The sequence below is a fragment of the Budorcas taxicolor genome, chromosome 12 (genome assembly GCF_023091745.1).
Source record: "Budorcas taxicolor isolate Tak-1 chromosome 12, Takin1.1, whole genome shotgun sequence".
NCBI lineage: Eukaryota > Metazoa > Chordata > Mammalia > Artiodactyla > Bovidae > Budorcas > Budorcas taxicolor.
This window is the reverse complement of record NC_068921.1, coordinates 28,089,616-28,233,794: the sequence shown is the minus strand read 5'-3', so window position 1 is coordinate 28,233,794 and position 144,179 is coordinate 28,089,616. Positions and strand designations below refer to the sequence as shown.

The 144,179-nt window shown below is 41.7% G+C and overlaps 1 protein-coding gene across 1 annotated transcript; it reads left to right on the top strand.

Moving 5' to 3' along the window:
• Positions 1-83,974: 83,974 nt before the first annotated feature.
• KL (klotho) lies at positions 83,975-121,829 on the top strand. Its single transcript, XM_052650335.1, has 5 exons — positions 83,975-84,796; positions 112,684-113,194; positions 114,191-114,459; positions 119,840-120,941; positions 121,492-121,829. Exons 1-5 carry the CDS (start codon positions 83,975-83,977, stop codon positions 121,827-121,829), a joined length of 3,042 nt encoding a protein of 1,013 aa, XP_052506295.1.
• The last annotated feature ends 22,350 nt before the right edge of the window (positions 121,830-144,179 follow it).

Sequence of the window (144,179 nt, the reverse complement as noted above, 5' to 3'; positions counted from 1 at the left end):
TGCCTCCTTTGTCAAAGATAAGGTGTCCATAGGTATGTGGATTTATCTCTGGGCTTTCTATTTTGTTTCATTGATCTATATTTCTGTCTTTGTGCCAGTACCATACTGTCTTGATGACTGTGGCTTTGTAGCAGAGCCTGAAGTCAGACAGGTTGATTCCTCCAGTTCCAGTCTTCTTTCTCAAGATTGCTTTGGCTATTCGAGGTTTTTTGTATTTCCATACAAATTGTGAAATTATTTGCTCCAGTTCTCTGAAAAATACTGTTGGTAGCTTGATAGGGATTGCATTGACTCTATAGATTGTTTTGGGTACTATACTCATTTTCACTATGCTGATTCTTCTGATCCATGAACATGGTATATTTCTTCATCTGTTAGTGTCCTCTTTGATTTCTTTCACCAGTGTTTTATAGTTTTCTATATATAGGTCTTTAGTTTCTTTCAGTTCAGTTCAGTTCAGTCGCTCAGTTGTGTCCAACTTTCTGCGACCCCATGAATCGGAGCACACCAGGCCTCCCTGTCCATGACCATCTCCCGGAGATCACTCAGACTCACATCCATCGAGTCCGTGATGCCATCCAGCCATCTCATCCTCTGTCATCCCCTTCTCCTCCTGTTCCCAATCCCTCCCAGCCTCAGAGTCTTTTCTAATAGTCAACTCTTCGCATGAGGTGGCCAAAGTACTGGAGCTTCAGCTTCAGCATCATTCCTTCCAAAGAAATCCCAGGGTTGATCTCCTTCAGAATGGACTTGTTGGATCTCCTTGCAGTCCAAGGGACTCTCAAGAGTCTTCTCCAACACCACGTTCAAAAGCATCAATTCTTTGGCGCTCAGCCTTCTTCACAGTCCAACTCTCACATGCATACATGATCACAGGAAAAACCATAGCCTTGACTAGATGGACCTTAGTTAGCAAAGTAATGTCTCTGCTTTTGAATATACTATCTAGGTTGGTCATAACTTTTCTTCCAAGGAGTAAGCTTCTTTTAATTTCATGGCTACAGTCACCATCTGCAGTGATTTTGGAGCCCCAAAAAATAAAGTCTGACACTGTTTCTACTGTTTCCCCATCTATTTCTCATGAAGTGATGGGACTGGATGCCATGATCTTCGTTTTCTGAATGTTGAGCTTTAAGCCAACTTTTTCACTCTCCTCCTTCACTTTCATCAAGAGGCTTTTTAGTTCCTCTTCACTTTCTGCCATAAGGGTGGTGTCATCTGCATATCTGAGGTTATTGATATTTCTCCCAGCAATCTTGATTCCAGCTTGTGTTTCTTCCAGTCCAGCGTTTCTCATGATGTACTCTGCATAGAAGTTAAATAAGCAGGGTGACAATATACAGCCTTGACGTACTCCTTTTCCTATTTGGAACCAGTCTGTTGTTCCATGTCCAGTTGTAACTGTTGCTTCCTGACCTGCATACAGATTTCTCAAGAGGCAGGTTAGGTGGTCTGGTACTCCCATCTCTTTCAAAGTTTTCCACAGTTTATTGTGATCCACACAGTCAAAGGCTTTGACATAGTCAATAAAGCAGAAATAGATATTTTTCTGGAACTCTCTTGCTTTTTCCATGATCCAGCGGATGTTGGCAATTTGATCTCTGGTTCCTCTGCCTTTTCTAAAACCAGCTTGAACATCAGGGAGTTCATGGTTCACATATTGCTGAAGCCTGGCTTGGAGAATTTTGAGCATCACTTTAGTTTCTTTAGGTAGATATATTTCTAAGTATTTTATTCTTTTCATTGCGATGGTGAATGGAATTGTTTCCTTAATTTCTCTTTCTGTTTTCTCATTGTTAGTGTATAGGAGTGCAAGGGATTTCTGTGTGTTAATCTTATATCCTTCAACTTTACTATATTCATTGATTAGCTCTAGTAATTTTCTGGTGGAGTCTTTAGGGTTTTCTATGTAGAGGATCATGTCATCTGCAAACAGTGAGAGTTTTACTTCTTCTTTTTCAATCTGGATTTCTTTTATTTCTTTTTCTTCTTTGATTGCTGTGGCTAAAACTTCCAAAACTATGTTGAATAGTAGTAGTGAGTGTGGGCACCCTTGTCTTGTTCCTGACTTTAGGGGAAATGCTTTCAATTTTTCACCATTGAGGATAATGTTTGCTGTGGGTTTGTCATATATAGCTTTTATTATGTTGAGGTATGTTCCTTCTATTCCTGCTTTCTGAAGAGTTTTTATCATAAATGGATGTTGAATTTTGTCAAAGGCCTTCTCTGCATCTACTGAGATAATCATATGGATTTTATTTTTCAATTTGTTAATGTGGTGAATTACATTGATTGATTTGAGGATATTGAAGAATCCTTGCATCCCTGGGATAAAGCCCACTTGGTCATGGTGTATGATCTTTTTTAATGTGTTGTTGGATTCTGTTTGCTAGGATTTTGTTAAGGATTTTTGCATCTATTTTCATCAGTGATATTAGCCTGTAGTTTTCTTTTTTGTGGCATCTTTGTCTGGTTTTGGTATTAGGGTGATGGTGGCCTCATAGAGTGAATTTGGCAGTTTACCTTCCTCTGCAATTTTCTGGAAGAGTTTGAGTAGGATAGGTGTTAGCTCTTCTCTAAATTTTTGGTAGAGTTCAGCTTTGAAGCTGTCTGGTCCTGGGCTTTTGTTTGCTGGAAGATTTCTGATTACAGTTTTGATTTCCGTGCTTGTGATGTGTCTGTTAAAATTTTCTATTTCTTCCTGGTTCAATTTTGAAAGGTTATACTTTTCTAAGAATTTTTCCATTTCTTCCAAGTTGTCCATTTTATTGGCATATGGTTGCTGACAGTAGTCTCTTATGATCCTTTGTATTCTGTGTTGTCTGTTGTGATTTCTCCATTTTCATTTCTAATTTTGTTGATTTGATTCTTCTCCCTTTGTTTCTCCATGTCCAGTTCTAACTGTTGCTGCCTGACCTGCATACAGATATCTCGATGTTAATTGATTGTTTTATTTTTTTTGAACAAATCATTTCTTTTTTCTGTGTTTCCACTTCTTCATCTATAAAATGGAGTATCAACCTGTGTACCTCCTTAAACTAAAGCTTAGAGAACTTTAAGTACATTAATATTCTTTGATAAGTAATAACTTGCCATAAAAATGAGACTTTCCCAGCTGTTCAACAAATGTCTGTTGTGTATCTGCTATTTGCTCTGGCTGATGTTAGTGCACATTTGCTAACAGTGGATTCAAAACAAGTGGAAGACAGGTTTTGCTTTTAAGGGGTTTTCTATCTAGAAAACAAGCTCCATGGTCTTTTCTTTTAAATACTACAGAAGAGGAACAAGTTAGTAAAATGTAGTAAGGACTGTGGCATAGCATCCTAGAGGATGTTGAGAACAGAATCATGAGTTGGATCCAAGGACCTAATGGCTTCTTGCTGAGAGTCGATCCCTTGCTGGGATACTCAGCAGGCCTGTGAGTGCTTCTATAGAATGCCAGTAACAAAGGAGGCATTTGGAAGTCCAGAAGAAAGACTTTAAAACAAGGAGGATATTTCTCCTGTAGCATAATTTCAGATCCAGTTTCCAAGTTCAAATATGAGTTAATACATTCTCATTTTTAATTTTAATTTGAGCTTAAATAATATCTGGATGTGAGAGTTAGACTATAAAGCTGAGCATCGAAGAATTGATGCTTTTGAACTATGGTGTTGAAGAAGACTCTTGAAAGTCCCTTGCACTGCAAGGAGATGCAACCAGTCAATCCTAAAGGAAATCACTCCTGAGTATTCATTGGAAGGAGTGATGCTGAAGCTGAAGCTCCAACCCTTTGGCCACTTGATGCGAAGAACTGATTCATTGGAAAAGACCTTGATGCTGGGAAAGATTGAAGGTGGGAGGAGAAGGAGACGACAGAGGATGAGATGGTTGGATGACATCACCGACTTGATGAAAATGAATTTGAGTAAGCTCTGAAAGTTGGTAATGGACAAGGAAGCCTTGCATGCTATAGTCAATAGGGTTGCAAAGAGTCGGACACAACTGAGCAACTGAACTGAACTGAGTATCTGGAAAACACACTGCTGCTGCTAAGTCGCTTCAGTCGTGTCCAAATCTGTGCAACCCCATAGACGGCAGCCCACCAGGCTCCCCCGTCCCTGGGATTCTCCAGGCAAGAACACTGGAGTGGGTTGTCATTTCCTTCTCCAATACAGGAAAGTGAAAAGTGAAAGTGAAGTTGCTCAGTCGTGTCCAACTCTTAGCGACCCCGTGGACTGCAGCCTACCAGGCTCCTCCATCCGTGGGATTTTCCAGGCAAGAGTACTGGAGTGGGTTGCCATTGCCTTCTCCGGGAAAACACACTAACATAATTTTATTTTCAAATGAGAAAGCCCTCTAGTATTCCATACAATCCATCTTCTAAGTACATATTCAATATGGAAGATTATTGTTTTTTCATTATTTTCTTATTCACTCAGTAAGCACATATCAAGCATGTACTTTGTAAAATAGACAGTGTGCTAGGAATATAGAGTAGAAATTTTAAAAAAAGGAATAATCTCATTGAGATGCTCACTTTACATGCTTCTATAAATGACCCCTGAGATGTTATTAGAGGTTCTAGTAGGACAGATAAGCATTGAGTGTGCCCTTGACCTAGGAACCATCTTTCTTGCTGAGAGGAATATCTTTTCCCAATGAACATGATGTTTGGGTAGGATCACATGACCCAGATGAGTTGACCAACTCTGGTCTCCAAGAAAGTGAGTGATATTATAGACAGACAACCCTTCTTTCTTTCTTTTTATTAATTATTTTTCTGTGCGGGATCTTTGATCTTCATGGCGGCATGCGGGATCTTTAGTTGTGGCCTATGAACTCTTAGTTGCTGCATGTGGGATCTAGTTCCCTGACCAGGGATCGAATCTGGGCCTCTTTGCATTGGGAGTGTGGCAAATTAGCTATCGGACCTCCAGGGAAATCTCTGATGAACTTTATTTTTTAAAACAAATCAAAATCTAGTGGGGAAGACAGACATGTAAGGCATAGAGTTAATCATTTCATGAGGGGGATATGTAAGGTGCTGCAGAAGCACAGGATAAAGTGACAGAGAAGGGTTTCTGGTTGGCTCCTTAGAGTAGGCGGCCCTGGGCTTTAGAAGAGCTGGGAGCTCACCAGGGTGTGAACGTGGGCGAGCATTGCTGGCAGGATGAACATCTTGTGCCTCTGAATAGCATTTATCACTTTCTTCCTTATGGCTTCTGCTTTCCTGCCTCAAACTGTGGGCTCCTCCATGCCTGATGGAGCTGTGTCTTAATTGTCTTTGCAGCCCATCATCTAGCAGTGTGTTTTTCAAATTGCTATTTTAGCTTGATGGACTAAAGTTGCACTGGAAACATTTTCAAGTAGACTCTAATGGTAAGAATGGAATATGCAGAATATTCCCTCCTCAATATGAATTGGGAAGTGGGAAGTCAAAGACTTTTGGTTCAAACCCTGGTTTACCCCTCATTGGCTTGTATAATCTGGAGTATGACACCCTCGATGAAACTTTTCTATAGAAGAAAAATGAGAAAAACTTTATATGTTGCTTTGAAGACTGAAAGAGATAATGTGTATGGTGTGATTAGCATAATCACATATTCACATATTAATTCCCCATACCCACTTATAACACGCTTCTTAAGCTGATTTTGAATTTAGTTGCTACTTTCTTTGGAAGAAAAATTTAAGGGCCTGGCGTATAGTCCACCAAAAAGAATAAAAATTCTACTAGTGTGAAAAATAATCGTGTTTATAGCCTCATACACTTTCATACATATTGCTATGTATCCACATATTGCAAATAGATTGTGTTTAGATGATTCTTTCAGGGAAGATGCTTTAGTTGGCTGATGGTTGTATGTGAGTCCCAGATGTTCTCTGGTGAGATGGCATCTGGAAAATCAGGAGGCTATTTGCAGGATGCCATCAGCATTTTAAATGTTAAATTTAAAAATCCTGAATATACATTTTGCTGCAGAATCCTTACAGATAAATAATAACCAAAGATAATTGTTTAAGAAAAAAATTTTTTTTAGAAAAACACCTAAATATTCTCTCCATGAATCTCTGTGAATTAGGAAGAGTGGGCTGTTGTTTGATTTCAGAAATGTGATGAGCACCCCTGTTCCTTGGCAGCAGGGTTTGACTATCTCTGGTCTGTTAGACTGAGCAATTTCAGTGCAAACCAGTTCTAAATTATTATAGACATTTCTTAAACTGATATCACTCTAAATATAGACCCAGCCTTGAGAGAGGTGGATCATTTGGGGGAACAGTCAATTTCTGGAATAATAATAGAAGACTTAGCTTAAGCACTCAGCATGCATGCTTGTGCTAAGTCACTTTAGTTGTGTCTGACTCTTTGCTGTGTAGTCCACCTATCTCTTCTGTCCATGAGATTCTCCAGGCAAGAATAATGGAGTGGGTTGCCATGCCCTCCTGCAGGGGATCTTCCCTACCCAGGGGTTGAACCCACATCTCTTATATCTCCTGCGTTGGCAGGTGGGTTCTTTACCATTGTTTTCATTGTTGTTCATTTGCTCAGTCATGTCCGACCCTTTGCGACCCCATGGACTGGTGAAGGATTGGCTTCCCTGTCCTTCACCATCTCCCGGAGCTTGCTCAAACTCTTGTCCATTGAGTCAGTGATGCCATCCAACCATCTCATCCTCTGTCGTTCCCTTCTCCTCCTGCCTTCGATCTTTCCCTTTTATGTGTTTCTCTTGATTAAAACACCCAGGACAGAGGGTTTTTAAAAAAGTATTTATTTATTTAGCATTGGAAGCTCAGAGTCTTAACCACTGGATCACCAGGGAAGTCCCTGGGCAGAGGGTTCAAGTGGCTTGCTCTGAATGAGAGAGTTAACATTCCTGGGAAAAAATCCCATGTAAGAAGGGGTGAGTGTTTTGTTTTTTTGATCCTTTGGGACAGAAGAAAGTCATTTTCTTTTGAAGAATGTTACAGCATAACTTCCAATTCTGTCTTCTTCTCCAGCCATATTTTCTGGTACAGCTCCTTTCTCCAAATACATTCTATGATGCAGACACGTTGAGCTGTTAGTGATGGATTTAGGAGGAATTCACAGAGCTGCAAAAGAGAAATACGCTGCAACATATTTTGTCTTAGCACATGCTATTGCTTTTGCCTGGAATATCCTTCACCCTGGTGTCTGCAGTAAAGCTTTTATTCATCCTTTAAGATTCTCCTGAAGTGATACCTGTTCACTGAAGTTTGCTTCAACATTCCAAAGCAGTTAGTTGATTTTTTTTTCCTCTGGGCTCTACTGGCATATTTAATATCTCAGTCTTAGCACTTACCACACTATTTTGTAATTTCCCTGCTTATCTGTCTGTCTACCTGGGACACACTTTCTTAGCTGTCTACCAAAATCTTTACCCCATCTCTTCTCTTTCTTACTGATAGAGTCTTAATGTTATTCAGATATCCAGCTTTTAAGGAAAACTGGGCTTCCTCCTCTGCCTCTGGGAGTCAATTTTGATTAACCTAAGCCTATAGAGGAAATTCTAACCTGCCTGCCAGTAACTGGTTTTAGTTTGAGTATGTGATGCAATTCTGACCAAGGAGGGGAAATCGGCGGTGGAGACATTTCTGAAGCTTGATTGCACGTGTGAATCACCTGGGATTTTTCTACAAGGTAGATTTTGAGTCTGTCGGTCTGGGGTGGAGCTGAGGAGCCACCTAATAAGTCCCTAGGGGAGGTAGATCCACATGCTTCCAGTCTGAGGACCACACTGAGTAAGTAGTAAGCTAAGGGGGCTTCTAGGTTAAGTTTCGTTACTTTAAAAAGTTTTTAACAGTATTTTTTTTTGAAGTATAGTTGATTTGCAATGTTGTATTAATTTCTGAAGTACAGCAAGTGATTCATATATATATAAATAACCTAGACAATGGGCTTCCCTGCTAGCTCAGCTGATAAAGAATCCACCTGCAATGCAGGAAACCCCGGTTCAATTCCTGGGTTGGGAAGACCTGCTGGAGAAGGGATAGGTTACCCACTCCAGTATTCTTGGGCTTCCCTGGTTATATTTATTAATTCTTTTAAAAATATTCTTTTCCATTCTGGTTTATCATGGGATACTGAATATAGTTCTCTGTGCTATGCTATAGGACCTTGTTGTTTATCCATTCTATATAAGCGCTTACATTTGCTAACCTCAACCTCCTACTCCATCCCTTCCCCAACCCCTCCTTGGCAACCACAAGTCTGTTTTCTATATCTGTGATTCTTTCCATTTCATAACTATTTTCACAGGTCATTTGTGTCATATTTTAGATTCCACATACAAATGATATCATATTGTATTTGTTTTTCTCTTTTTTATTTACTTTACTTAGTATGACAATCTCTAGTTGTATCAGTGTTGCTGCAAATGGCATCATTTTGTTGTTTTTTATGGATGAGTAGTGCTCCGTTACATATATGCATTACATACTTTTTACCTATTTATCTGTCAATGGACATTTAGGTTGTTTTCATGTCTTGGCTATTGTGAGCAGTGCTGCTGTGAACACATAGGGGCATGTATCTTTTGAATTATACTTTTGTCTGGCTATATGGCCAAGAGTGAGATTATTGGATCATACAGTAATTCTATTTTTAGTTTTCTGATGAACCTCCGCAGTGTTTTCCATGGTAGCTGTACCAGCTTATATTCCTACCAACAGTGTAGGAGGGTTCCGTTTTCTCCACACCCTCTCCAGCCATCATTAAAAACATCTACAAGTCTCTTTACTTCTAAAAAAAAGACCTGAGAGAAAAACAGGTGCTTTGAAATCTCTGAAATCAGCTGTGTGAAGTGTTTCCTGGAGCAGGTGTATTGTGATGTCAAGGAAGTAGCCAGCATACTGAGGATGATGGAATGAAAAGATGGAGATGGGACTTCCCCAGTGGTCCAGTGGTTTAAGCCTCCGGGTTTCCATAGCACAGGACATGCGTTCATTTTCTGGTTGGGGAACTAAGATCCATCTGCTGCCAATGCAGCCAAAAAAAAAGGGGGGGGGGGGGAACAGAGTTCTTTCTTTTTCTTTCTAAATAAACAACTAAATAAATTAGTTGTTATGCTGTGCTATGCTTAGTCGCTCAGTTGGGTCCAACTCTTTGCGACCCCATGGACTGTAGCCCACCAGGCTCCTCTGTCCATGGGGATTCTCCAGGCAAGAATACTGGAGTGGGTTGCCACGCCCTCCTCCAGGGGATCTTCCCAACCCAGGGATTGAACTCAGATCGCCTGCATCACAGGCGTCTGAGCCACCAGGGAAGCCCAAATTAGTTATCAGGTATACAATATACACTATTTTTCTTGGTCATAGATTTTTTAAATTTTATTTTTATTTTTTTTTTAACATCAAAAACATTTTGTTTGGGGTATAGCTGATTAACAAAGTTGTAATAGTTTCAGGTGAACAGGGAAGGGACTCAGCCATACATATACCTGTATCCATTCTCCCTCAAACTCTCTTCCCAAACCCAGTTCTAGAGCTGATGTTGTAAAGTCTGGAACTGTGCAACCACAACACATTTTATTGCTTATGTTCCAGGAGGAGTTATTTTGTAAAATGTTTATTTCAATCATGTATTATGTATATAGTGCATGTATGGAGTCATGATGTAAAATGTCTTCTAACTCTGGGTCATGGTCATAAAATTTCAAAAACACTAGCCTGGTTAAAGGGCCACTTTTCCCTCTGGGGAACAAAGCATGTACTCTGCATTCCTGCAGGAGGCAAAGCTGTTCCCCCAGCCCCACCTACCAACCAGGCTTCTGTGACATCTCCTACCCATTCTGTCTCCCTGCAGTCACCAAGCCCCATGCTCAGAAGCCCAGCCTAGGAGCTGTCTCCTTTCCAAACTTTTCTGACTCTCTGAGGGAACAGCACTCACTGGTGGCTCAGTGGTAAAAGAATCTGCCTACCAGTGCAAGAGATGTGGGGGTTCGGTCCCTGAGTCAGGAAGATCCGCAGGAGAAGGGCATGGCAACCTGCTCCAGTGTTCTTACTGGGAAAATCATGTGGACAGAGGAGCCTGGTGGGGCTACAGGCCATGGGGTCACAAAGAGTAGGACACAATGGAGTGACTGAGCCCTGTGATCTCCTCGTTCAGCTGCTGCTTGTACTTGGCACCGTGGCTTCTCTGAGCCCCTTACGTGGCCTGGCCTCTTACTGGCTGGCTGGCTCCATGCCAGATCGCAGAAATCCCAGACAGGGCTGTTTGATCCTTGGGTCCAGATGTCTGTGCTCTGTCCCAGTGGAAAATGGGCTGGGTCAGCATTTGGGGCTCAAGGGGTTTTGACAAGTTAACCACCTGGAATTTTGGACCAGATCTTGCTATGCCTGCTTCTTGGAGTGCTGAGGGAGGGGTACCTTTAAAGATAGGACTTTGGTCCTGATGCTGAAGCATCACTCTGGAGACTGTTGGGAGGCACGCCAGCCCTGCAAAGCCACTCTAGGTAAGGGGATGTAGAAACTCACCTCCCCATCGTTTTCCCTCCCTTCCTGTCCCAAACTCAATCAGCATCCCTGTCTTCACTAGCTCTGCAAATCCATGTCTGGGGTGCTAACACGAGAAACGTTAGTACCTTTCATTTTTTCTATATACACCCAGCTCTGCATCAGGAAATCCAATCCTGATGCCAAGGGAGAGCTTTAGAAACTTCCTGTGCTATGAAAACTTTCCCAGTCTCCCTTGCTGGAATTAACTGTGCTTTCCTCCAGGCCCCTCTGGGTTTTGTTTGTACCTCTTTTTGAGCACTTGTCACATGCTGCCTCATTGTAGTTATTTTGCTTTCTGTCTGGCTTTCTGTATGTGCTTCTGAGCTCCTTGAAACTGTGTTTTATTCATCATCACTTAGCAAACTGCTGTGCATTCAGCGGGTGCTACACACATTGTAGGGCTGATTTGCTATTATTTTCAGGGTTAAAAGTGGTCAGTGACTTTGTGGTCAATGACAGGGTGCCAAGACGGATCAGTGGAGGGATCAACAGCCTTTTCAACAAATGGTGTCAGGGAAAATGCATATCCACATGCAAAACAAATGAAGTTGGACCCTTGGTTTTGTGGTTTAGTCACTCAGTCGTGTCTGACTCTTGCAATCCCATGGACTGTAGCCCACCAGGCTCCTTGTCCATGGGATTCTCCAGACAAGAGTACTGGGGTAGGTTGCCATTTCCTTCTCCAAGTTGGACCCCTACCTTATGGTATATACAAAACTCAAAATGGGTCAAAGACATAAATATAAGAGCTAAAGCTATAAGATTCTTTGGAGAAAACATAGGGAAAAAGCTTCATAACACTGGTGTCAGTTCAGTCAGTCGTGTCCGACTCTTTGCATGCCTGCTAAGTCGCTTCAGTCATGTCTGACTCTTTGTGACCCTATAGACTGTAGCTGGCCAGACTCATCTGTCCAAAGGATTCTCCAGGCAAGAATACTGGAGTGGGTTGCCATTTCCTTCTCCAAGTTGAACCCTTACCTTATGGTATATACAAAACTTAAAATGGGTCAAAGACCTAAATATAAGAGCTAAAACTATAAAAAGCTTTGAAGAAAACAGGGAAAAAGCTTTATAATATTGGTGTGCCTGCATGCTAAGTTGCTCCAGTCATGTCTAACTCTTTGTGACCCTATGGACCATAGCTGGCCAGATTCCTCTGTCCATAGGATTCTCCAGGCAAGAATACTAGAGTGGGTTGCCATGTCCTCCTGCAGGGGATCTTCCTGACCCAGGGATTGAACTTAAAGAGTTTCTTAAGTCTCCTACATTGGCAGGTGGGTTCTTTACCACTGGTGCTACCTGGGAAGCCCATTCATAACATAGGATTTGGTGATAAATTCTTGGCTATGGTACCAAAGTCACAGGTAAGAAAAGAAAAAATAGACAAATAACTCTCTCACTCTAAGAGTGTTTAACTTGCAGAATGGGAACTGTGCTCCGATTAACCACAACTCCCCACCACCCCTCCCCTTGGTCTCCGTCAACCACCATTCTACTTTCTGTTTCTACAAATTTGACTGCTTTAAACACCCATAGGAGTGGAGTTCAACCGTTTGTGGTTGGCTTATTTCACTTAGCATGAGGTCCTCAGGTTTAGCCGTGTTATAGCATAATAGCATGTGTCAGAATTTCCTTTCTACTAAGGCTGAATATATTTTTTTGACTTTTAACATATATTTTATGTTCTGTTTCCACCTCCTGTGCTCCCCACCCTCACCAGTTTCAAACAGGCTTTTGTACTCTGTGTTATTCTTCCTTATCTCAGGCATTTTTGCGTTTGCATTGCATTTTTAAGTCAAATCAAGCTGTTAATGGGCTGAAAAGTCAGTTACACAAAAATTTTCAATGAAAATTACATGAAGACACTAAAAATATCATTAGTGCAAATCTATTTGTGATTCAATTTCTTTTTAAAAAATTTATTTTATTGAAGTATAATTGATTTCCAGTGTGTACTAATCTCTGCTATACAGAAAAGTGATTCATATATATATGCAGTCTTTTTAATATTCTTTTCCATTATGGTTTCTCACAGGATGTTGAGTATAGTTCCCTGTGCTATACAGTATGACCTTGTTGTTTATCCATTCTATACATCATAGTTTGCATCTGCATCTGCTAATCCCAAACTCCCAATCCATGCCCCTCCCCCCGCCCCCCACCTCCCATCCCTACCTTGGCAACCATGAGTCTGTTCTCTATGTCTTGAATCTGTTTCTGTTTTGTAGATAGGTTCATTTGTGTCATATTTTCGGTTCCATATATAAGCAATATTATATGGTATTTGTCTTTCTCTCTGTGACTTCCTTCAATTAGTATGATAATCCCTAGGTCCATCCATGTTGCGGCAAATGGCACTGTGTCATTCTTTTTCATGTCTGAGTAGTATTTCGTTCTATATATGTACCACATTTTCTTTATCCATTCATCTGTTGATGGACATTCAGGTTGCTTCCATGTCTCGGCTATTGTAAATAGTGCTGCTATGAACATAGGGGTGTATGTTTCTTTTTGAATTATGGCTTTGTCCAGATACATATTCAGGAATGGGGTTGCTGGATCATATGGCAACACAATTTTTAGTTTTTTGAGGAAACTTCATACTGTTCTCCACGTGGCTATACCAATTTACATTCCCACCAACAGTGTAGGAGGGTTACCTTTTCTCCACACCTTCTCCAGCATGTTATTTGTAGACTTTTAAATTATGGCCATTCTGACTGATGTGAGGTGATACATCATTGTAGTTTTGATTTGCATTTCTCTAATAATTTGAGATGTTGAGCATCTTTTCATCTGCCTGTTGGCCATCTGTATATCTCTTCTTTGGAGAAATATCTACTAAAATATTCTGTCCATTTTTTGATTGGGTTGTTTTTATTTTTGTTATTGAGTTATATGAGCTGTTTGTATATTTTGGAAATTAAGGCCTTGTTGGTCACATGTGATTCAAATTCTTGAGAATAAATAACTGGTGAAACTCAAAGAAGCACCAGTTGGAGATTATTGCTTTTGCATTTTCCTAAAATCTAAGCCACTGAAGACATAACTGAAGACCGGTGGGGATGGAACATATTGGGGGAGTTAGGAAAGAAGAGCAGTCTTAGGTGTAGCAAAGGAAAGATGACTTTCTCAGGACAGGAAGGGATGGAGATCAGAGCGTGAAGGGGCAGCAGGGACCTCAGAGGTGAGGTTAGTGGAGGCTTGATGTCTTTGGACTCCAGAACTTGGCAAAGATTCCATGCCTCACATGTGAGGTGGAAGGCAAGAACTTCAGTGAACCATGTGAGCTTGGATCTGAGAAAACCACAGCAACTACCCCCTGACTGGGGGAAGGGGTCTTTGCTTCATTTTCCAGGCACTTCCCAAGCTTCCTGGGTTCTAGTGAGATTATGACTGATATTGAATTGCTTCGAATTCCATGGGATGGGTCCTAATTCCAAATTAAACTGACCTTAGTAGAGTGGCATTTCCATTGCACTCGAATTTGTGGACTGAAATTCATTCCCACTATGCTCTACAGTTTTCTTCAATCTTTCTCTCTCCTAAATGAAAAGCATTGTAATTAACTTATGTGCTTCAGAGCATAGGGGTTTACAGAACAGTGGGTTAGTAGATGTGAAAACACTTCGAAAAGTTATTAACATTGAATAAATGAAAAGGAAGAAACAGTAAAGCCTGGCTCAGAGTGAAAACCTTCATGTCATTAATCCAGAAAGCTCCAATAATCCTGAGACCTGGCAAAACTAGAGCGAGTAACTCTCTTTAATAGTGTATGATCAACAATATTAGCTTGAATAACTTGCTATCTTTTATCATCAGAGGTTCCTGGAGAGCAGGAACTAGTAAGGAGCCCAGCTAAAGAGGTCACCACTTTTGTATTACAATTTTTGATAAACAGAAGGGAAGAGAGGGAAGCAAGGAGAGCAAAAATTGCTGTCTCTACCTTCTTCCTGCAGTTCTACTTTGCATCTTAATAATGTAGGCACTCTTGGGAAGAGTAAGTTAGGGTAAGAGTAAGCTGCTGTCAATCATTTACATTTGCACTCAACTCTTTCACCGACCTGAACAAACTTGCTGGAGAGAGTGAACCCTGTGAATAGGCAGAGGAAGCCCGCTGCTAGCGAAAAATAACCCCCTTTCTCCAGACAATACAGGGGGATGAGAACAGACTTGGGTGACTTTGCAGTCTGGCTCAGGACAGTCTCAAATGTACCAGACCAATCTGCTTTTGATGCAGATGGGAATTTGATAATTTCTACAAGAAATGGTTCAGATTCTTGCCCTTCACTCCAGAGTTTCAGGCTGCAGTCTCCTAACAGTTTAATTCTTAGAGGATCATTTTTTTGTTTTTTTGCTAAGAGGCATTCTTTAGGTTGGCAGCCAGGCTCACTTGAACACAGGCAATCCTGCACATCACAGTGCCCTATCCAAGTGGAAAGAAGTCCAGAGGACAAATTAACCAGGTGTGAATCTCACAAATGAGAGAACTGTGAGGGGTGGCGGGGTGGCGGAGGAGTAGCATCTGTCTGGTGTTTGCTGGAGCACCAAGCCCAGGAGGTTGGGTTGCCTAGCAGCTCCAGTCACTTCAGCCAGTGCTAGGCAACAAGATGCAGTCTGTCATCTGCGGCCCATCCTGGTTTTCTCCTGGTTTCTAGAAGACATGCAGGTATTTCAGAAGCATCTGATTGGCTTCGCCCTCATTCACTTTACTGTCTGAATCAGGTGTCCTCTTTCTGTCTCCTCTCTACCCTCCACCCCCCTTTGTCTGATATTCAAATGCTCTTCCCACTAGGAGGGGACCTGAACCTTGCAGGGAAATTGCGCGTATTTCAGAGAACAGGAAAATGAGAATTTGTCACTTGGATTACATTAGGCATTTCCCCACTTTTCATTCAGCCAGCTCTCTGCGGTCATTTTCAAGGCTTCTTGCTGACGTGCAAATTGTTCAATGCACGAATAGAAATTCACTGATGGCTACCAAGGAAACCAGGGCCTATATTTTATGATGCAAGCAGCCATTCTATTGCCTTCTCGCCCCTTCACTGCAAGGAGAGAAGAGGTTTGTGGCCGTGCTGGATTTGACTGATTTCTGTAGCCCGTTGTCTTCAGTGTGCACTTTCTACGTGTTAATCCTTATTTGCTGATTAATTTCATGATCATTATTATTATTTCTGCTTTACAGCTGGGGAAACAGAGGCTTGGGAAGTTCAAGTCTCTAAGACACAAAGTCCCTTAGTGGCCCTAAGTGTCACCTTGATGCCTCCCTAAAGTTGTTGAGACATGACCTCTGTTCACTGGGAAAATTCTAATCTAGTTGAAAAAACTGTAGTAATTCTGAAATATATATTTAAATCTGAGACCGTATGTAATTTAGAGGGATTCAGGCACATGGGAGTTTGTGATGTGGCTTCTTGCAGGGGATTAGGCCTGAAAAAGGCTTAAAGAAGCAAGGAGGGGTTTCGGGCTCTCCTGAATCTTCTTCCAGGGAAGCCACTAAAGGGCAAGGCATCTTTGGGTTCTGCAGGCCAGTCTTTAATTTTCAGATGGCAGCACAAAAACTGGAAGCCAAGGGGAACCTAGATTGTACTCTGTTCTCCGTTTTGGTTGAACTTGAACTCACAGTTTCACAAGCCTTATTATGCCTGGGTTTTTATCACACCCACCACTGCAGGCAGTCCTGGGGCTGAGCACACTGCCACCTATCCAGAAATTGAGTTGAAAATGGGATAAAGATTAATCCTTCCTGGCACTGCAATGCCCAGTTCCCCAAAGAGGAAACTAAAAGACAAATAGGGGAAATCAAGTGACTCAGAGAGCAGAAAGGGGAAAAACGAATCAGCAAGCTTGGTTCAAGTTCAAAATAAGTAAGATGAGGATTTATAAATGTATGAGCTCTGCTTTCATTTTTAGAGTGGCCCACTCAAAAGTCAATTGTTTCTGGAAAGGAAAGGAGGTTTATGGCATCTGAATGCTCTAATACCTAGGACTCTCCCCACCTACACACACACACACACACACACACACACACACACACTACGGCTTTGCTAAGTTATTGATTCTTAGACCATCTGTGAAGGGTATTATGTAGGGCAATGATCTTAAACTTTAACATACATATAAGTCATAACAGACTGATGGTAGGGTCCAAGGGTTTGCATTTCTAACCAGCTCCTGAGTGATACTGATGCTGGGGGTCCAAGAACCGTACTTTGAGTAGCAAGGCTGTCAGGGCTTCCTGATTCAAGTAAGACAATAGGCCAGAGCATCCCAAATGTCCTTTTTGGCTGTTATTTAAGATCAGAGTATGATTTAAACTGAAACTATCAAAGGTACAAAAATTGACAGACTCATTAAACTTTCCTCTCTTTGTTCTCTGAAAAATTCCTCGTCAACATAACCTAATTTTCTCCCCCAGAAGCAATTAGGTTTGAAGTGATGCTCGACGTCACGGTATACAATCTCTCAGCCTCTTTGCCCTAGCACTTTGCAATAGGTGTTACTACATTTGTATTCACGGTGAGAAAGTTGATAGTAAGTGCTGAAGTCAAGGCTAGCACCCAGATCATTTGCCTTCAAACCCTAGACCATACCTCTAAACCATGTATAAACACCTCACAGACCCCTGAGAAGGTGAGAGGGAGCAGGTATTTATAAACTCAGCTGTGCCCCATCTGCTAGGTTGTCACGGATACTTTAGGGAGAGGGAGGTGTGGGTTGCAGGGAGAAGTAATGTTGGATCAGTCAGCTCTGGGGGAAGACGGGGGATTGTGTTCAGTGTGACCTTTTCCACCTGCTGCCTCCTTCCTTCCTTCTTTTTTAATCTTCTCTTCCTATCTACTCCCTGTATAGCCACACCCAGGTAGGCTGCTCTCAGTCTCACCTGGCCTGGAGGACCCAGAGAAATATGACTGGAACACATTTAAAAAATGGGATATATTTAATCTATCAATTTCCTTGTTCCAGAAGTAAAGACATTAATAACAATATGCACTTCCTCCACCACCCTTTCCAGGGAGGCTGGGAAGACTTTTGAGAAGATTGAGAAGAGTTTCTTTCTTTCTCTTCTTAAATGTGGAGGATTTCTTTTGCCTTCTTCTTCTGTTTTTTTAATAGTTATTTATTCAGCTGTGCTGGGTCTTGGTTGAGGCACATGGGATCTTCAGTCTTTGCTGTCACGTGCAATATCTTTTTGGTTGTAGAATGAAGAACTGACCAGGGATTGAACCCAGGCCCCCTGATTGGGAGCGCAGAGTCTTAGCTGTTGAACCCCCAGAGAAGTCCCAAGGACCGAATTTCTAACCATGGATTTGGAAAGATTTTCATTTGTATGTGGGGGAGGGGAGTTAGTGATGAAGGAGAATATGGAGGAGGGGGCATCGCTGCCCACAGGTGCTCAGATCCACCCCTAGAAGTGTCAGCTGAGGTATGGGGAGAGGGCATGTCCCCACTCAGCGCCAGTATGTACCATGGCTTTTAAAAGGCACTTGACATTGTTTAAAAGAAACAAAACAAAGTCATATTAGGTGAGTTTATTCAACTGGTTTGGAAATGGCCCTGAAGTATGAACACAGGCTGTGGAGACATAAACAATGATTAATAGCAATGTCTGCTGGGCTGCTCGAGGGACCTTTATTACATTTTATCTAACAGCCTCATTAATGGTCTAGAAGAGGTAGACGCTAACAGAACTTTAATTAAATTCATGGTGGATATTAAATTGGGAGTGATTGTGAATCTCAGGAAAGGCAGAAAGGCAACTTAAGAGGACACAAGAAGGAGAAGATAAAATAAAATCCAGCATTGAGAGGCGAAGAGAAAGGCCTTCCAAACATGACTTTCCTGGAAGTGGCAAGGGTTTTCAGGTTGGCATGTTGCATGTCCGACACTGTCCTGGGTGCTTAGGGGTGTTAGCTCATTTGTCCTTTCCAATAGCCTTGGGGCAGGTGCTGTTATAGTTCTTATCTTGCAGGTAAGGAGACTGAAGCAGGAAGAGGTGAAGTGGTTTGCACAAAGCACACAAGTGACAAGTGGTCTAGAAGTTTAAAAAAAAACAAAACCCTTGAGACTTTTTGTCTTTTATTTCTTTTCCTCTACAGTTATAAAGCAGTAGTAAAACCGTGCTTTAAAAATGTTTCTGTTCATGTGGTTTTAGTGGAAATATATATTTTGTGTATTAGTTTAAGGATAACCTATTTGAATAATTGCTTTTCAGACAGAGATGTTCATAGTATCCATCTCATTACCACCATGAATTTGGGCATCTGGTCTGCCTTCTCTGAAAGGGGCAGTGACCATGGGCTCTGCCCTTCCTCAGGAAATGTACTGTGTGGTTGGGACCCTGATATGCTTGTTACTGCCATGTCACCCAGCTTCTAGATGAGAGCCCGGCACTCAGGTGATGTTCAAGAAATAATTATTAAATGCATGTCTATTAGGCCACATCAGTTTTGCCCCAGCTTCCATTTGGAATTCAGAAAGCACTAGGTAGTGGTTTTAATGGCCGAGAGAAGAGCTGCGGATGCTGCGGAGTGGCACACGTCTGCTCTGTGCCCTTAGGGGCTTGAGCTACACCTCAACAATTGCCATTCCCAACACACAGCCCGAGTAAGGACCTCATCCCAGTGTCCTTGCTGGTGCTGAGGTCTCGGGGCTAGGCTCTATCTCCTGCCTTCACAGGGCTGGGAGAAGCAAACGAGAGCAGGGCTAAGAAGGTATGTGTCAACTATGAGGAACAGCTTAAATGCTAATTGCTTTCTTATAGCTAGGACCTTACATGGGTGCTTATCAAGTTTCATATATCCCAGGCCACTGTTTGGAGAATAGTTAAGCTAGTTTGGGGCTTCCCTGGTGGCTCAGAGGTTTAAGCATCTGCCTGCAATGTGGGAGACCTGGGTTCGATCCCCGGGTCGGGAAGATCCCCTGGAAAAGGAAATGGCAACCCACTCCAGTATTCTTGCCTGGAGAATCCTATAGATGGAGGAGCCTGGAGGGCTAGAGTCCCTGGGGTTGCAAAGAGTCGGACACGACTGAGCGACTTCACTTTCACTTAAGCTAGTTTAAGAATTCAAATAAATTTACTGTAACACAGAGAGGCCAAGAGAGTGTGGCTCATCTCTAAAGGAACAGGTTGCAACAGACCATGCTTTCTCTCCAGGTGAACTTCAGAATCTTTGGGGCTGGGGCCCAGGAATGTTGCTCTTCAAATGCTTCTTGTGATTGTCATGCTTCACCAGGTTTGAGAATAGTGACACTTTCACAAGAAAAACTGTTTTCTACGGGGTTGGTAGGAAGGGGTAGGGCTGGGAGAGCAACTGGCCAGAAGGGTTGGGGAATTTTGGGGAACCTTGACTTATACAGGAGAAGAGGTCATAGGAAATAGTGTGAAAGTCAAGGTCAGGGTGGATGTAGGGCCTCGTGTTGTTCAGCTAAGAGCCAGTGGAGTGGAGTGTCTGTGTCAGGAGTGAAGTGGATCAGTAATTGATAGTTCTGGCAACTGAAGATCATCTTGCCGATAGAGGAGAGTTGTTCCTAGGGTCAGCCTTCAGCCATTGATGGAACTCCTCCTTTAGCTAGAGCTGCTAACTAGGTCCCCTTTCCACAGTACCCTCTGACCTACCTATTCCCCGGATATCAGCAGTGGGTGAAAGTGAGAGACAGAGAAAGTGAGAGAGAGAGAGTCTCGGCTTTCTAGTCTGCTCCGGCTGCCATGGCTAAATACTGCAGGCCTGGTGGCTTAAACAGCAGAAATTGATTTTCTCATGGATCTGGAGGCTACAACCCTGAGGTCAGGTTGTCAACAGGCTTGTTTTCTCCCAAGGTCCCTCTGCTTGGCTTGGAGATGGCTGTCTTCTCCCTGTGTTCTCACACAGTCTTTGCTCCGTGTGTATGTGTCCACACAGCCTCTTCTTATAGGGACACCAGTCATATCAGACTAGGGTCCACCCTTATGATCTCATTTTACATTAATCTCCTCTTTAAAGGCCCTGACTCCAAATACAATCATATTCTAAGGTCCTGGAGGTTGGTCTTCAACAGAGAAATTGGGGGTAAGGAGCATTATTCAGTCTGTAACAGAAGTGATGGCAGATCTAGGTTTTGTTTTTTTTTTTAATTTTTATTTTTACTTTATTTTACTTTACAATGGTTTTAAAGGGCTTCTCTGGCTCCAGGGTGGAGGATGAATGAAGGCCAGGACTGAAAGCCAGAGGCTGTATGAAGCTGCCCTGATAACCCAGTCTTGGCTTATGCCTCACACTGAGACAACTGACACCTGTCTCCGGTGGGGTTTCCACCCTCCGCCCTGTCTCTCATCATGACTTTATTGCATTTTCCTGCAGAATATTCTAATACTATGAAAATCTAAACACTGACTTAGAAGTTATATTTTTTTAAAATGGTCAAAGGAAGCACTACAAAATTTTACACTGGAGAGTACTCTCAAGATTGAGTTTTTTAAAAAAGCAAAAAAATCTAAAAAATTCCCCAATCATTTAAAGGCAAGACGGAATCATTTTTGTAACTTAATTATGAAAACATCAGATAAATTAAATCATTTTATATTATCACATTTTTGCTGAAATGTCACTTGAAATAAAAATAAATGAACAAATACTAGTGGTTCTTTATAATGTACTTGTCTGAATTGTCAGAGCTTTAGAGAATGAAAGGGGAAAATGATGTTATTTAGCTATTGAAAATTCATTTTATTTTCCAGTACTCGAAAATATAAGAAAATCTGGAACAGCAAATTAGAACAAATTAGAATCATATCCCAATTTAAATCATCATCATCATCACATATTCATCATAAGGAAATGCTTTTTAAAGCTTTAAAAGGCAGCAGTCTTGAAGAAGCACACCGAGAAAATAAGCCATGACCTAGAATGGAGACAATGACAGATATCAGATTTGTTAGTCATTCAGCAATATGTATTTTGTACCCACTGTGTGCAGTAGATAATCTCAAATGTGGTGATGGGCCGCCTGCATTAGAAACACCTGGGAAACGTGTCACAAATGCAAATTCTTGAGCTTCATTCCAGACCAAACCCAAACACATGGACAGAAGGCTGAGGCATCAACAACTTGAGGACATTATGTCACTTCAGGTGGTTCTTCAGCCCAGCAAAGCTTGAGGGTCACTGTCAGAGATAAATGTATATTGTGTTATGTGGGTGGGAAAAGAGAAATCAATTCCACATGTCTGCCATGAGGATATTTTGGCTGCAACATGTGCATGTGAGATCTTATTAATAGTTCCCTGACCAGGGATTGAACCAGCGTCCCCTGCAGTGGAAGCCCGGAGTCTTAACTGCTAGACTGCCAGGGAAGTCCCTGCCCCAAGAATTTACTGTTGGGTGAGGAAGTCTACTTGGAAACATGGAATTATTAGGAAACACATCATAGCATAGAATTTCTTGACTTCAAGAGAACACCGCTGTCATTTAGCCTAATCCTTTCAATTTGCAATGAGCAACTAATACCGAGAGGTCTGACCCAGCCAGGATCGTGCTTGGGGCATGTGCTGGGGTGAATCCTGGCCTCTGGCTCAGCATTTTGTCCACTCTGTGGTGACACGTTGACCCTTACCAGCTTATTGGCTGTAATATATTCAGACAAATACAGAAGGGGGTGTTGGTTTCTACTTAAGATGCTTGGTTTTATTCTTTAAGGGGACACATAATCCTTGCTTGTTTTCCACTTTGAAATAATAAAATCTTACAAGCATTCTTCAAAACATGGCTCTGGGAAAAACTCACCATCTGTGCTTGTTGTTGACTGAACATGGACTGGAAAAAAAAAAAAAAAAGGCCATTCAGACAGTGTTCATGCCTGTTGAGCTTCACTGATTCCAGGAATTCTGAAGTCATCTCCTGGAATTAATTTTTAACTTATCTAGGTATGTTTCTTAAAATAAATTTTTTATCTTGCTGAGGGAGAAAGTAAAGGGATCAGAGATTATTTTGTCCTAAAAGATTGAGGAGGGTTTACTATCATCGAGGAAGCATAATGTTTTATGAAAGAACCAGAGAAGAAATAATTCTATTACATTGTGAGGGATCTAAGTGCTAAAGACGGAAACTACCACCAATAAGAAAGTACTGCCATCCTCTTATTGGATGGATTTTGAAGACAAATGGATAATCTCCTCTCTTCTACTTTTCTTTCTGTTTGTTTTTTAATCCAAGGCTGTGGCTTCCATCACCCTTTACATTCTTAAGTCCTCCACACCCTGATTCCCAGCCCCTACTGCATCAAGGATGGGATGGAGGTCTTCTCATTGCCTGCTGGTCCCTTGGCATCAGGTCCAAAGTTCCCAGATGGCAGACATGGTTCAAAGTTCCATGAGACTCTTGCTGTGTTCACTAGCAGGTTTATCCCCCTTCAAAATCCAGAACCTGTTAACCTGCAGAGCTCAGAGATGCAGGGATAAAAAGCAGAGCTTTCCCATGTGGTAACAAGTCGGCCTAGCCTGGCTCATGAGGTTTCCCAGGTAGCTCAGTAGTAAAGAATCCACCTGCAAAGCAGGAGATGTGGGTTCGACTCCTGGGTTGGGAAGATTCCCCTGGAGAAGGAAACGGCTACCCACTCTAGTATTCTTGCCTGAGGTATTCTAATCCCATGGACAGAGGAGCCGGCAGGCTACAGCCCATGGGGTTGCAAAAGAGGCGGGCGTGACTTAATGACTAAACAATCCTGCTCACATCCCTTGGTTTCTGGATCCATGCCTTTTTATCTTCCTACTGGGGACATATCATCGTCCATTGGTTACTGATTAAGCAAGTCTACTGTGTCCTGTAGGATACACTGCGTCCTAATTGGCTATTCAGCTCTTCCTGCAGCATAATTTTGTCCCTGTTAGGTCAGCAGCTCCTGGGTGATGTGATATGTGAAAGACCAGAGGGTTCCCTGGTTGGGTGTTCTCCATCACATCTCCTAGCTGTTAAGTGTGGCTGCTGATGTTTTTTTTTTTGCAGGCAGTAGTGTTAGAGGACTGTGAGAATGTGAATCAGGCACTCTGGAGCCTTTAGATAGCGGTGCTGGCTGGGGCCCTGGGAACAAAGAAGATAAATTCATATTAGGAATATGTCAGTTCTACTCTACCATGAGTAACATAGATAGCTAGTGGGAAGCTGCTGTAAAGCACAGGGAGCTCAGCTCAGTGCTCTGCGATGACCTAAAGGGGTGGGAGGGGGGGAAGTAGGAGGGAGGCTCAAGAGGGAGGGGATATATGTATCAGTTCAGTTCAGTTCAGTTGCTCAGTCATGTCCAATTCTTTGCCACCCCATGAACCACAGCATGCTAGATCTCCCTGTCCATCACCAACTCCCAGAGTCCACCCAAACCCATGTCCTTTCAGTTGGTGATGCCATCCAACAATCTCATCCTCTGTCATCCCCTTCTCCTCCTGCCCTCAATCTTTCCCAGCATCAGGGTCTTTTCAAATGAGTCAGTTCTTCACATGAGGTGGCCAAAGTACTGGAGCTTCAGCTTTAGCATCATTCCTTCCAAAGAAATCCCAGGGTTGATCTCCTTCAGAATGGACTGGTTGGATCTCCTTGCAGTCCAAGGGACTCTCAAGAGGCTTCTGCAACACCACAGTTCAAAAGCATCAGTTCTTCAGCGCTTAGCTTTCTTTATAGTTCAGCTCTCACATCCATACATGACTACTGGAAAAACCATAGCTTTGACTAGATGGACCTTTGTTGGCAAAATAATGTCTCTGCTTTTTAATATGCTGTCTAGGTTAATCATAGCTTTCCTTCCAAGGAGCAAGCATCTTTTAATTTCATGGCTGCAGTCACCATCTGAAGTGATTTTGGAGCCAAAGAAAATAAAGTCTGTCACTGTTTCCATTGTTTCCCCATCTATTTGCCATGAAGTGATGGGACTGGATGCCATGATCTTAGTTTTCTGAATGTTGAGTGTTAAGCCAACTTTTTCACTCTCCTCTTTCACTTTCATCAAGAGGCTCTTTAGCTCTTCTTCGATTTCTGCCATAAGGATGGTGTCATTTGCTTATCTGAGGTTACTGATATTTCTCCCAGCAATCTTGATTCCAGCTTGTGCTTCATCCAGCCCAGCATTTTTCATGATGGACTCTGCATATAAGTTAAATAAGCAGGGTGACAATATACAGCCTGGAAGTACTCCTTTCCCAATTTGGAACCAGTCTGTTGTTTCATGTCCACTTCTAATGGTTGCTTGACCTGCATACAGATTTCTCAGGAGGCAGGTCAGGTGGTCTGGTATTCCCATCTCTCTCAGAGTTTTCCACAGTTTGTGGTGATTGACACAGTCAAAGGCTTTGGCATAGTCAGTAAAGGAGAAGTAGATGTTTTTCTGGAATTCTCTTGCTTTTTCTGTGATCCAGCGGATGTTGGCAATTTGACCTCTGGTTCCTCTGCCTTTTCTAAATCCATCTTAAACATCTGGGAGTTCACGGTTCACATACGGTTGAAGCCTGGCTTAGAGAATTTTGAGCATTGCTTTGCTAGCATGTGAAATGAGTGCAATTGTGTGGTAGTTTCAACATTCTTTGGCATTGCCTTTCTTTGGGATTGGAATGAAAACTGACATTTTCCAGTCCATTGTCAGCCTCCTCAAAGCTCTGTAAGCTGTGAATGGGGGACAAGTGGTTCCTCACCCACCCCGCCCCCCCACCAAAAATAACCCAGGAGCTCCTCTCCACAAAAAGGAGAGTGCGTACTGTGCTCCAAACCAGACAAACCGAGAAATCAGATAATCTACTGTATTGGGGATCTTGGTTCCAGTGCTTTTGATCCCTCAGGACCTGGTACCATGTAGAACAATTTTGTTCAGTGATTGTATGACTGAATGAATGAAGAGTGGATGAGTAAATGAATGAGTGAATGAGTGAGTGAACAAAGGCTGGAGAATAGTCTAGATAACCTCTTGAGGTCTTCCTAACCCCATGGGTTTATACACCTCCTGTGAAATAACGTTCTGAAGTCTGCATTTGTGCATGTGTGTGTGAATGTGTGTGTGAATGTTACATAAGCAGGAGGAGGATGGTGAGCATGACCTGAAGGTGGCAAATCTCAAGCTGCCACAGCCAAGGGGCACTCAGGTCAGACCAGGGTAACTGGGAATCTGGAATGGATGGAAAGGTGAGGCGGCGGCAGCCTGTCCACTGCTTGCCTCCTTCCCTTCCCTGTCAAGGCCCAGGTGGATCAATCAGAAAGCTGAAATGCTGGTGGGAGGAACTTGGGCACCTTGATGCTGGTGTTCATAGGTAACAGAGAGGGTTGAATATGATACTTACAGATGACATGTCCATTCCACAGGACAATGAGCTGCAGGCATGCCTTTTGGAGCAACTGCTATTTTGGATTGACTGGGGACACTGTTCCATGTACCCAAATATAAGACACACATTTAGGAATGTTCTTACAGGAACCTGGAAAAGAGAATGACTCATAGAGCCTCACAGGACTGGGTAGAACTAAAAGAGCAATGAGGGGAACGTGACAGAAATACTTTTAACAGATAATTGCACTGGGGTTGCCCAGGGCTGGGAGATGCTGAAATGAATCAGAGCATCATGCCAGCCTCGTTTAGAGCACAGATCATGTCTAGGCTCCATGCCCTGCACTTCATGCCTCATTGGTGCTGCTGCTGGAACTCTGAGCAAGTCAGCACCACCTGCCTATGGATTTCTCTTTCTTAGAGAGAAGGGCCAATGACTTGCTATCTTCCAAATGTCTAAAATTGAAATGTGTGAAATTGGGAATTGCCAACAGATTTACTGAAGCCTGGCAAAGTGTTTTGAAATTCTAGTGGGGACTTCATCACCCAGTAGAGATGAGTGACTTGTTTTTACTGTAGGGATGGCTCACATGACAGATGAACCCAAGAGGACTGGGAATAGGGGGTTCTCGCTGACAGAGCATGGTGTCTATATCCCGTGTGGCCTGACGACCTGGGGAGTGCTGGAGCTTGATAGCCAGGATGTGCAGTGAGATAAAGAGATTTCTTTTTCCTTGATCTGTCCTCAAGGAACACGTGTTTAAGAATCATCCTATGTCAGAACCTAAGAGGTATCATTAAAACTGAGTCTGTACGTAGCAGCCTGTAGAAACTTAATGTCTTCCAATGCCATGTCTTGGATTTTTATAATTTTCTTTGGATCTGATGAGCCACACTTACCTGAATAGGAAAAGTTTAAAGTAAAAAGAATAAACAAGTCATAGTTACTAATACCATTTTAGTGTGCATGCCTTTTTTGGTGTGCATTTATATATATATATATATAAAATAAAATGATAATTGTATTTTAAATAAGCAGCAAACTAACAGAAAGATGATGAGGAAGCACATACAAATGCACACATTCATAAAGTGATAGCTGAGAGGTCAGTAGCTCATTCCAAGGATAACTGCTTGGAGGACAAGGTCTTTGAACTTAGATTTTCAGTATAGAAGTGTCCTAGATCCTCAAGTTATCTGTCAAAAAAACCAACCCCCACCCCCCAACGAAAGGCTCTTTCTTTAGAATGGTGGGTGGACAACTTTCTGTATGTGCACATAATGTACATTTTAAAAGGCAATAAAGTTCACAATTAAGAGCAGGGATGTATTATCTCACATATTCAGAGTTGAGAAGGTTGAAGCCAACAGAAAAGAATTGGATGAAATAGGCTGGTGGCGGTGAGTGCTGGCGCCTTGACATAGGGGACAGGAACAGAGACCGTAAGGTGGGCACTTGAAGGCAAGCACTTTTTAGAAATGCTAGGATTAAATAACCGGTGCGTGAAGAGAAGAATGGGTTAAGAAACCTAAACAGGCCATTGTTTTTTTAAATTGAAGTATAGTTGATTTCTCCGGTGCCTCAGATGGTAAAGAATCTGCCTATAATGCAGGAAACTCAGGTTGGATCCCTGGGTTGGGAAGATGCCCTGGAAGAGGAAATGACAACCCACTCCAGTATTCTTGCCTGGAGAATTCCATGGACAGAGAAACCTGGCGGGCTACAGTCCATGGGGTTGCAAAGAGTCGAACAAGACTGAGAGACGTTCACACACACACCACACACACACACACACACACACAGAGTTGATTTACAATGTTGTGTTACTTTAAGGTGTACAGCACAGTGATTCAAACATCTATTTGTACCTATGTATCTATCTATTCATTCCTTTTCATATTCTTTCCTCCTGTAGGTTATTACAAAATATTGAGTGTAGTCCCCTGTGCTATACAGTAGGTCCTTTCTGGTTATCTGTTTTGTATGTAGGAGTGTGTATATGTTAAACTCTCAATTTATACCCACCTCCCACCCCCTCCTTAAATAGGGCCATTGTTGGAAATGAAGAAATGAATGAAGCAGGAAGGGACAACAGAGATAATAGTCGATGGTCAGTGGCCTCCTCTGCCCTGTGATCTCACATGTGGTCCATCCTCATTAATGCTTGTTATCATAAATGATGGCAATATCATTGATAATGATCTCACCAGGAAGAAAGAGAACACTGTCAACTCCAGGAGAGGCTACGGGTTGGTATCCTACTGTATTTGTGAGCATTTTCTGGTGGCCCACGAGCACTTGTTCTGCTATTAAAGTCTGGTTAAGGGAGTGCAGACACAGGTAATAGGATAACCAAAACTTCAGGCAGCATGCGGTAGATACCAAGTGAGAGGTCCAGTGGATGGTTGTGAAGAAGTTCATGATGGGAAAAGACCTTATGGGCAATGCAGCTCAAGGCAGGGACCCAAATGCTTGGGCTCCCAGAGACAGAGGGAACCTGTACAGAAAGACATTTTTACAAATTAATTTTTAATGGAGTTTAGTTGATTTACAACGTTGTGTTAGTTTCTGCTGTACAGCAAAGTGAATCAGTTATGCATATTCGTATATTCGCTCTTTTTCAGATTCTGTTCCCAAATAGATCATTACAGAGTACTGAGTAGAGTTCCCTGTGCTATCCAGTATAGAAAAACATTTTGAAGAAGACAGATTTGGTTGCAGATTAGAGCATGCATCCATTATTATAATACATAGAATAGAGCAGATTAGAGGAAAGGCTTTGAGGCAGAGACATGAGTCAAGAGATGGGAAAGTGCCAAACAGAAGGCACAGAGGTGGTGATTGGAGGGTTAGAAAGAAAGAAACAAGTGGAAGCATCCACAGAACCAGCTTTATGGTTGCTGGGATCCAGAGAGAAGGTGTAATCAAAGGTGGCTTCAAACCTGGGAGGCGGAGAGAACCATGCTCATCCTGGCAGAATAGATGCTAGATTTAAAAATCAGGTAATGAGCTTGAGATGTGGCAAGTTCCAGGTGCCAGGAGGTGTCCCAGGAGAGGTGTTTGGTAGGCATTTGGTGGTGGATTCTGGTGATAGTTTGGAACTGAATGGTGATGTCGGGGCTGTGTGCATTTAAGTCTTTGTAACTGAAAACTGAGAGTGGGTTTGGAGAGAAAGGTGACTGAAGAGAACACCAGAGAGGTGTGCGTACAGCAGGTCTGTGAAAGGAAGCAGGGGCGGTGGTGGATATGGACAAAGAACATGCCGTTAGAGAGTGAGGCAGACTCAGCATGGCGTGGCTCAGAGAGCCAAGAGTTTCAGGGAGGGATGGGTGGGACACATGAACTATTATGAAGACCTCAGAGACGATCTGGACAAAATATCTTATAACTTCCTGCTTACAAATTGAGCTTTGGCCCTGTTCATTACTGTTTTGAAAATGTAAGTTCTTTCTTTTAGAGCAGTTTTGGGGTCAAAGCAAGTAATAAAGTTGAAATTGCTCAGTCGTGTCCGACTCTTTGTGACCCCATGGACTATAGTCCATAGAATTCTCCAGGCCAGAATACTGGAGTGGGGAGCCTTTCCCTTCTCCAGGGGATCATCCCAAACCAGGGATCAAACCCAGGTCTCCCGCATTGCACCTGGATTCTTCACCAGCTGAGCCACAAAGGAAGCCCAAATATAGAGTTCCTGTAACCTGCCTGTCCCAACAGGTACACAGCCTTGCCCACTATTAACATCCCCACCAGAGTGGCATACTTGTCACATTAAAGGAAGCTACATTGAAGCGTCATTGTCACTCAATGTCCAAAGTTTAATTATGGCTCACTCTTGGTGTTGTATGTTGTATGGGTTTTCACAAATGTGTAATGACATGCATCCATTATTATAATACATAGAATAGTTATATTGCCCCCAAATCCACTGTATTCCCTCTTTTCATCCCTCCTTCTCCCCTTACCCTTAGCAACCTATTGTCCCCAGAATTTTACCTTTTCCAGAATGTCATATAGTTGGAATCACAGAGTATGTGACCTTTTCCATTTAGTAATGTGCATTTAACGTTCCTCTATGTCTTCTCATGGCTTGATGCTTCATTTCTTTTTAGCACTAAAAACATTTCTTTGTTTGCTGTACTACAATTTATTTATTCATTTACCTACTGGAGGACATCTTAGTTGCTTCCAAGTTATTTTTTTTAATATTTTGGGATATATACCTAAAATATAGGAATTTAGGTATTGCTGGATCATATGGTGATTCCATATGCAGTTTGTTGTTGTTGTTGTTTGGACATGTTCTCAATTCATTTGGGTATATATCAAAGAGCACAATGGTTCCACCATATGGGAAGAGTATGGTTTAGTTTTGTAAGAAACTGCCAAACTGTCTTCCAAAGTTTTGCATTCTTACAGGCATCTTGCATCCCTATGGAAAGAATCGTCCTGCATTCCCACCAGCAATGAATGAAAGTTCCTGTTGCTTCACAGCCTTGCCTGCATTTGGTGTTGTCAGTATCTTGGGTTTTTGCCATTCCAATGAGTGTAGTGATATCTCCATTGTTGTTTTAATTTATAGTTATCTAAATGGCATATGATATTGAGCATCCTTTAATATGCTTATTTGCCATTCTTACATCTTCTTTGGTGAACTGTCTATTCAGATCTTTTTTCCACTTAAATCAGGTTGTTTATTTTCTTACTGTTTAATTTTTAAAGGGTTTTTTTTTTTTTTTAACATTTTGTATAGCAGTCCTTATATGTCTTTTATTTAAAAGTCCAGATATGTCATTTACAAAAATAATATCTTTTACAAAGATTTTCTCTCACTCTATACCTTGTTTTTTTCAAATATTTTGGGATTTTTCCAGCTATCTTTCTGCTTTTGATTTTTAGTCTAATTCCACTGTGGTCTGAGAGCAGATATCATATGATTTCTATTCTTTTAAATTTGTTGTGTTTTATGGCCCAGAATGTGGTCGGCTTGGTGAAAGTTCCATGTGAGCTTGGGAAGAATTGTGTTCTGTTGTTGGATGAAGTAGTCTATAGATGTCAATTATGTCCAGTTGATGGATGGTGCTGTTGAGTTCAACTATGTCCTTACTGATGTTCTGTCTGCTGGATCTGTGCCTTTCTGTGAGAGGGGTATTGAAGTCTCCAAATGTAATAGTAAATTTACCTATTTTTCCTTGAGTTCCATCAGTTTTGCCTCATGTGGTTTGACACTCTGTTGTTAGGCATGCACACACACATTTTAAGGACTCTTATATCTTTTCCAATAGAGTGCTTAGTATATAAGTCAATTGGTTTAAATTCCCAGAATGATAATTTCAACATTTCTGCCATAATCAAAGTCCATCTCTGATGCTTGCCCTATCTCTTCAAGCTGCATTTTTAGGATACCTTGTAATTTTTGTTGAAAGTTGGACATGATATATTGGGTGAAAGAAGGCATCTCTAAGGAATCTCCCCAAATATTCTGATTAAGTAGTTTTACAGTGGGGCCCAGGGAACTGCATTTTACAAGTTTTCAGGTGATTTTGTTCCATGAACCCTGTGAACCATAGTTTGGGGAAGGTTGACTCAATCTAGTGAAGTCTCAGGCCTTTCCTCCATACAATGAGGCAGTGACACCTGCTCCATGGTTTGTGTGTGGAAAGCATGTGGCTGTGAATTTGGTCTATTGAGGGTGTTCAGAAACATTGGCTCCTTTCCCTCTAGATATCATTGATTTCATTCAACCATGTGCATCCAGTGTCAGAGAAGAGACCAAAATCCCTAGAATGTGCTGGAAGTTGACAGAAGTCAGCTAGCAAATTAAGGAGCATCAAACGGCAAAGGGTAATAAGAGTCTGTGAAACACAATAGATGTGTTTTGAAGAACATAGGCTGCTAACAGTATGGATTCCCACTCCCTCCCCACAAGTCAGCCATGTATGGAAATCAAAAATTCCACTCCGATGAGTGCACTTTCCTCTTCTCAAATGCCAGAAACCATGGAGCAGCAAGCAGGGCTGTACCATTACCACTGGCAGCAAGCAGTTTTATAATGAGTTTTGGAAATTTAACTACTTGCCAGCCTCTGATTCATTAATGTAATATTAGAAGAAAATTAACAGGGGATATTGACCTCAGAGGACATTTGGGGAGAAGGCCAAGTCCACGCTGAACCGAGTCAGCTACCAAGAAAGTGAAACTGGTTTGCCTATGAGCACGGGAGCTTTCAAGGTTCTTGCTTGCAATGTGTACATTCCATCGTCTTAGCCGGTGACTGCTCCCGCTGTTGCTATAGAGTAGAACTTTGAAGCACTGATGTCTATAATAAGCTAGATGAGCTCACTTGTTAATGCTTTTTCCTTCCTGTTATACTTTTAAGTATGTTAAGCTGCTATTTAACTTTGAATTGTCACAATCTGTGGCATTATATAATTCTATAATTTCTTTGCTATATAATTGGTTAAGAACTTTGCGATACTTCTGGTTGGAGGGGGATTAAAAACTATAGAGAACCATAAGGCTGTGTTTATTTAAGAGCATAAAAAAAAATTCCATCAACTCTCCCCAAAATAAGCTGGGCAAAAACCATTAAGATTTCTTTATTCCTTTTTTTTTTCTTTCATGCAAAGAGTATACTTAAAACTGAAAAGATTTCCCCTTTTTCATCCATTGTTTGTGGACATAGGATATATAGCAGCAGGGGACGAGATGAGAAAAATCTACTGAAAGCTGGCTCTGTTTAACAGCTTAAATTCAAATTTGTTTTTAAAAAGAAAGAGCCTGTAATGTTTTATTCAGGTTCAGCAATGGCAACATTATCAGAATTGAAGCCTGTCTTATGGAAAGAATTTTTAAAATTTTAAACTACTAAATAAAGCTTTGAAACAGAATCTGATTTGTCTATGGGGAGGGTTTGTAAAATTTTTTTAAATTTATTCTTACATTTGTTCATTCATTCAACAAACACTGGCTGTTGCCCTCTGCGTGCTGGACAGTGGAAGGAAGGAGGGGAGATAGTTGTGCCCTTCAGGAACTCTCTGATCTCCCTTGAATCAGCTTCCATGGAGTTCTATGTGTGCTCCATCACAGCATGTTGGAAATTTTATTGAAACCACTGATTCAGCAAATACCTGTTGAATATTTCCTTTGTGTTGAGTGAGGGGCTTTAGGGCTCCTGCCTACCCCATGGGGCTCTTGTGGGGATTAAGTGGGTTAATGCAGCTAATGTTTAGCACCTGGAGCCTAGGAGGTTTTTAATAGATATCTGAGGAACTGAGTCAGTCAACTTAATGCCCAGTGGGAAACTGTTGCTGGGAAAAGACTGATAGTGGTCCTGTGGTGTAGACTTTAGTAGGATGAGATGACAGAGAAAGGAGTTTACTATCTTCAGGCAGCAATAATTCTGCATGTCTCTGGCAGTCATGCTTTTTGACCTTCTGGTCTACCCACTTTTGCTTAGGTTTCTTTCTTTGGTTTCAGCTGCTTTGTGACTTCTTTCCTCCCTCCCTCCCTCTCCTGCTTCCATCCTATCATCTTTCCTTCCACCCCTCCCTCCTTCTCTCCAGGCTTCCTCATATTCATTCTATTCATACTGCTGTCATAAAACCCCACCAACATTGCTCCATACAAGTTACTCAGGGTAATTTAAGAGCAGTCACTGTGGGACAGGCTACCCAGGAGGATCCACAGGAACACTGAGTCATTGATCTGTGGGAGCTGGGGCAGGGGGCCAGGCTCAGCCTCTACAGCTGGGCTGACCTGAGAATGGAGTCCCTTCTATAGTTTAAAGTACCTAAATACAGTTGACCCTTGAACAACCCAGACTTGAACTGTGTGGCTCCACTTATTTCAATAGTAAATACTATAGTGCTAAGTCAAGTGGGCCTTAGAAAGCATCACTATGAACAAAGCTAGTGGACGTGATGGAATTCCAATTGAGCTATTTAAAATCCTAAAAGATGATGTGTGAAAGTGCTGCACTCAATATACCAGCAAATTTGGAAAACTCAGCAGTGGCCACAGGACTGAAAAAGGTCAGTTTTCATTCCAATCCCAAAGAAAGGCAATGCCAAAGAATGCTCAAACTACCACACAATTGCACTCATCTCACACGCTAGTAAAGTAATGCTCAAAATTCTCCAAGCCAAGCTTCAGCAATATGTGAACCGTGAACTTCCAGATGTTCAAGCTGGTTTTAGAAAAGGCAGAGGAACCAGAGATCAAATTGCCAACATCCACTGGATCATGGAAAAAGCAAGAGAGATCCAGAAAAAACATCTATTTCTGCTTTATTGACTACACCAAAGCCTTTGACTGTGTGGATCACAATAAACTGTAGGAAATTCTGAAAGAGATGGGAATATCAGAACACCTGACCTGCCTCTTGAGAAACCTGTACGCAGGTCAGGAAGCAACAGTTAGAACTGGACATGGAACAACAGACTGATTCCAAATAGGAAAAGGAGTATGTCAAGTCTGTATATTGTCACCCTGCTTATTTAACTTCTATGCAGAGTACATCATGAGAAACACTGGGCTGGAAGAAGCACAAGCTGGAATCAAGACTGCCGGGAGAAATATCAGTCACCTCAGATATGCAGATGACACCACCCTTCTGGCAGAAAGTGAAGAGGAACTAAAAAGCCTCTTGATGAAAGTGAAAGAGGAGAGTGAAAAAATTGGCTTAATGCTCAACATTCAGAAAACTAAGATCATGGAATCTGGTCCCATCATTCATGGCAAATAGATGAGGAAACAGTGGAAACAGTGTCAGACTTTATCTTTTTGGGCTCCAAAATCACTGCAGATGGTGATTGCAGCCATGAAATTAAAAGACACTTACTCCTTGGAAGGAAAGTTATGACCAACCTAGATAGCATATTCAAAAGCAGAGACATTACTTTGCCAACAAAGGTCCATCTAGTCAAGGCTATGGTTTTTCCTGTGGTCATGTATGGATGTGAGAGTTGGACTGTGAAGAAAGCTGAGCGCTGAACAATTGATGCTTTTGAACTGTGGTGTTGGAGAAGACTCTTGAGAGTCTCTTGGACTGCAAGGAGATCCAACAAGTCCGTTCTAAAGGAGATCAGTCCTGGGTGTTCATTGGAAGGACTGTTGCTAAAGATGAAACTCCAGTACTTTGGCCACCTCATGCAAAGAGTTGACTCATTGGAAAAGACCCTGATGCGGGGAGGGATTGGGGGCAAGAGGAAAAGGGGATGACGGAGGAAGAGATGGCTGGATGGCATCACCGACTCAATGGACATGAGTTTGAGTGAACTCTGGGAGTTGGTGATGGACAGGGAGGCCTGGCGTGCTGCAGTTCATGGGGTTGCAGAGTCAGACACAACTGAGCGACTGAACTGAACTGAACTGAACACCCTTTGTAAATGCAGAGGAACTATGTATATGGAGGGCCAACTATAAACTATACTCAGATTAACCCCACCACTGTTCAAGGGTCAATTGTACATACACAGCTGTTACTATTAATATATACACCTACATATAAATCTGGCAGGTGAGTCCTTTACCATTAGCAACACCTGAGAAGCCCTGTACACATGTAAACTCTTTTTCAGGGGAGTTTTGATATTCTGAACTGTGGAGCAAAAGTAGATGATTCCTCTGTTGAGAAACACTGAGACTTGGATGAGTGCCTGGGTTATTTGAAATAAAATGAACGAGGAGTTATTGATTCTTAATAGTGGTGATGGGGGGCATGTGGGGAATACCACTTGAAGAGTTCAGCTGTCATTTCCTCAGTGCTCATTTAGGTATTTTAAGTATGCAAACAGAATTTTTTACACAGACCTTGTAAATGAAACCTTGTTTATTGCTTCCCAAAGGGTCAGTCCCTAAACACTCTCTGCCTTCCATGAGGGCAGTGCCTCTCCTACAGGTCAGTAAGCTTACTTTTGGTCACCATAAGTCCCCAGAGCCTGGTACGCTGCCTGGTGCCCAAAAGTGCTTAGTCCACATCTATCCATGTAAAATTGTCAGGTGTGTGAAGTCATTTTGAAATGCTGCATTTCATAGCTCAGATACTCTAAATGAAAAATGATGATTCCTCTGATGAGAAGCACTGAGACTAGGATGAGTGACTGGGATGTTTGAAATGAAATAAATGAAGAGTTATTGATTTTTAGTGGTGGTAGAGTGAGTGGGGTGCGGGGAATACACTGAGCGAGATTCTTGGCCAAGTGACAAACTAGAAACGCTAGGAGAACTAGGAGAACTTACCTAGCAAACAAACATGCTGTTAAGGAATAGTTCTACTAGTGGGATTTTAAACCCTTGATGTGGATTTCAATAACATATCCTGCTTTCAGGTAGCAATTGTTTGAGGAACTGAGAATCTACAGGATGACACCCACACTTCTGCAGAGAAATTCATGGTGGGGCCGAAGGCTGGCTGTTACTGTGATGATCTAAACACTCACTGTGTAAGTGGGTTCAGTCTTCTGACTAGGGGAGGAATCATGTGTAGGGAAGATGTGAGAAGAATGAAACAAATCCTGACTTCACCTTGCAAAGAATAAATTTATAGTTTAGCATCCACAAAAATGACCAGACCCAAGCCATTTGAGTAATTCCTGGTTAAATGGAACCCAAACAGGTGAACTCAGCAGGACTGGTTTATTGACTAGAATCACTATCCAGTCTGCACAATTGGTGGCAATCAGTTTTAAATCAGATCAAAATATGCATGAGGGGCAAAGAAGTTGACTCAGTGGCTTACCTAAAAATGGTCACTTTCTAGGGATGAAAATATATGTAGTTAGGCACACAAAAAAATCAGGATACAATGGAAAATAAAATCTCAGGATAGTATGTTAATGAATTATTGGATTACATTGATATACTTTTGATAAGAGCTGACAAACATTCTGATCTATTTGATGTATTTTCTTCCTTACCCATTACAGCATTTTTCATGATATTATGTTATTAATACAGGATTCCAAACCTTCACCAACCATTAGTTGCTTCCTGTGTTAAAGATAATGACTTCATATAGCAGGAAAGTTTGTTTTAGTAAACTGGCAGAGTATGTCTGCAAACAGGCAGCTGAATTGGACACAACTGAAAGATCTGGCTTTCAAATTTGCTATGGCTCATTAGGATAGTATTTGGAGCAGAGGGACAATTATTTCTTGGATCCTGGTGCTTGCATAGTTGTTTAAACAGTCCACAGAGGAATGGAACGACTATATCTTTTCCTCGAATCCATTTAACCATGCATGTATGCATATGATTATTATCTTTGGTGCCAGTGAACCCAAACACAAGAATATTATTTCTAAATGTTGCCAATATCCTTAATGGAACTACTTATAAAACGACATTATATGAGGTAATTTTGCTATTATGTTGTTTTAACTCTTTTTTTGTTTAGTGTCAATCTCTAGTAGTTTCCTTTATTGCTAACTACTGCTGAAATGCATAGTGCTCACAGAAGTGCAACTCAGAACTGTCAAACCTGGGTCCAGAATCTCGACTGGAACAGTCATGCGTGCTGACCTGGTCCTAGTCTCCTCTGCTTATTCAAAACTGGTCTCCCAATTGTGAAGACCCAAACTGGGAGGGTCTTCACTTGCAATTTTATGAGGACAATAGAAATAGCTGAGGAAGACTAAAATCATACTGTAGATTAGAATGAAAACTATACACAGTTTATTAGTAACTCAAGAATTATTATATATAATGGAATCCCTCAATGGGGGGGCCATCCAGAGCCCAATTTATAATTTTAAAAAAATTAGGTAAATCTGCCAGCAGTTTTTCTACATAAGCAGGAATGAGACCTAGGAGTGTAAATACATGTGTGTGTGCTCAGTTGCATATGATGCTTTGCGACCCCTGGACTGCAGCCCGCCAGGCTTCTCTGTCCATGGAGTTTTCCAGGCAAGAATACTGGAGTGGGGGGCCATTTTCTACTCCTCTATATATGCTGTGCTGTGCTTAGTCACTAAGTTGTGTCCAACTCTGTGACCCCATGGACTGTAATCCGTCAGGCACCTCTGTCCATGGGAATTCGCCATGCAAGAATACCGGAGTGGGTTGCCATGCCCTCCTCCAGGGGATCTTCCTAATGCAAGGATTGAATCCAGGTCTTTTGCATTGCAGGCAGATTCTTGTATTAATTTTTTAATTAATGTATTTTAATTAGAGGATAATTACTTTACAATACTGTGATGGTTTTTTGCCATACATCGACATAAATCAGCCACGGGTACACATGTGTCCCCCATCCTGAACTCCCCTCCCACCCTATCCCTCTAAGTTGTCCCAGAGCACTGGCTCTGAGTGCCCTGCTTCATGCATCCAACTTGTACTGGTCATCTAGTTCACATATGGTAATATACATGTTTCAACGCTGTTTTCTCAAATCATCCCATCCTCGCCTTCTCCCACAGAGTCCAAAAGTCTGTTCTTTACATCTGTGTCTCTTTTGCTGCCCTGCATATAGGACTGCCGTTACCATCTTTCTAAATTCCCTATATATGCGTTAATATACGGTATTGGTGTTTTCCTTTCTGACTTACTTCACTCTGTATAATAGGCACCAGTTTCATCCACCTCATTAGAACTGACTCAAATGTGTTCCTTTTATAGCTGAGTAATATTCTATTGTGTATATGTACCACAACTTCCTTATCCATTTGTCTGCCGATGGACATCTAGGTTGCTTCCATGTGCAGGCAGATTCTTTACCATCTGGGCCACCAGGGGAGCCCACTCCTATATATATATATATGTATATAATGTGTATATATTATGCATATATGTAATTGTGGTAAAATATATATAACATAAAATTTACCATTTTAATTATTATGTGTATAGTTATTGACACAAGGTACATTCACAATATCATACCACCGTCACCATTATCAATTTTCAGAACTTTTTAATCATCTCAAAGTGAAACTCTGTACCCTTTAAGCAATAACCCCTCACCCTGTCTTTCAAATCCTGACAACCATCATTCCAGTTTCTGTCTTTATGATTTTGCATATTCTTGGTATCTCATGTAAGTGAAATCATATGATATTTGTCCTTTTGTCTGGTTTATTTCATTTAGCATAATGTTTTCAGTTTTCATCCATGTTATTATATGTATCAGTTTCCTTCCTCTTTAAAGCTGAATAATATTCCACTGCATGTCTTAACTACACTTAGTTCATCTATCAGTAGACACTTGATTCATTTATATCTTTTGTCTGTTGTGAATAGTACTGCTATTAACACGTGTGTACAATTATCTCTCCAGGACATCTTTCAATTTGGGGAGTCTCAGTGAACTCCGGGAGTTGGTGATGGACAGGGAGGCCTGGCGTGCTGCAATTCATGGGGTCGCAAAGAACTGGACACGACTGAGTGACTGAACTGAACTGAACTGATACACAGAAATTACTGGATCATATAGTAATTCTGTTTTTAAGTTTTCGAGGAGCCTCCAAACTGTTTTCCATAGTGACTGTACTATTTTATATTTGGATTAGGTATATCTTTTTAATATATAATTCATTTATTGGTTTTTGGTTGTGCTATGTTTTTGTGGCTGTGTGAGGGCTTTCTCTAGTTGCGGAGAGTGGGGGCTACTGTTGGTTGTGGTGTACAGGCTTCTCATTGTGGTGGCTTCTCTTGTGAGAAGCATGGGCTCTAGGTGCTCAGGCTTCAGTAGTTGCTGCATAGGGGCTCATTCGTTGTGGCTCGTAGGCTCTAGAGAAAGGGCTCAATAGCTGTGGGGCACAGGCTTTAGTTGCCCCATGCCATGTGGAATCTTTCCAGACCAGGGATCGATCCCATGACCCCTGCATTGGCAGGCAGACTCCCATCCACTACACCACCAGGGAAGTCCTGGAGTGTATCTTTTTTGATGCAACCTCTTTTTGACATGAAAATGTAAGGGAAGCAGTTCCTCTGTCCTGGAAGAAGATGTTGGAAGTCTCTCTTCCTTTAGTGTTCAGAGCAGGGGTAAAAAAGGTGGATTAATGGGGCCTTATTGATGCAAAAAGGTCTATATCTTAGTCCCTTTATCATCTGTGTTTTATCCACTAGTGTTTTCTGCACTGGGCAGAAAGAGGAACACCTCAACATGTCCCATGCTGCTCCATTAAACTCTACGGCTGTAGAACCCCAGAGAGAAACTGTTAAAATTTCCTACCATCCTATGGGCTCTGGTATAAAAAAGTTGGCAGGGCACAAAATTAACATCTTTTCTTGATAAAAAAAAATAGTGTGACAACATTAAGTTCCATATTAATGGAAGAAATACTTTGGCACTCATTGGAACAGGGCTTTGGGTATAAAAAATGACATGAGGAATAGTGTTGCATTCTGAGTCCTATTTGAAACAACGATGCCACCATTTCATTTGTCTGCATGGAACCTAACATGGTAGAAAAGAGATTAGGAAGGAGATTTTGATTCACTTTTAGGTCCTTCTTTTAAAATTAAGCCATTTTATCTCTTTTAAATGTGCCCCCTACCCTCCCCACACACCAGAGTCTCATAAAATAGTTTTTCCTACATGAGTGATTAGTTTCCTTCTCTATACAGATTTTGGGGGAATTGTCACTTCGTGCCTATGAAACAAAAGAAAATTTGATTCAGAAGATTAAAAACACATTCTTGCCTGCTCTAATTATAAAGATTAAAAGCATCGGGCCTCATCTAAACAGTGAACTTAGAGGATAAATATATATTTGTCCAGATGTTTACCAAGGTCGAGAGAGCAGTTTCATTTGTTTTAAAGCCATGCGCACGGACCCTTCCACATGCTGGGTCCTGATGCCCCCGCTGCACCTCTGTGCTGTCCAGTTTGTGTGGAAGGACAGTGACGCAACTCCAGGACGAGGGCTTTGTCGGCGTCAAGAGGCACTAGACTTGAGCTATTCAAGTGGCACAAATAAGAAACATAATGTGTGTGTTTTTTTGTGAGTGTTTATGTTTGTGTTTCATTCTACTCAGATGAATAAAAGACTTCTCTTCCACATCTGAGTAAATGAAATGATCAAGCAACAATGTGCCCCACATGTGTTCAAAAGCCAAGGAAATGGCTGTATTTAGGATGCTATTCACTGTAATAACACTAAAAATACTTTTTAATTGGCCCAGTTACTTCCTGATCATTGAGATCTCCTATATTGTTTTTTAATTATCTAGGTCCTTGTAACGGTTAATATTATGTGTCTACTTGGAGGTGTTTTGGGGTGAGATTAACATCTAATTCGGTGAACTTTGCATGGAGCAGGTTGTGCTTCATGTTATGGGTGGGCCTCACTCATGCAGTTGAAGGCCTGAGTGGAACGAAAAGATTGATGTTGCTGGGCAAGGGGGAATTCTCTGGAAGACTGCCTTTGGGCTTCATCAGCACCATCTTGGGAATGCAGTCTGCCAGCCTATGCTGCAGAGTTTGGGCTTGCCAGCCTCTGAAATCGTGGAACCAATTTTTTTTTTTTATAACACATAAACCTCTCTCACTCTTTCTCTCTCCCTCTCCTACTGGTTCTGTTTCTACAGACAGCCCTGACTAATATGCTTCCTTTCTTATATTTACATTTCCCTTCTGTCCCTGAATTTCTACATTTTGTAAAGTGAACTCAGATCAATATTTTATGCTTTTTCTTCTTTTAGTGGTAAACTAAGATGACTTGTTCTACATAATAAAAAAATAGATATAAGAATGTATAGGGATAAGTAGATGAGAATGTATCAGGCAGGGTTCTAGCAAGAAATAGAATTCTACCCCAAAGAATTTAACCAAAAAATGATCATTTACAGAAGTATAGACACAGTTAAGGGAACTATAACTAGGAATAGTGAAACCCTCAGGGAACCAACATTAGCAGGAAGGTTACCACCCAACAGCCTGAAGGGACAAAGGCCATGTTTCCAGAGCCCATGAGTCTTGGAGGGGCTGCCTGGCAGCGGCTGCTATATGACGAGGAGGTGGCCACAGTCAGACTATGACTGAAGCAAGGAGCAGAGGAAGAAATACCCTGATCTTTCTCCCATCCTTTCTCTGATCTCCTGCCACTGCCTCCTGTTGTCTGAACCCAACCAGATGTCAATGGCCAGGAACTGGGAGATGCAGTCTAGAGAGCCCAGCCTCCTGGGGCACATGACAGTATAGAGGGGACAGATCTGGGGAGACAAATGGGATAGCTTGCAGATCTTCAAAAGAGCCCAAAAGATCTTGCTAAGGACTGAAGAATAATCACCCTTCACCTCCAGTTGAGCTCCCAGCTTTGATGACTGAAGAAAGCCTCTCCTAGCTCTATGCAGGAGCTTTTTCTTTCTGGAAACTTGCTCTTTTCTAGAGGGATCAGTATGATTCTACTCACTGGATGTAACAGGAAAATTTATAAACCATGGAAAGAATTTTCCAGAACAGCTGTGAGTGATAAGACTGGATGGAATCAGCAAGAGGCCTATTTGCAGAGCATGAGAGAGGAGGCTGAGGAGCTCAGAAGTTGAGCCTGATTCTGAGGCTTCAAGTATTTAATTGAAAACAGAGCAGGCAGTCAGTGAACACAAATGAGTGCAAAGGAAAGAAATTCTGATTATTTACAAAGATGCCTTGATGTTCTAAATCCCAATGTTCATCCATTCCTTTGGGTAAAAGCATCTTATTTTAAAAAGCAGACACTTTGTGTAAGTTGCAGGAGGGTGGGTGGTACAGTTGTGTGGCCAACTCTGTCTTAGGAATTAACTTTTGAGATTATTTGCCATAAAAGAGGAGGTCGGAATTGATGAAGGTACATTTTGTGTTCTTCACAGAATATTCTCCCATGGTCAGCATGAGATTGCAAAGGCTCTAATCAGCTGGTGAGACTCTTTTGGCCTTGTTTGCTTCTCAGTGTGGGACTTCATATAGAAAGCAGAGAGAAAGTAGCTGAAGAAATAATTGCTGAATGTATCTGTTCAGTCCCTATGGTTATCACAAATCACGTCTTAGTCTGCTCAGGCTGTTATAACAAAATACTATAGATCAGGTGATGAGATGATTAGATAGCAAAATTGAGTTTAGCTAGTGAAGTTGAGGTAAGACTGCTGATTCCATCCAATCTTATCACCCACAGCTATTCCATCACCGACTCAACAGACCTGAGTTTGAGCAAACTCCAGGAGAAAGTGAAGGACAGGGAAGTCTGGCGTGCTTCAGTCCATGGTGTCACAGAGAGTCAGACACCACTAACTGCTGAACAGTGAACAGCAAATAGATCAGGTGGCTTAAACAACAGACATTGGTTTCTCAGGATTCTGGAGGCCAGAAAGTCCAAAATCCAGGTGCCAGTCAATTTAGTTCCTGGTGAGGACCCACTTCCTGGTTTGCAGCTGGCTGCCTTCTCACCATGTCCTCATATGGTAGGAGGTCTGATGGTTCTTTCTCTTCTTACAATGACACTAATCCCATCATGAAAGCCACAGCCTCATGACATCATCTTGCCCTAATTACCTCCCAAAGGCTCGCTCTGCAAACACCATCGTGTTGGGAGTTAAGACTTCAACATATAAATTTTTGAGGGGACACAAACATTTGGTCCTTGATGAGATGGTACAAGTCACACACTGTGAAGATGCTTGCAAAATTGCTGCTAGGAGTATTGTTAAATGTTAGCCTTTTTCCTTCAGCTTGACTTTGATCCATTATTCTAGTGTTTTAAATCATTGGTTTTACACATACAGAGATTAAATGTATTGCATCTCACTTCACTGGCAAAGGAAGTATGTGGTCCTCCAGCTCAGTGACAGATGGCCAAAGTTTACAAAACTACTAAGAAAACATACTCAATGCACTAAAACAAAGTTCACTGCAAACACTGAACTGTTTCTTTTACATTTTGATCCGTAAGGTAAGAGCTCTCTAATCTGGAAAAAAGAAAACACTGAACATCATTTAAAAAGAACCAACACCCTCTTTAGCTGTTCAGAGCAGTTTCTGTTTTTGGATTAAAAGGCACTAAGTAAAATACTTCTAATGGAATAGTTACATGAGGCAACCTTGAAGAGAAAATTGCTGACATGAATGGTATTCCACTGTATTCAGTGTGATAAAAATGGAATTATCTTCCTTATAATACTTTGTGAATAAAAATTTACTAGGCAACATGACAGTAATGAAAAATCTGGAAAAGAATTAGGAAATAATTACTGTTTCCATGAAAGCTATTCAATTATTCAGGCAAGAAAATCTCTCCACTTCACTATGATGTCATTCTCCAAAGTGAAAATGTACACTTGAACGCCTCTTGTCGGTCTGTAACTCTATCCTTTTATCTACATCTCTCCCTTATAGACGTTATTCTCACGGTTAATCAGAATGTCTCAGGATTTGTAGAAATAAGAAATCTAGGGAGAGGGACTTCCCTGGCAGTCTAGTGGTTAAGACTGGCCCCTCTTCCAATGCATGGCGGACAGGTTTGATCCCTGGTTGGGGAACTCAGAGACCACGTGCCATGTGGTGTGGACAAAAACTTTTAAAAAAAAAGAAATCTAGGAAGAAAATACCTTCCTGACATCACAATCAATTCATTTGTTTATTTACATGTCATTGATCAAAGTAAATTTTTGAGAGATTAAAACTATTATTATCTGTGTCTGCAATAGGGTGATCAGAAGCTCTAGGCAGAGAACACAAGTATGTCTGTGATTCCCTTTGTACACCGTCTGACCCACTGCCACGACTTCAGGTGTTTTCCTCATGACAGTGAAGAACAAGGGCACCAAGTGAAGTTTGGAGTCATGGTTCAGAGGCAAAGGAGTGGCTCTACAGCAGGGCCTGAGGGTCCATGTGAAAGAGATGAAACAAGCAACCTTTCTGGTAGACACTTCAGTCCTTGATGGAAGACTGTGTTTCCAGAAATTGAATTGAAACCTCTACTTGGGGAATTTAAAGGGAAGAATGGATCACATTGCCGGTGAATTTTTTTAACATGGTAATGACTCTTAGTACCTAGAATAAGGAAATAAGAGGTTACCATGAGGTAACACAAGAATGGAGAATCAGGAAGACTAAAACAATGAAACAGACAGACTGACATCATGCCACAGGGTATATATTCTTTCTTAAAAGTTCAAAGATGCTACAAAATCTGTGGCATATATAACCCTCCTAATAATCCCTAAGAGGGCTTCCCAGGTATTCAGTGGAAAAGAATCTGTCTGCCAAGCAGGGAATCCAGTTTTCAGTCATTTGAATGTATCCTAAGGCAATTATGCTAGTTAGATCATAAGAGATGATTTCATATGAGAAACATACATTTGAATTAAATACAGTGATGATAACAATGATATGCATTCAATGCTTAACATATGCCAGACTTTTCTAACTGCTTTACTTCTAGCAACTAATTTCATCAAGGAGAGAGAACAAGCATCACAAAAATATTAATTTTATTGTTGACAAAGTAATTCACTTAAAAAATGTATCTGCTAAATAAAATAAGGTGAAAATAAAACACTGTGGTCCCATGGATCACTGGTGAAACAAAGAGGTATGATATTTATAATGTCTACCTTGGACAGGGATTAACATCTGGAATATACAGAGAAACTTCTGCATATCTACAACAACAAAATAATCCAATAGAAAAATGGGCAAAATGTGGAAGAGGATGTTTATAGAAGAGGAAACTCTTCGAGGTAAAAAACAGATGTACAGATGCTCTAACATTATTAATAAAGGAAATTAAAGTAAAATAATGAGATATCACATTGTGCCCATTAACTAGGCAATAATCAGAGAGACGGATGTTGCCTACTGTTGCGAGGATTGTGAGATTAGGAGTATCCTGGCCTTCTGGTGAAAGAGTAGACTGGGCAGCCATCTGTGAGGCAGTGACACCACTCAGCCCAGCTGAGTGTATGTCTAAGCCTGTTGAGGCAGGAGGCAATCTGATGTCCTTCATCAGAAGTAGATGGATAAAATGTGAGGGTGAACCCCCCTGGAGGACCATACTGCAGCTAGAAGCAATGGATTCAATTTTCATATAGGAGCATGGGTAGATCTTAAAGTTATAGCGCTGAGTGAACAAAGTAACAAACAGATGAGATATATAACATAATTATATTTCTATAAATAAAAGATACATCCTAAACTATTTAACACTTAGGAAAAACATACTGAAAAATCTTCCTGATATTACATTTGGCAATAATTGTTTGGCTATGACATCAAAAGCACAGGCCATGAAAGTAAAAAGTTGACAACTTGGACTTCATAAAGTTATAAACTTTTGTATACCAAAGGACACTATCAAGAGAGTAAAAAGGCAACCCATGGAATGGGAGAAAATATTTGCAAATCATATATATCTGATAAGGCGTTAATACCCGGGATATGAAAAAACTCCTACAACTCAACAACCAAAAAACAAACAACCTAATTTAAAAATGGGCAAAGAAATTGAATAGACGCAATGCCAAAGAAAATATGCAAATAGCCAATAATCATATTTAAAAATCCTCCACACCACTAGTCATTAGGGAAGTGCATGTTCAAACCATGGTAATAAATCACTTCACACCTATTAGGAGGACTGTTATTAAAAGAAAAACAAACCAGAAAATAGCAAGTAGTGGGGAAGATGTGGAGAAACTGGAAACCTATGTATCACTGGTGGGGATGTAAAGTGGTAGATCCATTGTGAAGAAAGAGTATGGTGGCTCTTCAGAAAATTAAACGTAGGATTGCCATTCGATCCAGCAATTACCCTTCTGGGTATATACCACGAAGAAGTGAAAGCAGGAACCTGATCAGATATTTGTATACCTATATTCATAGCAGCGTTATTCACAATAGCCGATCAGTGGAAACAATCCAAGTGTCCATCAACAGATGAATGAATGAACAGGGTGTGGTACAGACATACAACAAAATATTATTCGGCCTTAAAAAGAAAGGAAACTCTGACTCATGCTACAATGTGGATGCACCTCAAAGATGTTACATTAAGTGAAATGTTAGTCACAAAAGAGCCAATGTTGTCTGATACCACCTCACCTATATGAGGGACCTGGAGTAGTCAAATTCATAAAGAGAGAAAGCAGTATGATGGTTCTCAGGGTGTGGAGGGAGGGGAAATGGGGAGTTATTATTTAATGAATGCAGAGTTTCAGTTTGGTTTGATGGAAAAATTATGGAGATGGATAGCTGTGATATACATCACAAGTATATGCATCACATATACTCTACATTATATTCCAAATGCATTTGCTGCAACTGAACTATACACTTAAAGTGGTTAAAATGGTAAATTTTATGTTATGTATATTTTATCACAATTTGAAAAGTGAAAAATAAATTTAAAAAGACAGAAAGATTCTGCACTTCCAGTTCAGGGGACACAGGTTCAATCCCTGGTCAGGGAATATCCCACATGACATGCGGTATGGCCAAAAAGTTAAAAAAAAAAAAAAAAGACAAAAAAATATGTAGCTTTGATAGTTTCAGAGAAGAGTTTCAGGGAAGTGTTTCAGAGAAGTTTCAGAGAAGAGTGCAGCAAGTTTTTTTTTTAAGAAGATAGGAGAAGATGGGAGTTTATGTCTTACTGATGTGAAGCAGTCAAAACATGTAATAATTCAGTGGTTGATGTCACACAGATTTTAAAATTAATGAGTTAATTAGTTCAAGAATAATTTTTAAGAGAGAATATATATTCACACAAAAGAGCAAATACCCCTTTCAAGGTATTTGTAAAACACACTAGGATGTTTGATGTGGGGAGGGGAAATGGGTTGGTTACAAGGATAAAAGGGAATAAACAAATGAACAGAAAAGGAGACTGGAAACATACTTGTAATCTCTCAATTCAGTTTAATAAATACTTATTAAGGCTCTGCTTTTTCCGGAGACTTTATTTGCTCTTTCTGATGGTATCCAAGCCTAAATATGATTTATGAACATGGGGTAATGAGACTGTTTATTAATTTTAGTCAGAGAATTTCATGTGCCCCAAGAATAGAGATAAAAATAAAAATTTATTACTGCAGGAAAGTTCCTTCTGAGATCTCTTATCTTTTTTATATGGAAAGATAAACTGACATATAATAAATGAGATTCTATCTTCAATGTAGCTTTTATCTCAAGCAATGATATTAAACCATTAAAAGCTAAGAAATATAATTAAAAACAAGCCATCACATAAAAAATATGATAGATTTGGGGAAGATAAAATGTTATTTGGATTATTTGTGTATCAGTCTTTTATAAAAATAAAGCCTTAGAAGTACATTTATCTATTTCTAAGCCCAATTACTAAAAATTCAACATGCCCTAATAAAATTCATCCTTAATAATTCTCAACCACTCATTAAGTCAGAAAATATTTATTAAATTCCTACCATGTGCCAGACACTGGGCCTCAATTACCATTCTACACTATAACTTTCAAATTTATATCTCTACCCCAGGTTTCTCTGAATTCCAAACCCATAGCATAACCTTCTTTATATGACTTAACTCTATCAAAAGAACTGTAAACCCAACATGTCCCCCCCGCAAAAAATCCCTTGTTATTCAGCCCCAAGAAATGTTCTTTCAGTTATTTTTCTCTAGAAGAATAGCTCCACAATCCATCTCATTGGCACAAGCCAGAATCTTGGTGATTCTGGAATCATGATAAGTGACTATCCTGATCACGCTCTCTGTCATTTGTCTTATTCAGTCAATTACCACATCATATTGATTTTATTTTTTAAGTATTTCCCCAATGCATTCACTTTCCTCCACCTTCAGTTGCCATCACAGTCCAATCTACGTTATTATTTCTGATTTCTTGATGGGGCTCTATGCCAAAAATATACCCAGCCTTCCAAATCATTCTCTACACTGAAACCAAATCTAGTCACATCATTTCCTATCCCTCCTCCCCTCCTAAAAATCAATGTCTCTTAAGTTGGAGAAAGCAGTGTTTAAGGTGGCCAGCGATGCATTCGGAGCATGCTCCTACCTTCTCTTTGTCCTCTCATCCTGCTCTCTCCTTCATTCTCTTTGCCCTGCCACAGGCCTTCAAGTTCAGTCCTCGCATGCACCATGCTGCCTCCTTCCATAGGGTCTTTGGACATGATCTTCTCATAGATTGGAATTTTCTTCCACTTCTTCTTTCTCCCTTTTTCCTTTTTCTTGTATATCTTATCCACTCACTCACAAACGCTTATTGAAAACCTACTGCTTGCAGGCACTAATTCAGGTGCCCCTGGCTCAGTGCTAAAATAAACTCCCCACTCACTCACTAAAAGGTCTCATTTTAGTGAGTTGAATTTAAGACTCTGGTGTATTAACTCTGACTGAGCTCAACGTTCCTTCTTCAGAGAAGTCTAATCAAAGTCTGAACAAAGAGATCAGGTCTCTTTGTTACAAGTTCTCAAAACCCCATGTACTCCTTGCTAGTACTAAGTCAACTCAAAATGCATTAAAGACTTAAAAGTAAGACCTGAATCCAGTAAAAGTTCTAGAACAAGACATAGGCTCCTTGACATCAGTTTTGGCGATTATTTTTTAGAGTTCAAAGCAAAAGCAAAGGCAAAAAAGTAAAAATAAACAAGTGGGACCACCTCAAACTAAAAGACTTTTGTTTAGCCAAGGAAACCGTCAACCAAATAAAAAGGCAACATACTGAATGGGGTAAAATACTTGCAAATCATGTATTTGATACAGGAGTTAATATCTAAGAGATCAGGACTCTCTGTTACAAGTTCTCAAAACCCCATGTACTCCTTGCTAGTACTTAGGCACAGACGGAAGGGTAACTTCCCTGGAGAGTTATGGGGCCCAGAGCTCCCTGGAGAGGCAGATGTGTGTGGCGGTCATGCCTGGGGAGATCTCCCTAATGGTCTCAGTTTCTCTGTGAGTCACGATCTAGACCTGCTCTGTCTAGGACATAGCTGCTCACCACATGGACCACCGAGCCCTTTGAATGGGGCCAGTCTGAAGAGATGAGTTGTAAGTGCAAAACACACATCAGATTTTGAAGATTTTTTAAAAATATAAATTTATTTATTTTAATTGGAGGCTAATTACTTTACAGTATTGTTTTGGTTTTGTAATACATCAACATGAAGATTTTTAATTATACAAAGTAATGTGATATATCTCATTTTATAAAATTGCCGTGAGCATCAGTGAATACTGAACCATTGCTTCTAGGGGAAATATAGGGTTGGATTCCTGAGAATCTCTGGTTATGACATTTCCACCAATTGATCAATACATAATCTTGATTTATGTGTGTTCCTATGTAAAGACACCTTATTTAATACCTCTTATCTCATTAACATTAAACTCATTGCCAACAGCACTATAGCTCATGACGAATGAAGCTTATCTAACACACGTATTTTTTCCATAAGCACATCACAGTCTTCTCGTGTTCAGGAACAGTAGACAGCACTTCAAACTATGCTTCAGGTCAGCTCAGTCGCTCAGTCGTGTCCGACTCTTTGCGACCCCATGAATTGCAGCACGCCAGACCTCGCTTAGGAGTCAGTTTAGACAAGAGACTCACCAGCAGAAAAACCCCACAAATATATAAAATGTGGCACTAAGTAGACCGCAAAAAAGACACTGTTTATATGGGATGAAAGCTGAAACAGAAGGCAGAGCATTGCCTTGTTTGACCTCAGCTGGCATGTGAGTCAGGTGATTCAAATTTTTTACCACTCTTTACATGCACACAAATTGAGGTTAAGACAAAGTTTAATGAGTAGGCAAATTTACAAAAACAGAATCAGTGATCCACCAAAAACTTGTTCAAATTAATAAATGATTCACTAAAGTGACAGGATACAAAATCAATATACAGAAATTTGTTGCATTTCTTTCTATACAGTAATAAACTATCAGAAAGATGAATTGAGAAAACTAGAGTTGGACATGACAGCAATTGAACAACTATCCATTTATAATTGTATCAAAAGAATAAAATACCTAGAAATAAGTGTAATCAAGGAGTTGAAAGACCCCCTACACTAAAAACTATAAAACATTGATGAAAAAATTGAAGAAGATACAAATAAATGGGAAGATACTTCATGCTTATGGTTTGGAAGAATTAATATTGTTAAATATTCATGCTACCAAAGCAATCTATAGGTTCAGTACGATCTCTGTCAAAATTCCAATGGCATTTTTCACAGAGGTAAAACTGATGCTTTCAAACTGTGGTGCTGGAGAAGGTTCTTGAGAGTCCCTTGGACAGCAAGATCAAACCAGTCAATCCTAAAGGAAATCAACTCTGAATATTCATTGGAAGGACTGATGCTGAAGCTGAAGATGTGAAGAGCTGACTCATTGGAAAAGACCCTGATGCTGGGAAAGATTGAAGCCAGAAGGAAAAGGGGGCGACAGAGGATGAGATGGTTGGATGGCATCACTGACTCAAGGGACATGACTTTGAGCAAACTCTGGGAGATAGTGAAGGACAGGGAAGCCTGGTGTGCTGCAGTCCATGGGATCACAAAGAGTTGGACATGACTTAGCAACTGAACAACAAGAACAAACAGTCCTAAAATTCATAGAAAACCATAAACCCCCCAAATAACCAAAGCAATTTCGAGAAAGAAGAATAAAGCTGGAGGCATCATACACCCTAACTTCAAGTGATATTACAAAACTATTGTAATCAAAATAGTATGATATTGGCATAAAAAGAGACACATAGATCAATGGAACAGAATAGAGAGCTCAGAAATAAACCAACATATATGTAGTCATTTAATTTATAACAAAAGAACCAAGAATATATAGTGGGGAAAGAGCAGTCTCCAACAAATTGTGTTGAGAAAACTGAACAGCTTTTTGCAAAAGAATGAAACTGGACCACTATGTAACACCATAGACAAAAGTCAACTAAAAATGTATTAAAGACTTGAAAGTAAGACCTGAAACCTTTAAAAGATCTAGAACAAAACATAAACTCCTTGACGTCAGTCTTGACAATTATTTTTTTGGATTTCAAAGCAAAAACAAAGTCAAAAAAGCAAAAATAAACAAGTGAGACCACCTCAAACTAAAAAAGCTTTTGAAAAGAACCTGTGTCCACCAATGAGTGGACAAGGAAAATGTGATAAATAAACCTATCAGTTAAGTTCAGTTCAGTCTTTTAGTGGTATCCAGCTCTTTGCAACCCCATGGACTGCAGCACACCAGGCTTCCCTGTTCATCACCAACTCCCAGAGATTGCTCAAACTCGTGTCCATTGAGTTGGTGATGCCATCCAACCATCTCTTCCTCTATTGTCCCCTTCTTCTCTTGGCTTCAATCTTTCCCAGCATGAGGGTCTTTTCCAAGGAGTCAGTTCTTCACATCAGGTGGCCAAAGGATTGGCATTTTAGCTTTAGCATCAGTCCTTCCAATGAATATTCACGACTGATTGCCTTTAGGATGGACTGATTGGATCTCCTTGCAGTCCAAGGGACTCTCAAGAGTCTTCCCCAACACCACAGTTCAAAAGCATCAATTCTTCGGCACTCAACTTCGTTTATAGTCCAGTTCTCACATCCATACATGAATACTGGAAAAACAATATTTTTAACTAGATGGACCTTTGTCGGCAAAGTAATGTCTCTGCTTTTTAATACACTGTCTAGGTTGGTCCTTAGCTTGTCTTCCAAGGAACAAGCATGTTTTAATTTCATGACTGCAGTCACCATCTGCAGTGATTTTGGAGCCAAGGAAAATAAAGTCTGTCACTGTTTCCATTGTTTCCCCATCTATTTGCCATGAAGTGATGGGACCAGATGCCATGATCTTAGTTTTCTGAATGCTGAGTTTTAAGCCAACTTTTTCACTCTTCTCTTTCACTTTCATCAAGAGGCTCTTTAATTCTTCTTCACTTTCTGCCATAAGGATGGGGTCATCTGCATATCCGAGGTTATTGATATTTCTCCCGGAAATCTTGATTCCAGCCTTTGCTTCATCCACCCTGGCATTTTGCATGATGTACTCTGCATAGAAATTAAATAAGCAGGATGACAATATACAGCCTTGATGTACTCCTTTCCTAATTTGGAACCAGTCCGTTGTCCATGTCTGGTTCTCACTGTTGCTTCTTGACTTGCACACAGATTTCTCAGGAGGCAGGTCAGGTGGTCTGGTATTCCCATCTCTTTAAGAAATTTTCAGTTTGTTGTGATCCACATAGTCAAAGGCTTTGGTGTAGTCAATAAAGCAGAAATAGATGTTTTTCTGGCACTCTCTTGATTTTTTGATGACCCAATGGATGTTGGCAATTTGATCTCTGGTTCCTCTGCCTTTTCTAAATCCAGCTTGAACACCTGGAACTTCTCAGTTCACATACTGTTGAAGCCTGGCTTAGGGAATTTTCAGCAATACTTTGCTAGAGCATGAGATGAGTGCAATTGTGCAGTAGTTTGAGCATTCTTTGGCATTGCCTTTCTTTGGGATTGGAATCAAAACTGAACTTTGCCAGTCATGTGGCCACTGCTGAGTTTTCCAAATTTGCTGGCATATTGAGTTCAGCACTTTCACAGCATCATCTTTTAGGATTTGAAACAGCTCAACTGGAATTCCATCACCTCTAATAGCTTTGTTCGTAGTGATGCTTTCTAAGGCCCACTTGACTTCACATTCCAGGATGTCTGGCTCTAGGTGAGTGATCACTCCATCATGGTTATCTGGGTCATGAAGATCTTTTTAATATAGTTCTTCTGTGTATTCTTGACACCTTGTCTTAATATCTTTTGCTTCTGTTAGGTCCATACCAATTCTGTCTTTTATTGAGCCCATCTTTGCATGAAATGTTCCCTTCGTATCTCTAATTTTCTTAAAGAGATCTCTAGTTTTCCCCATTCTGTTGTTTTCCTCTATTTCTTTGCAATGATCACTGAGGAAGGCTTTCTTATCTCTCCTTGCTATTCTTTGGAACTCTGCAAATGGGTATATCTTTCCTTTTCTCCTTTGCCTTTAGCTTGTCTTCCTTTCTCAGCTATTTGTAAGACCTCCTCAGACAGCCATTTTGCCTTTTTGCATTTCTTTTTCTTGGGGATTATCTTGATCACTGCCTCTTGTAAAATGTCATGAACCTCTGCCCATAGTTTTTCAGGCACTCTGTATACCAGATCTAATACCTTGAATTTATTTGTCACTTCCCCTGTATAATTGTAAGGGATTTGATTGAGGTCATACCTGAATCTCTGGAGAAGGAAATGGCAACCCACTCCAGTACTCTTGCTTGGAAAATCCCATGGATGGAGGAGCCTGGCAGGCTACAGTCTATGGGATCGCAAAGAGTCTGACATGACTGAGCGACTTCACTCATACCTGAATGGTCTAGTGGTTTTCCCTACTTTCTTCAATTTAAGCCTGAATTTAAATATACATATATAGGGACTATTATTTCGTCTTAGAAATGAATAAAATCATTCACAACATCTTGGGTGGACCTTGAGGGCATTATACTAAGTGAAATAAGTCAGACAGAAGACAACAAATACCACGTGATGCCACTTACATCTGAACTCTAAAAACAAACACATCTTCCCAAAACCCAAGCTCACAGATACAGAGAACAATTTGGTAGTTGCCAGAGGCAGGACTGGATGCTGGGTGAAATGGTAAAGGGAGTAAAAAGATACAAACTTCTAGTTATATAATAAATAAGTTGTGAGGTGTAATGTATAGCATGGGGACTACTGTTAATAATACCATATTGCATATTTGAAAACATATGCAAATCCTAAAAGTAAATCTTAGAAGTTCTCATCACAAAAAAGAATTCTGTAAGTGTGGTGAGAGACATTTTGCAATATATACAAATATCAAATCATTTTGTTATATACTTAAAACTAACATAATGTTGTATGTTAATTGTACCTCAAAGAAAACATTTGAACAACAGAATCAGTGGATAATAAGGGTCCAAGTTATACTAGATATATTGGACTAAACAAAAAACATCATTAAAACTAGTTTCACCTGTTTCTTTGTACTTTTTAATTTGGCTGCTAGGAAACTTGAAGTTATACAAGTAGCTCACATTACATTTCTATCTGACTCACTGGGCTAGATCATCTGTTAAGATAGGGCATCAGAAAAGGGCCTTGAGCACCTTCTTTGAAATTTTCTAAGGCCCCTCGAGTGTCTGCAAATAGCCAGATACACACAAAAGGCTACAAACAAGGTCAACAGAAAGCTTAGAGTTCTGGCCTAATTTACAGAGCTTGACAAGAGTTATAGGATAAAGTCAGAGGAAAAGTATTTTTCTTATCCTACAAACTATCCTTGAAGCTTCAAGTCCATCAGGACCCATTAATAACCAGCTCTGATTCTGGATCATCGCCCTGGGCCAAGCTCCTCCAGCTTGGCTCCCAAATCCTCCAGGTACCTCAGGGGTGAGAAGGAGGTGGGGACAGGTCTGTGTCCCTCCCACCTCTCAGGAGTGTTCTGAGTGAGAATTGTTTACTATATAAGGCTCCTTTTATTTCTTTATTTTAAAGCAATTTTTTTTGTTGTTTTTTAATGAATTTATTTATTCTCTGGCTACCTTGAGTCTTCATTGCTGCATGCAGGCTTTCTCTAGTTGCAGTGAGCAAGGGTTTCTCTCTTGTTGTGGAGCACGGGTTCGAGGGCACACGGGCTCAGTAGTTGTAGCTCATGGGCTTAGTTGCTGTACGGCATGTGGAATCTTCCCAGTTCAGTTCAGTTCAGTCCCTCAGTCGTGTCGACTCTTTGCGACCCCATGAATTGCACGCCAGGCCTCCCTGTCCATCACCATCTCCCGGAGTTCCCTCAAACTCATGTCCATCAAGTCAGTGATGCCATCCAGCCATCTCTTCCTCTGTCTTCCCATTTTCCTCCTGCTCCCAACCCCTCCCAGCATCAGAGTCTTTTCCAATGAGTTAACTCTTCGCATGAGGTGGCCAAAGTACTGGAGTTTCAGCTTTAGCAAAATTCCTTCCAAAGAACACCCAGGGCTCATCTCCTTTAGAACAGACTTGTTGGATCTCCTTGCAGTCCAAGGGACTCTCAAGAGTCTTCTCCAACACCACAGTTCAAAAGCATCAATTCTTCGGCACTCAGCTTTCTTCACAGTCCAACTCTCACATCCATACATGACCACTGGAAAAACCATAGCCTTGACTAGACGGACCTGTATTGGCAAAGTAATGTCTCTGCTTTTCAATATGCTATCTAGGTTGGCCATAACTTTTCTTCCAAGGAGTAAGTGTCTTTTAGTTTCATGGCTGCAGTCACCATCTGCAGTGATTTTGGAGCCCCCCAAAATAAAGTCTGACACTGTTTCCACTGTTTTCCCATCTATTTCCCATGAAGTGGAATATTCCCAAAGCAGGGATCAAACCTGTGTGCTATGCATTGGCAGGCAGGTTCTTAACCACTCGACCACCAGGGAAGTTCTATAAGGCACCTTTTAAGGGATGGGATTCTGCAGCTAAAATCAAGCTTGAAAGCCATTGCTCTAAGTCCTCTAGTGAAAACTGAAGAGGGATATAGGAGAGGCCATCAGGAGGCCTGAGGTTGGAGGTGGCAACCAAAGACAGCTACAGGCCTCTCCCCCTGGGGCAAGGTGACCCTGAAAGGAACACACTTTTCATTAGGTGACTAACTCAAGTGTCTCTGCCTAGGAAAAGCAGGTTAGATTTTAAGTGTGTCTGAAAATACTGTTTTCATTATCAGCCATTAGATACTCGGGAACAGAATGAAACTTCCAAACTAGATTCCCACTCACATTTACTTCTTGACTGCCCTCAACATTGCTGGAGGTATATTCTACAGAGAGAAGACTATCGTATACTGAGATGGTATTTATCTTTAGTTTGAGGAGCAGAAAAGAAAATTAAAGGAAGATTATCTGTTTTTTTTTGTTTGTTTTTTTTAAGATGGCTACTTTAAAACACAGGTCGATACACAATGTTATTCCCTCTTTCAGAAATACCTGTTCTACCTAACTTCAGTCCCTTTTTGGTTTGCAATGTAACTTGATTTAAGGAAATTTACTTGGAATGTAAGTTGCTGAAAATTTTGTACAAACTGAATAATAGTGGTCATGATTTTTATTCTTTCTGTATTTGCAGAATTCTACTCTTGCTATAATGAGTTTTAAATTTCCTTATATTCTTATTTCTGTAAGTGTCTTACATTTCCATAACAATAGCCCAAATAGTGAATTTAACAAATTGTAGACTGTAAAAAGGAATTCACTTCTTACCAGACTTAAAGAAACATTCCTATTGTCTCATTGGGTACTATTGTGTTCTTTCCTGTACCAGAGGAAAATTCTATATTGCATATAATGTGAGGTGCATGCATCTTTATAAAATGTCATTCTATATCTTTTTAAGGAAACTCATCACATCCTTGCTGAGTTATTGTTTAATGTATACATCACAACCTTGATTTCTCAGTGCTTATTTTCTAGAAGGACACAAAATAACTATGACCCATACTCTCCTTATTTGAACACATATGGATCATGTTTAACTTAAAAGACTATAAAGTTTGTTTCGCCAATGTTTTTCATGAACACTATTATTCTACAAGCCAACTTGCCTCCTTTTGTCTCTGATGCTTCGGTCAGTTCCTGCTTACTACTGCACACAGCACTTTTAAGTTTTTCATAGCAATACTCTATTCTCTTTGTAACATGGTCTGAATGTCTTGTTACGTTTCTGGCCAAATTTCTCTATTTGGCAGATGTCTTCATTAGGCTGCCTCTGACAACTCATATAGCTTTCCCTGTGAGGTTTCCGCTAATTCCAAGGCTATTGGTACACATGAATGGCTTACATATTTTTTCCCCTACAATGAACTTCCTTGCCTTTGTGACTCTTGAGACTCATCAGGCAACAAGCCAGCCAGGAATCAGTTTTGTTGCGTGCTTTTTACTCTTAATGAACTAAGATAATGGAGGGACCCCGGCAGATTCTGACACTTCCTGGGACATGAGCTATCTGGCGTTCACTTCATGGTTTCCTCATTCAACTCGCTGACTTCTGCAGGGGTACTCACAAGAGCAGCTCTCTGGCTATCTTGCAGGCTTGATATAGATGTTTTTAATCAACACTTTTTTTCTGATGATAAACTAATAATCTAGAAAATCTGGAGATTATAAAAACATCCAAGAATTAAAATTACTTGGAATCTTACTCCACAGAGGGAATGAGTATTAATATCCTGGTACATTTCCTTTTAGTCTTTTTGTTGGAATACACACACACACACACACACACACACACACACACAAACACGTGTGTATATATATATGTATATTGTTGCTGTTTATATTAGTTGCTAGTCATGCCAGACTCTTGCAACCTGGTGGACTGTAACCCACCAGGCTCCTCTGTCCATTGGATTTCCCAGGTAAGAGTACTAGAGTTCGGTTGCCATTTCCTTCTCCAGAGGATTTTCCCAACCCAGGGATCGAACTTGTGTCTTCTGCATTGACAGGCAGATTCTTTTTCAGTGAGCCACCTGGGAAGCTTTTATGTCACAGGGTGTCACTGTTGAACCCATACTGTGTCCTTCTGAGTTAGACTTTGGAAATTGGCTGGGCTGCTGACCTCTCTAGGCATCAATGTGTGTTCGATGTGCTTGAGGGCACAGTTTTCCAGAGGGTATGTTTAGAGAGAGGGGTGTGCTGGATTTTGTTGTGTTTCTGATGGCTCAAGTGAAGACAGAGATGAGGATCAAGGCAACAGGGAGAAAAGTGTGGTATCTCTTTCCCACCAGGCCCTCCAGATAAAGTCACAGCCTTTAGGGAGAGAGGAGTTGGAATAGCAACAAGATGGCTTGCTTTTATGGACTTTTGAGTTTAGAGACACAAAGAATGTAGCTTCAGGGTATGGGCAACAACATGCTGGAGCCAGAGAGAAGGCCACTGCTGTGTTTCCAGGCACTGCAGTGTGATGTCTCCAGGGACAGAGCCCAGCTTGGTCAGACATTGGCATTTCCTGCTGGGCATTTCCTGCTGGGCATTATTAGCCCTTCATGTGGCTTCACAGCAGTGGACAGCATCTGGGGAATACGCTGGATGCCAGGTAGCATCCTGTACCTGAGTGTCAGATATGATCATGTGGGGGTCCCTTTTGGAGAGTCTTTTAAGGAGGAATCCCAGTTTCTGCAGGAGGGAATGAGAACAGAAACTTCGGCATCTAAATACTAGTGTGATGCCATTTGCATTTGTTGGCTAGTGACGTCTGGAACTTCCAATGACATATTTGTCTCTATTAAAATTGGGATATATTCTATGCTACTACTGTGTATCCTATTCTTTTTGCTTAATATAATAATTTCATGTGCCTTTAAATGCCTTTTAAAGAAAGGCTTGTGCTTATAAAGCATCAGGGAAATCATCTCTGTCAGCAACCTCAGTTCAGTTCAATTGCTCAGTCGTGTCCAACTTCTTGCAACCCCATGGACTACAGTACGCCAGGCTTCCCTGTTCATCACCAACTCCTGGAGCTTGCTCAAACTCATGTCCGTCGTGTCAGTGATGCTATCCAACCATCTCATCCTCTGTGGTCCCCTTCCCCTCCTGACTTCAATCTTTCCCAGCATCGAGATCTTTTCCAGTGAGTCAGTTCTTTGCATCAGGTGGCCAGAGGATGTAGTTTCAGCTTCATCATTAGTCCTTCCAATGAATATTCAGGACCGATTTCCTTTAAGATGGACTGGTTGGATCTCCTTGCAGTCCAAGGGGCTCTCAAGAGTCTTCTCCAACATCACAGTTCAAAAGCATCAGTTCTTCAGTGCTCAGATTTCTTTATGGTCCAGCTCTCACATCCATACATGACTACTGGAAAAACCATAGCTTTGACTAGATGGACCTTTGTTGGACAAGTAATGTCTCTGCTTTCTAATATGCTGTCTAGGTTGGCCCTTAACTTTTCTTCTGAGGAGCAAGTGTCTTTTAATTTCATGGCTGTGGTGGCCATCTGCAGTGATTATTGGAGGCCCCCCAAATAAAGTCTGTCACTGTTTCCACTGTTTCCCCATCTATTTCCCATGAAGTGATGGGACCAGATGCCATGATCTTAGTTTTCTGAATGTTGAGTTTTAAGCCAACTTTTTCGCTCTCCTCTTTCACTTTCATCAAGAGGCTCTTTAGTTCTTCTTCACTTTCTGCCATAAGGATGGTGTCATCTGCATATCTGAGATCATTGATATTTCTCCTGGAAATCTTGATTCCAGCTTGTGTTTCATACAGCCCAGTATTTCCCATGATATACTCCTCATAGAAGTTAAATAAGCAGGATGACAATATACAGCCTTGATGTACTCCTTTTCCTATTTGTAACCAGTCTGTTGTTCATAAACATTTCTAACTGTTGCTTCCTTACCTGCATATAGGTTTCTCAGGAGACAGGTCAGGTGGTTTGGTATTCCCATCTCTTTCAGAATTTTCTGCAGTTTGTTGTGATCCACACAGTCAAAGGCTTTGGCATAGTCAGTAAAGCAGAAATAGATGCTTTTCTGGAACTCTCTTGCTTTTTCCATGATCCAGACTTCCCTGATGGCTCAGACAGTAAATTGTCTGTCTACAGTGCGGGAGACCTGGGTTCGTTCCCTGGGTGGGGAAGATCCCCTGGAGAAGGAAATGGCAATCCACTCCAGTAATATTGCCTGGAAAATCCCATGGATAGAGGAGCCTGGTAGGCTACAGTCCATGGGGTCGCAAAGAGTCGGACACGACTGAGTGACTTCACTTCACTTCACAGCAGATGTTGGCAATTTGACCCCTGGTTCCTCTGCCTTTTCTGAAACCAGCTTGAACATCTGGAAGTTCATGGTTCACATACTTTTGAAGCCTGGCTTGGAGAATTTTGAGCATTACTTTGCTAGCGTGTGAGATGAATGCAATTGTGCAGTAGTTTGAGCATTCTTTGGCATTGCCTTTCTTTGGGGTTGGAATGAAAACTGACCTTTTCCAGTCCTGTGGCCACTGCTGAGTTTTCCCAAATTTGCTGGCATATTGAGTTCAGCACTTTCACAGCATCATCTTTTAGGATTTGAAATAGCTCAACTGGAATTCCATCACCTCCACTAGCTTTGTTCGTAGTGATGCTTCCTAAGGCCCACCTGACTGCATTCCAGAATGTCTGGCTCTAGGTGAGTGATCACACCATCGTGATTATCTGGGTCATGAAGATCTTTTGTATAGATATGTGTATTCTTGACTCATCTTAATATCTAATTCTTCTGTTAGGTCTGTCCTTTATTGTGCCCATATTTGCAGGAAATGTTCCCTTCGTATCTCTAATTTTCTTGAAGTGATCTCTAGTCTTTCCCATCCTATTGTTTTCCTCTATTTCTTTGCATTGATCCCTGAGGAAGGCCTTCTTATCTCTCCTTGCTATTCTTTGGAACTCTGCATTCAAATGGGTATATCTTTTCTTTTGCCTTTAGCTTGTCTTCTTTTCTCAGCTATTTGTAAGACCTCAGACAGCCATTTTGCCTTTTTGCATTTCTTTTTCTTGGGGATTGTCTTGATCACCACCTCCTGAACAAGGTCACGGACCTCTGACTATAGTTTTTCAGGCACTCTGTCTATCAGATCTAGTCCCTTGAATCTATTTGTAACTTCTATTGTATAATCGTAAGGGATTTGATTTAGGTCATACCTGAATGGTCTAGTGGTTTTCCCTACTTTCTTCAATTTAAGTCTGAATTTGCCAATAAGGAGTTCATGATCTGAGCTGCAGTCAGCTCCCAGTCTTGATTTTGCTGACTTTATAGAGCTTCTCCATCTTTGGCTGCAAAGGATATAATCAATCTGATATCAGTATTGACCATCTGGTGATGTCCATGTGTAGAGTCTTCTCCTGTGTTTTTGGAAGAGGGTGTTTGTTATGACCAGTGCATTCTCTTGGCAAAACTCTGCTAGCCTTTGCCCTGCTTCATTTTGTACTCCAAGGCCAAATTTGCCTGTTACTCCAGGTGTTTCTTGACTTCCTACTTTTGCATTCCAGTCCCCTATAATGAAAAGGACATCTTTTTTGGATGTTAGTTCTAGAAGGTCTTGTAGGTCTTCATAGAACCGTTCCTTCAGCTTCTTCAGCGTTACTGGTTGGGGCATAGGCTTGGATTACTGTGATATTGAATGGTTTGCCTTGGAAATGAACAGAGATCATTCTGTTGTTTTTGAGATTGCATCCAAGTACTGCATTTCGGACTCTTTTGTTGACCATGATGGCTACTCCATTTCTTCTAAGGGATTCTTACCCACAGTGGTAGATATAATGGTCATCTGAGTTAAATTCACCCATTCCAGTCCATTTTAGTTCCCTGATTCCTAAAATGTTGATGTTCACCCTTGCCATCTCCTGTTTGACCTCTTCCAATTTGCCTTGATTCATGGACCTAACATTCAGGTTCCTATGCAATATTGCTCTTTACAGCATCGGACTTCACTTCCATCACCAGTCACATCCACAGCTGGGCACTGTTTTTGCTGTGGCTCTATCTCTTCTTTCTTTCTGGAGTTATTTCTCCACTCTTCTCTGGTAGCAATTTGGGCACCTGCTGACCTGGGGTGACATCTTTCAGTGTCATATCTTTTTGCCTCCTCAAACTGTTCATGGGTTCTCAAGGCAAAAATACTGACGTGGTTTGCCATTCCCTTCTCCAGTGGACCACATTGTGTCAGAACTCTCCACCATGACCCATCCATCTCGGGTGGCCCTACACTGCGTGGCTCATAGTTTCACTGAGTTAGACAAGGCTGTGATCCATGGGATCAGTTTGATTAGTTTTCCGTGATTGTGGTTTTCATTCTGTCTGCCCTTTGAAGGATAAGGATAAGAGGCTTATGGAAGCTTCCTGATGGGAGACATGACTGTGGGGAAAACTGGGTCTTGTTCTGATGGACAGGCCCATGCTCAGTAAACCTTTAATTCAATTTTCTGTTGATGGTGGGGCTGTGTTTCCTCTCAGGTCAGCAACTTCTCTAGACATGAACATGCTGCACCACCAATACTTAGTGTATAAGGAAGGTAAACCAGGAAGCAGACAGAGCTTGGATGTTTGTTTATTTGAAAGTAATTGACATTCAATTTCAATAAACATGTAGTCCCTGAGTTCCCACTCCACAGGTACTGGTGTAAAGGAAGTGAAAAAAGGTAAGAACAGACTGTCTTAAAAAACTTGAAGTCTAGTTTGGGATACAACATTCAAACTTAAGAAAAATTAAATAATATAGGAGTTTAATAGTAGCATGAAATATTTTACAGGAGATCACATGCTAATCCATGATGCAGATAATAGTGAGTCATAATATAATCATTACTGGAAAGAACGTTTGGAATCATGTCACCCAAATTTCTCATTTGTGTCTCTAAGCTGGTACACACAACATGTTTGGTAGTTGTTGGTCTGTCTGCCTCCTGTTATCTATGACTCACCCATCCTCTCTCAGGCCCTTGGGGAGGGCTTCACCTGGGCTATTGCCACAGGTTAAGTCTTCTTTGTAAGAGGAAAAATTCATTTGAGCACTCAGTAAAGTTTGTTGTAATGAAATGAAACTGAGTATGTCAGGTACATCTTCTTACTCCACAGTGCATTCCAATAATATGTGATCAGTGAATGAAGATGGGCCAAAGGAGACAGGAGCTCTGGGAAAGAGGGAAGAGCATGAGCTGTCACGTTCCAAACACCAGCCATCATGTGTCAATTGCATTTTATTGGGGAAATCAGTGAATTCTTGTGGATCTTTCTAGTCACTGTGTAAATCTAGCGGGTATATATTTCTAGCCTTATTCCTAGTAGTAGTGTTAGTTGCGTCCACCTCTTTGTGACCCCGTGGACTGTAGCCCACCAGGCTCCTCTGTTCATGGGATTCTCCAGGCAAGAGTACTGGGGTGAGGTGCCATGCTCTCCTCCAGGGGATCTTCCGACACAAGGCTCGAACCCAGGCCTCCTGCATTGCTGCTGCTGCCGCTGCTGCTAAGTCGCTTCAGTCGTGTCTGACTGCTAGATTCATTAAAAAACCCTATCTTTCTTTTATCTTTTAATTTATTTCATATTTCATTGTTTATCAATTCAATTTATATCATCAGAACAATGTTTTGAGACTTTGAAGATTTTTTTTTTAATTCATTGATTTATCTGCATCGAGTCTCAGTTGTGGCATGTGGGTGCTTTGTTGCAGCATATGGGATCTTTTGTTGTGGCACACAGGCGTAGATGCCCTGTGGCATCTGAGATCCTATTTTTCTGATCAAGGAACTGCTTTTCCAGTCCTCAGAGGACACATGGAGCAGTGTAAGGGACGCCCTTTGCTGGATGAATATGGGAAGGTACCCGCAGCCTGGCCCTCCCATTGGCAGATGGAGAGGGAGGAGAAGTCTACTGTGGTCCATCAGCTGAGCTTTCTAGAGGGTGTTTTGCAGCTGGAGTGGGAGGTTAGGTGACGGAGAAGGTTCTACTCCTTGACTCTGGAATATATGAGGAAGGGCTATAGCTGACAAAGTGACCAAGAATGGTGTGACCTAGTAACTGCTGTAGCCAAAGGAGTAGGGAGGGTCTGTTCAATGCAATGCTTTGCTTAATTTTCCTCGGTGGTCCATTCAGAAGAGGAATAGTACATTAAGCTTCTTGAGAAATTTCTCATTTTTAGGAGGTTCTGGAAAAAAATTTAAGAAGCCATTGGATGTTCCCCCCGCCTCCCTATTTTATACTCTTTGAACAGAACTTTCAAGCAAAAAAGAACTTAGAATGTCCTACCCTCCTGATCCTCCTGGACCTTAGGGCTTACTTGAACCTGGGGTAGATGCCCTCAGGGAGACATGGTGGGTCCCGAAGCTGCTTTAAAGAGCTGGGGGTGGGGCTATTCAAAGCCAGCAGGCGAATAGCCCACACACCCACCTGCCCCAGCATGAACACTGCTGACACCACTGGCTTGAATTAGATTGATGTTCAGTGGTCTCCTTGGTGCCTTAAAATTTCTCTGCAATCACTGCCCCCACGTCTCACAAGAAGGCTCTCATGTCCCAGAGAGACAAACCCAGGTTCAGAATGAAGCCAGGTGTGTAGTTTTATCAACCATTCACAGCACTGCATTTTCAGCTTATTAACATGCTATCTACTTAGTCCCAATAGGACTTTCTTTAATCACACATACCACTCAGTAACCATTATCTTCATGTTGTATGTATCACCTTAAAAATTGGTATCTCACAACTAGTGGCTGTCTGTAGTCTGATGGAACAACTTTTAAAGTCCTGGGGTCTAGAGGGAAAATGCAGAAACCAATGTCCTGAGGAAGCGATGAGGGTCAAGGAGGCTCCTGCCTGACCTCTGCTGTCATGATGCTTGTCTGTGTTCCTTTCCATTTCTCTCCTGGAGTATCTCCTTTCACGTTTTGCAATTATGATTTGAGACATGTTCATTCTTTGAAACTCAACTTCTGCTTTTTGGAGAAATGACTAAATGCCTGAACAGAGCAGAGTTGTGGAAGGAAAGGGAGAAGGAACAAAAATAAGAACTGTTTTGAGGAAAAAACCAACCCAGTCTATCTAATCACTGCGTATCAGAGGCAAGGGAAAAGAAAAATGAAAGCTGACTCCAAGGTCTTAAGCCTGGAGATGAGAGAGTATCCAATATCATCACCACAGACAGAAAGAGAAATGAGCAGGAGGGTTCAATGTGAAAGCAAGATAATTTTCTCATTTTTAAAGATATAGTTTAAAGCAACATGTAGTCATCATGTCCTTGTATGATAACGTATTGGGAGATAAAAAGAAAAAATAATTAGAGGTAAATTTTTGGTATACATTTTCCTGACTAGTATCAATATGTGTGTTTTAAAGTATAAATTATATAATAATTTACCTAAAATTGTATAACCTGCTCTTTTAACACTTAACAATATGTAATAAACCTTCTAGGTCATTGCATGGGCTACTACAGTGACATTTTGAATAACCACATTAAAGTCCATCTTGCGTATAATTTATTGTACCAACCATCTTTTGTTGAATATTAAAGTTGTTTCAGTTTTTTGGCTACATTCAATTATTTTACAATAGCTATTCTTTAGCTAAATATTTGTTCATACTCACGATTCTTTCTTTCTTCATTCATTTTCAAATACATATTGAGTGCTGAACCCCATGGGATCAAAAATAAATATGAAACCACCCCAGTCCTCAAGATTCACATATTTTAGGGCAGGGAAACAGACAAGTGAATAGGCTTAAACTTATGAGGCAAATGTTAGACTCTAATTCTCTGATTCCCTAGAATGTTGTATTGTTTCAAATTTAATTTAAAATGTATATCCTCAACACTGGGCAAAATAGCATGATGACCTCCTTAGGTTAATTTTTAGAAGTGAAGTTGTGAGTCAACATTTCAAAGTTTTCAATCCATCTTACCCAGTTGCTCATGGGAAACGCTGCATCAGCTTTACCCCTGGTGATGGAACAGCGGAGGTTGCCAAGTCTCCTGTGATGTCCATGCTTCCCTCTGTCTCAGGGTGATAGATCTCCCCAAGTTGCAGCTGGCACCCAGCGTTCCAGCTGCAGATTAATTTCCTAGCATCCTTGCGACTAGGTATGGCCACAAGATTTGTTCTGGCAAGTGGGATGTGCAGGGAAGGACATGTTTGCAACTCTGGGTCCTTACTTGATAGATCTGTACTCTGGACATCCTCCTGTTGATTCCCTTGTTGACGGCTGAGAAATGGTGATAACAGGAGAACCTGGGAAACGTGCTGGAGATGGCAGAGCCAGGACAGACCCTGGGGTGTCTTCTCCTAGATTGTCATGGGAGTGAGAAATAAACCTCCATACTGTTTTCAACGCATGTATTGGGTCGGCCAAAAAGTTTGCTTGGGTTTGCATGACATCTTATGGAGAAATCTGAACGAACTTTTCGGCCAACCCACTGTTTTCATTGTTGTTACCTCGTGGCTCAGATGGTAAAGACTCTGCCTGCAATGCGGGAGACCTGGGTTTGATCCCTGGGTTGGGAAGATCCCCTGGAGGAGGGCATGGCAACCCACTGCAGTATTCTAGCCTGAAGAATCCCCATGGACGGAGAAGCCTGGTGGGCGACAGTCCATGGGGTCGCAAAGAGTCGGACACGACTGAGCGACTAAGCACAGTGCACACGGTGTAGCTGAACCTGCGCCCAGTTCATATACGCAGCATTTAAGAGAGTCTCTCCCCCCAAATCCTCTCCAACACTTTGCAACTTAAGACCAAAACTCTTTTCTCTCTTTTTATTTCTTTACTGGGCCCAAATTCTATCTTCTTTTATTTACATGTTTAATGGTAACAGAATTACTTTGGACTTGTTAATTGGAATTTTAACAAGCTGTTTCACGTTTTGCTTCTAATTTAACCCAATTTAACCTAATTTACCCTGGAGAATGAAATAGCAACCCACTCTAGTATCCTTGCCTGGAAAATCCCATGGACAGAGGAGCCTAGAAGGCTACACAGTTCATGGGGTCTCAAAGAGGCAGACATGACTGAGCGAATAACATTTTCACTTTTTCAACTTAATTTAACTCTGGAGTCACTCTTTACTTCTCTTTCTCAAAGTCACTTCTGACCGTCAAAAAATGTTTTGTCTCTGCTTTCCAAATAGATCCAGAAATCTGACTCCTTACTTCCACGGCTACCAGCCATCCTGTTCCTAGTCCCCTTACCTCTCCCATCTTTTCCCGAAGGAGCAGGCAAGGTGGGATCCTTTAGAAGCAACACGAGTTCATGTCATGTCTCTGCTCAAACCCTCATGCTTCCCGTCGCACCCAGAGCAAGAGCCAGTGTTCTCTGCTGTGGCCTCAACGGCCTCCTTGCTGATCCTGAATGGGTCAGGCACACCCTGAACAAAGCCTTTTGCACTGGCTCTTCCCTCTGTCGTTTATCCTTTGACCCGCTATATTCATGGCTCACTTTCACCTCCTCCAGATCTCTGCTGAAATGCTGCCTTCCCAACGAAGCTCATCCTGGCCACACTGTTTAAAACTGCAAGCAGTCTTGTCAGCCTGGCAGTCCTGTTCTCTTTCCTGTTTATTTCCCTATAGCATGTATCTCCTCGGAATATACTAAATACTAAAAAAAAAAAAATTACTTAATAAGCTTGTTTATTTTCTGTCTCCTGTCACTAGAATATACTTGGCATGAGAATAAGGACTTAATTGCTGCTCTATGTGAAATGCATAGGACAGCACCTGGCACATAGTAGGTGTTTTTGTTTCCCATCATTGCTGTAACAAATTACCCCAAATTTGGTGGCTTAAAACAACACATCAATTATCTTACAGCTCTAACGTTAACTTGTTGGCAGAGTTGTGTTCCTCCCTCTGGAGGTTTTCGGGAAAATATGTTTCCTTGCTTTTGTCCTTCAAAAGGCTGCTGACATTCCTTGCCTCATGGCTGTGCTTCATGACAATCCCTGCTTCCATCATTACATCTTCTCTGATGATGTAATGGACATCTCCTATTCTTTTCCTCCCTATTTCCCTTATAAGGACATGTGACTACATTGGGCCCACCTGGTATGTTAGTTTGGGCTTACCTAGTAACCAAATACCTAGACTGGGTGGCTTCAACAACAGAAATGAATTTTCTCACAAGCCTGGAGGCTGGAAGTCTGAGATTAGGGTACAAGCTGGGCTGAGTTTGGCGGCTTCCCTGGTGGCTCAGTGGTAAAGAATCCACCTGCCAGTGCAGGAGATGTAGGTTCAGCCCCTGGGTGGGGAAGGTCTGCTGGAAGAGGAAATGACAAACCAGCCCAGTATTCTTGCCTGGGAAATCCAATGGACAGAGGAGGCTGGTGGGCTCCAGTCCATGGGGTTGCCAAGAGTTGGACCTGACTGAGCACAGCACCGCACAGTGATGGCTTCAGGTGAGGGAACCCTCCTTCTTGTTGAATGAGTGAATAAATTCCTTGGAATATTAAATAAGTTTCAGGTTTTGGTCTGGTTGCTGTACATTTACTTTTAGATCAGGCCAGACTGACCTCGCCTCTGGCATTCTAGTGGTTGTTCCCAGAGGATCTTGGTGGTGGAAGCTCACCACCCCCATTCTGATGACACAGCCCCAGGTCAGTTCCCCTGAACTCTTGCTTCAGCTCTCCTCCCGCGGAGGTTCAGTCAGCTCGTTGGAGAGTGCAAACTGGTAACAGCTCCCATTTCATTCCTGTTTCTGCTTTCCAGGTTTCTCAAGCCTCAGAACACGCTGTAGCCCGTGCCACAGTATTGCCCTCTCAGCACTTATGGTTCATCTGCTCTGACACCATTCCCAGGTCACACTTCCTACAAGGGTGCTGGGGGTCTCTCCCTTACTCCCACCATAGGGAGCAGGACTGGGGGGCCAGTACTTCAGTGACCATAGGTTGGAGTTTTGTAAGAATGATTGGTCACAAGCTCAACTATACTATAGTTGCTACAGCACCTAAGGGGAGATATTAAACTGCCGCTCATTTGTTTATTCATTCCACCAGTGTTTACTGAGCACTTTGCAAGGCAGGAGGGCACCAGCTTCTGCCCTTGAGAAGTCCACTAGAGAAAATGCCGCAGGATCACAGAGAGAGAGATAGAGAAAGAATGTGCTTCCTCCAAACCACAAAGATGCTAATGCCCTACACCAGCGGTGTGTGGCTCCTGGGGACAGAGCTCAGACTCTCTGGTAGAAGGTGCAGCAAGGCAGACTCTGTGGGAGGGGTGATATTTGATTTGCTGTGTCTTCACCAGCTAGCCATCTCCCCGTCACAGTCACTGGGAATGTTTAGGCAGAAGACTGAGAGGATTGGAGGAGACTCCTCCACCAGTGGGAGTTTAGATCATATGACTCCAAAGCTTCCTTCCAAGATTCAAATTTTTTTTTTTTAATTAGGGTGAAGTCCCAGGGTGGATAAAACCATAAGATTAGGTATATAGGTCATGGTCAGCGTCAAACGTCAGAACCCACTCTGGCCGGTTTAAGCAGAAAAAGGATTTGTTTATGAAAGGATGTTAAGTCACTCACACAATGGTTGGGATGCTTTTCAAAACGCGGTGGAGGCTGTGCTTCCAGGAACAGGAAACCACTCCCACTCTTGTTGCCGCCAAGCGCTGGGAGCCGGTGTCACCAGGGGGTCATCACTAGATGACCACAAGAACGATTGCTGAGACCTGGCTTCCCTGTCCCTCCTTCCTTCCTTCACTGCCCTTTCTCTGTCATTACCATCCGCTCCTCAAGATGCAGCTCTTTCTATTTTTGATGCAGCCTTCATCAGAATATGGGTTGCTGCTGCTAAGTCACTTCAGTCGTGTCCGACTCTGTGTGACCCCATAGATGGCAGCCCACCAGGCTCTCCCGTCCTTACTTGTTTGGAATTTCCTTTTATGTTATAGCACAGCTTCCCCCCGCCCCCCACCTCCAACAGGAAGGTGTAGTCGAGAAAGAAAAGAATTAGGGAGAAGAAAACACTTAAATCAGATATCATTTCCATTCACATAGTATCAATCCTTGTTGATCACTGCACCCATAGGTACTTCAAAACTGAGTTAATCCTAATGCAGTTATTTAGCTGACGTGTTTCCTTTTTTCTCTCTTCCTGTCCTTTTTCTTTCTCTTCTGGGGTAAGGGATGGAAAGTTAGTATTTATAAAGTAAAGACAAAAGGAAAAAAAATTCCTTCCTCTGATTCTATGTCTCAAAGATAAGTATTTTCAACCAAAAGAGATGTTTTTAAAAAAAAAAAACTAAAATTTTAATATATTTATGTATATATAATACATAATTTATGTAACATTCTCCGGTTGGGGATTTCCCTATTGTCTGCTTTTACAAACATCACTGCAGTGGGTGTGTGTGCATGTATATCTTTATGTATTTGTTGCTACTATTGCTATAAGACAGAGTCCGTGAAGTGGAATCTCTGGATCAGATGGCCTGGGTATGTGTATTTTTTATAGATGATGATAAATTACCCTTTTCTAAAGTTGGAAGATTTACACAGGTTGACCAGGCTCTGGAACAACAGTTTCCCTTGAGGGCAAGTCTTGCTGAGGAGGACAGAGAGTGATGGGTGCATTTTATTTAGTTATTAATTAAGTTTTATTGGATAGAGTTGCTTTACAAAGTTGTGTTAGATTCTACTTTACAGTAAAATGAATCAGCCCTACACGTACATATATCCCCTCCCTTCCGACTTCCTTCCTATTCAGGTCACCACAGTGCATTTACTAGAGTTCCATGTACTATAGAGTATGTTCTCATTACTTATCTATTTTTTACCTACAAACTATTGATATTATGTATGGGTACATTTTAGAATAGTTACTTTCCCCCTTCTCCTGCCAGGAGCAGGAGGGGATTTTTCTCATTTCATGGTAAGAATATGGTAGGGCTCATGGAGATAACACTGGCAAAAGTGTGAGGGTTGCTTAAAATTGGGTCCCTTCAGAGCTTTTTCCTTTTCCCAGGAATTTCCCTGGTGGCTCAAATGGTAAAGCATCTCCTGCAGTGTGGGAGACCTATGTTCGATCCGTGGGTCGGGAAGATCCCTTGGAGAAGGAAATAGCAACCCACTCCAGTACTCTTGCTTGGAAAATTCCCATGGACAGAGAAGCCTGGTTGTGCTACAGTTCCTGGGGTTGCAAAGAGTCAGACATGACTGAGCAAATTCACTTTCAGAGCTTTTAACTCTGAAGCTTGCCCCAACTGAATCTCCAGAGATCTATCGATTATAGTGTTACGTTTTCCTACTCTGTTGGCTCCAGCTGTGGGCTTCTGCGCCTAGCAGGCTATGCTCCTGTGTAGTTCCCCGCCTATCTTTCCAGTTTTCAGGGCAGCAGTTTGCCCCATGACCTCACTTCTTTGATGCACCTAAGAAGAGCCATTGATTTTCAGTTTGTTCAGCTTTTTTTCTTACTGTGAGGATGGAAGTGATGACTTCCCAGTTCTTTACATGTAAACTGGAGAATTCAAACCCTTTATCTCAAATCTTTAAGTTTTCTTCAGTTCACCTCAGTCGCTCAGTCATGTCCAACTCTTTGCAACACCATGAATTGCAGCACACCAGGCCTCCCTGACCATTGCCAGCTCCCAGAGTTTACCCAAACTCATGTCCATCAAGTCGGTGATGCCATCCAGCCATCTCATCCTCTGTCGTCCCCTTCTCCTCCTGCCCCCAATCCCTCCCAGCATCAGGGTCTTTTCCAATGAGTCAACTCTTCGCGTGAGGTGACCAAAGTATTGGAGTTTCAGCTTCAGCATCAGTCCTTCCAATCAACACCCAGGACTGATCTCCTTTAGGATGGACTGGTTGGATCTTGCAGTCCAAGAGACTCTCAAGAGTCTTCTCCAACACCACAGTTCAAAAGCATCAATTCTTCGGCACTCAGCTATCTTCACAGTCCAACTCTCACATCCATACATGACCACAGGAAAAACCATAGCCTTGACTAGATGGACCTTAGTTGGCAAAGCAATGTCTCTGCTTTTTAATATGCTGTCTAGGTTGGTCATAACTTTTCTTCCAAGGAGTAAGAGTCTTTTAATTTAATGGCTGCAGTCACCATCTGCAGTGACTTTGGAGCCCAAAAAAATAAAGTCTGACACTGTTTCTACTGTTTCCCCATCTATTTGCCATGAAGTGATGGGACCAGATGCCATGATCTTCGTTTTCTGAATGTTGAGCTTTAAGCCAACTTTTCCACTCTCCTCTTTCACTTTCAAGAGGCTCTTTAGTTCCTCTTCACTTTCTGCCATAAGGGTGGTGTCATCTGCATATCTGAGGTGATTGATATTTCTCCCAGCAATCTTGATTCCAGCTTGTGCTTCTTCCAGCCCAGCGTTTCTCATCATATACTCTGCATAGAAGTTAAATAAGCAGGGTGACAATATACGGCCTTGACGTACTCCTTTTCCTATTTGGAACCAGTCTGTTGTTCCATGTCCAGTTCTAACTGTTGCTTCCTGACCTGCATACAAATTTCTCAAGAGGGAGGTTAGGTGGTCTGGTATTCCCATCTCTTTCAGAATTTTCCACAGTTTATTGTGATCCACACAGTCAAAGGCTTTGGCATAGTCAATAAAGCAGAAATAGATGTTTTTCTGAAACTCTCTTGATTTTTCGATGATCTAGCAGATGTTGGCAATTTGATCTCTGGTTCCTCTGCCTTTTCTAAACTTGAACATCTGGAAGTTCACGGTTCACATATTGCTGAGGCCTGGCTTGGAGAATTTTGAGCATTACTTTACTAGCGTGTGAGATGAGTGCAATCGTGCAGTAGTTTGAGCATTCTTTGCAATTGCCTTTCTTTGGGATTGGAATGAAAACTGACTTTTCGAGTCCTGTGGCTACTGCTGAGTTTTCCAAATTTGCTGACATATTGAGTGCAGCACTTTAACAGCATCATCTTTCAGGATTTGAAATCGCTCAACTGGAATTCCATCACCTCCACTAGCTTTGTTCGTAGTGATGCTTTCTAAGGCCCACTTGACTTCACTTTCCAGGATGTCTGGCTCTAGGTGAGTGATCACACCATCATGATTATCTGGGTCATGAAGATCTTTTTTTGTACAGTTCTTCTGTGTCTTCTTGCCACCTCTTCTTAATATCTTCTGCTTCTGTTAGGTCCATACCATTTCTGTCCTTTATCGAGCCTGTGTTCGCATGAAATGTTCCTTTGGTATCTCTAATTTTCTTGAAGAGATCTCTAGTCTTTCCAGTTCTGTTGTTTTCCTCTATTTCTTTGCATTGATCTCTGAGGAAGGCTTTCTTATCTCTCCTTGCTATTCTTTGGAACTCTGCATTCAGATGCTTATATCTTTCCTTTTCTCCTTTGCGTTTCATTTCTCTTCTTTTCACAGCTATTTGTAAAAAGCCTCTTCAGACAGCCATTTTGCTTTTTTGCATTTCTTTTCCATGGGGATGGCCTTGATCCTTGTCTCCTGTACAATGTCATGAACCTCCATCCATAATTCATCAGGCATTCTGTCTATCAGATCTAATCCCTTAAATCTATTTCTCACTTCCACTGTATAATCATAAGGGATTTGATTTAGGTCATACCTGAATGGTCTAGTGGTTTTCCCTACTTTCTTCAATTTAAGTCTGAATTTGGCAGTAAGGGGTTCATGATCTGAGCCACAGTCAGCTCCTGGTCTTATTTTTGCTGACTGTATAGAGCTTCTCCATCGTTGGCTGCAAAGAATATAATCAATCTGATTTCGGTGTCGATCATCTGGTGATGTCCATGTGTAGAGTCTTCTCTTGTGTTGTTGGAAGAGGGTGTTTGCTATGACCAGTGTGTTCTCTTGGCAAAACTCTATTAGCCTTTGTCCTGCTTCATTCTGTACTCCAAGCCCAAATTTGCCTGTTACTCCAGGTGTTTCTTGAATTCCTACTTTTGCATTCTAGTCCCCTATAATGAAAAGGACATCTTTTTGGGGTGTTAGTTCTAGAAGGTCTTGTAGGTCTTCATAGAACCATTCCTTCAGCTTCTTCAGCGTTACTGGTTGGGGCATAGGCTTGGATTACCGTGATATTGAATGGTTTGCCTTGGAAACGAACAGAGATCATTCTGTCATTTTTGAGATTGCATTTCGGACTCTTTTCTTGAGCATGATGGCTGCTCCATTTCTTCTAAGGGATTCCCACCACAGTAGTAGATATAATGGTCATCTGAGTTAAATTCACCCATTCCAGTCCATTTTAGTTCACTGATTCCTAGAATGTCAACGTTCACTCTTGCCATCCCCTGTTCAACCGCTTCCAATTTGCCTTGATTCATGGACCTAACATTCCAGGTTCCTATGCAATATTGCTCTTTACAGCATCGGACCTTGCTTCTATCACCAGTCCCATCCACAACTGGGTATTGTTTTTGCTTTGGCTCCATCTCTTCATTCTTTCTGGAGTTATTTCTCCACTGATCTCCAGTAGCATATTGGGCAGCTACCGACCTGGGGAGTTCCTCTTTCAGTATCCTATCATTTTGCCTTTTCATACTGTTCATGGGGTTCTCAAGGCAAGAATACTGAAGTGGTTTTCCATTCCCTTCTCCAGTGGACCACATTCTGTCAGACCTCTCCATCATGACCTGTCCGTCTTGAGTGGCCCCACAGGGCATGGCTGAGTTTCATTGAGTTAGACAAGGCTGTGGTCCATGTGATCAGACTGGCTGGTTTTCTGTGATTATGGTTTCAGTAAGTTTTCTTATTGACTCCTAAAACCCTATAAAATCTCTCTCAGCAAAGTATATTGGATATTCCCCTGTTTCTTTTGTGCTTTGTTTCCTGGAGACATTTCTCCTGAAGCCGTCTATCCTCATTCTCCCATCTGGAATGAGGGAGTGTGTGTTAGTTGCTCAGTTGTGTCTGACTCTTTGCGACCCCATGGACTGTCGCCCACCAGGCTCCTCTGTCCATGGAATTTTCCAGGCAGGAGTACTGGAGTGGATTGCCATATCCTTCTCCAAGGGATCTTCCACACCCAGGGATTGAACCCAGGTCTCCTGCATTGCAGGCAGATTCTTTACCATCTGAACCACCAGGGAAGTCCCCCACCCCTGCCCCAGTCTGGAATGCTCTGCCCTAAATTGGCTGCACCCTAAGATTTCCTTTTGCTATGATCCTACAAATTCCCTTTGTATTTATCCTGCCTTCTGTCCTGTTTCATGCAATCTACATTTTCTCTTTTTTGGGGCTTACTTCCTTGTTTTCGTGGAACATATTTTTACAACTTCAGGTACCTGGAAAGCACTTTTAAAAAGACCTTTAATGTCTGAAATGTCTATTCTGCTGTCCCTTGTGATTATTAGTTTGGTGGGGTACAGAATTCTAGGTTGAAAATAATTTTCCTTCAGAACATTGAAGGTATGGCTCCACTGTTCCCTAATTTTCAGTGTTTCTTTTGAGAAGTCCAAGGCTTCTTTGATTCTTGTTTTTTCTTTTTTTCCCTGCCTTCTGGAAGCTAGAAAATCTTATCTTTATCTTTGGGATTCTGAAGTTCTGCAATGGTGTGCCTTACTTTGGCTTTAAAAAAATATCGTTATTGTGCTTCTCAGACCTATTTAACTAGAAATGCATGTCCTTAAACACCAAGACATTTTACATTTTCTTCATTCTCTCACTTGAACACCTAGAAGTTCGATGTTTGATTTCCTAAATTTTCTTTATTTTTCTTTCCTCTTTTCCAGTGCTTTATTTATTTATTTTTTGTACTGTTTTCTGAGAGATTTTCTTATTTTCCAATACTTTTGCCAATTAAAAAATTTTATTTTTACTTGTTATCATATTCTTAATTTTCAAGGGTTCTTTTTTTGGCTCTCCATTGTTCCAGGAGTTGGTGATGGACAGGGAAGCCTGGTGTGCTGCAGTATATGGGGTCGCAAAGAGTCAAACACGACTGAGCGACTGAACCGAAATGAATTGTTCCAATATTTATCCTTATCCTTTTCTTGTATCATAGATGCAATGTTTTCCCTTGATTGAAATTATTAATGATGGCTTTTGGACTCTTCCATGAGGAGGTCCCCTTCACCTATCTGGTGCTTCCTGGCTGTGTTTCTTTATATTTAAGACTGAATCACTATACCTAGGACATGGAAGCAACGTAGATGTCCATCAACAGATGAATGGATAAAGAAGTTATGGTATGTATATACTATGGAATATTACTCAGCCATAGAAAGGAATGAATTTGAGTTAGCTATAGTGAGGTGGATGAACCTAGAGCCTGTTATTCAGAGTGAAGTAAGTCAGAAAAAGAAAAACAAATATTGTACATTAATGCATATATATGGAATCTAGAAAAATAATGATGAACCTGTTTACAGAGAAGAGATGGAGATGCAGACAAGTGAATGGACTAGTGGACACAGCAGGGGAAGGGGCGGGTAGGATAAATTAAGAAAGTAGCATTGACATACATACACTATCATGTGTAAAACAGACAACTAGTGAGAAGCTGCTGTATAACACGGGGAGCCCGGCCGGCAGCTCTGTAATGACCTAGAAGGATGGAATGGGAATGGGGCTGGGAGGGAGGCTCAAAAGGGAGGGGATATACATATGATTATGGCTGATTTACATTGATGCATGGCAGAAACCGATACAACATTGTACAGCAATTATCCTCCAATAAAAAAGGAAGAGTAAATATATATTTTTATATCAATATATTAAATATATTGATATTTGATATAAAATAAGATTTTTATATTTATATTTATAAACATTTATATTTGTGTATATTATATTTCAATATAAATATATTTATATTGAATATATTTTAACATATAATATATATATATAAGCATAAATCACTAAGAAGCTGTCTGGAATCTTTATGTGCATAGGCAGAGCTTGTAACAGACGGAGTGTTACTACCAGGTACCCTGATGGAGTTCTGGAGCTAGCCTGGGAGAGCACTGGGGGTCCCACTGCTGGCCATGCAGAATTTGATTCACTTAGTTAATTTTTAGTTCCCTGCTTCACCCACATTCTTCTCCATGCATGCTGTTCCCAAGGCAGTAGCCTCTTTGGATCCATTTCTCCAGAGACAATCAGTTTCCTGTGGAGCTAGCAGATGAGTAGAGCCAGTCTGTGCTTAGGATGGAAAGCTGGGATCTAACGGCTCCGTTTTCAGCCCTCCAGCTGCCCCCCTCCTCGCACAGTATCTCTACTCTTGACCTTTTCTGGAGCGATGTTAGGTACACCATCTTGCTTCTCATGCACCTCTCCCTCAGTTAACTCACTCACCAGCCCTTCATCTTCATTTCCTTCATGTACACTAACCTCTCTCAATTTTACTGAGATGGCCATGTCTCTCCTTGTTGTATTGGGATGGGGGAGTTGAGGAAAAAAAGGAAGTAGAAACATTTTCACTCTAGCAGTGCAATGCCCTAAGTCCCTAATGGCCGTGCTCTTTGCTGCTAGACATGAACCCGGTGTCAGCACGTGTTTAGTTGGTGTAGCAAGACAGTTCCAGGCTAGAGAGGCAGTGATGTTACTCAGGAGGATAAGGGGAGGATCTGAGCCTTTGGACTCCCTGCTCTACCCAGAAGAGTTGAAAGCGTAGATACGTGAGAAGCACGCAGAGTCCAAAGTAGTGTCTCCAAGGTCTACTTGAGTCCCAGAGAGCTCAGCAGAGCTGCAGCTTCCTGGGAACACGTTTGCTGTTGTCTTGCCTTTACGACAACAGATCCTCTTGTAGAGCACAGGCAACTATATTCAATAGTCTGTGATAAACCATAATGAAAAAGAATTACGAAGAAGAGTGTATATATATGTATAACTGAGTCACTGTGCTGTACAACAGAAATTAACATTGTAAATCAAATATACTTCAATAACATTTTTAAATATGCATATTTGTTGGGGAAAAAAGACTTCACAGAGCTCCTTTTTGCTACCTTTCTTTTTAGTGATTTTTTTTTGTCTACCACTCCTTGTCTTTTGTGCCTTCCCCACCATTCCAGCATTCTAGCTGCACGATCTTGTTTTTCTGCTTTTCTTAATGTCTCCGTGTTTAATATTTTGGGACCTTAAAAGCCCACAATCAGCTGCCTTAGATCACAGCTGTGACTGTATGCTTACTTCACCTTTTTCCTGAAACTTCCAATTCTCCTTCTCCTTCACCTTTCCTCTTCTGTGTACAAAGGTGTGCAGGGTTTCTAATTTTGAAAATATTTTCTCTGAACTCTGAGAACCCTTTAAATGACCATCGTTTCTCATTCACTCTCCTGGCCAGCTTGTCAGAAGATTATGTGCTTGTGGCCTTTATTTTTTCATCTCACACAGACTCTCACTTAATGCCTTACACTGTAATCTGGCTTAAGCCCTGTTACAATCTAAAACATCTGTCTCCAAAATCTCCAAATGATCTAATTTCTAGGTCAGATGTCTTTTCTCACCAAGTTTGATCATCTTTCCTTTTTGAAATGCTTACCTCCTTAAGCTTGAAAAACACATTACCCTAGGCTTCTGGCCCACCCTGTGTGTTCTTTTTTTTTTTTTCTTTTAATTCCACCCTATCCACTCCCTACAAATGGAGATAAGGCAAGCCCTTGGCTTTTAGTTGGCCTTGGATTTTTTTTCAATATATATATTTTTTGATGTGGACCATTTTTTTAAAGTCTTTATTGAATCTGTTATAATATTGCTTTTGTTTTATGTTTTGGTTTTCTTGGCCAGGAGGTATGTGGGATCTTAGCTCTCCCTGCATTGGGAAGTCTTAACCACTTCCCATCAGGGAAATCACAATTTTGATTTTTGAATGTCCTCATCCACTATCCTGGGATCAAAATTTCTGATCTTAATCTCCAATCTGTAACTGCCTTCTGAGCTTCAAAGTGATAACTCCAATTATTTGCTTAATATCTGGGTTACAAATTTGACTGACACTTCAAATTTAACATATTTAGCACTAAAGTCATCCTTCATCAGAAATTAATTACACCTCCTGATGTACTCAGGAACATCAATGGTGGTGTCGTTTTTATTTTCAGCTCATCTCAAAACATTTAAATCATCATTTACTTTCCCCTCTCACCAACCTGTCACATGCAATCTGTTTTCTTTTTTTGTATTGCCTCTCATCTCTCTTTTTTTTTTTTTACCATGCTAGGCAGAAGCCTTCCTTAACTCATTATGTACTTTACTATAGTTGCTTTTAAAGTGGTCTTTCAGGTTCTTGTATCTCCCCCTCAATTTACTGACAAATCAATTGACTAATCTTGTCCCCTTGCTTAAAATAAATTGAAGCATCTTGCTGTTTGCTCTTGTAGCTCCACTACAAAACCTTTCTGTGGCTCCTGAGTTGACTGACCACAAAAGCCCTTACAGATTTGAAGTTAAGCTACTGGATTGTAAATCAACTTTAGCTTTGTTTCAATGACAAATAAGCAGAAAAAGGATAAAGCAGGTAGGAACAGAGTCTTGTTGCATTTCTAGTTCTTTAGGAAGGTGCATCTGATACTTGGTGGCTCTGAAAACCTCTGTGAAATGAAGAACTTACCTTACCAGCTCAGAGAAGCTCAGAGGCCTAGTTCCAGTGCCTTTTCAATCTTTTGGAGCTTGTCAGAAGTGTGCCAGGGGAAGTGGGGTTGTTGGCAGTTAAACTATTCCACAGTGACATTGTTTTGTGTTCTTTTTCCTGTTGTAGCATCAGACTTATCTGCAGTTTTAGAGGAGTGGGCCTGGGCTATTGCCCCCTGAAATACACACAGATGCAGGATGGCAAATATGGCCATTGCTGTGACCAATTCTCCTCCCTGTGCTGATAGATAGTAGACATTACTCATCAAGCCTCTTTTGTAAGCCGGGATGTGGCTCCAGAATTCTCAGCATGTTCTTCAGCCCTCTCTTACTAATGGTTTCATTCATTCATTCCATACATATGAGTGCAGCAACTATAATGGATAGACATTATTCTAGGTGTTCCAGGTACTGCAAAGAAAAAGCCCCATGCCTTTTCTCATTGGGCTTACATTCTAATTGAAGATAAAGGAAAAATGTCAACAAGATAATCTGGGTTAGTCCTAAACTCAATGAGAAAAATAAAACAGGACAATGTAATTGAGAATGACTGGGGGTAACTACTCTGGACAGAGAGTTAAAGAAGGCTGCTCTCGGAATGTGACTCTTGTTCTAAGACCTGACTGAGGAGAAGCAGGTGGTTCTGAAAAGCATTCCAGAGAGAAATTGCCTTGAGGTTGGGAGCCAGTTTGGCTAGTTCCAAGGACAAGCAGGAGGTGTATGTGGCTGGAACAGAGTAAAGAGTGGTATGACAAAAAGGCAAGGATTGTTGGTCTATTTTGTTAACTGTTAACTGTTGCATTCCCAGTGCCTAGAATAGTGCTCAGCACAAAACAAATATTTATTTAATGAGTAAAAGAAGCTCCGATGTGATATAATAATAAAACCTATTAAAGACTCTTTATCCCTACCTACATTTTCAGCTCACTATTTCCTTCCACTGACAAATAGACTTTTTTTTTTTTTTACCATGAATACACTGAGGACACTTTTTTCCTTTCATATTTTGCTTCCCCATATCCTTACCTCCCAGACTTTTTGCAAGTTTTACTATGTAATCTGAGATAGTACCATGTCTTATCTGTGAAACTTTTCCAACCAACTCAAAATAGAATAATTTCTCCTTTGAATTCTTCAAATACCTGTCATAGGTGTCATTTGTTAACACTCAGTGTAATAAACTGAACAACATTATTACCAACTTTCTTTGTCCTGTTTCTTCCAATCACTACTGTTCTTTTTAAGATTTTTTTAAATGTGGACCATTTATAAAGCTTCTATTGAATTTGTCACAATATTGCTTCTGTTCTATATTTTGAGTTTTCGGCTGTGAGGCATGTGAGATCTTAGCTCCCTGACCAGGGACAGAACCTGCATCCTTCGCATTGGAAGGTAAAGTTTTAACCACCGGACTGCTAGGGAAGTCCCCATCACTACTGTTTCTGCGGATGGGGGTTGTCACCTGTTTTGAAGGCTTGAACTTCTTGTGGTTGCTTTGCCCATGGTGGTTGCTGAGAGGGATTGTTCTGATGATCTCGGTATCTCCTCAGAGACGCTAGTGTCTGTGACTGGTGAGCTAGGAGCCCCCATTGGGGTTGATGTTTTGTTTAGGCCCATGTGAGTTAGTGAACCCCTTTCTTCTCCCTTCGCAGACAAGGGCTGTGCTGGTCCCAGGAGCAGCCAGGAGAAGGGATGGGATGAAGGATGTTAGTCACCTTGACGACTCCCTTTAGGCTGCTGAAAATCATCATCATGACAAAAGTCAGAAGTAAATTTAAAAATCTCCTCCAATCTGTCCTCTGTACCTCAAAAAAAAAAAAAAAAAATCCAAAACAAAACCTTTCCTTCAATGCATCAATAACTTTACCTTCGTATTCAAAGCACAGCAAGTAATTAATCTCTTGTTTGTGGGAGAACAAAGCATTGAATGAAATCCACATTTTAGATGTGAAAGAATCAAAACTGAACAAATGCAAAGCAGTAGCAGCAATTATTTATACTCCAGGAATCCAGAATTTAATAACCATTAACAGAACCTTGGTAAACAGCAAGTTCTGGAAATAAAGTTTAATTATCATGCGATCTTTATCATTGGGTTGAATTAACTATCACCTGGGAACATCCTTGAAATACTGAAAGCTATGATGTTCAACTGGAGATACATAGGCTTTATGTACCCCTCAGAGAGAGAACTTCAAATGTGAAGCATTTATTAGTCACCTTGGTTCTATTTTTTAATCACTGCTTTAAAAATCCATCTCTTTAAATCTCTCTCTCTTTCTCTCACTGTTGGTTAAATGAAAGTAGCAATAAATACAATCTGCCCTGAGCAAACAGACCATACATCAGTAAGTGAACACTTAGCCTAAGCTATTTTCCATGAGACCCATGAAGCATTTCTAATTGAAACTTAACAAGCTACAAGAAGCAGACACTCTAATCATCAGTTTTAGAAGGGAAATGTGAGCCTGAGTGCAGACATAGAAGCTTTTTAATTTATCTGGAAGAGAGTGTGACTGTATGCTTGCATGGTATAATTTTTTTTTAATTGCTGGAGTGTCATTGTTTGTTATTTCACATTTATTGAAAAATGTAGATGCCACATGTAACAGAATAGTAATGTCTTGTTCCGACCTAATGGCTTAATCTTACTAAACCACGATAATATATGCTGGCTAGAGTTGGGAATATTTAATAAAACACTGGAATAAATTTGTTGTGCTTACATTTTAAGGAAATTAATAGAAGCACCTTCATCTGCAAAATTTAAAACTTTATTGATTTTAAGTTTGTATGAAACAGCAGTGCAGGGGTGATAACTAGGTAAGAACAGATGTACCTCTAAGAAGATCTGAGTCATTGATCATGGGAGAAGGTGTGCCACGATGGAGGCACACCTGCTCTGTGTGCACATTTGTTTCATTTGAGCGTCACAAGTGTCTTAAGGTGGCAGGGCAGACATGACCATCTCTATTTTATAAATAAGAATCCTAAGGCTTGGAGAGACTGTCCCGCCCAAGATCGCAAAGGAGGAGGAGCCCAGAGCGTCCAGTCCCCAGTTAGTCACATATAAGGTCTACGCACACTCACAGTGTCTCCACAGTTTGTCAAAAGGGCTCTTTGGTGACCGGAAAGGCGTCATGATTCTATTTTGTCTTCGAAGGTGCTTGGGCTAAACCCCTCCTCCCTTTTCTCTTCACTGATCAGGGATCCAGAGTCCGCCCACTCCACCGGCAGCTGCGTGCACGGTTTGTTCATACAAGATAAATTACTTGCCAAGCCAGAGCTGAAAGCTAAAACATGTGACTATTCAAAAAACAGATGCAAAAGGACACAGAGGTGAATGAGAACTACTCAAAGTCCAAACCTTGGCGTTTCTCTTTCTTCTGGAAGAACCACCAACAACTGTCCTTAGACATTCACCAAGTCATTCTGCACGATCCAATTAAAGAACAAGTACTGGTTTGAAATGGTTAAAAGATAACCGTGATGAAAGCAAAGTTCAAGGGAGCCCATGCGTCTCCCTTGTCTTCCTCGAAGGCGTCCTAGACTGGGGCCTGCGGGAAGCGCCACTCGGGCTGCGCCCGTGGGGCGGCTCTTCATGCGAGCATCTTCCTTAGAGACCACAATGGAAAGTCCACCTCGGGTCCTTCTCTCCCAACATTGCAAGTTCCAACCTAGCTCTCCCCACCCTGCCCTCCCAATACAATTTCAGCAGGTTCCTAATCGACTCCAGTCTCCTCCGTCGCTCTTCTCGGCCTCCGAGTAGGGAGAGAAGAGAAAAGCAGGCGCTTTTCCTGTGGGCGCACCCCGCTCCCGCAGATCCCGCGCCGAACTCGGGAAAGTTGGGGCAGCCGCCTCCCTTCCCGGGCTCGGCGGCTTCTTCCAGGAGGGGCGCGGATGGAGTGTAGAGAGCGAGCTCGCAGGAAAAGTCCTGCGGAGGAAACATGCCTGGCTGCCCCTGGGCGCAGAGAAGCACAGGTGCATTTTCTCCGACGTCCGAGAGCCGCGCCCGCTGCGCCGGGCCCACGATCGCGCCCCCTGCGCGGGCTCCCGCTCGCCCTTTGCGCCCCAGTCCCCCCGCCCTCCCCCTCATCCAGGGAGGCGGGGGGAGGCGCGGGGCCACAGGTAATCATTGCCAGCGGGGCCCGCGGGGGGAAGCGGGGGTGGGCGGCGCGGCGGGGCGCGGGCATAAAGGGGCGCGGCGCGGCGCCCGGGCGCCCGGCTCCCGCGCAGCATGCCCGCCCGCGCCCCGCCGCGCCGCCTGCGGGCGTTGCCGCCGCCGCCGCCGCCGCTGTGGCTGCTGCTGCTGGCCCTGGGCGGCCGGCCTCTGCGCGCCGAGCCCGGCGACGGCGCGCAGACCTGGGCCCGCTTCGCGCGCCCTCCGACCCCCGAGGCCGCGGGGCTACTCCACGACACCTTCCCCGACGGCTTCCTCTGGGCCGTGGGCAGCGCCGCCTACCAGACGGAGGGCGGCTGGCAGCAGCACGGCAAGGGCGCCTCCATCTGGGACACGTTCACCCACCGCCCCCCGGCGCCTGCAGGCGACCCCTCGGCGGCCGGCTGGCCGTCGGGAGCCCCGTCGCCGCCCCCGCCCGCCACCGGGGACGTGGCCAGCGACGGCTACAACAATGTCTTCCGAGACACGGAGGGGCTGCGCGAGCTCGGGGTCACCCATTACCGCTTCTCCATCTCGTGGGCGCGGGTGCTCCCCAATGGCAGCGCCAGCGCCCCCAACCGGGAGGGGCTGCGCTACTACCGGCGTCTGCTGGAGCGGCTGCGGGAGCTGGGCGTGCAGCCCGTGGTCACCTTGTACCACTGGGACCTGCCCCAGCTCCTGCAGGATGCCTACGGCGGCTGGGCCAACCGCGCCCTGGCCGACCACTTCAGAGATTACGCCGAGCTCTGCTTCCGCCACTTCGGCGGCCAGGTCAAGTACTGGATCACCATCGACAACCCCTACGTGGTGGCCTGGCACGGCTACGCCACCGGGCGCCTGGCTCCCGGCGTCCGGGGCAGCCCGCGACTTGGTTACCTGGTGGCGCACAACCTCCTCCTGGTGAGTGCGAGGGGGCCAGGCGGAGGGCCACGCGGGGGAGAGGGCCCCTGGAGACGCCCGGGGCAAGAGGGGTGTCTGACTGGGGGATGCCAGTCAGAGGAGGCGCCTTTGGAGCACACCTGTGCGGTTTCCTGGGGTCCACGCCCAGGGAGGGTGGGGGGCGCTGAGCTTCTTGGGCTTCCCAGGAAATCGTGGAGTCGGGAATGGGAGGGAAACCCCGCAGTGGGCGCGCCAGGGGACAGCCTTTTTTGAGGCCATCGTCAAAAAGAAATGGGGATTCGTTTCTCCCATGAGAAATGGGAGCGCCTTTCTCTTGAGGGCAGAGGATTCCTAGAGGTGAAATAGGACTAGGAGCGGCCGCCAGAGCACGAGGAAAGAAGTTTGCTCAGAAGCCACACAGACAGCGTTGCCCTCGGCTAGAGTCTGTGGAGATGTCACGAGTTCAGTTTTAATCCAATAAGATCTGTCTTGCTTGTGGCACAAGTTCACACGGCAGCAAACTCGAAGATGTTAAAATCGCATCTCCTGCAGAGCGGAGTTTCAACTGTCTTTGGAAGTTCTTTCAGTGGCAGGATTGAGAACTACATCCGCCGACCTTAATCAGCAGGAGTGTGAAGACCCCTTGTAAGGTCTTAAACAAAGCTACCTAAGATATAGAAACTACTAAAGGGCGGGATAGATCGTGTCCTACAACAACTGTATGTACGCGATGCTGTCTCCAATTGGAAGGATTCCCCAGGGATGAGATTATTAGCCTGACAAAATTGATTTTAACACCCTTGTGCAAAAGGCTTAATACATTTTGACAGAGGAGGAATTAATGTGCCATGATGAAGTTGTCTTCCAAAGAATTGTTTCTCCCTTTTCTCCTTTACTTAGTGTTCAAGATTAGGTTCATCAATTTGAGGGTTCCTTTATAACGTCAGTTGTACACTTTGTACAGTTTTGTATCATGAGAGAATATTTTATATGTATATGTGCAAACCTTTTAATAAATGGGTTTAAATGTATAACATTTGGCACAGTATTTTGGTGACTTATGCATCTACTGGAAGACCTATTTTTAAATTTAGAATTAAGCCACATGTTTTGAACAAAATCAAGATGAAGACTCGCTTCTACACACTTTTAATCGAAGCCATAGGTAATTGAGGCAGAACAGTTCCTGGGTCACTGAGTTGACTTACCACTCAGAGCTGCTGATAGTGTTGTAATAAGGGCTAATTAGATTGTGTATCAGCTCCAAAAAAACCTGCTTGCTACCACAGGTCATGAAAGAATGTTGAGTTTGTTTGACCAAAACTTGTGATTTTAGTGATTCCATATTGACACATATATATATATATTTCAGTAAGATACTTTAGAGCAGTGGTAATAAACTTGTTCAGTCTGTCAGTTCTTTTAAGGAATCAGAAGACCCAAACAGCACCTGTTGATGATTGGTGATAGAAAACTATGGAAAAAGCTGGTCCCTCTTTTGAAGAAAACATAAGCAAATTTCAGCTCATACCAGAAACAAGAGATTTGTGGACCAACTAAAGGACCAAATAAACTATTCCTGCAAAATTACTATTGTAGATTTAAATCATATGAGTTCTGTTTTTAGAATGTATGTAATAAACTCTGTATGAATATAAAACTCATCAATTGTTATTATAACCACTTACCCATTCATTTCATACATAAGATAATAAACTGGGACTGCAGGAGCTTTCTGGTACTCTGGTATATTAAATAGTCAACATGCTTTTGACTCTTGTGCCCACTTTTTGCCTTTCGATTAACTTCTCAGTTATATTTTTGTCTCCTTACACAAAAACTTGCCAAACTAACCATCCTTCCCAGTGGACTTTGTGTTCATAAGAAATTAGTAACAAGTAGACAGTTGCTTTTGCTGATGCTGCAAACATAATTACAGTTGCTGTAAAAAATTAATTTTGCTTTCACATATCTTTGGTTTGGAGTGTAGTCATTCTTGTATCTCATGAAGAAGTAAGTTGTTATGATCAAATATGATATCTTTAATTGTGTCCTATGAGATATTTTCATTCTGATGTTAATATTCTTTCTTGGTGTTTGTGTTACAGGGAGGGGAGTATGGAAGTTTTGATCTTATTTGAAAAGATAAATCATATTCCCAGATTTTGGTAATGGAACATTTTGGTGATATTAATAGAACTTTTCAGCCAGGTTTTAGGTATTCCTGGTAGGGGCTACTGAGCCCTTAGCACATTTATTTACATTTGGGGATCTGATGCTTGTGAAGGATCAATCTGGCCAGCACTTCTCCCCTCCCCCATTCTGTGTTTCCACTAATTTACAAGTAGACTAAGGAGATGCCTTAGGGAGACTGGAAATTTGACATTCCCCCCCCACCCCCAGCACCAGATACTTAAGAATCATTGTCTGATGGCCTGGAGGACAGAGGCAGGCCAGACAAACTGCAGGATGAATAAGGGGATGGGGAAGCTTTGCTCAGAATGGAGGTGTTCCTGTTTTTTGTGGGGTTTTGGTCCTGAGGTCCCCTTGATAAAAATAGCCTCTGTGTGTGTATGTATGAGAGACAGAGACAGAACCTGACAGAGCCAGAATGGACAGAAAGATTTCCCTGCAGAGCCCATGGACTCCAGACTGCTTTGCTCATCCAAATATAACCTGGAAAGAAGATGTAACTTCCTCTCTCTAGCTTGAAGAGGGACTGCTGTGCCTTCGCAGCTCTAGAAAGATGGGTCTTAATGGCCCCTGAAGAACTAGTGTTAAGGCTGGTAGTTGGAATCCAGCTCCAATGGTGCCTGGGAGTTTTTGTTCTGCCCATGGGATTCTGGGGAGGACCAGGACCAAGTTGGAGATACACATGGGACTCCCAGGGAGTCTTGCAAATGTCTGTTCAGGGAACCTGTGACAAAAAGACAGCTTTTGGGGGGGCAGGGGGGATATTTATTTATTTATTTGACTGCATTGGGTCTTAGTCGCGGCACGTGGACTCTTAGCTGTGGCTTGTGGGATCTAGGTCCCAACCAGAGGTTGAACCGGGCCCCCTGCACTGGAAGCACAGAGTCTTAGCCTCTGGACCACAAGGAAGTCCCAAAAGACAACTTCTTTCACTTAAGGAGGTGGGGCTGGGAGATACTACTTTGCGCATTACATATAGTACATATGGTACTGAGCACCAGTGCTCCTGTCAGCTGATTTGTCTACAGCATCTGTCCAGCCGCTCTCCTCTTGCTTGACACACTTTCTTAGCTTGGCTTCCAGAACCTCACTGTCTCTCCCTTCTCCTCTCAGCTCACTGGCATCTTCTTCCCAGTTCCCTTTGCTTATTCTTCCCTATCATGTCTCTAAATGTTGGAGTGCTGGGGCCTCCCTCCTGGGGCCTATGCTCTAGATTCACTACAAATGAGTTCTTTGAAGACTCTAATCCTGATGACTCCAAATTTTGAGTCTCCAGCCAGAGCTTCTGCCCTGAGCTCTACACTCAGATAGAGTGTAGAGCTTATCCTCTTGGATGTCAAATAGACATGTCACATTTAACATCCAAAAGCAAATTCTTATCTTCCCCATCTTCATCATGGTAGCTTTGCTCTTTCAGTTGGTTGGACACCAAAGCTTAACTTCTTCCTTTCTCTTAAATCTTATGTTCAATCCATCAACCAATCCTATAGCTCTGCTGCTGCTGCTCCTGCTGCTAAGTTGCTTCAGTTGTGTCCGACTCTGTGCGACCCCGTAGATGGCAACCCACCAGGCTCCCCCAGCCCTGGGATTCTCCAGGCAAGAACACTGGAGTGGGTTGCCATTTCCTTCTCCAATGCATGCAAGTGAACAGTGAAAGTGAAGTCGCTCAGTCGTGTCTGACTCTTAGTGACCCCGTGGACTGCAGCCCACCAGGCTCCTCTGTCTATGGGATTTTCCAGGCAAGCGTACTGGAGTGGGGTGCCATTGCCTATAGCTCTACTTACCTTCAAAATGTATAGAGAATCCAGCCACTTCTCTCTTTATCTAAAACTCCAGGTCCAAGCCCCCATCACATTCTGCCTGGATCACTGGAACAGCCTAATGACTGATGTCCTTGCCTCTGCCCTTGCTCCTTGCAGTTTGCCATGGCGGATATTCCCAAGGATATCATTATGAATGAACAGGATAAAGGCCCCTGTTTATTAAAATCACATTTTTTCTTTAAGAACTAGCTCACATGCTCCCTTTGGCCCTACACTCAAATGCCATCTGTTCCTTCTGTGGAACCCACAGTGCTTCACTCTGATGCCCCCTACCACACTTTTGCTTTCATTTAATCATTTGCTTCACTAGCTGGGTAATTCCTTAAGTGAGGAAAACGCGTTCACTTCATCTATCCTAAAATGCCATCTTGCCCTTGGTAAGTGCTAAGTAAGTGACTTCTGGCTATTTAACAGCCTGACTTTGCCCTTATAAACTCATGTTCCTAAGATCTGTTCTCTTCATCAATTTTCTAGCCACTTTCTTATGGGACAGGGAGTATTAAATCCTAATCAGAGAGTAAGATCAGTAACTATAATGGTGCAGAATCTGACATTTTCAGTAAAAATTTAAGGTTCATCATCACATGTATGACTCCATTGTAAAAGTTCCCAAACAACTGAAAACTGTCTATAATCACTATGAAACATTATGACAAAGTTTTCAGAATGGGAGATGGGGGAATTCTCCTGGCTGGTTTTAGGAGCATGTATTGGAAGTAGCTTTCTTATCTGGTTGAGCTGTCCTTCCCCAAGTAATAGTGGAGGCCATTTATCTATTAGATACATGTTCGAATTATAAGGCTATGTACTTTTGTGAAGCACTTTACTAATTTTCCTCTCATTAAAATTTTTTGGTACATTGCTGGAATAATCAACTGAGTTGAATGTTAATGTATTTTATAGACTACTGAATTCAATAGTGTATTTAATCAGAAATGGTTAAAATGTCTCCTGAAGAGCTTGACTCACTCTTCTTTGAATATCTGATTGAACACAATGTTTTTTTGAAGGTCACAGTCAAGTCCAAGAAAAAATTTAAGAATAGGAAGAAAACTAATAAAATAATTTCGAAATCAAAGTAGTGTTTACCAATGTCAATTCTTTTGAGTTGAAGAGGGACTGCTAAGCATTCAAATGATGCCAGTGTGCATTTCTCAAGTGCAAAATGACTGAATGCACACCCTGTTACCTGAACGTAGTAGTTAGTCATGAAGTTTGCACACAGAAGTCTTCTGAGTTATCTTATTTTTTCAAACAGTACGATGTTCCAAGCCAGAATTTTAAAATTAATTTGTACAAAAAATATGTTTCTTTGTAATTATTTCAGCAGCATTTGACTAGATTTTCAAGTCAGTTTTGAAATCACCTACTTTACATAAAACATATTACCAAATACCTTTTCTGGATATTTAAAAGGAATGTTATCTTTTTAAGGCATAAAGGAAATTTTAGGTCTAGGAAGAGAATAAAAAACAAAATTGGGAGGACGAGAAATAGAGAGGGTAAGTACAAATGCATATGGTTTCTGAATCCTTCAAGATCCACATCTCAGGAAACTACAAAGTGATATATGTAATCTCAGTTGCTCAGTTGTGTCCAGCTCTTTGTGACACCACGGACTGCAGTACTCTAGGCTTCCCTGTCCATCACCAACCCCTGGAGCTTGCTCAAACTCATGTCCATCAAGTCAGTGATCTATATTTAAACAGATAAGCATAATTTAAACATATAATTATGCTTTATTTATATAATTATGTATTTATGTGCTTAAAAATAATTTAAGCGTATAAACAGATAAGCATAATATATTTAAATAGACAAGCTTAATCTACCTTTTATATGCTTAAAGTATCACTATAGCTCTTCTAACACAGATGTAAAATAATCTTTACTTATTTCAATATGTCCTTTTTTTTTTGTAAATTGAATATCTGCAATCTGCTTTCTCACCCAGTATCTGGGAAGGAGTTTTAAAAAGTGAGGAAGAGCAGGGGAACAATTTCTACCCAGACAGGAATGTGAGCTTTGCGCATTTCCAAGGCAGATAATATCTCCATTTTCATCCAGTGGATGGGGGGATAGGGAAGGAGGAGTATGTGACCTTGTGGGAGCTTCACCTGAAGGCCACACCATCTCTTGCACTCACCTCCCATTGACAGAATTCAGTCACATGGTGCAGGGAGCGGAGGTGTACTGCAGCTGCGGAGCTGTGTGCTCAGCAAATCAATTGGGAACAGGTCATGAAGGACAAACAGTGATCTCCCCTACACTGTCCACCTCTCAGATACATTGTGAGAATTAAAATCAGGTATGTCAACATGTTCTGAAAAATGTAAAGAGCTCTACAAAGGTGAGATATGAATCTTTACAGTCAATAAAAGCAAAAGAACTTGAGAAGTGATCCTCTTGAGCTGTTTAGATGAAAGGAATTAGACAAATGCATTAGAAATTGTTGCCTCACTTAACTTTACTCGTAACCCTCAGCATTTGCAGTTATTTCAGCAGCATTTGACTAAATTTTCAAATCAGTTTTGAAATGACCTATTTTACATAAAACCTATTACCAAGTGCCTTTTCTTGATGTTTAAAGGAAATTTACTAAAATTTATGACTGATATAATTTGGTATATTGACTTAAGATAAGTGTTTAGTCAACTTGCATGGCCCCAGTCTGAATAGATTTTTTTTTATTAATAACATTATTGTTTGCAGTATGGATGTCAGAACATCAGCCATGAACCAGTATCATTTATAGTTTGATAAAATAGTCAAGATAAACTGAAACCAGTTTTAGACACTAAGCCTTCCCTGGTGGCTCAGATGGTAAAGAATCTGGCTGCAATGCAGAGACCCGGGTTCAGTCCCTGGGTTGGGAAGATCCCCTGGAGGAGGGAATGGCAACGTGCTTCAGTATTCTTGCCTGGAGAATCCCATGGACAGAGGAGCCTGGCGGGCTACTGTTCATGGGGTCGTAAAGAGTCAGACATAACTGAGTGGCTAATGCTTTAAATATAATGGTTGAACAGATATTATTTCCATGTCTGTAAATGCACTATTATTTGATAATTAGAATAAAAAGGTAACAGAGGAATCTTAGGTCAGATTTCTTCTCTGGACCAACTCCTTGCAGTTGTCCTGGGACCCTCTGGCTTCTGCTCAACTATTTCTAGCAAAAGCAACCCAGGTTCTCTCAAGTAGCCCACTTGATTTTATCTTTCCTATTGATTAGAAACCTGCCTCTATAGAGGACTCACCCCTGGTTGTCTCTGCCTTCTTTGTGTCAAAAAATAAAACAAATTGCTTTTTGTGGAGACAGCTTTTCAAATATCTGAAAAGGCCACTATGTTCTTCCTAAGTATTTTCTCCTTTATTCACATTCCGGGTCAGGCCTCCAAGAATTAGAGGGAGCTGCCATTTAGTCAGGGCTCCTTCTTGGGGAGATGCAGTGGGGCAGACAGGAAGGTGGTTGAATTCTGAGAAAGCAAATGTGACCTTTGAGAGCCCTCTTTATCTTCTGACCCTTGAGGAGAAGGTGGGGAGGGAGAAGGAAGAGTTGACCTTTCTATTAATATCTCCCCAGGGTGTGTGTCTTTGAGGAACAGTGCAGAACAGAGTTGGCTGTCTGTGGGACCTGCCCATGGCCACCGTCCTTACCAAGGGGCTGCGGATGGTGGCGATGACTGAGGACACCCAGAGTTGGAAGGGTATTCTGGGTTCTGTGTCCTGGGGGCCAGTTGTGCAGCCATACCAGGTGAAGCAATGCCCAGTTCATGCCACAGGATCAGTGGCTGGAGGGGCAAAGAGAAGGACGTGGAGGCTTCTCTTAAGATTCGATGTGCAAACCAAGTTTCAGCTGCCCCCAGGATTCAGCGCGTATTTCTTGTTCTGGACACTGGATCCTGCCCCTGCTGTCCAAGACCGCATTGACGGCTTTGGCTGTCACCTTCCTGCGGACTCAGATTGGTCTGAGGTCAGCTAAAACCTCTCAGGCTTTAAAATTTTTCCCTGTGTGAATTGCTCTTAAACCAGATTTTCCCTGTCGTCTCCTTTTGTTGTTTATTTTTGAACGTTTAATCTTACTAAATTTCATCCTGAATATGTAAAGGTGAGAGGAGGATTATGACAGATGGTGAATACTTCTTAAAATTTGAACATCACCTAAATAACATTAGGGTGAGCAGTTAAAGGAGTAGCAGTGCGCAGGTATAGTGGGGTAGTGTTTGGCCATTAAAAAGTTAATGTATGGTGATTAAAAAGTTGCACATGGTATGTTATTGAGAGAAAAATGCCATTTGCTGTATTATGCTTCTTACATATCTTAGCTGTGTGAGTGAGTGTGAATGAGTAGAGAGCATTCTCCAGTTGCCGTGCTTTCCCCCAGCTTTTTCCTGACATGCCAAGCCTAGATTTGCTATCCCTGCTTTCTGCTCCATAAAATTCTCTCCTGCCCATCTTATAATATTTCACACATTTTATTGAAATAATTTGTTTCGTGGTCTTCCCCCTGCAAAGATCTCAGCTTTGTGATGCCAGGAGTCATGTTTATATTGCTTACCATTTGTGGGTGTTTCTAGATAGTAGTGTTACAGGTAATTTTTTTTTTCCTCTGATTGTCTGGATTTTTTCTAATTGTTCTATAAGCAAAATGTGATACTTTTATGGTGGAGAAGTCATAAGTAGTGTTTCTGGGAAAAGATGGCAGATTGAATTTACCCATCAAATTTTTCTCTCTTGAAACCCCATTAAACTTCAGTAACTCTTAGTTGCTCAGTTGTGTCCAACTCTTTGTGACCCCATGGACTATAGCCCGCCAGGCTCCTCTGTCCATGGAATTCTCCAGGCAAGAATACTGAAGTGGGTAGCCATTCCCTTCTGCAGGGGATCTTCCTGACACAAGGATAGAACCTGGGTCTCCTGCTTTGTAGGCAGATTCACTTTAATAAGGTGACCATTAGCAGAGAAACAGTTAAAGAAAGGGGAATGGGCAAGAGGAGGGAAGGAGGGAAGGAGGGGAGAGAGACGGAGGAAGACACAGAGTGGAGAGAACCGTGGAAACAAAACTTTAAAAGCTCAGAAGCAGATGGTGGCGTATTCCTGACTCAGTGGATCCAAGCAAGCTGACTACTAGATCGGCTGTGGGAGAAGCCAAGAACCAATCCCACGATTGCAGAATCTCGGAGAATAGCAGGACCAGGTGCTCTGGAAAGGGTGCTGAAGGGCGTGGCTGCTAAAATGAGAACTGGTTGAAAGCTGTGTGAGAAACAACTCGATTTCTGGATCTCTTCCCCATCATACCCACTGTTGGGCCTATGTCACTTCTCCACTCAAGGAGAAAACTCAAAGTGAATTTTCTGGAGTGTATAAAATGGAAAGCATCTGGACTGAGGGACCTCAGGCATATTTGAGGGCATGAGCACCACGCTGAAAAGAGGGACTAAGTGAGCATATGAGCCTGGAAGTGGAGACCCGCACCCCTTTCCCAGCCTCTCTTTTTATTCCACCCCCAGCCCTTCTTGCCCAACAGGCTCTTGGAACGTTGGCCATGTGACTTCTGCTCTCCAGGTAGGGACTGGAAGCATCTTCTGGGAATCCGATGAGCTCATGTGGAAAGACCTAAGACGCTGGTCCTAAAGGTTCCACAACAAAATGGCAGAGACAGATCACTCCACAGTGAAGCTTGAAGTCAACACACCCCACCCACATGCTCAGATCTTCCAGTCGGGGTTTTTGTTTCTCATTCTTAAACATGAGTAGACGATTAGGAATCAGCAGGATCTGAGGAACGTGTCTAATGTGAAAGACTGAGACCCACCTAAATAGGAAAAAAAGCAACTTTTGGGGGAGAAAACTTGGAGGAAACTGAGAATATATGGGGATAAAAAAGCTAAAAGGAAAAAAAAAAGAAGTCAAAAGATAAAAATTCTAGTTATAAAAATAAGGAAGTCACAGGATGTAATGTACAGCTTTGTGATTATAGTTAGTACTGTGTTGTGTATTTGAGAATGCTAATTATGACCAACCTAGATAGTATATTCAAAAGCAGAGACATTACTTTGCCGACTAAGGTCCGTCTAGTCAAGGCTATGGTTTTCCCTGTGGTCATATATGGATGTGAGAGTTGGACTGTGAAGAAGGCTGAGTGCCGAAGAATTGATGCTTTTGAACTGTGGTGTTGGAGAAGACTCTCGAGAGTCCCTTGGACTGCAAGGAGATCCAATCAGTCCATTCTGAAGGAGATCAGCCCTGGGATTTCTTTGGAAGGAATGATGCTAAAGCTGAAACTCTAGTACTTTGGCCACCTCATGTGAAGAGTTGACTCATTGGAAAAGACTCTGATGCTGGGAGGGATTGGGGGCAAGAGAAGGGGATGACAGAGGATGAGATGGCTGGATGGCATCACTGACTCGATGGACGTGAGTTTGAGTGAACACCGGGAGTTGGTGATGGACAGGGAGGCCTGGCGTGCCGTGATTCATGGGGTCGCAAAGAGTTGGACACGACTGAGCGACTGAACTGAACTGAACTGAAGGGAGGTTGATTTTAAAAGTTCTTGTAAGAAAAAAACTGTAATTGTGTTTGGTGATAAATGTTGACTAGACTTATGGTGATGGTCATTTCATAATATAGGCAATCTATGTTGTGTACCTGAAGCTAATATAACATATGTGAATTATATCTCAATAAAGAAAAATAAATTTTAAGAAACCTCAGTAAACTCTTAAAGAGTTAAGAGAATATGTTGCATCTAGGAAATAGGAATAGGATAATACAATAAAATAGGTGGGGGAAAAGAACACATGGAAATTAAATATTATAGTAGAATTGAAAAATTTAGTAGATTGGAAAATACAGGTGATAAAATCTCTGTAAGAATAGAGCAAGAAGGCAAATAGATGGACAAGTGTAGAATAAAAGTAAGAAAATTAGTGAACCATCCAGAGGTCCATCATTGAAATAACAGGAGTTCTGGAAAGAGAGGGGTGCAATAGTGTTCTGTTTGGGGACCCCATTGAACTATGCTTCTCAGATCTGTATACTTGCATCCCACATAGTCTATGGGCTAGAACATGTGACTTGTTTTGCTCAATGGGACAGTAACAAGTGTGATGCAAGCAAAAACTTGATAACTACTTTCACATTGGAACTTTTCTTTCTGGATCACTCCCTCTTGAAAGTGCCAGAGATAAGGGCCTTTCTGTAGGCTACCAATCAGACCTGGCTCTCATATCTCTCTGTAAGGACCCGACATAATATAGCAGGAACCAGTTCATTCTTCTCTTTTCATCGGGATTGGAATGCCTGAATCATTGCATCTGTAGCAGCATTCCTCCCAACTAAGACATTCCCCCAGGTTACTGCTGGTGAAATACTTAGCAATTAGGGCACCATCTTGGGACAGAGGTCTATCTGCCCCCTTGAATACTGCTCAGAATGGCATTCGCTTTGCCTTCTGGGAAATCAAGCCTCAGTTGGGTTTAGTTGGTCTTCTGAGAAGCAGATATCAAGACAGCATTAGATGTGCAGGACATTTATTGATGGGCAACAACAGTAGAGTGAAAAGGGGGAGGAGCCAGAGAAGGCAGATGAGCCTTTAGGACACGATGTCTGTCTGACGCATGAGCATGGGAAGGAGGGGGCGTGCGATGAGAAGCATCTCAGATGGCAGTATAGGTCTAAGAACGATCCAACCAGGCCAATGAGGAGTTCTGAGCCATCATTCCCGTTGGAGGAGTCCATGGCTTGCAGGAACAGGTCTGCTTAGTACCCCTGGCTTGTTTCAGTCATAAGGGAGTAGCCATTGAGAAGCATGGCCTCAGGGCCAGTGCAGTGGAGGGTGACGGGGGCAGCAACCCATGCAATCCGTCCATTATGCTTCTCACCGCAGAACTGAGTGATGCATTTTCACCGCTACCAACAAACCAGCGAGTTATGCCATTCAGAAGAAAGGAATGAAAATTATTTCCAACCAGAATGTAGTTGCCTCTACTCTCAGTCATTCCTGAGGATAGAATAATGAGATTTCAAGACATCCAAAGTCTCAGAAAATACATCTCGAACGCCTTACAGAGAAGTTATTGGAGGAAGAACTCCAGGTAGCATGATATAGATCAGACGGAAGAAGACCTAGAATGTTCAGAACAGTAGATATAACTCGGGAGCATGATGATGAATTGAAAATGTGCTGTGCAGCAGACCTAAGAGCAACTAGTCTGGAAGAGGGGAAGATTCCAGAAGTGTGTCTCCAAGAAAAATATTGGAGGCCAATGTGACCTTGCAGAAGTTTGTGCTATTAAAGTGTGAGAAGAATTAGCCATAGGTGAAAAAGCAATGCAATGATTAACTTCAAGGAAAACAAAAATAAGAATGGAAACTTTGTCTTAATTACCACATTAGAATGCCCAGCTGTGAGTCATAGTCCTGTTGGCAGAGTAATGTCAGTACTGAATATTATTCAACCAGATCCTGCTGTATAACGAAACTGCCTGTGTGAGAGAGCTAAATCCTCATCTACCCTATCAGGAAGTCAATGGATCCTGTCTAAAGTAGGGAAGTGTGGAAATGTGCTGTGTGCTCGGTTGTGTCCAACTTTTTGCAACTGTAGCCCGCCAGGCTCCTCTGTCCATGGAATTCTCCAGGCAAGAACACTGGAGTGGGCTGCCATTCCCTCCTCCAGGGCATCTTCCCGACTCAGGGATTGAAGCCATGTCTCTTGCATCTCTTGCATTGGCAGGGGGGTTCTTTACCACTGAGCCACCTGGGAAGCCCCTTGGAAATGTGCAGATATCAAAAGAAAATGTCATAAAAGTCATAGATGGCTACCTCTGGGGAGGTAACTGGGGACAGTGGGGGTGGGGAGTAGGGCAGGAAACTGTGATTATTATTTTAAGTTGCCTAAAAATTAAAAAAAAATAATTTTTACCATCACTTAATTTTGTTGTTATAGCACATATTTGCAGCATTTCAGCCTGGAGAATTATTTTTGAATCAAGCTTTGAGGTATTTCCCAGTTTTCAGATTAATGCTGTCTGAGTTTTCATCCTTTCAATACAATAATAAAAATGTTGAAAAGAAACAGGGCCATGAGTAAACCCTATAGGGTATTGTTAGTCACCTTCTCCCAAGTGGGCTATCTCCCACTAATCATGTTTCAAACATCTATCAGTGTTTGAAACCTAACAACAAATCAGTAAATTTTTGTTTAATCAATAAACACTTAAATTATGGTCCTTCAAGCATTATTCATATATCTACAGTAGTATCCTTGTATGTCTGACTTTTCTTCTTCTTGACCCCAAGAATATTCCAAGAAGATCTGACAGTTGTCAAAACTATTACATTGAGAGTCTATTGTGTTTTCAGACAAGCTATAAAACTGTAAAAAATATTAATTGGGTGCTGGTTTGGCATTTATTTTATGAATCCACGCTGCTTCCTCATTTTCCTCTCTTCCTGTACTGATGTACATTTATTAAGCTGTTATGTAATTTTGCTCATGGGTCTGTTGTTTCTGAAATGCATATTTTATTCCCTGTTAACAATTAAGAACATTTTCAATCTTCAGGCACCTTATGTTTGGTGATCCCTCAAAGTTTCATCATTTCGTAATTATAACTGCAAATCCTTTTGGTAGGTCCTTTTTGGAGATGATGAATTCGGAATGGCATCTAGTCTCCTGGAGTGCTTTCCTCGTGCTGAGGAATCCAAGTCTAGAGTGTGGTCTGAGGACAGACACGATAGAAGGGCAAGAGGCAACGGAGTCAGACATGCTGGAGACACTAGTTAAAAGGACTCTCCAGGATAGATAAAGACAATCTAAGAAAGATCTGGAAGATTAGAGCAGGCCTGGTGGTCTTCAGGAGACACAACAAAGGCATTGGATTAAGGAAGTTAGATAATTGCAATGATCAGTCAACCTCCCAACGCAGTGCTGACGTTCAAATCAACTTTCTTATGTTGAGGGTAATAAACTGATTTTTAGAAATAGATGTCTTTTGTACAAATAAGCTCAACAACTCAAATATCATTGAGTGTTTGTGACTGTTGTACAAGTCATGTACTGTATACGCAGTTTGTAATCCTAGATTTTATTTCACATAGATACAGTTCTGCTGAGCAAGCTCAGAGTAACATGGGGGTTGATATCTTGATGAATTCATGCCTGGCTGGGTGACCTGCTGAGAAGTGTGATGCCTAACAGGGCAAAGAGGTTGTTTCACTCGAGTGAAGTGGGCTGATGTCGGGGAAGTTGTGGCCCCTGGGGTGCATGTACCCCAAGTAAATTTCTGTCAGGAGGGATAAGGGATGGCTCTTCCAGATTCTCTGATTGTAAAAGAAGCTAGAAACTTAGAATTTTGAGTGAAATGTCTTGATTTTTAAAGGTCATCTCCAAAAAATAAAAGTAAGCATGACATGGGTTTCCCAGGTGACACAGTGGTAAAGACTCTGCCTGCCAGTGCAGGAGATGCAAGTGACTTGGGTTCAATCTCTGGGTCAGGAAGATATTCTGGACCAGGAAATGGCAACCCACTCTAGTATGCTTGCCCGGAAAATCCCGTGGACAGAGAAACCTGGCGGGCTACAGTCCATGGGGTCGAGCAACTGAGCACACACACACAAGTCCCCAATGAAGTGACTGACTTCCTGGTAAATCAACATAGGGTATAGCTTGTTCCCTATAAGGTGTTCCCATGCCTATAATTTTGACCAGTTTTAAAGCATTTTTCTCTTAAATATGAATGGAGGGCAAATCATCAAAAGATATTTAAGGAAAGTGCTCAACATGAAACAGTGAGAATAAAATAAATAGACAGAAAAACAAACCAGGAAAAAACACATTATGCAGGAAATTGAATACACACAAACTGAAAAAGGGAGAGAGAATATTAAAACATTCTTGAACATCAACAAGGTGATTGTTGATATAAAATGCTTAGTAAAAAGATTGAAAGATAGAGGAAAAGAAATGCCTCCAAAGTAGTACAAAACGACCAAGAACTGGAAACATTAAAGAAAAGGGAAAAGATTTAAAATATGAAACACACAAGTCCAACGTCAAACTAATAGGAGTTCCAGGAAGAAAATAAGGCAATGGAGAGCAGGAAATTAAGAACTAATATCAGAAAATCCTTCAGCACGGAAGAACACAAGCCTTTAGCTTTAAAGATCCTTCTGAACTCCTAGCACAATGGATGCACAGTTCTATATAGGGGTTTAGAAAGCTTGACTTCTGTGTAATCTTTCCCAAGAAGCTGAGGCATGTATCAACAAAATTACAGAGTAAAGGGGGGAGAAATAGGATCTAGAAAACTATGACTATCATCAGTAAGAAATAAAGAAAAATTCTAGGATGAGAGCAGTTCTAGACAGCATCTAGTCCAGGTGGAACCAAAAGGATACAGGAGAAAGAAGAACTCTAAGTGAAAGAGCAGAATCAGTAGAATGGTAGTGAATATGATGGAGACTCACAAAAACATTAAAACAATAGGAAATACTACACACGTTTAATAATGAGGTGATTATTTATCCAAGGGAAAACAAGAAGCTGTGCAAGAGAAATGGAAATGCTATAGGCCCCTATTTGGCTCTGCAGTGAACAATATTTATATGAGACCCTGGGTATGGTTATTGATTAATGATTTGAATAAGAGCAAACATTTGGGAGAATTAGGGAAGAAAATTGAGAGGTGTGCAAGTTGGCTTTTCATTATTATGATGAATTATTAAATGTTGGGAAGAAGCATATTGTTTAGAAATGTCGTAGTCATTACTAAAAGAAACAGCAAAAAGTTAAATGTAGTTGTCTGCAGGGAGCAGAAGTGGGAGTTTGAGATGGGGTAGGAAAGATGTTTACTGTTTTTCATAAGCCTCTGATTTTTAAACTACATGAATGGATTTCTTTAATTAAAATAATTTTGAAAAAACCTGTACCACCGAATAATGCTTTATAGTTTCTGAAATGCTTTTGTGTATTTGGGGGGGGGGGGCGGTGCAGGTAGGTAAATGAGTTGAGAGGCTCAGAGTTTAGGGATCTAAACTACCAAGGGATTGAACTGGAATCAGAACCCAGGTTTTCTGAACTCCTGTTTCCAGCGCTCACTGCCTTACTCCAAGACTGAGTTCCCTCCTTGTCCTCACATTCAATGCTCAGAAGTGGAGGAGTCACCAATGCCTTCATTTATTTGTTTGTTTATTTTTTGGCTTGCTAGGCATCATGTGGGATCTTAAATCCCTGACCGGGGATTGAACCTGTGCCCCCTTTAATGGAAACGTGAAGTCTTAACCATGGGACCACCAGGGAAGTTCCGAGTCATCAATGTCTTTAACCTTCATTAACATCTGGAGACTCATCACTGCTAATTAAAACAAAACAAAACAAAACAAAACAACACTACTAACCCATAGACAACTGTTCTCCTTACTGTTCTGTGTAATATGCCCAAACTTATTGGCTTTAAGTAAACATTTAATTTTGTGGGTCAGAATTGGGGAAAGGCGCATCTGGGCAGTTTTTCAGTGGGCTGCAAGTCATTTAGGGTTTGACCAGGCTGGGCGTCCAAAACGACCAGACGTCGCAGAGCCTCACCAACACGGTGGTCTCAGGTTAGTTTAGACTTACTGTGCGGCAGCTGGCTTCCCCCAGCAAGCATCCCAAGAGGACTAGGAGGATGTGGTGCTGACTTTTGATTAGCCTCGATGTCATGCAGTGTCAGCTTCTGGCAGAGAAGTCACAGCACCCCCCTCCCCCTACTACCTCCCACCCCCATGAGGAGTGGCAAGGTCACAATGTTGAGAGCCTTGGGGGATGTGCTATCTTCAGAAAAAACATTTTCGCACAGCATCTCAGGCTTTCTAGTTCACTGTGATCTGCTGGGAATGCCTTTTTTCCATCTCCCCAGGACCTACACATCTTTCAATATATGGTTTAGAAACTTCCTCCTCCACAGAGACTTCTATGGTGTCCCTCAACAAGAAGCACTTTTTCTTTTCTCTGAATCCCTGTTGTATTTTTAATTTTTTTGATGCAGACCATTTTTAAAGTCTCCATTGAATTTGTTACAATATTGTTTCTGTTTTATGTTTTGTTTTTATTGGCCATGGGGCACATGGAATCTTAGCTCCCTAACCAGGAATTGAACCCACACCTCCTGCACTGACCCACCAGGGAAGTCCTTCCCTAATATATTTATATTTTTTAATCCTTCTTATGACACTTTCATTCTGGTGTCATCATCATCACGTTGTATACCTGTGCTGCAATCTCTGCATATTCCCTGCATAATAACTTGCCTGTTGTGTAAATATTTTCTTAGTGAGATAATGATTCCATGATAATTCAAATAATAGTCATGAAAAAGTGCATTTCAATTCAGAGCTCTTTTTTTTTTTTTCTTCACCATTCTCATTTCTGAAAACGGGAAGAAACCAAGCAGTCTCTCAGGAGGAGTTACAGCAGGAACCGTACGTGGCTGTTTCCTGGTGTTTATTGCTACTCTGTGAGAAATAAAGAAGACGGGGGAATGAAAACCATGTCATTTACAATTTGATTAAAAAGGTTTTCTTTTTTTTTCTTTTCCTTTCATGTTTAAGCCCTGTGGATTTGAATTTTCCCTTTCGTCATAGAGGAAGACAGATCAAGCAGTTAGGATTCCAGTTCCCTGTGCTGAAAGCACCCTCACTTCACAGCTGTTTAACATATCTGGCCTCAACTCAGTCCCCTGTCCCCTCACCCACTGCTTTCCAGCTGCAGGAAGGACTTGCTCTTGTGCCTTGGGGCCCTTTTATCTGGTTTTTCTCTCTGCCTGGAATGTTCTTCCTCCCCACCCCACCTCCAGATCCATAGCTCCCTCACCTCCTGTAAGCCTGTGCTCAGAAGCCACTTTCTCAAATGAGGCACATCCTGAACACCCCATTTAAAATGCTTCTCCCCACACCCCAGACTTAACGGGACCCCTTCCTGGCTCAAGAAGCACTTCCTGGGAACCTGGAGGAGAGAGGAGTTCATCAACTTCGTATGCATGAATACGAATTTCTCGGGTTTGGTTTTTAGCTTCAGAATAGAAGACCCTAGAAGAGCAATTAAAAAAAACAAAACAAAAACAAACGCACGACCTCTGGCATCATAGTGGCTATTAAAAAGGCAGCCTGTGAGTCCTTATGCAGCCCCCAGACAGAAGCTCATTCTTTGCATTTAGCAGTTGAGCAACAGTGCAGGGGCAAGAGGCTTATGTGTGTTAATTAACACCTTTGATGAACATTGGTAAATGAATCTGACCAAAGCCCAAGTGGACATGCTTTTTTTGTGTGTGATAAAGAATAATCTTTGGGGATTATTTATGATCACAAAGGAAAACTGTAAGGAACATTTTTCCTAGACTTGGAAATGGGGCAGAAGGATTACTGGTGTCCTTCTGAGCCCCTGCCCAGGTTAATCCCGTTCTCTGATTCTCTGCGGGTAAAGAAGAGAGGGCAGCTTTGTTAGGTTTGCTGTTTACTGTGCATCAGGGTATTTTAAGTTCTATAAAGGTAGATGTTTATAAAGGATTCTTGCCTAATAGGCAATCCATATATAGATTTTGTCTTATTGAGATGGAAAATGTAAAGATTAAAATGACGGCATAGTCAATGAAAGGAAAAGAAAGACTCTTGTGTCACCAAAAACAACTGCATCTCCTCTCCTTGGCACCAGGCCTCCCTTGTTTTCATACCATTTATCATCTATTAAAAAAAAAAAATTATTTACTTGTTTTTGGCTGTGCTGGGTCTTCATTGCTGCACTCAGGCTTTCTCTAGTTACTGCAAGCAGGTGATCCTCTTGTGGTACGCTAGCCTCTCATTGCGATGGCCTCTTTGGTTGTGGGCACCGGCTCTAGAGCGTGGGCTCAGTAGTTGTGGCGCACAGGCCCAGCTGCTCTGTGGCATTGGGATCTTCCTGGGCCAGGGATCGAACCCGCATCCCTTAATAGGCAGGTGGACCCCACAACCACCGAACCATCAGGGAACTCCCCACTTGTCACCTTTTAATATTCCTTTTAGTTCACGTTTGTTATGTTTGTTGTTTGCTGTCCTTCCTCCTCCTGAGATGGAGGCTCCATGAGGGCAGATGTTTTTCTCTGACTTGTTCACTGTTGGATCCCTAAGAACTGGGCCAAGCCTATAGTTGTTGTTTAGTCACGAAGTCGTATCTGACTCTTTTGCCCAGTGTCCAACTCATGGACTGTAGCCTGCTAGGCTCCTCTGTCCTTGGGATTTCCCAGGCAAGAATACTGGAGTGGGTTGCCAAATAGGTGATGCTTAATAAATACTTGCAGAAGGAAAATATTCCTTAATGTAGATCAGTGACTTTCAAACTCTTTTGACCTTGACCCCCAACAGTAAGAAAGGCATTTCACATGTTGACACACACACAACAGAGAAGTTTCACAAAGCAATACTTAGCCTTATGACATGTGGTGCGCTTCCTTTTCTTTTTTTAAAAAAATATTTGTTTATTTTGGCTGTGATGCACGTGGAATTTTCGATCTTTGTTGAGGCCTGTGGGATCTTCCATTGCAGCATCTAGGATCTTTAATAGCAGCATTCGAACTCCTAGTTGCGGCACTTGGGATCTGGGGATCAAACCCAGGTCCCCTGCACGGGGAGTTCAGAGTCTTAGCCACTGGACCACCAGGGAAGTCCCCTCATGTTTTCAAATCAGTTCAATTTTATTTCCATTTTGAAAACTGTTGTGGCTATACAGAACTTGATTTCACAACTGGAATCTGTGGTATGAAGAACTTTGACTTAAAACCATGTAGAAACTGCTGCCACGTAAGGCAGATGGGAAAAAGAGGGGAAAGGGGGCAGGCAGATTACTTTCATTATTGGCCAAATATTTCCTATTTCTGTAATCTTATCCTGTCTCACAGCATAGAAGCCCTCATGACACATCCATGTGTCACTTTTTCTTTAGGTGAGAAGTGTTCTCTCCTGCAATAAAAATGAGTTATTTCCAAAGCAAAGAGCCAGAAATGAGCCTGGGAGCTGAGAAATGATCTTAGAGTCTCAGAGAGTCAGTTGGTTGGCATCTGCTGTTGATAAGTCAAAGCAGGAGAATTAGAGGAGCAGACAGAGGTAAACATTTAGAAAGTAAAAGTGAAAAAAAAAAAGAAAGTAAAGGTGACTGTTATGGAAAAAACCCCACTTTTCACAACTTTGTTGAAATCAGAGAATAGCTGTTTCATGAGGGTATCATAGGATTACTTCGGTGATTATAGTGATAGATGTTTATTGAAAAGAGCCTGGTTGACTGATGGAACTTCTGATGCTTTTGCTGATCTTGTGAATATATCCTTTATCTGAGTCCTTGATCTTCTTGTCGCTTTTTCTCATCTAGCCTAATGTCTCTCATACCTGTTCCTTTCTCAGCTCTCAGTTTGTTGCTGTTAGAAAAACAGATGCAAACGCCAGGAACTGGAACTCCTCTGTGTCTCTGATAATGCTGTGATTAATGGACCAGACAGATTCTGGTCATAAGCCAGATATTTTGTTAACAACCTAGCATCAGTGATTTAGAAGGATTTTGGTAGCAGCGTGATTTAGTATTAAATAGAATGATTTAACTGATGTTGATTGGTTCTGTACAGATAAATTAATGAGGCAAGAAACCTAATCTCTGATTTATTGACATATTTTCCCAGAGTGAGTTATGAAATAATTTTTAACTTCATTTGAAGCAAAACAAATGAATAAGGCCTTTTCTATAACCTACTTTAGAAAAAATCCAGACAAAATGATCGTAAGTAACAAAACTCCAAAACTACATTATGGTTTTAAAAAATCTACCTTGATCTCTATCTTGTCTAGATATAAAAGCATGCCTTTGAGTGAGTTCTTATAGAATCTCATTTGGTTACATGTATATTAAGGACTTCTATATTTGCAAATGACTAAGCCCAACTTTAAGAAGAGGTGGCAAGAATACACAGAAGAACTGTACAAAAAAGATCTTCATGACCCAGATAATCATGATGGTGTGATCACTCAGCTAGAGCCAGACATCCTGGAATGTGAAGTCAAGTGGGCCTTAGAAAGCATCACTACGAACAAAGCTAGTGGAGGTGATGGAATTCCAGTTGCGCTATTTCAAATCCTGAAAGATGATGCTGTGAAAGTGCTGTACTCAATATGCCAGCAAATTTGGAAAACTCAGCAGTGGCCACAGGACTGGAAAAGGTCAGTTTTCATTCCAATCCCAAAGAAAGGCAATGCCAAAGAATGCTCAAACTACCGCACAATTGCACTCATCTCACATGCTTGTAAAGTAATGCTCAAAATTCTCCAAGCCAGGCTTCAGCAATACGTGAACCGTGAACTTCCTGATGTTCAAGCTGGTTTTAGAAAAGGCAGAGGAACCAGAGATCAAATTGCCAACATTCGCTGGATCATAAAAAAGCAAGAGAGTTCCAGAAAAACATCTACTTCTCCTTTACTGACTATGCCAAAGCCTTTGACTGTGTGGATCACAATGAATTGTGGAAAATTCTGAAAGAGATGGGAATACCAGACCACCTGACCTGCCTCTTGAGAAATCTGTATGCAGGTCAGGAAGCAACAGTTAGAACTGGACATGGAACAACAGACTGGTTCCAAATAGGAAAAGGAGTACGTCAAGGCTGTATATTGTCACCCTGCTTATTTAACTTCTATGCAGAGTACGTCATGAGAAATGCTGGACTGGAAGAAACAAGCTGGAATCAAGATTGCTGGGAGAAATATCAATCACCTCAGATATGCAGATGACACCACCCTTATGGCAGAAAGTGAAGAGGAACTAAAAAGCCTCTTGATGAAAGTGAAAGAGGAGAGTGAAAAAGTTGGCTTAAAGCTCAACATTCAGAAAATGAAGATCATGGCATCTGGTCTCATCACTTCATGGGAAATAGATGGGGAAACAGTGGAAACAGTGTCAGACTTTATTTTTTTGGGCTCCAAAATCACTGCAGATGGTGATTGCAGCCATGAAATTAAAAAACTCTTACTCCTTGGAAGAAAAGTTATGAACAACCTAGATAGCATATTGAAAAGCAGAGACATTACTTTGCCAACTAAGGTCCATCTAGTCAAGGCTATGGTTTTTCCTGTGGTATGTATGGATGTGAGAGTTGGACTGTGAAGAAGGCTGAGCACCGAAGAATTGATGCTTTTGAACCGTGGTGTTGGAGAAGACCCTTGAGAGTCCCTTGGACTGCAAGGAGATCCAACCAGTCCATTCTGAAGGAGATCAGCCCTGAGATTTCTTTGGAAGGAATGATGCTGAAGCTGAAACTCCAATACTTTGGCCGCCTCATGCAAAGAGTTGACTCATTGGAAAAGACTCTGATGCTGGGAGGGATTAGGGGCAGGAGAAGGGGACCACAGAGGATGAGATGGCTGGATGGCATCACAGACTCGATGGACGTGAGTCTGAGTGAAATCTGGGAGTTGGTGATGGACAGGGAGGCCTGGTGTGCCGTGATTCATGGGGTCGCAAAGAGTCAGACATGACTGAGCGACTGTACTGACTGAACTGAAGCCCAACTAAAACTATGTTCAAGAGGCAAAGGAACTTTATTAGAAAGATGCTGGGACGAGTCACTGAACTGAGCTCCAAAGACTCTGGAGCTCGATCTTGCAGAGCACCATTATCATCAAAGAAGTAATAACTGGGGAAAACAGCAGTGAGAGCAGTGGTGGTGATGGTGGTTTAGTCGCTAAGTTGTATCCAACTCTTGCTTTCTTGTGAACTGTAGCTGCCAGGCTCCTCTGTCCATGGAATTTCCCAGGCACGAATACTGGAGTCGGTTACCATTTCCTTCTCTGGGGAATCTTCCTGACTCAGGGATTGAACTCACATCTCCTGCATTGGCAGGCAGATGCATTACCACTGAGCTACCAGGGAAGCCCAGCAGTAAGAGTGATCAGGTTTAATGAGGGACTGCTGCTTGGAAGAGGCAAGTCTAAACAGAAGGCAAAGAAGGGTATAGATAATAGAGGAAAAAGTAGAGTGTTGTTTCAGGATTGACAGATTGTGATCCAAGTTAGGTACAGGCCTGGATGAAGGGTGATGAGAAATTGACCTGACTGTAACCAAAGAACCGACTTGGGGAGTGATGAGGTACCTGTTGATAGGAAAGTGTTAATTTGTGGGAGGCTGTATGGTTTGGTGATTAAGCTAGAAATTTTACTTGTTTAATTGCCTAAGAGGGCTTCTCAAGTGGCTCAGATGGTAAAGACTCTGCCTGCAATGTGGGAGACCCAGGTTTGATCCCTGGGTCAGGGAGATCCCTGGGAGAAGGGAATGGCCTAAGAAGTACAAAATGAAGTCAAGCAAGCTCAGATGCTTCCTATATCCATGATTTGTGTGACAAGGTGTCAGGGAGGGTGACACCCTGAGGCGCTGGGCACAGGTTAGGGCCTGGGTGATAGAAGCAGGTTCCAGGAAACTTTTCAGAAACTGCACACAGAACTACCGGTTATTTGGGGGGATAAAAGCTATAGATGGCTATTTTTTTTGAAATTATTTATATGCACTATTAAATGGTTATTTTGGGGGGAGGCTGCTTGAAATTCTATCTTAATGAACTTCAGTTTACAATCCATGAGGCTGTGCTGATAGGAGTGAGAGTAATAATTTGGTCTACAATCATGAATATTAGGCTAGATGGTGTACTTGTGTAACAGTGTAGGGTAGCTATGACTTTTAAGAAACAGTCCTTTGATATGTAATTGTGATACTGTTCTTAGTGGTAAGAGGATGCCAAATGCGGGAAAGAAATCTCCAGTGCTCTCTGAAATGTCTGCTCCTTTGACCTTTCTCAGAAGAGTGCACCTTTATTTTAGAACCAAAACAACATCTTGAGGGCTCTTTCTGGGTAGGGAATGGACACAAATTAGCCATCAGAATGATTTACTTTGGCCACCTGATGCGAAGAACTGACTCATTTGAAAAGACCCTGATGCTGGGAAAGACTGAAGCCAGGAGAAGGGGAGGACAGAGAATGAGATGGTTGGATGGCATCACCGACTCAATGGACATGAGTTTGAGTAAACTCTGGGAGTTGGTGATGGACAGGGAGGCCTGGCCTGCTGCAGTCCATGAGGTCGCAAAGAGTCAGACATAACTGAGCAACTGAACCGTACTGAACTGAAAGATTTTCTCTTTATGGCCTGTATTTCAGTTATTTCATCATTGGTCTCAGTCCATTTAATTAAGATTATTTGTAGGATTAAATTAATCCTTTAAGAATTATTCCATTTCAATTTTTTAAAAATTTAAAGAATGATTTTAAAAAGTGACCCATTGAGTATTACCTCTGAGGTACATTTGAGTGATTAATACCATCCATGTTTTCTCCAACTTCAGACTTATTTACCCAGCTGCCAACCAGGCATCTTCATTGAAATGAACCCATGACCTAAACAGAACTTAACATTTGTTAAGTGGAACACAGGGTGCCTAAGCTGAGCCTTGGTTTAATAATAGATCAAAAGAGAAATTGAAATAGAGAAGTCTGTCACTGACAGGTCCTGCAGGAAGTTTGTGGACTCGAGGGACCACACAGGATGACACACAGAGAGAGAGAGACAGGACCCAGGACACATGCCTTTAAGAGGGTCCGTGTGTGAGTGCTTTGGGGTTCCTGGGCCAGATGGGTCAATTCAAACCAAAAGCGGGCTTTTGGTGAGCGCCGGGGAGTCTCACCTAAGGGGTGCATACGGCATGTAGATGGTGGGAGGCAGGGGAGAACTGTTGATCACAAGGGCTGGTGGGGAAGTCATATTGGGAACTCACAGTAATTTGTGACTGTGGGCTGTTATCCAGGGCACGTGCTACCTTGATGGGGCTAGTGGGCACAAGGTTCCTGAAGGACACAGGGTTCAACAAAAGGGATGCCAAGGCAGAGCACCATGAAGCAGCTTAGTTAAACTCTTGGCACATATTTTACCAGCAATCTGGTTGGGTCCCTTAGCCCAGTCAATCAACACATTAAACTAATATCACACTTTCCAATGCTAAAAATTTATACTACATTTTTCTAAAATAATTGACCACTAGAAAAATGCTTTGAATTGTTTCATGTAATTTAATCCTTGCCACGTTCCTGTAGGAGAACAGATGCTATTCCCATCTGTACAAAGAAGCATGAGACAGGGCGCTCAGGGCTGGTGTGCTGGGACGACCCTGAGGGATGGGATGGGGAGGGAGGTGGGAGGGGGGTTCGGGATGGGGACCCATGTACACCCATGGCTGATTCATGTCAACGTATAGCAAAAATGACTACAATATTGTAAAGTAATTAGCCTCCAATTAAAAAAAAACAAACAAACCTGAGGCTCACACTGGTAATGGGAAGAGGATTTGGGAGCCCAACTTAAGAGTCTTCTAATGCAGACTCCAGGTCACATCACGTCACTGCTATGGGCCGAATTCCTTAGCAGGTGGATTTCCTTTGCCTGCTGTGTTTTCCTTTTTGTTCTGTTGATCCTTTAGGGAAAGAAGGAATAAGCATTCATGGAGACCCTACCGTATGGAAACTCTGTTAGGTGTTTTACATGAAGTATTTCATTTAATCCTCATTAGAGCCTATTAGTGGAGAAGGAAATGGCAACCCACTCCAGTATTCTTGCCTAGAGAATCCTGTGAACAGAGGAGCCTGGTGGGTTGCTGTCCACTGGGTTGCAGAGTCGGACATGACTGAAGCAACTTGGCACGCATGCATGCATTGGAGAAGGAAATGGCAACCCACTCCAGTATTCTTGCCTGGAGAATCCCAGGGACAGAGGAGCCTGGTGGGCTGCCGTCTGTGGGGTTGCACAGAGTTGGACACAACTGAAGCGACTTAGCATGCATGCATAGCCTGTGAGAGACACATGAAAGTTAGTCTTACCTACTCAAGTTAAGGTATATGGTCAAAGGCACACACAAAGTGATGGCACAGGAATTTTATCTGCCATCAAATACCACATATGCACTTTCTTATAGCCAAGGTCATTTGTTCCCTTGCTGAACCTCCTCTGAGCCATGTCAAAGCACTCAAGGTTAGAAGAGTGCTGTGTGATTGTAGACGTTCTACTGTATGGCTCTGACTCAGCTACCTGCTAAACGGACCCAGATTGGGAAATTCTTGGCTACTCACACTTCTCCTTGGCCTTCTGACTTTCCCCATCACAGCCTTTGTTCTGTGGAGGTATGTCTGTTAGGTTTAGGTCATGACTCTCCGTAGGCTTCAAACCAGCCAAATTAAGAAAGTCCTCTAGTCTAACATTCTGCCTACTGTAGCCTGGATTTCTCCCTTTCTGTTCTGTTTAACTCTTAACTGATGAGATTTCTTATCAGCTGGGAAGGGTAAGATAGGTTGATAGAGGTGAGGAAGACAGAGAAGGGTGGGGCACCTCACAAATCCAGCAGCATAGTACAATCAAATCCTAGGTGGGAGGGGGGTTCATGTTTGGGAACACATGTAAGAATTAAAGATTTTAAAATTAAAAAAATAAAAAACTTAATACTAAAAAAAAAAAAAATCCTAGTTCCTTAAATCACATGGGCAAAGGCCATTCTTCTTCTGATCAATATTTTATTCTCTTTTTCCTTCTTAGCATATAGATAGCTGCCTCAGGTCATAAATAAAATATATTTCATGAAATGAAGAATAGCAGGTATTTACTAAGAAAATAAAAATGAAAGAATGCATTATTTTATTCCATTGAAATGTTTGGCTGAACCCATAAGAATGAGGATGAGGCCATTCTTGGACACTTGCACTGAAATGAACAAAGAGAAAAATATTAAGGACAAGGAAGAGGATATTTGGCATATGAGTGCAAAAGCTTCTTCAGGACCAGGGAGTGGAATGAAAATTGGCAAGATCATTGGGAGAATATGAATCAAACAGAATTAGGATGGAGTTTTCTAAGAGAATATGTTAGGAGAGAAAAAGGCTGATAAATAGCTCTTGTATTTAGATACAAACAGGGGGAGTAAACCAGGAATTCAAAAGTAAGAGAAACTTAAGGAAGAAAAAAGACACTTTTCTTTGTAAATATAAAGGAAACAAATGAAAATAAGATATCAGAAGTCAGCAAGATCTTATGGGGAATCTACAGCTGATCTTATGGAAGCCAAGCCCATTTCATTGCTGTAGGAAGCTCCCAGCTGAGTGCTGACTGTGGACATCTGATTTCCTTGAAGCTACATTTAAGTGTTTTTTGTTTTTGGCTTGTGACTTGCACTCTGCGAGGGTTGGCAGTAAGCCAGCAGTGTCCCAGAGTTCTGGAGAGTGGGCCAAGGTTAGATATTGGAGTCAGTTCTTTAATTTAGTGCACTGATTCTTCTTAAAGAGAAGAACAAAGATTGTGAGAACACGTGTAAGAATTTTGTTATGAGAGATGAATACAAAATATTAAATTGACTCCAACAACTTGTGTCAACTTGAAAACTCCCTGTCTCTTAGGATAAAAGAAAATATAATCCTATTTAGAAATTCCTGGTGTAATCACAGATGTGGAATTGGTTCTTTTCATGAAACCTATTAATTAAAAAGTACATAATCCAAAGTCAGTTAAGTAGTAAGATATTACAAGTTCTTATTCCATTAACTTTTCAAAGTATGAATAATAACAATACATTCAACACTAGAAATTCATATTTTTCCATGGGCTGCTAGAAAACAATGACAATGATCCCAGGTATGGTAGCAGCTCACTGTGACCTGACTTACCTCTGGAATTATTTACTGGTTTCAGGTGACTTTTACATTGAGGGATTAGTCACTAGTTAGACTTGACGAGAAACAGAACTAGAACCGGAGTTTCAAATATGTGTTGTTTTTCTGCTCAAAATCAGAGATCAATTCACCATGGTTTTTCTCTTTATAGGCTCATGCCAAAATCTGGCATCTCTACGATACTTCTTTCCGCCCCACTCAGGGAGGCCAGGTGTCCATTGCCCTAAGCTCCCACTGGATCAGTCCTCGAAGAATGACTGAACACAGCATCAAAGAATGTCAAAAATCTCTTGACTTTGTCCTGGGCTGGTTTGCCAAACCCATATTTATTGATGGAGACTATCCTGAGAGCATGAAGAATAACCTTTCATCTCTTCTGCCTGACTTTACTGAATCTGAGAAAAAGTTCATCAAGGGAACAGCTGACTTTTTTGCTCTTTCCTTTGGCCCAACCTTGAGTTTTCAACTGTTGGACCCTCAGATGAAATTCCGCCAAGTGGAATCTCCCAGCCTGAGGCAACTCCTTTCCTGGATTCACCTGGAGTATAACCACCCTCAAATATTTATTGTGGAGAATGGCTGGTTCGTTTCAGGGACAACCAAGAGAGATGATGCCAAATATATGTATTACCTCAAAAAATTCATAATGGAAACCTTAAAAGGTAGGATTGAAGATAAAATCCTAATTTCCTGTCAAAATCCACTGGAAAAACAATCCTTAAGATGATCTTAATAAACTGTGTAAATTTATAGTTTTTAATCAGAATGTATAAATTCATTTTGGCAATAGTAGGAATGCATTTATATAGCACCTTTCTCATCTGGGGGCTTGAGAACTTAATTTTTTAAGTTCGTTTCATAAATGAGAAATGTTATAATGTTTATATAATTATAAAGGTTATAATGCTTAAAATTACTTGACTTTCAGAGTTACTACTCTAGATTTTTACATTATATTAAAGATTAAGTAAATCTCAAGATATTTAGATCCCTGTACACATTTTTCCGGCTTAGATTGCTTGTACTGAATAAAACACTTCGTATTTTTTTTATTTTTTAAAAAGTGATGTCAATATTTTCTGGCAAAGAGTAAGTAGTCCATGTCTTTAAAGACTTAATTCACTTACTGCATCAAGCACAAACATGGGTACTTAGGATAGAAAAGTAGAACAAGACACCTTGGCCCAAAGAGCACCCATTAGAAATAAGGGAAATCCAAATAAAAATTTTTGGAGATAACCCTATTTGTGAGGACATTTATTTGCAGAGTTCTCTAGGTTCTACTGGCTTCCCAGGTGGCACAGTGGTAAAGAATCTGTCTGCCAATGCAGGAGACATGTGTTTGATCCCTTGGTCGGGAAGATCCCCTGGAGTAGGAAATAGCAACCCACGCTAGTATTCTTGCCTGGGAAATCCCATGGACAGAGGAGCCTGGCGGGCTACAGTCCATGCGGGTTGCAAAGAGTTGAACATGAGTGAGCACGCATGCACTAGGTTCTATCAGAGCCTTTCATCAGTGAGAAAGGTCATCAGTTTACCAAACAATAAACATTATACTTAATTTATTTCCCAAAGTAGTAAAATCCTCAAATGCTCTTGAGTCATGTGGCGAGTGCCCATCACAGGGTCACAATGCTCTTGTCCTCTTTCCTTTGCAGCCATCAGGCTGGACGGGGTGGATGTCATTGGGTACACGGCCTGGTCACTCATGGATGGCTTCGAGTGGCACCGGGGCTACAGCATCAGACGTGGACTCTTCTACGTCGACTTTCTAAGCCAGGACAAGAAGCTGTTGCCGAAGTCTTCAGCCTTGTTCTACCAAAAGCTGATAGAGAACAATGGCTTCCCTCCTTTACCTGAAAACCAACCCCTAGAAGGGACATTTCCCTGTGACTTTGCTTGGGGAGTTGTTGACAACTGCATTCAAGTAAGTCAGCTGACAAAACCAATCCGCAGTCTCACCAAGCCCTATCTCTAGTAAGTAGTGCTTCCTTATTAGGTTGTCATGGCACGTGGTCCATTCCTCAGGCCAAACATGGTTCCCTAGCGAGTGCACGAAAGGCATCATTTGGAATGCTGCACACGTCTCTCCAAAAATCTTCTTGGCTTCATCCTGCACTTTAAATCAGCTTCGAAAGGGAACAGATTTAAAATATATCCATCTGTAAGATCTGATAAGATAGTAGAAGATTAAAATAATCCTCTCTTTAATACTGTGGTTTTCAATCCCTTTTAAAGTAGTTGTTGAGTTCTTCCATAAACAAGATGTGACACAGAACTCCACACTATCTGAGATCTCACTGGAGCTGCTGAGATGGAGGCAGGGATGTTAGGCAGAGCCCTCCTGAGGCATAACTGTGGAACCCCAAGATTGTGGAAATACCCCCGGAATGAGAGCCCTTTCTCAGTGATGCACTGATCAGAATGCCATGTCTAACAGCAGTTTTCGAATTGAAAGGGTAAGGAAGTTCTTCAAAATGGTCAACCAAATATTTATTGAGCATCCTCTATGCAGTTAGCCCTCAATATCATTCTTAATTTTTTCAGCTTCGAAGGAATCTGTTTTCTAGGGTTTGATTAAATACTTTAGTGAGCACTTATTGGAAGATTCGTGTGTATATTGTTAATCGTGGGAGGGAAGAGGGCTCAGTTGAGGGGAGTACCCAGTGAGATGAGTGAGATGATTCCTGCTTTCAGAGGAGTCTATTGAGGGGAAATGATGGGTCACAAATAGTATAAGAGTGTGAACAGAGCATGGTGGCAAGTGAGGAGGGTGTAGGGGATGGAGGTATTGCTGAACAGAGTCTGTGTGTGAAAATAGAGACCAAGATAGAAATGAAGTTTAGTGTCCACAGACGAACAGAGCGTTTTTAGCACATTGGGTGCTTCTAGCCAATTTGTTGGTTCTGCAGGGGAGGAAAAATAACTTCCCCTGTACCCTTCTGAGTGTTTAACTGAGACCCCTGTAGTAAGAGATAGATTCATATGAGAAAAACAAACAGAAGTTTATTAGTATGTATACCTCATGTATGTATGGGAGATACCCTGAGAAGAATGAGTAACTCGCCAAGATGGCTTAAAATTTCAGGCTTAAATATCATCTTAACAGGAAAAGGGGAAAAGTAAGTGATATTTAGGAAAGATGAATGGGCCCTTAAAAGAAGAGATGGGAGCTCTGATAGCTTGTGGCGAAGTTTGCCTGAATGTGATGTTGACTTCGAATGCCCTCTTCTGTGATAACAGTCAGGCTTCCCTCATTGGCAAAACTCCCACAAGGGGATTTATGACAATCCTTTTGAGTTTCTTTTGGAGGATTCATCTCTGGGCAGATAAGGGGAATTCAGAGAAAGCCCTTCCCTTGCATTTGCTATTTTTTCAAGTGCCTGAACCTCAAAATAATATACTGAAGGGGCATTTTAGGGGTGGCATGCCTTGACTTCTACAGTCGTATTTTGGGGCATCATATATTCTGTTACCTTTCGGTTCAGAAGAGGTATTTGAAGAGAGTGCTTGGATCTGGGGAAAGTCCTCCTAGCTGAAACGAGTTGCTGTTTCCTGGTAAATATCTAGTTGAAATCTTTGATTCATTAGGAAATAAAGCAACATGATCCTTAATACTTTTTTTTTTCCGCTGAGTCATATTATGCTTACATCTTATTCAGACCTCCAGTTAGTTTTAAGGACAGTCCTGACTTTAATCCCTTCCTTTGCTGTCGTCATTCAGTAGCTCAATCATGTCTGACTCTGTGACCCCATGGATTGCAGCATGCCAAGCTACCCTGTCCTTCACTATCTCTCAGAGTTTGCTCAAACTCATTTCGTTTGAGTTGATGATGCCATCCAACCATAGTAATCCCTTCCTTATGATTTTTTTTTAAAGATTTTAAAAAATATGAAGCATTTTAAAAGTCTTCATTGAATTTGTTACAGTATTGCTTCTGTTTTTTGTTTTGGCTTTTTTGGCCATGAGACATGTGGTATCTTAACTCCCTGACCAGATATCGAGCCTCACCCCTCGCATTGGAAGGCAAAAATCTTAACCACTGGACGGCCAGGGAAGTCCCCCTTCCTTACATTTCAAAAGCAACCAAGAGCGCTATGTTCTCAAGAATATCTGAGCCCAGTAGCTTGTCTTCTGAGCTCTACCTGGCTCCATTTGGGGTTTTCCTCCGTCTGCTCCGTCTCCCTCAACCCACTGCTATTCAGAAACTCCCCATTCTAACTTCTCTCCTGCAAGTGGGATCCATGGTGGGGTTCAAGTAGGATCTGAAGGGACAGAAGAGGTGCTAGTGATGGAGGAGAGAGGAGGCAGGCGATCCCAGTCCATCCTGGTTGGTCCCTCAACGCTGTTCTGCCTCTGGACCTTCTGCTGAGCCCTGCTTCCTGCTGGGTCCTGGGCCACCATAGTCACTGAGGGCCTGTGCTCTGTCCCATTTCCAACAGCAGCCCAGCCAGGCTGGTAATTCCCAGCTTCATCCTTTGTGAGGAGAAGGCTCTGCCAGTGTTTCTGTGCAGACGGTGTGAACTCAGGGAGCAGTGGGGATGTTGTGGGAGGTCTTTTACTTCTGCTCTGTTCCCCATCCAGGGACTGTGTTTGTCTTGGGAACTGGTCAGTGGTGAGAACATTTTAAGAATACATCCTGTTTCCTCCAGAGAGAAGAAAACTGATCAGAAGCAACAAATATGGCAGCAAAGAGGAAGGGAGATGGGGAGAGAATTCCTTTTTCTGCTTCCTAGAAGCAGTTGTTTAGACTTTGATCCAGCGCCAGCCACTCATCAGCCCTGGGGCTTTGCTCCCGGGTTGCACCGCTCAGGGTCATGGCTACCTCCGCCTCGCAGAGCCGCGCAGTCGTCTCCTTTGCTGACCCAGCCAGACACAAACCACCATGACCGTGAACTCCTCCAGAAGCTCTCTAGTGGAAAAAGGCTGCAGTTGCTATTTTATTCTTTCTGCTTTTCACCTTGATCTTTGTACTGTTTTGGCAGTGTGCTTTCCAAGCTAACTTCCTAACTGACAGAACAAAAATGAGTTTTTTGTTAGGGAAGTTCTGATAAGCATATGGGTATGTTTTAATTTACAAGCAGATCTCTATACTTTTAATGCATTATATTAGAGTCCTGAAGTGAATTTTAAACCACTGAAATTTATCTTTTCACTTCTGGCTAATACTTCAAGAATTCCCAGTATGAATGAGGCATGCATTTCACCTGAAAAAAATTTTAAATTATATCTCACCTGTCTGAGATGACACACCTGTCTGAAGTCTGATCTTAGGCTTATTCACACGGATTGTCATTGTCCTTGGACCTAATTTCCCAACTGAGAGGTTTGTTTTTCCATAACCACTAATGTTCATAGTAAATACAGAATCTGCTATGTACTGGGGATGGAGAGCTTTTTTTTTAACATTGGCTACTGTTAGGGAGACATTTCTTCCATAATATACTAAACACATAACATCATAACCTTCTGAAAGGTTTGACTTAATTATTTTTTATTAATAAATAAATCAAAGAAATTAATGGAGATTCTATAGAATTTTGCCTAAACACCCATTTATAAATGACCTGTATTTTTAAGAAATAGACTTTTTGCTCAGAAATTACACCTTTGCATCTCATGTTTGTTTTCGGATGGACTGAATAAGAGCTGTTGTTTTGGAACAGTTATGGTAGAAAAGTTACGAATTTTGTCAACTCAGAACTCTATAAAAATAATCCAAAGAATTCCTTCAAGCTATGAACAGTTTCACTTCCAAAGAGCATGCAAATATTTTTCTTGCGAAGTTGAGGATACATGATTTGTGGGTGCATCACACTGGAAAAATACTTCTGACAGCATTCCCACAAATTAGAGGAAATGTATGCGTGGGTGATCTACACAGGACCATTCTCCAGAAAAAGCAATTTCCCTCTGACACGCTGTATTTTATTACTTTCCTTTATAAACAGAGCACTGACCCCTCTAGAGAAACAGAAGCTTATTTGCAACAGGCCTGAAAAGTGCAAGGAAACCTCTGCTAGAGATTCAAAACCAAAGTTTGACCTTTGCTTTTATATAGAGGGTCCAACTCAGGAACCAACTCTGACAGGCTTATTTCTGAGAAGAAAACTGGCTTAGGTGGTGGGTCCTTGGGAATAAGAGCTTCCCTAATAGCTCAGTTGGTGGAGTCCACCTGCAATGCAGGAGACCCTGGTTCAATTCCTGGGCTGGGAAGATCCCCGGGAGAAGGAGTAGGTTACCCACTCCAGTATTCTTGGGCTTCCCTTGTGGCTCAGCTGGTAAAGAATCCACCTCCAATGCAATCGACCTGGGTTCAACCTGGGTTCGATCCCTGGTTGGGAAGATCCCCTGGAGAAGGGAAAGGCTACCCATTCCAGTATTCTGGCCTGGAGAATTCCATAGACTGTATAGTCCATGGGGTCGCAAAGAGTCAGACATGACTGAGTGACTTTCACACACACACACACCTTAGGATAAACAAATGTTTGTTTGCAAGTAGAGGGAGGATTTTGTGATTTTGACTTTGTATTTTGTCCAGGTTTCCTAAATACTTATTTTCATTTTGTAGTCTTACAGATCAGAGATTGAGAACCATTGTTCTCATGATCATCACAGAAAAATAATTTAGAAATTTTTAAAAACTATGTTAAAATATCCCATTATACATGGCTGACAGTATCATTTCCACATTCTCTGTCTTTTTCTACCATCAGTCAGAGTGAATTTGCTAAATTCTGTTATGGGCACTAATGCCAATAAAAGGCAGTAGTTTTGCATACTTCCCATGTCCTTGACCTTTAGCAAACCTCCATTTAGAATGTGATTTTAAGAAACACAATTTCATTTTAAGTATCATTTCATTTTCTGACTCTCAGGTTTTAAGCTTTATCATTTTTGTGTGTATGTGTGTGTTTTTTTAAATTTGAAAGTCTCATATCATTGGCGATTTCTTATTCTAAAAGAAAAATGTCCAAAATACTCTGCTTGCTTAACACAGACCAGAGATGTGTGAGGATTATTAATATTTGTCATCTGAAGTGACCTCCAAAATTCAGATTCCTTAAAGTAACAGTTCCAGACTTACAGAGAACTGTGGGTGAAACAAATGTGCACTGAACAAAGTGGAATATTTTCTTCCCCAGGAACTTAGCTATTTATGAAAAACAGTTCAAACATTCAGCTAGGAAGGTTTCTACAGTATTTTTGCCCACCGTCCTGGCTGGTTTGTTGACAGAACCAGAGCCGCACCGACGACTTTTCAGGGCTGTCCAAGAGAGGCTAACGGTTCCTCTCCTCCCGCCAGGTGGACACCACCCTGTCTCAGTTCATCGACCCCAACGTCTACCTGTGGGATGTCCACCGCAGTAAGAGGCTCATCAAGGTGGATGGGGTTCTGACTAAGACGAGGAAATCCTACTGCGTGGACTTCGCCGCCATCCAACCACAGATCGCCTTACTCCAGGAAATGCACGTGACCCATTTCCACTTCTCGCTGGACTGGGCGCTGATCCTGCCGCTGGGGAACCGGTCCCAGGTCAACCGCACGGTCCTGGGGTTCTACCGCTGCGTGGCCAGCGAGCTGGTGCGCGCCAATATCACCCCGGTGGTGGCGCTGTGGCGCCCGGCCACCCCGCACCAGGGACTGCCGGCCCCCCTGGCCCGGCACGGCGCCTGGGAGAACCCCCACACCGCACTGGCCTTTGCTGAGTACGCCAGGCTGTGCTTTCAAGACCTCGGCCGCCACGTCAAGTTCTGGATCACAATGCACGAGCCGTCCACGCGGAACATGACCTACAGCGCAGGGCACAACCTCCTGAAGGCGCACGCGCTGGCCTGGCGCACGTACGACGAGAGGTTCAGGCGCTCGCAGAAAGGAAAAATATCCATCGCCCTGCAGGCGGACTGGATAGAACCCGCCTGCCCTTTCTCCCCGGAGGACCGCGAGGTTGCCGAGCGAGTTCTAGAATTTGACATCGGTTGGCTGGCCGAGCCCATTTTCGGCTCCGGCGATTATCCACGCGTGATGAGAGACTGGCTGAACCAGAGAAACAATTTCCTCCTCCCTTATTTCACTGACGAGGAAAAAAAGCTAATCCGGGGTTCCTTCGACTTTTTGGCATTGAGCCATTACACCACCATCCTTGTAGACTGGGAGAAAGAAGATCCCATAAAATACAACGATTACCTGGCCGTGCAAGAAATGACCGACATCACCTGGCTCAACTCCCCCAGTCAGGTGGCCGTGGTGCCCTGGGGGTTACGCAAGGTACTGAACTGGCTGAAGGCCAAGTACGGAGACCTCCCCATGTATATAATATCCAACGGCATCGATGATGATCCGCACGCAGCCCAGGACAATCTGAGGGTGTATTACATGCAGAATTATGTGAACGAAGCTTTGAAAGGTAAGGAGCACTCAGTACAGAGGTCTCTTGGGGGTTATGCCAACTGAGAACCTGATACATAGAAACTCTCAAACATATACACAGACTGTCACCCACAGAGCAAGTGCTATCCATTCCTTGACAACACTGAAAAAGTCCAAGTGCTAGCTAGTTTCCCCAAGGAAAGAGGAGTTTGACTAAAAGTGGAAGATGAAAAGATTCCTCGAAACTATTCTAGGTTGCTAAGAGCCCCGACCATCTCTTTCCTTATCAGATGGCTTCATAGCAGTCTTGCCTACTTCACATACTTAAAGATTGAACCCAAGTACATCAAAGTAGGTTTAAAGTATGTAAAACCTACTATGTTAAATTTAGCTAAGTATTTGTCTTGATGGTTGCCACTTTGTCTTCGGATAAAAGGAGCTTTACTGATGAAATCTAATTTAATCGAAAGTAGTTTGAAATGGTATTGACAATTTCTCTGATGCACCAGGGCTCGGTAAAGGCAAAACGTTGTGGCCAAAATATTTTAATAACTTTTCTCCTGTCCTTTTTTTTTTTTTTTTTCTAGCCTATATATTGGATGGCATCAATCTTTGTGGATACTTTGCTTATTCATTTAACGATCGCACAGCTCCGAAGTTTGGCCTCTATCGTTACGCCGCAAATCAGTTTGAGCCCAAACCGTCAATGAAACATTACAGGAAAATTATAGACAACAATGGCTTTCCAGGTCCTGAAACTCTGGGAAGATTTTGTCCAGAAGAATTCACCCTGTGTACAGAGTGCAGCTTTTTTCATGCCCGAAAGTCTTTACTGGCTTTCATAGCTTTTCTACTTTTTGCCTTTGTTATTTCTCTTTCTCTGATTTTTTACTACTCTAAGAAAGGCAGAAGAGGTTACAAGTAGTCTTGATATTTTTCTTATTTGAAATAATTATACACACACATCAGCTGTTAACATTTGCACTTCTCAGTGTTGTGAACTAGATTTTATATATCTGACTTCCAGAAAACCTTTTCATAACATATGATAGGTTTTGAAATGAGCGTGATTGTAAAATATTGAATAATGTGAATAGTGCCTGAATTTGTTCTATTTCCAGGGGAGGTATGTTAAAAAAAGATTGATAAGGGCCATCGTTTCTGTACACAGTCTATAACAAAGCATGAAGAATGGAAACCATCTGGTAACATTTCTATATAAATTAAGATTAAGAATATTTTTATCTGTGCCCATTCCTGTGTGTAATGTTTGCCTTTAAATTATAATTGCAAGTATTATGTTAAGTCAATCAAATGTTAAGTCCTGAATAACCATTCTGAACTGCCATGATATGCCTAATGGTCTCTGTGGAACCAAGTTCCCCTTGAAAAAGAAGATGGCAGAATATGGAACAGATGACAAAGGGCCCTAGGTTGGAACGTTCCTTTTAAAAGCAAGGTTTCTATCAAATACTGTTAGTATTAATTTATATATCTTTTTAATGATATGCTTAGCAGAGCAAACTACAGAATTCTGTATCTTATATAAGATAAAATATATTTCTTTGTATTTTGAGACACTCTCTAAGCCCCAAGTTCTTGAGGAATCTGTGTCACTATCGAGGGCCTGCACATAGGGGACTTTTGCTAAATGTGTGCAGAAAAATAAGCATGAATTATGCAATACTGGGCCCTTAAGAAAGCATAAACCGACTGTGAAATGCATTATAGCGCAGTGGCTGGAGGGGACAGAAAGAAGGAAAAAGTCCTTGACATTGCGATTAATTTGATTATAAACTCTTTTATTTAGAGCAGACCTTGGAATGAATGAGGTGACCTTTTCTGAAAGAATAAGAATGAAACAATAACTCATTTTATGAGGAGTGACTCCACTTTCTGTTCTTTACAATGTGCCATAATTTCTTTGAATTGAGTTTTGAAAATTCTTAATAGGTTCAAAAGCATTTGGTCTAATAACACTGGAAGGTTTGTTTTTATAATTGCTGAGGTCCATTTTATATTTTTTGCTGCTACTTCTGTGGAGCTAGCTTTACAGGAGTTTTGCTTTGAACTCTTATACTGCAACTGGCTACTGATTTTTAGAAAGGGCTAATTGGGTCTTATACTTTAATGCCCCTTAAATAAATCTTGCTGATTTTCAAACAGGGAAGTCTATTACACTGGAGTTGAGGATGATTTTATAGATAAGCCAAAATGATATCAAGCAAGATAAACCAATATCATATCTGGCACAACTAATCTTGCTGACACAGGGTTCTAGTGAATTAAAAAAAAACCGTGCTGGAGAAGGAAATGGCAACCCACTCCAGTGTTGTTGCCTGGAGAATCCCAGGGACGGGGGAGCCTGGTGGGCTGCTGTCTGTGGGGTCGCACAGAGTCGGACACGACTGAAGCGACTTAGCAGCAGCAGCACTGTATTATATATCATCTTTAGAGGTGGTATGATTTTTTTCCATGAAAGATAAGCTTTTTGGTGGTACTCTTAAAAATCAGACTTACCATTAAAATCACAAACTAGGGGATAATAGTTTATTTTATGTGTATATTTTTCTGATTATAATAGTAATATATGCTCATTGTAAAAAAATTTAAAATCACAGAAACTATATGTACAGAAAAAATATTACCTGTAATTTCACCACCTTGAGGTAGCCACTTTTAACATGGTGTATGTATGATATTTTGTATAGTCAGATCTTATTGAAAATAGTTATGTCTTTATTAATTTTCATTGTGTGCATTTCCTTTGTCATTAGTCTTCAAAAGCATGATTTTTAATAGTTGTAGAGTAACTCCACTATGTGAATTTATCACAATTTATTTAATCATTCCTATTTGTTGGACCAGTTTCTTATTGTTAATTATGGTGAAATAATGGATGTTGTTTAAAAATAATTTTCCTGCTACAGTATTTAATTTCCTTCAGTGTAGAGAGAAGTAATCCTGTCCCTTGATAAAGTCTTGTAATAAATCTACTTGCAACTTTGTCTTCTTACATGATCAAATGACTAAATAAATTTCTTAAGTGTTTTTCTTTTGAATTACTTAAACCACATAGAATATGATCTGAGTGGTGACGAAAGGGGTCTGAAAACAGGAGGAGTGAACTTCGAGACTGGAATAAGGTAAGGGTGGAGAGGATGCCCCAGGCTAGTCCCTACAGTTGATCTGAGAGGGAATTTCAGACACTGAAAGAGACGCCAAAGAACTAAAGGGAAATGATACCTCAGCACCGCTCAAAAAAGTTATCAGGTGAACATCAGGCTAGCTTTGAGACCCTTTGGTCCTCAGTGGGAGATTGGTGGTTCCCCATGGGCAGCAAAGAAGAGAGGGCACCTCCCAGATGAGGCTGGAAACTGGGGGCCGGTGAGAGGGGCTAGAAAGCTTTTCTAGTCCAATGGGGTGAAGAATCTTCATTTCTTAACCGGCTTCTCTGGGCCTTACATTTTTCATTAATGCTTTACGTTGATAAATTCTGGGTTTTTCACCACTTTACATGTGTTTTAAAACACACACACACACACACACACACACACACACACACACACACACATATATATAGAGAGAGAGAGAGTGAAAGAGACAGACAGACAGACAGAGAGAAGAGACCATTCTCCTGGAAGTCCTGCATCCCTTAGTACTTTTTGGGGGTCAGCTCTGCAGGGCCAGTAGTGGTAAGCTGTGGCTCCCAAGGTCTCTGGGCTAATTTCTGTCGTATTTACTTTTCCCCCATATTGCCTCTGGTCCTTCCTTTGAACTGGCAGTGGGGTGGGGAGGAAATGGAGGTGGGGGGCCCTGCACTTATGCCCCGTTTATTTTGCCTTAGTTTGGAAGGATGGACTTTCAGATTCATTTAAGGTCATTTTTCATTTTATTTTTTGACTTCCAGAGATAGTAATTAGAATCTACTAATGCCTCAGAAGCATTTCTTTTTTTTAAACATTTTTTATAGAGCCCTCCAATGGAGATATAACACAAGCCACATATTTTAAATTTTCTAGAAGTCACATTAAAAACATAAAAAGACACTATTAGTTCAAAAGATGTGGGAAGGAATGATGGAGTTAATGAATGAACAGAATCAGCTTGCTGATACCACCTTTGTCCAGAGACTGATTTAGTAGGGACCATCTGTCAAGAAAGAGAAACTGCTGTGTATTAGGTGACACACAGCTCGGTTCTTTGTATTCAGAGGAGCGAATGATGACTTACTTGTAATAACCTTTGATAACCTGTCTTTCTAGGTGGCAAGGCAGTAAATAGCTATCCTATCATCACCTCTAGACTAATAACTAGATGAGAGGATTATAGCTCTTTTCTTCATCATTCACACTGTCCCTTAACTAATCAGTAACCTTTTTTGTTTATAAGACTTGTTATCAGGTTAAATTCTTTATCTGTAAATAAAAATAGGGAGCTCATTTGGAAGGAATCTCTTTACGTCATCTGTGGATACTTGTAATCTCCTAGAACATGTAGCTTTTTGCTCAGACCCATTACCTTTATCAGTTTTTATAACCATCAAATATTGTTGGAGTTTTGTTTGTTATAGTGCATTTCCTAAACCATTTTTGTTTCATACATTTGTGGTATATACCCTTTGATATCAAATAGAAAGAAGTCAAGAAAAACCACAAGGAACCTTGAGTAAAGAGTGGAAATGCCAGTAACAACTGTGACAAGACACCTAAAATATGGTGAAATCCTGTTTCATGACATGGCTGTGACATGATGACTGATTTCAGCTCTTTTTTTGATCCAATAGGTTAGAGAAGAAAAAACACTTCAACCTACGTATTAATGGAGTCAGAAAAGTATAGGGGAAAGAGTCAGCAAGACCCATGTTCAAAATTCGCTGAGCCTCAGTTTCCTCATCTGTAAAATGGGAATAACCTGCTGTAGCACAGTGGTGAACATAGAAGGTATTCAGTAAATAAAGCACCTACCCTAGAAGTATTTTTTCCTAGACTAATTTCACTTAATGTGTGTGTGGTTTCCCTCTTGTTAATCAGATTTTTAGAGCTCAGTAACATAAAACCAGGGCCTGTTACAGTCAAATGATACACCCAGAAGCCCTTGAGTTATTTTATTTGTGGCTTTGAATATACATCTTCATAGAATGTCCTTGGTAAAACTAAACAAACAAAAATCAATCCCCACATTTACTTAATAATACTAGATTCTTTTCTTGGATTTGAATTTTACAAATGTTGGATTGATAGAATCCTGAAGATGATTTGACAGAAGATGCTTCTATCTCAGATTTGTTGTGCCATCTGCTCTTTTGAAATAATCTAATGACACAGGCAAAACACTGGAATTTGTTTATTTGTTATTTAGTTAGTAATAATTGGAGGCCCATTAGCTAAATTTTTATGTGATCAAAAATGTTTGGTAGAGTTTCAGATTTGGTATAGCCTTCAGTATGTTTATTTATGGTAATGCTAATTAATTTTAAATGAGTTTACTTATTTGATATAAATTATTTGCAATTGAAACATTGCCCCTTAATTAATTGCTGGAATAAGCTGACTTTTTTTTTTTCTTTTGAAAGGCTCAATTGATTAGTTTGTAAAATTTGTTTTTCTTTCAATATTATAGCGGTTGTCTAATTTTGGCCGTAAGCATAAATGTTGCCTAAAGCATTTCAGCCTGTTTTGATCTCCATCTGTATGTTAATCAAAGCTTTAGCTAATTTAGTTTCAAGTTGTTAGATTTGAAAGTTCTATAGTGTTTCAAGGCTGTTGCTGTTTCATTTAAGACATGAAGACATGGAGGTTTTATATGGTTTTTTTTTTTTCCTCTTATTTTATGGGTATTATAAGTCTCTGGCAGGTAGTCCAAAGACTTCAAAATAAAACATTTCAATCGACAGGGGCAGTAGTGGTAAGCCACGGAGTGGTGAAATGGAGATATAATTAGAGCTGAAGATTGACGAGTCAGGTGAAAATATTCCATTAACAAAGGACAACACGACCAGATTTTCTTCCAAAGTGGCACCATTCTAAAATGTCCTTATTGTATCTGTGCCTGTCTTGGATTTAATGAACTAACAAAACAAACACAGTGGGGGTTACTGGTCCGCCCGACTGACAAGATTAGAGCTGCAAGCTCGTTGCCGTGCAGGGGTCTGGGCAGCAGTGGTTCATAGACAGGAAGGGCGGAGGTGAGGGAAGCCAGGAAGCCCGTGAAGGCTTGCAGGATCGGGGAGAGCCTGTGGGTGGAGCTGGGCCTCAGAATCAAGGGGTGCGATTGCAAAATGCAGATAACTTTTACTACAGTCCCCACTCTCTGAAGTGCCCTCAGGAAGATGGCTGCAGCACCTGCGGTTTGGCAAAGGGGCTCCCCAAGAGAAGTGGGTGCAAGAAGGTGAGGGAGACAGAAGGAGAAAGGGCCTGAACCAGTAGCTGGGATGTCAGAACTCACGATGAGTTTTGGGTTTGTATCAGGAGGGTCATGTGGAGAACCAATGTCGTTGGAGGTGATGTTGCCCAGAGAATGTTAGTCCAGGGTACAGGGAAGGGCATTTATTTACAAAGAGGCTGGAGAGTCTGAGAATGATTTCAGTGCTATGAGACTGGGCCCAGTGGAGGAGGCGAGGGATGCGAAACAAAGATGAAAACTGTGAGAGAGGTGATATCTCATCGTGGTTTTGATTTGCATTTCTCTAATAATGAGTGATGTTGAGCATCTTTTCATGTGTTTATTAGCCATCTGTATGTCTTCTTTGGAGAAATATCTGTTTAGGTCTGTTTCTCAGTTTTTGATTGGGTAGTTTGTTTTTCTGATATTGACTTATATGAGCTGCTTGCATACTTTGGAAATGAATCCTTTGTCAGTTATTTCATTGGCTGTTACTTTTTCCAATTCTGAGGCTTGTCTTTTCACCTTGTTTATAGTTTTGCTGTGCAAAAGCTTTTACGTCTAATTAGATCCCACTTGTTTATTTTTGTTTTTATTTCCATTACTTTAAGAGGTGGGCCATAAAGGATTTTGCTGTGGTTTATATCATAGAGTGTTCTGCCTGTGTTTCCCTCTAAGAGATATATATGGAATCTAGAAAGATGGTACTGATGAAGCTCTTTGCAGGGCAGCATTGGAGACACAGACATAGAGAACAGACATATGGGCATGGAGTGGGGTGAGGGGAGGAGATGGTGGGCTGTATGGAGAGAGTATCATAGGAAAACATACATTACCATTTGTAAAATAGATAGTCTATGGGCATTTGCTGTATGACTCAGGAAGCTCAAATGGGGTTCTCTTGACTATGCCAAAGCCTTTGACTATGTGGATGACAATAAACTGTGGAAAATTCTGAAAGAGATGGGAATACCAGACCACCTCACCTGCCTCTTGAGAAACCTATACGCAGGTCAGGAAGCAACAGTTAGAACTGGACATGGAACAACAGACTGGTTCCAAATAGGAAAAGGAGTACGTCAAGGCTGTATATTGTCACCCTGCTTATTTAACATATATACAGAGTACATCATGAGAAACGCTGGGCTGGAAGAAGCACAAGCTAGAATCAAGATTGTCGCGAGAAATATCAATCCCTCAGATATGCAGATGACATCACCCTTATGGCAGAAAGTGAAGAGGAACTAAAGAACCTCTTGACAAAAGTGAAAGAGGAGAGTGAAAAAGTTGACCTAAAACTCAACACTCAGAAAACGAAGATCATGGCATCTGGTCCCATCACTTCATGGGAAATAGATGGGGAAACAGTGGAAACAGTGTCAGATTTTATTTTGGGGGGGCTCCAAAATCACTGCAGATGGTGACTGTAGCCATGAAATTCAAAGACGCTTACTCCTTGGAAGGAAAGTTATGACCAACCTAGATAGCATATTGAAAAGCAGAGACATTACTTTGACAACAAAGGTCCATCTAGTCAAGGCCATGGTTTTTCCAGTGGTCATGTATGGATGTGAGAGTTGGACTGTGAAGAAAGCTGAGCACCGAAGAATTGATGCTTTTGAACTGTGGTGTTGGAGAAGACCCTTGAGAGTCCCTTGGACTGCAAGGAGATCCAACCAGTCCATCCTAAATAAAGGAGATCAGTCCTGAGTGTTCTTTGGAAAGACGGATGCTAAAGCTGAAACTCCAATACTTTGGCCACCTCACGTGAAGAGTTGACTCATTGGAAAAGACTCTGATGCTGGGAGGGATTGGGGGCAGGAGGAGAAGGGGACAACAGAGGATGAGATGGCTGGATGGCATCACTGACTCGATGGACTGAGTTTTAGTGAACTCCGGGAGTTGCTGATGGACAGGGAGGCCTGGTGTGCTGCAATTCATGGGGTCGCAAAGAGTCAGACACAACTGAGCGACTGAACTGAACTGAGCAACCTAGAGCGGTGAGATGGGGAAGGAGGTGGGAGGGATGATCAAGAGGGAGGGAGCACATGTGTACCTATGGCTGATTCATGTTAATGTTCAGCAGAAACCGACACAATACTGTAAAGCAATTATCCTTCAGTTAAAAACAAACAAACAAGCAAACAAAACGGTGAGAGAGGCATTAGGGTGTGTCCAGAAAGCCAGACCAACAAAGGTCTGTCTAGTCAAAGCTATGGTTTTTCCAGTAGTCATGTACAGATGTGAGAGCTGGACCATAAAGAAAGCTGAGTGCCAAAGAATTGATGCTTTTGAATTGTGGTGTAGAAGAAGATTCTTGAGAGTCCTGTGGTTTGCAAGGAGATCAAACCAGTCAATCCTAAAGGAAATCAACCCTGAATATTCATTGAAAGGACTGAGGCTGAAGCTGAAGCTCCAATACTTTGGCCACGGGTGCAAAGACCTAACTCTGGAAAAAAAAAAAAACAAAACCCTGATGCTGGGAAAGATTGAGGGCTAAAGAAGAAGAGGGCGACAGAGAATGAGATGTTTGGATGACGTCACAGACTCAGTCGGCATGAGTTTGAGCAAACCTGCGAACTTTGTGAAAGACAGGGAAGCCTGGTGTGCTGCAGTGCATGGGGGTCGCAAAAAGTTGGACACGGCAGAAACTGAACGAGAACAAGAAAGTCAGAACATTCCTAAGATGAGAAACAGGAGCAGGTGAATGGAGATGTCTCTGGGGAACAAGGCTCAAGCCAGCTCCTCAGCTGGGAACAGAGGCCTCAGTGTGGAAGGAAAGCCCCAATCCAGATGGGGATTTTCCAGTTTCTAGTCCTGCTCTTCAATTTGCTTTATAACCTGGAGCAAGTCACCAAGTCTGTGGAGTCTTATTGTTATTGTATGTATAGAGAGGGAGTTATCAACACCAGTAGGTTTCAACCTTGGTTACACATTAGAGTCATGTGGGAGCTTTTAAACATCCCCAGATTGATTAAATCTGATTCTCTTGGGGTGGGATCTAGACAGTGGTATTATTTAAAGCTCCCAGGTGATTAAAATGGAAAGTTAAAACTGTGAACCAGAAATTTCTGAGCTTGAGAGTATCTCAATAGAAACCTCCAGCAAACAGGAACAAAACAAAACAACAACAGTACCACGCCAACTTTATTACTGAAGACAAATGACTAGGGATCATGATTACTGCAACAGAGGATTGAGAAAGGGCTCAGCGCCGGATAGGTGAAGAGGGCAGGGTGTCATGGTCATCAAGCAGAGGGAAGGGGGTCAGGAAATATGGAATTATCAGACCAGGAATTTAAAACAGCTATGATCAATATTCTAAGGACTCTAGTGGATAGAGAAGACAACATACAAGGACAAATGGGCAGTGTAAGGAGCGAGATGGGAGTCTCAGAAGGAACCTACAAGAAGTGCTAGAGATCAAAAACACTGTATCAGGAACGAAGAACGCCTTTGATGGGCTTTAAGCCCGTCTGTAAAGTAGACTGGACACAGTTAAGGAAAGAATCTAAAATGATGATACAAATGATGCTTGCTCTTCAAATTATGTCTTTATTAAATTTAATTTTTCTATTATATCAGGGTATAGTTGATTTACAATGTTGTGTTATTTTCAGGTATACAGCAAAGTGATTCGGTTATACAGAAATGTAGATCCATTCTTTTCCAGACCCTTTTCCCATGTAAGTTATTACAGAGTATTGACTAGACTTCCTTGTGCTATACAGTAGGTCCTTATTGGTTATCTATTTTATATACAGTAGTGTGTATATGTTAATCTCAAACTATATCCATCCTTCAAACAACCATATAGGAACCTTGCCTCCAACATCTATTAAACCAGTTAGTAATAGAATCCCAAACTCCTAATCTATCCCCCTGACCAACCTTTCCCCTTTGGTAACCACAAGTTTGTGTTTAACATCTGTGAGTCTCTTTCTGTTTTATAAATAAGTTCATTTGTATCATTTTTTTTAAGATTCCACACAAAAGTGATATAATCTGATATTTGTCTTTCTCTGTCTGACTTTCCTTAGTACGAAAATCTCTAGGTTCATCCATATTGTCGCAAGAGGCATTATTTTATTCATGTTTATGCCCGAGTAATATTTCATTGTATATGTTCACCACATCATCTCTATTTGTTCCTCTGCTAATGGACATTTAGGTTGCTTCCATGTTTGGCTATTGTAAATAATGATGCAGTGAACACTGGGGTGTATGTATTTTTGGAATTATTTTAAGTTTAATTAGATCCCATTTGTTTATTTTTGTTTTTATTTTCATTACTCTAGGAGGAGGTGGATCCAAAATAGAAAGTGGATCCACTCTTTCTATTTCTGTCAAGGAGTGTTCTGCCTATATTTTCCTCTAAAAGTTTTATAGTTATCTGGTCTTACATTTAATATGCCAGTGTGCTCTGGCGTATTTCAACATGGTTTCCTTTCTCCCATGATGGGGTCTGCTTGAAGCTTTTTGTTCGGTTGGTTGGCTTTTGGCTGCACTGTGTGGCATGGTCCCGACCAAGGATAGAAGCCGTGCTCCTGCAGTGGAAGCGCGGAGCCTTAACTACTGGACCACCGGCAAGTTTTTAACTCTCAGAGTTGTCCACCCGGAACCTCTGGCAATTCATGAATTACAGTTCAGGTTTTCTTACCCTGTATTGACTCCCCACTCCAGTACTCTTGCCTGGAAATCCCATGGATGGAGGAGCCTGGTGGGCTACAGTCCATGGGGTTGCAAAGAGTTGGACATGACTGAGCGACTTCACTCACTTTCATTGACTCCTCAGCTGGTTTCCCTTCATGAGCCTCTACTTGGGAAGCCGATGTCCTTTGTTTGTCTGTCTTATCTCTCCAGTTGGGGGCAGCAATGTGCCCTATGTCCTACCCTGTCTTATGGATCCCAGAACAACTATTGATTTTTCCATCTGTTCAGCTTTTTACCTGTTAGGATGAAGCAATGACTTGCCCATCATCACTAAAGAGATAGAGAAAGAAAGGAAAGAGTCAGTGAAATGCTGTAGAGTTTATAAAGCAAACTGTGAGACTGTTGTAAACCCAACTCCAATACAATTGCAAAATATAATCCCTAACGTCTCAGCAAAGATTGGCATAATTCATGGAAGATGGGCACAATTAAGGACAGAAATGGTATGGACCTAACAGAAACAGAAGGTATTAAGAAGAGGTAGCAAGAATACCACAGAAGGCAATGGCAACCCACTCCAGTACTCTTGCCTCGAGAATCCCAGGGACAGAGGAGCCTGGTGGGCTGCCATCTATGGGGTTGCACAGAGTTGGACACAACTGAGCGACTTAGCAGCAGCAAGAATACACAGAAGAACTGTGCAAAAAAGATCTTTATGACCCAGATAACCATGATGGTGTGATCACTCACCTAGAGCCAGACATCCTGGAATGTGAAGTCAAGTAGGCCTTAGGAAGCATCACTGTGAACAAAGCTAGTGGAGGTGATGGAATTCCAGCTGAGCTATTTCAAATCCTAAAAGATGGTGCTGTGAAAGTGCCACACTCAATATCCCAGCAAATTTGGAAAACTCAACAGTGGCCCTAGGACTGGAAAAGGTCAGTTTTTATTCCAATCCCAAAGAAAGTGAAAGGTGACAGTTGCTCAGTCATGTCCAACTCTGCAACACTATGAGTTGTAACCCGCCAGGCTCCTCTGTCCATGGAATTCTCCAGGCAAGAATACTGGAGTGGGTTGCCATTCCCTTCTCCAGGGGGTCTTTCCAACCGAGGGATCAAACCCAGGTCTCAAAGGCAATGCCAAAGAATGTTCAATCTACCCCACAATTGTATTCATCTCACATGCTAGCAAAGTAATGCTCAAAATTCTCCAAGTGAGACTTCAACAGTCCATGAACTGAGAACTTCTGGATGTTCAAGCTGGATTTAGAAAAGGCAGAGGAACCAGAGATCAAATTGCCAACATCCGTTGCATCACAGATAAAGCAAGAGAATTCCAGAAAGACATCTGCTTCATTGACTACGCCAAAGACTTTGACTGTGTGGATCACAACAAATTGTGAAAAATTCTTCAAGAGCTGGGAATATCAGACCACCTGACCTGAGAAATCTGTATGCAGGTCAAGAGGCAACAGTTAGAACTGGACATGGAACAACAGACTAGTTCCAAATTGGGAAAGGAGTATGTCAAGGCTGTATATTGTCACCCTGATTATTTAACTTCTATGCAGAGTACATCATACAAAATGCCATGCTGGATTGAAGCACAAGCTGGAATCAAGATTGCTGGGAGAAATATCAGTAACCTCAGATATGCAGATGACACCACCCCTATGGCAGAAAGTGAAGAAGAACTAAAGAGCCTCTTGATGAAAGTGAAAGAGGAGAGTGAAAAGTTGGCTTAAAACTCAGCATTCAGAAAACTAAGATCATGGCATCTTGGTCCCATCACTTCATGGCAAATAGATGGGGGAAGCAATGGAAACAGTAAGACCTTATTTTGGGGGGCTCCAAAATCATGGCAGATGATAACTGCAGCCATGAAATTAAAAGATGCTTGCTCCTTGGAAGAAAAGCTATGACCAACCTAGACAGCATATTAAAAAGCAGAAGACAGTACTTAGCCAATAAAGGTCCATTTACTCAAAGCTATAGTTTTTCCAGTAGTCATGTATGGATGTGAGAGTTGGACCATAAAGAAAGTTGAGCACCGAAGAATTGATGCTTTTGAACTGTGGTGTTGGAGAAGACTCTTCAGAATCCCTTGGACTGCATGGAGATCCAACTGGTCCATCCTAAAGGAAATCAGTCCTGAATATTCATTGGAAGGACTGATGCTGAAGCTGAAACTCCAGTCCTTTGGCCACTTGATGCAAAGAGCTGACTCATTCGAAAAGACCCTGGTGCTGGGAAAGATTGAAGGCAGGAGGAGAGGACAGAGGATAAGATGGTTGGATGGCATCACTGACTCAATGGACATGAGTTTGAGTAAGCTCTGTGAGTTGGTGATGGACAGGGAAGCCTGGCATGCTGCGGTCTATGGGGTCACAAGAGTTGGCCACCACTGAGTGACTGAACGGAACTGAACATCTCAGCAATCTCTCCAGTCCTGGCAGTGAAGCACAAATCTACAAAGTTCACCAAGGATCATAGCTGTTCATATGATGGACTTTTGAACAGTTGGATCTGGTTCTCTTCAACATCCATCATCCTGATTCACCCTTATGATTTTGTTAAAGTTAAGTGGAAACTGTGCATATTTGATGCATGTAAAGATCACTTGTGGGTGTCCAGGTGGCTCAGTTGTAAAAAAATCTGCCTTCCAAACAGGAGATGCAGGTTTGATCCTTGGATTGGGAAGATTCCCTGGAGGAGGAAACGGCAACTCACTACAGTATTCTTGCTTGGAGAATCCCATGGACAGAGAAGCCTGATGCGCTGCAGCCCCTGGAGTCACAAACAGCTGGGTATGACTGAGTGAGCACACACACAATGATGACTTGCACTGATGTCTTTAAAAGTTTTTAAGAATACCGTGCTACCATGAATTTATATTTTTATCCACAATATTTTGGAATGCGAATGACAAGTGAGTATTTTATTTCTGAATACCATTGCATAATGTCAAGATCATAATAAAATGACTTTGCAAACAGTGAGTGTTCTCTGTGCATTCACAGTGGATGTCTCTTGTTGGATGTCTCTGTAGCCTTCTATTCATTTTCTTTTCCTTCCAATGAACTCTCCCTTTTGTTTCCTTTTCTCCAGTCAGTCGGTGGAGACATTCAGGTATGAAATTCTATGGATTTTTTTCATTCTGATACTTCTAGCATCCACCTTCATTTGGATACTTGCTGCCATTGTCCTCTCTGAACTTTTCACTTACATTTTTCCAGTAATCCCTAAATGGCTTCCTGGCGTGTGTCCATTCTGCACATCATTTTGATTCGGTCACTTCTCTCTTCAAATACTCCTAATGTGTGTCATGACTCCCCCAGTCAGCTGACATTTGCTGTCAAGTGTCTCTTCTCGGGTCCTCTGGGTTCACCCTCAACCTTGCTGAACGTTAGAATCAGCACCTACCGCCTCTTACCAGGACTCGTGTGACTGTCTAATCATTTCCATTAGATTATAAAATGCTCTGAGGAAAGGACTGCATCTTAGTTGACTTGTTATTCCCTAGCATGTATATTAGTTGCTTGAGAAATATTTCTTACATGAATAAATACTTAATAAAAAGGGATAAAAATGCATTATAGATGGTTATTTGAAAAGAGTTCACTTTTTTTTCAGTTACCGAGGCTCAGTTGAACTCTATTACCTGGAGTTTTGCCAATCAGACTTCTTTTTAGTAAATTTATAATGATAATTAGTGTTCATAGTGATTACCCCAGGGCTGTACAAAGTCTTGAAATGACTTCTCAGTTATTTAAAAGAAGATCATATTAAGATGTTTGTTTCTAGTTAACAGATTCATTATATGTATCATCATGGATTATCCATTTAAAAATAATTAAAATGAAATTAAAATTCACAATAATATCACACTGAACATTAATCTTCCCTTGATGAAGTTCATTCAACAAATAATTAGCACACACTAAATATGTACCCGTTAATAGAGTTATTAAGCAGGATATTCTCCTTTAGTCAGTTTATGTGTATTGGAAATGCCTTGTGCGTCCATTGTGCTAGATAATGGCTTGCTGTAATTGATGCACAGTGTGATATCTAATCACTTTTTCCGGTAGCCTTTAAACAAAATATGGCTCTTTAAAGCTGTATATTTAGGGGCTTCCCAGGTGGTGCTAGTGGTAAAGAATCCGCCTGACAATGCAGGAGATGCAAGAGACGCTGGTTTGATCCCTGGGTGGGGAAGATCCCGTGGAGAAGGAAATGGCAACCCACCCTAGCATTCTTGCCTGGAGAATCCCATGGACTGAGGAGCCTGGCGGGCTGCAGTCTATGGGGTCACAGAGTCGGACACGACCAAGCGACTAAACAACAGCAACATCTATTGGCCTGTTTATTACCAATTACCCTCTAATGGTGGTTACCCTTTCTGTACATAGTGGTAAAGCTGAAAACACCTAATTGTTAATTTCTTTTTAAATTCAGAATTCCTTTTTACCAAATCCTGCTGTTGGCTTATGCTTGGAATATATGACCAAACATTAGGTGTTTGAAAAGGCTCATCCCAGTTAAAAAAAAAAAAAAAAAGCCAACTTCAGAAAATGCCTGTTCTTTGTCTCTATGTATATTACTTTTGAGTGTTGTCCCTTTGGAACTCTGCTGACAGCTGCCATATCACCCAGTGGAGCAATCGCAGACATCAAACAAAAGCCATGTGTGTTTCTTGGTTGTCGACACGGACACTCAAAGCCTGTTTTCAAGTAAACACAGGGCTGATCACATGCAAACTCATGGTCACTCACACACACACACTCACACACCCTCCACACCCTCAGCTGATTCTGCAGTAGCTTCTCCCAGCTGTACTTTCTGAATGACCTTCCTAAACTAGATTCTGTCTCTTCTCTCCTGTGGACTCTTTCAGAAAGCAGTAGTGAACATCCTCTATATTTTACCAAAAATCTGTTAGTCAAAGCTAGCCCTTTTGTCCTCTTAGGAACATCCCTGCTGTAAGCTAAGAGACTGAGCCCCGCTTATCTAGAATTGAATAGTAATAATAAACATTTGTCAAGCTTTATCTTTAAAAGTAAGCCGTTATCCCTGTTTTATAAATGAAAGAACCGGGGCTTGCAGAGGTTAATCACCTGCCGAAGGCTCACAGCAGGAAGGTGGAGGATTTGAACAGGCAGGATTATTCCAGAGCTTGCACGCTGAATTATGGTAGGGACTGAATTTATTTCCATCATGTAGTAAATGGCTGGAAGAATCCAGAACTTCCTAGGCCTGAGCTAATTAGTCTCAGGGAAAATGAGGGGCTCAGAAAGAGACAGCCACTAATTTAAGTCATTAGAGACTATTTAAAGTTAGGGTTCACATTGGTTTTCTAGAAGAGGTGCCAACTGATTTACAAGAAGAGAGATGATTGCTGGCTTAGAGAGCTGCCGAAAGCCTCTAGTAGGACAGACTGTAAATGGCAGATTTATGAGACAAATTACTGACTAGATTGGCAATAAAAAGTGCATTAAACACTCCAATCCAAACCACCAGCGGGTGGAAAACCAGAAATCACCATTGCTATGTGTCTGGATTCCCGGGCAGGGCCTGTGTTGAGAAGGGCCCAGAGTTTGGTTTAATGTTCTTCTGTGACTGTCTTGAAATCCTTAATATAATTTTATCTTTGAACTTGTGTTTTGTGAGGAGGGTGATGGGCCAGTGCTCCACATAGGCCATGGAGATGCGCCAGGCGGCAGTGCAGAGTTTGAGCGGTTGGGGTGCCGTGAACAGTTGGGGCTGCTCACGTTTGGCTCAGGACGCCCATGGTGACTCGGGCAGTTCAGGGTCCTGAGGGAGTGGCCAGGACAGGACAGGGGCCACTTAGTGGCAATAACAGAGACAACAGCAGAAGTGGCCACAGGCAATGCTGCAAGTCAGAGGAAATGTTAGAGGAGATATTGGAACCACACTATAAATCCACATTTAAAGTGAACTTCAGACTTATATGAAACACATTTGTACAGAGAGTGAAATTTTCTAGAAAAATCATTCCTCAACAATCATCAGTTCTAGATGTAATAAAATGGACATTTTGACAAATTCAGCAGAAATTTACCCCAATGTAATACCCCCAAATAATCCCAACAATGTTGTCACAGCCTAAAAGTTACTCTTCATAGCTCCAGTAAGAGTTACATAGGCAGAGTGAGTGAAGTGAGTGAAGTCGCTCAGTCGTGTCCGACTCTTTACGACCCCATGGACTAGTAGCCTACCAGGCTCCCTCCATGGGATTCTCCAGGCAAGAGTACCGGAGTGGGTTGCCATTTCCTTCTCCAGGGGATCTTCCCGACCCAGGGATCGAACCCGGGTCTCCCACATTCCAGGCAGATGCTTTAACCTCTGAGCCACCGGGGAAGGCAGAAAGGGCCTCAAAATCGAAAACTGTCAAAAAGTATTTATAATCTTGTATTTTTAAGGGCAAGCAATATTGCTTTCAAGTATATTTACTAAAAATTAAATTGCTGAAAGTAAAGATTTTGATGATCTAATAAATTTTACAGAAAAGTGAGCCAGAAAAAAGAAATCTTGCAATCAAAATATCACACTATAAAGTATTATCATGTATTATATAATATTATGACACCAAAATATTATTTTGAAAATTTCTAAGATTTAGTTGTTTCTCATGTATCACTATTACCCCTATTACTTTTCTGAAAGTAACAAAATATTTCTAAAAGAAAAAATCCTTTTGTTTTAGTACCTTTATATGAGCACATTTCCCTGCTTTTTAAACAAGGGGATTTCATTGTCATTTTGTACTGACTCCTTCCAGCATGCAGCCCTGCTCCCAGAAGAAAGAGGTGATATTACAGGAGAACAAAGAAAGTGAGGTTTTCTACCCAAAGTCCCAGGTTCCTGTTCATCCTGACAAAAAAATACAGCCCAAAGCGGAGGGAGTGGTCAGCTTGGGACTGGGGTGAGAGTGAGTTGGAAGGACTAGGTGAAATTCAGGCACCTGAAGGGCAAGCCTGGGTTTGGAAGCAGTCTGTGCTTTTTTTTTCTGGTTGCCACAGCAGCACATTAGGTGTAGAGTGACATTAAAGAGGAAGAAAGCCTGAGGAGAACGGATTGGTTTTCTGCTTAGTCACTACTCTGGTAAAAAGTACTGGTATATTTTATGTTTATTTTTATTTTCATCCTCTTTTTCTCTCCGGAATTAGAACTGGTTTACTCAGGGCTTCCCTTGTGGCTCAGCTAGTAAAGAATCCGCCTGCTATGTGGGAGACCTGGGTTCGATTCCTGGGTTGGGAAGATCCCCTGAAGAAGGGAAAGGCTACCCACTGCAGTATTCTGTCCTGGAGAATTCCATGGACAGTATATCCATGGGGTTGCAAAGAGTCAGACACAACTGAGTGACTTTGACTTCACTTTACTCAGGGGAGGGGAGTCACAGAAGAGCCAGGTGTCTGACCCTGGGCTTGAGATTTTTACATGAGCCCAGCTTTGCCTTTTATTGCAATGAGACCTTTCCAAACCACGGAAGGCCTTCCATCCTTCAGTTTTCCCTTGTGTGGTGGTGAACGGGCGATGACAGCTGATACATTTTTGGTGACACTGTTTTGATTCATGCTAAGGAAGCGGCCGTTTTGCCTGCTATCGCCTTTGTTTTTGTCAGAGCAAATGTCAATACAGGGGAAAAAGACACATACCATGTTGGTATTATGAAAGTGCTTTGATTTTGTTGATCCCCTGAAAAAGTCTCAGGGATTCTAGAACTTGGCAGACCACCCTTTGAGAACCACTGTTTCCTGGTGTCATTTGGAGACCTCCAACAGCTGATCCTAAGCTCTAGCATTCAGAGAAGGGGCAGAAAGCTGAGAGAGGAAAATAAGAGCAGGCTTGTCAGGAGCCTGCTCGTGTCAAGCCCTGGCATGAAAGAATTGAAACTTGAACCAAAATATAGAAACATGTAAGAGTAGTCAGTCATATTTTTTAAAGACTTTCTACATGATTTATGAACAAAAAATATAATGAACAAATTGAAAGAGAGTAGAAATCAGTGTTGGGACTTGACTTAGTGGCCTACAAATTCAACTGGAAGTAATATTTTTAAACATAGAGCAAAAAATATAAGGAGAAAACAGTCATGAGTTAAAAGAAAGACTATTAGAGGATGTATTTGGAAGAACTAACCTGTGAATAAAAGAAGATCCAGAGAGTAGAAAAGGAACAGATGAAGAAAAGGCACTAATTAAAGTAATAAAGGAGAAAACCTCCTTGAGATGAAGCAAGAAAAACTGAAGGTGCAGCTTAAACCTACACACCAAGTTCCAAGCAGAAGGGGCAAGAAAAAGAAAAAGTCCTCCAAGCTTGTCTGGAAAATTCTTCAGCTACCAAGAATGAAGAGAAACCGTAGGCAGAGATAACCAGCTACTTAAGGAATCAGACCGCCATATTGTTTTGTATGAAACGCCTTAGCTGGAAGATGACAGAATGGCAGCAGAGAGAAGAGGGCTGCGACCCGGATTCCTGTATCCACTCAAGATGTCTTTCCCCTTTCAGAACAGAGGAGTGCGTGATGTGCGACAGTCCAGAAAATACATCTCTCATGCGTATCATCCCTCCCACTACTAGAGGGAGGGCTCTGTCACCAAACAACTACCATGACCAGTGCTCCGCCCCCCTCCGCCTGCGCCACCACGGGAGAGAGGAGAACATGAGGAGACAGAGGGGAGTGCCCAGCAAGGAACATTCGTGCATGCCCAGTCGCTAAGCCGCGTCTGACTCTGCGACCCCAGGAACTGCAGCCCATCAAGGTCCCCTGTCCGTGGAATGCTCCAGACAAGAATACCTGAGTTTGTTGCCACTTCTTCCTCCAGGGGATCTTCCCAGCCCAAGGATCAAACCCTCCTCTCCCGTGTCTTCTGCGTCTCCTGCGTTGGCAGGCAGTTTTTTTTTTTTATCGCTGCGCCACCCGGGAATCCCCGATGCACATCCAGTTAAATTTAAGTGGACAGTAATAGACCAGAAATGTATGCTAGCTACTCCAAAGAAGAATTCTTAAAATAGAAAGGAACTATGTAAGGGCAATTCTAATAATAATCTAGGATGAAAAGTACTGAACTATCTCAGAGAAATCTAGAAGTTAGGGGTGAATGGGGAGAAAAGTTATGAAGCAAAGCATGTGAAAGATTTTATTTTGGTCTGGGTGAGGGCACATTTGAGAAGAACAGCAGTGAAAATATTCTAAAAGGCTGACCTAAGTAGTTAGACTAGCTGAGTGAAGGAAAGGAATTAAATTTAAAAAAAAAAGAATTACAGAAATATGTTTTGTTATGAGGTCCTAGAAAGGGGATGCAAACATTTAAGGTATAGAAAGTTACAAAACAACAGCACTAACAAAATTTAAAAAGACAGTGAAAAAAGAAACCCAGCACCACCCGCACCAAAAAAACAGCAAAAGAAAGAAGAGGAGACAACAAAGTAAACCAAAGTGAATAAAAAGTAAACATAAAATTAGAAGGAATAAAATAAACTACCAAAAAAACATACGAGGACTGAAAACAAGCAAAGAGAAACGCTAACAGCCAGGAGAAGTCTGAGGGGCATGAGAACTAAACATAACGCTACGTCCTGGATGGCATCTTGGGAGAGAAGATGGACATTAGGAAGGAGCTAAGGAAATCTGCTTTTGTTTTTAGCTTCAGCTAAAAGTGGAATTAGCAGGCTCCAGCAGGTCTCACGACCCCAAGGACTGGGATGCAGTGGGACCTCTGATTCACTGATGCGCTCTCGTGAGCCAGGGTGTTTTCTTTTCATCCATCTCTCAACTCTGCTTCTTTCTTGAATGTCTGCTTCAAGGCTCATTGATGTGGCAGCCTGGGTTTCCAACCACTGGGTGGAAAACTGCCAGTGATGGTTCCTGATTTGTATCTCCTCTAACTAACAGGCCATTCATCCATTCAGTCAGTCAGTCATATAAGAAATATATATTGCACGCTTACTGTGTGCCAGGCACTCTACTGTGTTCAGCTATATTTTGAGGATAAGATAAAGCAAACATTATCCCATCCTCATGGAGGTTACTAGATAGTAGGATATTTCTTTATCTTGTATACAAATACAAGGTAATGACAAATAAGGCAACTTCCAAGAAGAAAACGTTCTTTGTATTGTCAATGTTTCACAATTGAGTCTAGGGTATGAAGAAGGACTTCCTGGGGGAAACGACATAAAACTGAGACCTAACTGTAAATACAAGTTACCCAGCCACTGGGGACACGTGTGGTGAGCACCTTTATAAAAACTTGAAGACGGGCAAAGGGGGAGACGTAGAAATTTAGCCTATTTCTCCTAAGCCTATAGCTATTGTAAACAACAAGGAGGATTCAATAAATTTCTGTTTATTAAACAAATTTATTTATGTATCGAATCCTAAAGTACATGTAGTCTTTTAGTGTCCGTGTAACATTTACATAGTTGATCATGGTTTTGACCACACAGAAAATCTTAATCTCAGTAAGGTAATTTGGAAATCTAGGTGACATCATTGATTTCCTAAGAAAATATAAATGGTTAAAATTCAGTGAAGAAGTAGAAATTTTGAATAGCTTGAGAACCATAGGAGAGATTAGAAGAGAGATTAAAAATGTATTATTGAAGAAGTTAACAGAATTTGAGAATTACATAACTGAACACTGCTGCTGCTGCTGCTAAGTTGCTTCAGTCGTGTCCAACTCTGTGCAACCCCACAGACAGCAGCCCACCAGGCTCCCCCGTCTCTGGGATTCTCCAGGTAAGAATACTGGAGCGGGTTGCCATTTCCTTCTCCAGGGAATCTTCCTGACCCAGGGATCGAACCTGCATCTCCTGCATTAGCAGGTGGATTCTTTACCACTGAGCCACCAAGGAAGCTCAATCTTATTGATATAACATGGTAAAAATAACACTGCGAAAAAATCAATAGTACACTAGATGCAGAAGATTCTAAATGTGATATTAACTACAATAATCCAGTAATGTATTAACAGACTAATGAACTATGGCCAAGTAGTTTATTGCAAGCATGCAAGGTTGCATTAGTACCAGGAAATCAAGCAATGAGACTCATTACATCAACAGATTAAAGCAGAAAAATAAGTGAACATGTCAATAGATGTCGAAAAGCCATCTCGATAAACATTCAGCAGCTATCCTTAATAATAATTTTAGGAAGATATGTACAGGAGGAACTTTTGTAAGTAAGATAAAGTTTATAAAACATTGGCAAGTTTAGTTCACTCGCTCAGTTGTGTCTGACTCTTTGCGACCCCATGGACTGCAGCACGCCAGGCCTCCCTGTCCATCACCAACTCCCAGAGTTTACTCACACTCATGTCCATTGAGTCAGTGATGCCATCCAACCATCTCATTATCTGTCATCCCCTTCTCCTCCCTCCTTCAATCTTTCCCAGCATCAGGGTCTTTTCCAGTGAGTCAGTTCTTCGTATCAGGTGGCCAAAGTATGGAGTTTCAGCTTCAGCGTCAGTCCTTCCAATGAATATTCAGGACTGATTTCCTTTAGGATTGTCTGATTGGATCTCCTTGCAGTCCAAGGGACTCTCAAGAGTCTTCTCCAACACCACAGTTCAAAAGCATCAGTTCTTCAGAACTCAGCTTTCTTTATAGTCCAACTCTCACATCCATACACAACTACTGGAAAAACCATAGCTTTGACTAGATGGACCTTTTTTGGCAAAGTAATGTCTCTCCTTCTTAATATGCTATCTAGGTTGGTCATAACTTTTCTTCCAAGGAGCAAGCATCTTTTAATTTCGTGGCTGCAGTCACCATCTGCAGTGATTTTGGAGCCCCCCAAAATAAAGCCTGTCACCGTTTCCACTGTTTCCCCATCTATTTGCCATTAAGTGATGGGGCTGGATGCCATGATCTTAGTTTTCTGAATGTTGAGTTTTAAGCCAGCTTTTTCACTCTCCTCTTTCACTTTCATCAAAAGGCTCTAGTTCTTTTTTTGCTTTCTGCCATAAGAGTGATGTCATCTGCATATCTGAGGTTATTGATATTTCTCCTGGCAATCTTGATTCCAGCTTGTGCTTCACCCAGCCTAGCGTTTCTCATGATGTACTCTGCATGTAAGTTAAATAAGCAAGGTGACAATATACAGCCTTGATGTACTCCTTTCCCAATTTGGAACCAGTCTGTTGTTCCATGTCCAGTTCTAACTGTTGCTTCATTGGCAAATGTGATTCTAAATAATAGCAGACCATGAA

Excerpts from the sequence above, each read along its gene's own strand:
- KL (XM_052650335.1), top strand. The coding sequence starts at position 83,975 with ATGCCCGCCCGCGCCCCGCCGCGCCGCCTGCGGGCGTTGCCGCCGCCG. Across the intron at positions 113,195-114,190 it reads CATAATGGAAACCTTAAAAG|CCATCAGGCTGGACGGGGTG; the intron begins GTAGGATTGAAG and ends TTTCCTTTGCAG. Across the intron at positions 114,460-119,839 it reads TTGTTGACAACTGCATTCAA|GTGGACACCACCCTGTCTCA; the intron begins GTAAGTCAGCTG and ends TCCTCCCGCCAG.